Source organism: Strix aluco, chromosome 7, assembly GCF_031877795.1.
Source record: "Strix aluco isolate bStrAlu1 chromosome 7, bStrAlu1.hap1, whole genome shotgun sequence".
NCBI classification, from domain to species: Eukaryota; Metazoa; Chordata; class Aves; order Strigiformes; family Strigidae; genus Strix; species Strix aluco.
Genome location: NC_133937.1, coordinates 22,713,454 through 22,840,598, shown reverse-complemented (window position 1 = coordinate 22,840,598; position 127,145 = coordinate 22,713,454). Strand labels below are relative to the sequence as shown.

The window sequence follows — 127,145 nt, the reverse complement described above, 5'->3', positions numbered from 1 at the left end:
CTCTAATTTTGTGTCTGGAGGAGAGTTCCCCTCCCAGCTTCAGGATCAAAGGAGTGTGAATAGTGTTACAGACCACTTGAAACAACCCTTCGGAACTGTTTTTCAGATGGAGGTAAGCCACGTGATAGTTTTTCTCAGCACTGGCATTACACAAGTAGCTCCTGCAGTTTGGAACTGTGGTAAAGATCTCTATAAGCTGCATAAAAGCAAAGGCATAATAGGTAATGCAGTGTTAATCTAACACATTGAAAAATGCTTTCCCTTTTTGAAGGAACGGGCAGACCTGGAGTTTATTAGGTTTCATTAAGAAATTGCTTTTACCAGGTTAAATATAAGAGCTGGTTTTCCAGAAAGTTCATTCCTCACTGTTCTTACTTCCCAGTTGCTCTCAGTGATTTGCATGAATAAGTCACCTGCTGCACTTAAACAAAGCCCCCCAAACACTCACTCATCTTTTTCATGAAATAACATAATGACAGTAATTGCAACAACTTCAGTACAAGCAGCTATACACCCAGTGGCAGTCCCCAACTGGAAGTTATTGGCACAGCTGTTTTGTGGAGCTTGAAACATGGAAGGATCTATCTACCCCCTTATGCCTGCAGAGAGAGATGAAGCAAATGAAAATAGAAATGTAGGAAGGCAAGTATACAAACGAATTCATAATGCTTTTCTTTCAATTCCATTGAGCTATAAAGGCCCGATTTCTGATAGCTTCAAAAACACTGAAATAGCCTTCTACCAGGATTATTTCACAAAAAGCTAATGCAACATCAAAGACATGAATTTTTACTATCCATACTGTCCTGTGCTATTTGAAGCTGAAGCGTTCCGTTGAACTAAACTAATTGAGGTGAATACTTTGACCCATGACAATTACGAAAATAGGCACCAAAGTACTGTTAAAAATTTTTCTTGCAGTTTTTGTAAGAGAGTAAAAGGACCACATACTGAAAAAGCAAACACATTTTCCTACTTCTGACAAAAGTAGCATACAACTAGTGCCTAGGGTTTGTAACTAAAAATATTTCAATATAATTCATAGATCCACAAGGCAGTCATAGATATAACCACAGCTGGGAAAGGCATGTCTAAACTGGCTCTCAATTTGCTAGCACGGATGGATGCTAGCTGTGTGCAACACTGCTGCATGTAATGAGGCAGTGCATGTAAAACCTGCAGTCATTCGTTGCCAAAGTGTTAAACTAGGATAGCAGGCAATGGAGCAGTCAGAAAACAGGATAAAGAGAGTCTGTCTTCTAACAGACAAGATTTGTGGGATATACAACGTATAAAATTTTGCAAAACTAAACAGAGGTATGCAATGGCCATTTTACAAGACATCACGGATTTATTAGCCAGATTGACCGGGAGCCTTGACAAAGGGCCATGCACACTTAATGCCTTTATTTTGAAAGTGTTTGCAGGCTTTTTGTTTGCATCACCTTTCATAGTATTTCCAGTTCTTTCTTTGAGGCTGATAATGTTTTTGCTTACCTCAGTGGTTGCTTTTCCACCCTCAACTGTTATTATGTTTCCTCCTTTATCCCTCCAAGGACCATTTCCTTGATTTTTTTAATCGCTTCTGAGCTGCTTAAAAATCTTAAATCACATAGTGCCATCTACTTCACAGTATTTTTTGGCAAGTGGGGGAAAGGTAAAGTTCAATCAAAACCTGTTGCTCACGCCAAGTACATGCTGCCTGGGCCTACACATCCACTCTGATTCCTGGATGAGTTTGCAGTCTGTGCTGGACCCCGTGCTGGCATGCCACGCTGCTGGCTCAGATAAGTATACGTACACCTCAGCAACACCCGGAGTGACTACAGGAGGGACATAGGCAGTACGTGACCCTGAACATATTTTCTTGTACTTATAAGAAGAGAACAATCCTGACTTAGCAGGGTGTTGATCCTTTCAACCAGAAGAAGACGTTCTTGACAACTTATTTTAAAATTGTTCACAAATATATTTCTTCTATCCAAAGAGTTTGAGCTGTCAGGAAGGGGAAAAAGTCAACGGCGCATCTCTGTGCAATGACGTGGCCAGGCACAGACTGCCACTAGAAGTGACAGATGGAAACAAACCAAATGCTAACATTTGTTCACAAATGATTAGTAAATGCTTACAAGTAATAGATACACTCGCAGAGACTGGCATTTAGGAGTGATGCACAGATAAAAAGAAAAAAAACAAAAAAAAAGGGCTAAATTCCCTGGCTAGTATTTTCATGACAAATAACTGAGTGTACCTCACATGTTCCTCTGCAGTCAGAAGTCAAAATGCAACCATAGCCAAAATCAACCCTGGTTTAATTCAGTAACATTAGGGGTGGTTTTGGCCCATTATGGGTTTTTTCCTGGCCCTCAGATGCTTTACTAGCGTTTGCAATCAAAGAGTATCAAAGATCCCTGGTGCAAACTGGGATTTCAGGAAGTGAAGTGACCTGTGTCGTTTAGAAAAGGTAGGCTGAATTTCCTGTTCAGTTGGTGATACGCTCTCATCACGCAGCTATACTGTGTCTCTCTCTTTCATCAAGTAGTAGTTTCTTTCTCTTCATACTGTTTGAAGATCTCATACACTTCCAAGTATGAAATATTTGGACCATTTAACAGATGTGTGCTTTGTGAGATGGACCCTGAGTGGGCACAAGGGGAAGCACAGGATGGCTGAAACATTGAAAGGGGAAGCAAAGGCTGGAGACAACCCATTTCCTTTCTATGGGAGTAGGAGAGAGATAAATGGTTGGGAGTTTTCCAACACAACAGGTTTTCAGCAAAACATTTCGCTTTCAACAGAAAGACCTGATTCATTGAAATGGAAATGTTTTACAAAGAAGCATCTTTTTCAGTGACCTTTTAGTAGAACTCAGGCAAGATGCCACCGAAATCCACCTGTTACTCTGCCGAGTCAGTTGGAGAGCTTGCCACGCTTGCCATGTGAATCATCAAAATCAGAGACTGCATGATTTCTGGACTCCCCAGCTAGCTAACTTCTGAGCTGCTCTACCCTCCTGTGCCACCTGCCCACAAGTTCATGTCTGCCCACAAGTCATGACTATTCTGAGACTGCACAGCCTCAGAGGTTGTAAGGGATGACCCTGGCCTTGTCCAACCTCCCCTACTGGAAGCCATCCGTTTCCCTTGAAGTTGGACTAAGGTATAGATTTGGGGAGTTTTGTCCTAAAGAATCCAAATGATTGTGAATCCATCTGCCATTGCTGACAAGCTAGTCCAATTATGTTTATTCTTGCTGGGAATAGGGAATTATGTCAAACTTGAGCTTGTCTTACTCTATCTGTCAGTCCCTGGATCATATGCCTTCATCTGTGAGAAAGAAAAGGTCCCTCTTTTCCAGGAGCACACGTGCAAGGTGCACTCAAACTCTCCTGAGCGAAGTCCACATTATTTCCCCTGTGACTAACATTAGATGAACTAATCTATAGCTCTCACTTACCCTTTGGCTGTCCTCCAGTACTTGGAAAGCCCCATTTTTAAAAGAGTTTATAAACATTTGGAAAAGTGGTACAAAGAACTCCTCAGCTAATTCATCTGAGGCACTTACATGCAGGTTACCCAGCTGTTGTTTTGTCTTGGCGGATACTCAATTATATCTTTCTCTTTGGCAAATGGTAAACTTTTGATCAAAGATACATCATCAGATGTGATGCATCCTGCTTGGGCATTCCTAGTATAGAGAAGGAAGAGGTAATCAGCAGATCTGTCTTATCTGCATTATTACATTTGCATTTTGGGTTCCTTGTCATCACTGACTGGTGCAATAAAACATCTGTACCAGCTAACTGTAAAAGGCTCATGGGCACTGGTGCGTAGGCAACAGCTGATTTTTTAGGTTAGTGATTAACTCTTTTTTGTCTGCCTAAATAAGCTGAATCTTGTATTACCCCTTGCCATGGAAGAGGACCTTTGTGTTGAAAGAAATCATTAGTCTGTATTTTAGAAACACTATAGCTATTTTAGTGAGGTCCAGAGTGAGGTTATCTGTGATAATGCAGTGTATGGAAACACTAGAAGAAAGACACAACAAGAGAAGAATTCACCAAGTGAAGAGAATGAACTTAGTGACCACACAGCTTTTACTAAGGTTTCCATTTCTTCTCTCCAGAAAGTTGGTGATGGTTATGCAATCTTTAAACTTCAGTTAACTTCACTTCAACTCTTACAAGATATAACAGTAGCATGATCTTCCCCAAGGTATAGCAAGGGACAAAAGTTCAGGCTAGAAGATAACCCTCTATCTTTGTCATGTCTGATCTGGAAATTATTTTTAAATGAGATACAGATACTAGACACAGAATTTTATGCAATTTCTATTCAAACAGGAAATAAGAAACAAGTATGCCATGCTAAAGGAGGTTCAAATGAGGAGGCAGTATACAATGTTTAATTCAGAAAGTTGCTTCTGCACCTTTGTCATCATATGACCTATAAACTTGTAAAATACTGTTAGAATTAAGATTTCTGTTCAACATGGCTTTGCAAATCTTTGCTTACACGTTATCAAACTAGCCTGATTTCTTTAAAAAGAGCACATTCTTGAACTGAAGCCACAGCGAGATAAAATTTCAATATGTTCATCCTCTTGACTGAAGAGGACTCCGCCGAAGGCAGCGGTGCCGGTGGAGGCGGCGGTAACCGGGGCTGCAGCTCCCTCCAGCGCCGGCACGGCGGCGTTTCCAGCCGCGGCGCCGCGCCACGCCGGGAAGGGAAGGGAAGGGAGCCGGCCTCGGCTCAAACAGCATGGCACACCGCTGCCCTCCGGGATCCTAGCGGCTGGAAATCTCTTATTAGCTCACAGACATGTTTGACATCCTAGAAATGCCTAGATTTTGAGCTTTAAAGATAGTAAACGTGGGATCAGGTCATGTATACTCATAATTTGCATGAGTATCCTGGAAACTGATAGGGCAAATGGCATAGACAAAATTAATCTCCTATGTTAGTTTGGGCAGGATTAAGAGCTAGATGCTTGAAGACTATTGAGAGTTTCACATGTTTAATGCAGTATGTGGTATTCCCTTTGTAATGTCTAAATGAGATGGGTACAGTGCCTGCTCCTTCCAGTACCTTGGTTAGCTAAATAAATAGGAGAGATGTCTGAAGAATGTACAGAGGTCTTGAATCTTGAAAGGAGGAAAGACCTCTGGCAGATGTACAACGGTAACTAAAATCAGAGGCCTGGGGCAGTTACTGCCCCCACACAATGAATGGTGCGCTTCTTGCCAATGAATCTCCTTTCCTGCCATGCTTTTCAGGCTGGTCTGTAAGATAAACCAGCTCTGCTTTTAATCTGTTGCTACAAGCCTATGGGAACCCAGAGTGGAGGAGGAGCCTCCCCCACAGTACTAGTGGGGGTGTTCCTGCAGCAGAGCAAGCCCTGAGGACAACTCTCCAGAAATTCTGTTCCTCACATGCAGCTGGAGCCAGGTGTGGATCCACCTGTGGATCTGTAGCATGGGCAGTGATGTGCCCCAGCTCAGCACCTGGCCAGGTGGTAGCTGTTGGGTGCTGCATCAAACAGGGGAGTACCTGACTTTTCCTAGGCCTTCTCTCTTCTAGGGCTGCTTTATTTTCCTTTCTTCCCTGCTCAGGGTAAATTGTTTGAGAAAGTCAGTTATTTCATAATGTGTCCCAGGTCTTTCTTCCTTACCTCCTATAAACACCATCAGTTCCAAACCCAGCTCTTCCCCTTTCACAAGATTTTCTTAACTTTCTCACACTGCTATCAGTTGTGAATTCCCCCTTGGACACTGCTACAGACCCACTGGCTGCCTTTCAACAGCTTGCCTGGAGTAGCTGTGAGAGGGAGCAGAGATGAGGAACACTGTGCTGTGCTATCCAGACACAGACCAAAACCACAGAAGAGAGAGAAAAACTCCCAACAAGACCCCAAACTGTGCTATAGTGTCAGTATAGGCCCATCACACACACATATTGAAATGTTCACCACACCTCTGAGAAGCACACCTGAGGTTTCACAGCAGCTTTGGGGGAAGACAGCAACTTCAGGATATATCCTCGGTCAGCATGGACTCTGACACCAGAAGCTCCCTGCGTGCCAGCAAGAGGCAGCAAGGGACATGACACATAATGTTCCAGGAGCACCAGAAGCGCTTATGGATCGGATGGGTGCTGAGGGCATCCCTGTACTGTGCAGCGTGGCTGCCATTCGAACACCCTGAATGGCTGGCACGTGGCTGCAGACAGGGCACTCCAGTGCAGGTCATGCTAGCATACTCCCCAAGGGCCTTGTAAAACAAATGCACAAATATAAGTAAATAAGATCTAGATGTGTTTTATGGGTACTGACTAGCTTCTTTTACATAAATACTCATACTCACTCAAAACTTGTTCCTTCCTAAACAGTATCTATTCTAGTAAAAACTCCTTGTCTCCAACATAAAGCATAAAAACCTCCCCTTGGTGTGTGTGGAACAAAAGGAGTGATGCAAACACAACTAATGCAATGGTGACCAAATTTACTTAATAAATGAACAAATAATGCTGTTTTGCTTCTGTTGTCTTCAGAGGAAAGGTTCCCAAGTGATTAATAACCACATATTCTGCCCTTGCCCCACACAGAATCCCTGTATTAAAAAAACCCCACCACAGTGTTTGACTCCAGTGGTAGAAACTTTATAAAAGCAAAGCATTGGTCTAGATAATAGGATTGAGATATCTAACTTCTTCCTGAATAATTCTCCTTTAATAAATGTTTTCCCTTTGTACTTTTCCTGCACTTATTCACCTTAAAAAATAAATATTCTGACATTTTTCACAAAGATCTTCACCTCTATGTAATCTCTAATAGGGCCACATTCACTGGAGTCCCTGAGACACATAGTAAGGCAGTAGAGAATCCTGTAGTTACAAACCACTTTTCATATACAAATAAGAGATATTAAAACAAACAGCTGTACCAGGTCCCTTTATAAATTATTACAATTCTTTAAACTGAAAACTCTGTCTACTGAAAATAAATCTGAAAGTGTTTTTCTTGAGACTGGTTTCAGCTCCTGGCTTTGTTGACCAGTGCTGGTGGCGTGAGCAGGACATCACTTTCCTTTTCATTCTGAGCGATAAAATAGGCTCATCCCAGTCTTCCACCCCACACTGCTCTACCTGACCTCTCTGCAAAAAGAAAAGAGACAGAGCAAAGCTCTTGCTGAGTTTTCTGTGAATGCCCTGTTCAGCAGAAGAGGCAATAAGGAGATGTATGTAGATTCTCCCTATGTTGCAAAGCCTGGATGGGGGCGAGCAGGATGCCCACTCTGGCAGGGTGCAGAGGGGAAGCTGGGCGAGGATGACTCTGCTCCCTCCAAGGGGCTGAGCTGGCAGCACAAGAACAAGAAAACCGGCTGTGCTTATAGCACAGTCTCCCACATTTTCAGCTGATAGTGCAAAATTTACTGTTACTGAGTATAGAGGTGTCTGATTTGCTGGAGAGCATTGCAGGAGTACAGGCTCCTTCCCAAGATAGCGGTGCCAATTTATAATGTCATTTGTATTCAGCCAAGTAGTTCTATTTATAATAACACTTCAGGTGACCCAATCATATACTTGGTAAAGCACTTCTAAAGAAGGAGATTACTTTCTGTCTTTCCAGGGTATGAAGTAGTGTACTATATAAATACTGCAGCTTAACTACTGTCTGTTTTGAGTGTCAGTTAGGATCAGGTAGTGTTTATATGCTCCTGAGTTTTAGCACTTTTTATTCAGGACTTTTCAAATTTGCATCAAGCTGAAACTTGGCATGTAACCTGTCAGCACAGATGCTAGTTTTATTCCAAAAATAGAGTATGTTAAAACAGCTTATTTATGCACTAGTTGCAGATGCTTTAGTTTTCTGGCTCTTTCAACTATACAAAAGCTTACTGTATCACCTCTCTCCCTCCTCCATTCTCCAACATTATAGTTCTGAACAGTGAGGAATAAGAAGACAAGCAATCACACTGCAGTAATAATCTAAGGACGGTGTGCCCTGGAAACAGGCATAAGTAAGAGTCATTTCTGGTGAAACAGAACGATCCTCACGGAGTCACCATAAAGAAAAAAAATTGAGAAGACACCTGAAGTGAAAACGTTACCTAAAATGATAACCTATTGCTTGACAGCACAGTGAAAAGGAAGACAAAATTCTCAGCACTGTGGAGGTTCCCTAACACTCCCATTTAGACAAGGAAGAACTTCCTCCCAGGGATTATTGTGATCGCCTTCTCCTCCTCTGCAGTATTTACTGCAGAGGACAGGTCTACATCCACCATGATATTTATTGAGTATGTGTGTTAAAGTCTAAGGCATCACAATTCAGAAAACTTATAATAGTGTTGATCACTTATGTTCAGTGATCTACAACACTGTCTGAATCATAAAAGCTGCCCCTCATAGGATAAACCAACCCAAATATATATCCAAAGGTGAACCCATTTACTCCATTTTGTACAGGTGAAGAAATGTCCTCTTTCATATCCTGAAGTGAATAAACCTGAGTTCTGGTAGAGTAGAAAATAAAACCAGGAGATTATAAAACACAGGATCTTTCTTGCAGAATGTTCTGCCAACAGCTGCAGAAAAGGGCAGATCAATGTAAACATGACATACACCCCGTTCTTTCTTTTGTAAGTGCCCTGAAAGACAGGATGGGAGAGATAACAAAGCTAGGGAGGTCCTGCCTAGTCAGAGATCTGTCTCCAGCACAAGTTTCCATTTGTAACAAATGGAGGCAAAATACACATAATTATTTGCAAGCATGTTTAAATATAAGTAGAAAGTGTCTTGTATTATCATATGTAGGTTTTTGTTAATTTTCTAAGTTTTAAGACTACTAAGAGGATGCAAAGGCTGTGATCAGGTTTCAACTGAACTTGCTCATTTAACATGACCTTCAAATTCATAGATATATTTTTTCAGTGAGCAATTTACTCTTGGTAGAAGCACTTGTGCCAATACAAGTTAATGTGCATGACTACTTCTTTATTCTACCCCTTTTGGGGAGGCATGCTCCATCTGTTAATAAAGCAAAAAGAATTTGCCACAATGGTTACAGACAAATATTTTAAGTTTAGATCCTTTGATTCCACTGAATCCAACTAGACCCAAATATGAATAAAGACCAGTCACAAGATTATAAGCTTGAAGCATTTGCTAGTACATAATACATATCCAACGCTCAAACTTTTTCTCTGAGGGATGGTAGAATTTCAACACTGGTTGGCTATACTTCTTTTTAGAGGTTTTCATTAGTAATTTTTCCTCTAAAATTTGCTCCATATAATGTTCAGCTGTATCAAAATAATAGATAATGATACCATATCAAGCTCTATTTTAGTAGCCAAGATTTAACAACATACACCTAGAGTACTCATGACATGCAAAGATTTTAGTCCTTCCTGTCAGAATGAAACAATGTGAAGAATCTGAGCTAATTTCCTTGGGTTTCAGACAGCTGTGGATGAGAGCTAATTTATGGTCAGGTTTTGAAATCATGCCAGCAGGAGCTTGCTCTTCAAACAGATGCTCCAGTATGCTATTCGGAAGGTCACATATCTCACGTCATCATTTGATGGGAACCTGGTCCGAAGTCCCTTCCCCTCCTGCTACAGCTGTCCTTGCAAAATAGCAAACATGTTTTCTGGTCATTGTGTGCTCTGTGAATTATTTCTCTGAAAGCTTACTTACAGAAAACTCAGGGATCCATTTTCTTACCTCCACAAACTTGGAGATTGAACCAAATCATGTTTGTTAAAAAACCAAACCCTCGGTGTGGTACAAATCTGAATCTTTTTTAATAATTTCAAAATGTTAAATTAATTTTACAGATGAAAAAATTAAAAAACCCAAACCCATAAGGGATTCTTCTTGAACAATCCCTTGTTTTTGAAAAGATCTATGAAAATTTAGAGGTTGCATTTTTTCCTAATGTGCAGAAAAATGAGACAGCCCAGAAAGATACAGACAGAAGAATCCGTGTTTGTGTCAGTATCTGCCTAGACCACCTCTTGGAACTGCATGAATGTGGGGATCTTCACACCATGCATCATCTGCTGCTGCTGTGTGGGCATAAACGGGTGTTTCTTGAGGACTGTGCCCTCCTTTGAAGGAGGTTTCAGGAAGCCTAGGCACAGGTTAGGGAGGAGCACAGAATGGCCATGCTGCCCAGCACTCACACTCTCAGAGGTCGGCGTGACTCTTCGGAACACTCGGTTCAGTCCAGTGCTCTGAGTGTGTCATTGGTGCTTGCTGCAAGTGCTCCAGGTGGTGTGCAGCAGCAGCAGCTCCATGCCTCTCCTGGAGCTGAGCTGTTGGAGGGAATGGGCTGGAGGAGCACACCTTGGCCAGAAGCTTTTTGTGTCTCCTCCACCTCCATGAACCCCAGGTTGCATTGTAACATTTCCCTTCAGGAAACATCATGGTTGATGACACAGCTTTCCAGCTCCCAAGAGTTTCTTCTTTATCTGTCTCCAAGTGAGACAAATAAAAGCTGGATTGTTTTCATAGGTTACTCATGCTGTTGATAGTCAGCAGTGGCTGTAGTTTCATTAATGCTTTCAGGTAGCATAAACCAGTTCTGGTGTTGAAAGAAGCTGTCCACCCTTCCCCACCCTCTAGCTACTTGCTGTCATCCTACCACTCCCCTGCCCTGGTGTTTTGCAGGAGCATTTTGTGTGGTCACGTGGAGAGCTGGTTGTACTTAAACCAGGATAAAACCAAGAAAGGTTGGTATATCAGGCAGGCCCTGGGTTCAGCAGTGGCTCAGTGCAGTGCCTGAAGGTCAGGCACCAGCTCCAAGGCTGGAACAAACTACACTGATGCAGGTGATGGACAGGAAAGGGCAACTAAATCAACCCCTGGGGGAGACTCAAACAGGGCACCCCTGGGATTCAGAGTCCAAATTCACTTCTGGTGCCTGGCTGCCTATGGCACAGAAGGGGAATGTGCATATTTTGCAAGAACTGCCCAAAAAAGGTACAGAGAATATTTTTTGCTTGTAGTGTGATTTGACACATGACATACCACAGCAACCTTCCACGGCAAAGAATGCGATCCTAGTATGTATCTGATATAATTAAGGATGTATGACTTAAGTACCAGCTCATGGCAGCGGTCTGACGTGATACCATTGGACTGAGATACAACATTGTGGTTTTGCTTCCCATCTAGGGAATTGCAATATGTGCTAAAAATACTGTTGGGCACATGGAAATGCAGAGTGTTATCGCACGCAGAGGGGGAGATGGAATGTCAGTCCCAGTAGAAGTCACCACACAAGAGGGAAAATGTAGCATTGAACATTTTAAGGTAAGCCTTTTTGTGTTGCCAGCAAGATAAGCTGTGACTGGGTTGACATTCTTTATCCCTCTCTCCCCTCTGTCCCTTGCAGGATGAGAAATGATCTGTTTAGAAGTGAGTCATATGTAAATAAAACATATATAGGTAAGCATTTGCACCATATTAAGTATCAGTTTTCTGCCACACATCGTATTTATGTAGCTACGGAAGATGTCGTTTTCCTCCCTGTGTTTTGTCATGGGAAGACGCATTTATTTTTCAGCTGTATTTAAAGTCACTTGTCTCTAGGGAAACATGGGAGGGGATGTTTGACATGCAAGGACTGTGGTGACTCATCCTCCCCTCCAAACCCACTCTGTGTCCTGGCTCTGAGGCTTCTATCCCAACTCTGGGTGGCACACAATGACAGTGATTTAAGAGAGCAGCCGGAAGAGAAGAGTTGTTCTGACAACCTTTTTAGAAAAAGTGCCCATGACCCTGTTTGAAATTGTGGTTACAGACAGTGGCATCTGCTAAATTATTTAAATTGATACATTCAGTTTCTACAATCATATAATCAGAAGAGAGGGACCAGAGAAATTTATACACAGCGTTATTTGTGAAGGACAATAAGGTAATAAACAAAATGCTCTGGATAAATAACAAATTAACCAAAGTGATTAGATTTCAGCCTTAGAGAGCTGTAGAGCCAACTTCTGCCCATTTTACCCATATGAGTAGTTTCATTAACAACAATCTACTTCTTAGTAAATTGCCAGTTATAATAAAAACAATTAAACTTGTTCTTTTGCTTCTCTATTGTTATGCATTTTAATAATTCTAGTCATAACCATTAAAACTTGTGCTTTTATACTCCCATGTTGCAAAATACTCTTCACATTACTGTTCAACCACTCAATCTCCCTTTTCTGTCTGAGTGTCAATACAGCATGCACAGAAGAGGTAGAGGAAAAGTAAATACATGCAGAACAGGTGCACAAGCGGGATGATGCAACCGTCTGCTCCCTCTGCCCACAGGAGCCATGCGGCACCTCGGGGCCACGAGCATGGATCCAGAAAGCAGGACTGAGTGAATTCCATGCCAAAACGTTGACAACATCTGATATGCGCAAGGGGGATGCTGAGCACACAGAACTGCATGTCTTGCTGAACATAATACCGCACAAACACCAGCGGGGTTAGATTTGCACACAGTAATCATTTATTTGCTATAAAACCAGATGTGCCTTATAATTGCATCTAAAAGGTGTGCTCCCAAAATTAACAATCCAAAACCTGTACGAAGATAAAGGTTTTGTAACTTTAATAATTAATTTGGAAAATTTACTCTCCATTTTCTTATGCTGTAACTAGCAATTTTAGTAAAGTATTAAGTGACATCTATGACTTTTTTTAGAATATTTTTTATTTTGTCACATTTTTATGTTTATAATCACTCTATGCTACAAGGATAAAGGGGTGGTTATGCATGTATTGGCTTAGAGCAGCAAGTTTTCTTTAAAAGAGTTGTTTGTGTATTTTCTTTTATACTCTTCATGAAGCATTTCAGGCTATTTAGGAGAACAGCTAGCTAAAAAGTCATGATCTTTAATATGCATGTGTACAGTACTTAATCTGTGAAAATGAGTTGGCAGAATTTTGTATGAAGTTGTGGGTAACGTCTCTTTCCTGAGCAATGGTACGTTTAGGAAGTGGCTGGTAGTTTTTTATACTGCCCATGAGAAGTGACACTCCAGAAGACTCCCTTTTTGCCCATTCTTCTCAGGAGCATTACTGAGAGGGAGACTGGCACAGTGGTGCAACAGCTCTGGAGGGAGAGATTTCACTTTTCTGCCCTTATGAAGGAGGAAAAGTGAGGTAAAATGATATTAATTTGAATTTGTACCCACACTTCTGAGAATCACACTTGAGAAGCTAGCAGAGTTGTGTACAGGATTATTCATCCCTGTTTCTGGAACCCCTAAATCTGTTGTGCTGAATGTTGTACAGAACTGGAATGAAAAGGCAGGCCTAAAGAAAACTGGCAATCTGTGTGTCATACAACAGATGATAAATGAGTGCTAATGGATGGAAATAAGGAAATAAGTCTTTTATAGACTACTCAGTGATCTGAAGAATTGGTATGCAGGGAAAGTAGGAGGGGGTAAAACTTCCTGTTTTCTAGCAAAAAGTCTGTTTCCAAATAGAAGGACTTTGCTCAGAATCTTTTTACAGTCTAGCTGGAAATTCTGCTTGACACTGATGGGTATTTAGTGAGTTTGAAGTATTTCAACTTATACTTTGTGCATGCCTGATGAACTGTTGTGGAACCCTCTTGGATGGCCACAAAGTTGTGATCTCTGGATTAAGGAGGGACCCCTAAACCTTAGGGGTCTCTCCCAAGGCTGAATCTGGTCCCACCAGAGTTCATCATTGTACACTGTGGTGGTGCTCTGCAGCGAGAAATACAGCACCTCTGGCTCTGGTGTAGATTTATCAAGAGAATAAGCCAGAGATCAGGCTGCTGCCAGTGTCTATGGGTCTTGGCAAATACATCTGTAGGTACACTGGAGCTTCTGTAGGTATGTTGGTAATAAAAGGAAGACTAGGGAAAATGTGGGCCCTCTCTGGAAGGAAATGGGAGACCTGGTTACCTGGGATGTGGAGAAAGCTGAGGTACTCAATGACGTTTTTCCCTCAGTCTTCACTGGCAAGTGCTCCAGCCACACCACCCAAGTCACAGAAGACAAAGGCAAGGACTGTGAGAATGAAGAACCACCCACTGTAGGAGAAGATCAGGTTTGAGACCTTCTAAGAAACCTGAAGGTGCACAAGTCCATGGGACCTGATGAGATGCATCCACAGGTCCTGAGGGAACTGGCAGATGAAGTGTCTAAGCCACTACCTATCATATTTGAGAAGTCATGGCAGTGTCATGAAGTTCCTGCTGACTGGAAAAGGGGAAATATAACCCCCAATTTTTAAAAAGGGAAAAAAGGAAGACCCAGGGAACTACAGGACAGTCAGTCTCACCTCTGTGCCTGGCAAGATCATGGAGCAGATCCTCCTGGAAACTATGTTAAGGTACATGGAAAATAAGGGGGTGATTGGTGACAGCCAACATAGCTTCACTACGGGCAAATCGTGCCTGACAAATTTGGTGGCCTTCTACGACAGGGTTACAGCATTGGTGGAATAAGGGAAGAGCAACTGATGTCACCTACTGGACTTGTGCAAAGCATCTGACACTGTCCCACATGACATCCTTGTCTATAAATTGGAGAGACATGGATTTGATGTATTGACTGCTTGGTGGGTAAGGAATTGGCTGGACAGTTGCATTCCAAGTGTTGCGGTCAACAGCTTGATGTCCACGTGGAGAGCAGTGATGAGTGGTGTTCCTCAGAGATCGGTGTTGGGGCCAGTGATGATTAATATCTTTGTTGGAGACATGAACAGTGGGATTGAGTGCACCCTCAGCAAGTTTGCCAATGACACCAAGCTGTGTGGTGCAGTTGACATGCTGGAGGGAAGGGATGTGCCATCCAGAGGGACCTGGACAGGCTTGAGAGGTGGGCTGTGCAAACCTCATGAAGTTCAACAAGGCCAAGTGCAAGGTCCTGCACATGGGTCGGGGCAATCCCAAACACAAATACAGGCTGGGCAATGTGTGAATTGAGACCAGCCCTGCAGAGAAGTGCTTGGGGGTATTACTGACTATGAGCCAGCAATGTGCACTCGCAGCCCAGAAAGCCAACCATCTCCTGGGCTGCATCAAGAGAAGTGTGGCCAGCAGGTCAAGGGAGGGGATTCTTGCCCTCTACTCTGCTCTTGTGAGACCCCAGCTGGAGTACTGCGTCCAGCTCTGGGGCCCCCAACATAAGAAGGACATGGACCTGTTGGAGCAAGTCCAGAGGAGACCACAAAGATGATCAGGGGCTGGAGCACCTCCCCTATGAGGACAGGTTGAGAGAATTGGGGTTGTTCAGCCTGCAGAAGAGAAGGCTCCAGGGAGACCTTATTGCAGCCTTCCAGTACTTAAAGGGGGCCTTATGGGAAAGATGGGGAGGTGCTCTTTATCAGGGAGTGCAGGGATAGGATGAGGGGTAGCAGTTTTAAACTGAAAGAGGGTAGATTTAGATTAGACATAAAGCAGAAATTCTTTACTGTGAGGGTGGTGACACTGGAACAGTTTTCCCAGAGAAGTTGTGGATACCTCTTCCCTGGAAGTGTTCAAGGCCAGGTTGGACGGGGCTTTGAGCAACCTGGTCTAGTGGAAGGTGCCTCTGCCTATGGCAGGGGGGTTGGAACTAGATGATCTTTAAGGTCCCTTCCAACTCAAACCATTCTATGGATGTTATAATTCCAAACAGAAAAAAAGTCTCTTGGGTCTTTGTATTGCACCAAGGATAACACAGTCCCAATCCAAACTGGAGCTCCATAATACAAATAAGAATTATTAATGGCAACAGACTGCTGTACAACTGAAAACACGGGTCAAGGACACAAGAAGTCCTTGCCTCAGTAGTTTTCCATTTGCTTACAACGCAAATGTCTCCAATGACTATCTGACTGTTTTCTTGGCTTATTCTAGTCTTGTGGGCAAAGCATTAACTGTGATGAACTCGGGGTTCATGTAAGTCAGGCTCCAGACTCCCAGTCTGTGGGAGTAACACCACTCATGGTGTTTCCTTAAGTAGAGTTGTAGCACTGTGTCTTTTATTCTCTGCTGTATAAACTTGGGACCATTTAAACTAAGGAATTCTGCTTAAAATTGGTTGGCATAATGGAGTCTCTGCTGAAAGATGATTGAAAAAGGAGGGAAGAAGTGAGCGATAGGAAGTGAAGCCAAACCATAAGTGGTGTGAACCTTGTTTTCCTTTTCAAAGTAAAACTAAATGTATGTGATCTAATTTAAAATTACAGGATGCTTTTGAAATATATATGAAATATTTCATTTTAGTAAGAAGAAATGCTGAAAATTTTTTTTGCTACCAAGCAGACATGTGGATGACATTGGCTGGCAGCCTGTTACAACATAGTAGTACAAAGGGAATTTTTTCAAACATTGCCATAGTACATGTTTTTTTTTTTTCAGTTGAGATCTTACTACTGTAAAGTCAGTCAACTGAGAAAAATTTCTCATGTTTTGGGTGGTAATAAATCTTCCAGAACCAACACCTCGGGCAGTTTTGCTGGTTCATATTACTCTATATCCCACAGTACAAATTGTTGAAATGGGAGAAGGGGCTTAGGTACACATTTCAAACATTTCCTTCCTAGTTTTGGCCAGCATCATATGACTACATGAGAGAAATAACAAGGGATTCATCAATAATATAAGTGGTAAGCTACACGTCAGGTTTTAAGTTAAAAAAGAAACCAAAACCAAAACAACACTTCCCTGCTCCCCTTCCTTATTCCCATCTTAACTGTTCAACAGGCTTTGTGAGAAGTGTTGGAATAATTTCCCTTTTCAACACTTCTAATTTAAATGACTTACTAGAAATGAATATTTCATGGCATATCAGGACTCTGTTCTTCAAAGCTTCATCTCTTTAGTGCTAATTATTTCAACAAGACCTATACTAAAGGCAAATCCTGTCACTTCTCTATATTGTCTGCATTAACACTATAAAACTAGCTTCATATGACAGTTAAAGTTCTCATTTCTGGTATTTCCTCATTTTCACTTTTTAGTGTCTCCCATGTAAAGAAGTGACGCAGTTTGAAGAGGTGCAGGGTTTGGAAAACGTGCAGTTAACCAGCTATGGCCTCATTAGTAAAAAAAAAGCAAGACTGCTGAAATTTAATCCTTACTTCCCTTTCTCTTCAAGCCAAAGCCACCTTCAATTTCTATACCGGAACAGCAGTATTCACAAACAAAGTAATGTTTAACCCTCCAGGTCAGTTTGAAATGGTACATATTGCCTGAGCAAGGAAGCAAGGTCTGCTTAGACACCTACATTTTTGGAGTTAAGAAACTTAGTTTCCACTAGATCTCACTTCTCTTGTCAAGGTAAAAAAAAAAACCAACCCAAAACAATCAACCCTTCACCTGTATTCCTTTCACAATCTGATGGGCCCCCCAAACCCAACACTTATGTCATTTGATCAAGTGGAAAGAAATGCAATACCAAGCTGGAAATCTTTTCCATATACCTTGTCCAAGGTCAAGACAAACCTGTGCACAACCTGTCGCCTGGGGTGTCAGTGTTTCAGACACACTTTAAGAGGCTCTTGCCACAGTTCCTTCACGCACTATGCACACCGAGGAAAACACATTGTAAGGCAAAGTCCAGGCTCTTCATCTCCTTTGAAGTTCCCTCTTCTCCCTTTACTCATACTCAACCTTCAGCAGCCCATCTCTCATTAGCTGCAATTAGGAAAGAAAGTCTTGCTTTGTCGTGGCTTCTACCTGACTCTCAAAGTCTCTGAGCATCCAGGTCAACTCTCACACAGAGAACTCGAATAACAAAAGATGCTGAGAATGGCCTACAAGGGAACAGCACAGCATCTCACAGTGGTGTTCTCCCTGCCACTTGCTGGTATAATCCTCCAGGTGAGAGCATTTAGGGCAGATGGCTGCTCTGTGTTGCCAGAGCAGCATAAAGTAAGACCAGTGCAGCCAAAGAGCAGTGAACAGTATGAGCAACAGTGGCAATAATTTCTCTCTTTGTGTCACTGAGCAGCCTGAAGCTGGGGAAACATATCAAGAGAAGAAAGAGCCAGAGTTTCAGACTTCCACTGTTCATCCTCCAACCTCTGAGTTGAATGGCCTAGATCAATTTTGACTTTCTAAAATTGATATTCACAGGAACCACACTTCACTGCTTCAAACACACTAGGCAGCTTCTCCCTCAATACCTACATATGGCCTTTACTCATCCACAATAATTTTTCTGATGGAGAACTAGGCGGCTTTGCATGCCCTTACCCATTCCCACAGCCAGTCTCCCAGGTGCCTAGCATCCTTCTTCACAGTACTCAGACTTATGAAACTAACAGTTCAATTCCAGTTTTATGAAGTGCAGATTTCTGTAATGATGGAGTTATCATCACAAACCAACCTGCTGCTTATTATCAGATCCTATAGGCTCTGACAAGTTTATTAGTTTTAGATGTGGATCTTAGCTAACTCCCATTCCTTGACTATTACAAGAGTGACTTTGACCTCTTAAACACTTAATAAATATGATGAAACAATGAACTAGCTGAAATGAAATGTGGGATTAGCTCTGCTTTTAACCTGAACTCTTATTGAGTTATTTAGCAAAAACAATAATAAATGCTTGTAAGGTGGTTCTTTTGAAATAGCAAAACAAGTAGGATGATTTAGGGAGACATGGTGTGAGTAGGATTAAATCTTATAAAGAAAAATCCCTCATGACATTGTAGCTAAAAAACCCAAGGCATAATATTTTCCATTTATCCATACAAGCTATTGCAACAATCGCTGCAACAGAGCTGAAATGGTATCTGCAGATAGACATTGGGGTGCAAACTTGACGTTTGTACGTATGAAGAATCCCGGCATGCACAGATGATCTTCAAATGCAAAAGACTGCTTCTCTATTTTGCATCACAAAACATTTGCAGTAGTCCTACAGCATTCAGCAGCACTGTTTATGATCGATGGCCAGATTGTAATATCTGTTCACAGCTATTTAGCTTTTATCCTAGCCCTTCCAAAATTTTCCTCTGTTTTATCCTGCTTCTGTTGGGCTTGTGACCATATAAACCATCTGAACAATTGTACTTCTGTCAGGCTAGTCACCCTGTTGGAGCTGCCAGAATCTCACTGGACTGATACAACGCAGTTCAATAGCTGCTGCCAGACCTAACAGGGACATCCACTGATGTCAGTAAGGCTATTTGTGAAGCAAGGTGCCACTCAAAGGGAATAAGGGTATCCCACAGTTGATCTGCTTGCTAGGAATGTGGAATTTAGGGGAGCAACAACAGGCAGAAATATTAGAAAATCTTTTTGTATGGTTAAATACTTATTTTGGGATTGCAAAATACAGGAAAATAAGGAACATAAATATATTAATTCAATAAATAAAGACTAGATTAATGAAAATGATTCTTCACATGAAAGCTGAGGCACAACAATGAAAAGGTATATGTTCCAGCAGAAAATCCATTACTATTTACCTCCTTCTGTTAATACAATCATAGTTTAGGCTAAGCCCATCGTAAAACTTAAATGAACTGAAAAAGAGAACATTCTGTTTTGCAACTGTTAAAAACAATTGAATATGATGTTAAGTTTGCTGTTGGTTTTGGCAGCAAGTCCTTGCTCCTTTAAACTCCTATGTACACACTTTCTACTCTTTTGTAATATAGACTTCAAAAAGTCATTAATTTGGCTTAGTTTGCATGGGAATGATGCAATCTGGACAATGTGGAGAGCAGCATTTGAAAGACATTGTTTACAAGGTTGTGCTGGGTGACAGCAGCACTTCAATCTGTCAAATGTCTGAAACATGATCTCACTCTGGGAAAGACTGGAATAAATGAAGAAAATAAGGTGATATTGGTCACTCAGCTGCAGCTACAGTTTTATATGGCAAGTGGCCAAGTTTTTGGTCAGGCAAAGAGTATACCAGTGTGGTACTTCAACAGAAACCCCAGGACAGATCTATTACTGGACAGAAATAATGCTCACCTCATCTGCAGTGCTTAGCAAACAAATTAGTTTCACTATTTTTTCTTTAATCAGATTCTGAACTAAGATAATTCTTGCTTCAGTGAAACTGAAATAAGGAATATTCTAAAAGCATGAACAGCTGATAAGATATGAATAAAATGAATTCCATGTGTGTGTGATTATTATAAATGTAACTTCTCTTTTAAACAAAGAGTACTGTAAACAAAGACACAATCCAGTTTATTAACTGAAATTGGCTGGATTACAGTTTGAAAATAAGATACACATGTTGGCAATTACTACACTTCACTACAGTTAGGCCTTTAAAGAGCATACTTCATGTGCTATTTCCAGTATAAATTGTAGCCTTTTTAGCTTGCCTTACTAGAAAATTTTGAGAAGTATCTTTTCAAAATGTATATACAAGCCTGACTTCTGAATCCATATTCAGACATGAGAGGGCAGATCCAGACTCCATCAGTTACATGGGAGGGGGTAGCAGATAGAAAGATCTTCCAGCCAGATGGGGTATATCACAGAGGGTGACTAGGTGTAAAAGTTTCAGTGGTTAGCATGCTTGCCTATAGCCTGTGTTGCTCAGGATGTGAGACCAACAGGTGCATGACCTGGTTCAGCTAGGAGAAGAGCTGTGTCAGTGTTGTTTTATTTGGGCTATTTTATCCTGCAGCATGGTTGTTCTCATCTCCTGGTCTGTAAAATGGTGGTGAGACAGACTTCCCTACTTCCCACAGATGTTATTAGGAGAACTTAAACTGCCAGGCTCTTAGGCACTAGTCACCAAAGTAAGGTAGATTTTTTTTATTTTTTTTTTTAGAGTAGCTTTGAGAGAAAAAGCTTCTCTGCTTGGTATAAATGAAGAGAGAAACCTTCGGAACAATAGCAGCCTGGCATTCAAGGCACCTGTGGGATGACCAAGCTAAGTTCTTGTTCCCTGTCAGGCAGAGCCCTTGCTTCACCCTGGGTGTGCTGCCTTGCTGGTGCATAAGCCTTAAACACTAGGCTGCTGGCCATTCTGGAGCAAGTCTCTCTCAGAGTGAGAGCCTTCTCTTTCTGACACACAACAAAAACGTGACTTAAGCACTTCATAGAGAGCGCTCTGTGCTGGGTTGTGCTGGTTAGAGTGGAGGGAGCAAGTTAGATCCCATGGAAAGGAGCGGTGATACAGATCTGAACCAGAGCACCATATTCAGTCTAAACAAATGATGGTTGTTGCATGGTTTGGGCAGATGGCTGGCAAAACCAGCCAGAGGCAATTCAAAGATAATAGTCATGTGATGTCCCACTTACCCATATTAAAGGAATGCATGTTAATCCTGGCACTAATCCAATACAGGGCTATGGCTTTAGAAGGACATAGGCAGCATGTAGCAACATGTCTGCAGATATCATTAGGGATGATTATTCACTCTCACAATAAGAGGACTTTGTATAGCAGATGTAGAAAAAAGAGGAAACGCAGGCCCTGAATCTCTGCTTCAAGTCCATGATAATTTCCAACATATCCAAGCAATGATGACAAAGTGTTTTGCAGACCTTATTGGAGCAATAATTTTGAGTGCTGTTAGTTCCATCTTGGCATAGTTAACATGCAGGCAGGAGAAAGACAGACCTTACCTCTCCCTTCCTGTCGTGCAGACTAGAAGACCACTGAAGTATCACAACAGATATGAACAAGAGCACAAATTAACCTCCTTACCTAGTTGACTCCCGTACTGGTGGCTCACAGTTAAATAAGTTAGAAAGACGTGAAGTTAAAATGTCAAGTTTAAAAGCTAAAGGAACTAACTCTGGCCTCAGCTAAGACTCTCACGCAGCAGCTCCACAGGTAGAGGAGTGCCACAGTTCAAGTATTATTTACTTCAACCAAAATTTACCACAGTTACAGTATGAAGTATTCTCCCAGTGAAGGAGCTATGTCAGTCCTGTCTCTCCTTCCAGCACAGCAGAGACAAAGATAGCCACGTGATGGCTTAGCTTAGTGTACTGCACTTCAGGCTTCACCAGGGGTGTAGCAAGACATCACTTTCCAAGCAAAGCCTGGGATAAAATTACATCAGATGCCATACCAGTCTTCAGCTGCCCTGAGCAGGCTAGTAACATAGGAAAACTGTTCCCTGACTTATGTTACAGCTTTCCCCCAGAAAACCTCAGATTATTTTTGGATTTGGTGCTGATTCTAATGTCACTTTTTAGCAACATGAAATAATTTTTCATTGCAAAACGAATAAAGTTAAAATTAAGAACGTCATAAATCTTACTAGAAAAAAATCTGTTCAAATTATGTGAGATGAAAGTATGCTCTGAAAACTTTCTAAAGGGTCTTAAAAATGCCACAGGGGAAGAGAGATGCCATCCCCTTAGTCCTCTAGTCCTACTCACTATCATGACTACACTAAATAGTGAAATAATCAGTTTAGGAGGGGTCAGAAATCATGGAGGGGAAAATTGAGCACAGGACCCAGCAAATCCAGCATTCCCACCTGTCTCTGTGTTTCATTTCATTCTACAAAGCCAAAGATTGCTTTCTTGTCTTTATAAAATGAAAGCAAGCCCTGCCCTGTTTTGTTAGAAAGTGCTCATCTTTTTATACCAGCTATCTGCTCAGACAAGCAGAAAATTTCAGATAAATCCTCATAACATGCTCTTCTTTACTGTAAGGCCAAATAAATGGTTGAGGTATTTATTTCTTGGAATAATAATAGATGAGTTTCTGCTCTGCCTCTGCATTTGTAGCTGTTAATGGGTGACAGCAATTAAAAATTATTGCCTTGTAAATTGTTTCCATTACCAGCCTAGTTCAAGTGTTGGAGGGAGGCAAAGGTGAGCAGGCCATGGCATTCAGTGGATTTCTCAGGTTGGCAGCCAACGCTAGCACTATTGCTGTCATGTCTTTCTTCCTGTGATGGATGTGCACTGGAGCAGAGCTCCATCAGCCTTTGCAGCATAAGCAGTGTCATGCATCTCATATCACAGCAGCTCCAAAAGACTGACATGATTACTCTACTTTCATGTGTTCTCATTTTTGCTGCATGTTAGGCTAAGACACAAGCCAGCTAATGGATTTATCAACAACCTGCAGAGGATTAGATGGACATCACTTCACTAAGGTTTCAGAGCAAGCCCAGGCAGCTCATGGTGGCAGTGGGTCTGGCATGTGGGGAGCTGAACTGCAGGGTCCCATGGCCCTGGCAAAGATCAGACTGTGTGCACCCAGGCTTTACAGAACAGTCATCGGTCACTGTGCAGACACAGGGGACTTAGATGGGTTCTGGCAGGTGGATCCAGTCCCCATATGCATTACAGTCTGGATGGGACCAGACTGTAACCAAACTGATACAAGTCAGTGATGGAGACCTGGGGAACTGCTTCTGAGAAAGAGATGCTCCATCACAGCAAACCCCATGCCAAGAACTGCAACGATGCAAGGAGAGAAACATTCATCTTACTACCTCGAAGGCTTTAGTTCTGTGGTTCATACAGTAGGAAGTGTATTATTAATAGCAAATTTGGACCTTGCTCTCAGACATAAAATTTGCAAAGCTATGAAGTCAGGTGCCTGATACTCTCGAAATTGCATCAGAGATGAACACCACCAAAACTGGTTTTAGCTGGCCATTCTGGAGGTGTTTCCAAATTTAAAAGCCGTTGTTTAGGGAAATTGCTAAGTGGCCAGGTGACAATAAGGTTACCTAAAATAGAATTTACAGAATTTGGATGTTTAGTACAAAATCACAAATCTATCTTATGACTTTATTATTCAGGGAATCCTAGATTTTCGTTTTTATATTTTCTAATGCTTCACTTCCATTATGGTAGGAATTATACTACTGTCATTTGGTCAACTCTAGCAGCCATTACTTTCATTATAACCAATGGAAGCAAGATTAGACGCAAACCTATTTACAGCAAAGCCAACCAACCAAAAAAACCAAACAAATCCCAAACCCTGTAATTTATAAAATACTTCCTCTGATACCGCTCATGCACAGCTCCATGAGAACCATGGGGGAGTATATTAAATCCTTTGCAAGGCTGAAGAAGGCAAGTACCAGATGGAAGACACTTTATAGTGGATCTACTCTGACTTTTTCCAAGTCATTCAAACTTCAGCAACTGTTTGAGATGTCTTCAGATTCTTTGACTATAATCTATTCTTTTCAGACCAAACATGAACGTTCTCAAACTGAAACAGTTTTCCAACAAACATTGCAGAGGATTAAAAAAGAAAAATGTCCTTTCTCCCTTACACAGTTAAGTGAAAACCCACAATGAGGAACTGAAAAGCAATACTCTGCTTTTATACAGAAATTCCAAGAAAAGAGGATCAGGGGAACAAATATAATGAACGGCCAAGGAATGGTCTTTAAGAAGGATGAGTTAGACAGTTTTCAAGCTTATCTTAAGCAGATATCATTGTAAAAACAGCTATAAGGAATTTTTGTTAGTGTTACAAATTTAACTGGAAGCAGAATTCTGTCACAGTAATGAAGCTGCTACTGCAAGTATTTGACAATGGAGAAATAAGTTTTTAGTAGCTAATAAAAACATACATAATTAAAGAAACGGTGCATTACCCAGATCAGCATTATGTTTCACCTCTGATTTTCTTTTTTTCACACCCTCTGCACATTTCTTTCTTGTTGAAGGCTATAATCCTTGAGAGAGAAGTAGTGAGGCTCTGCACAACTGTAATAGTCTAAACCTTTTTTCTGCAGATCAAGAATTAAGAATTTAATGATTTACAACACTGAAGACAACACCTCTGCTTGAGGCCTTCTTTCAGTTTTTATTAATTAAAAGTACATGTCTTTGATACAAAGTGGAATCTCTGTGAGGTGATAGGCATTGCATTCTCAAGTATATTTAACAGAGAGCAACATAATAGATGTAATTTAGGGCTCTTCTATACTGCTCATCTCTTTGGTGGCATAAATTTAGAAAGCATTAAAAAGTCTAATGCCTAGAGAATTTAAACATGTTACAGCAAGACAAAAAAAAGAAGGGGGGGGGGGGGGGAGAGATTATGCATTCTCTCAGGAATCTGTTTAAGGAAGTTACGGGTGTAACTGCAGCACTCTTTGGCTTTGGTGAAAGTCCAGAGCAGTAAGTATTTGGGATGTCCCTGGGGAAACTTACAGAAACAAAAGCTATAAAGTAAGGGGAAAATCTAGGTAAGAGAACTGATATAAATCCTTAGGAGAAATGAATCTCCTATAGGACTGAGAGTCTAGAAGAGGAATATCTTCCTTCTAGAATTAACTGTTTATTGCAGAAAAAGAAATTAAATGCTACAGCAATGATGGGTTCCCCCAGGGTGGTTACTGGGACCTCTCACTCGGAGAAGAAGCAAGAGAAATTTTCTATTTTTTATTCTGCTATTTTGTTAGTTATAATTGGAAGAGCAATTTAAGCAACAAAGAATTTCTAAACCAATTGGGGAAGTTGTCAGCATTTTGTGATTGACTGTTATTTTGTGATTTATACAAAATGAGTGTGACTCCGAATCTTGCCCTCCTCACCACTGAGCCCAGACCTGCTCCTAAGGTGGTGCTGTGAAAGCCTACACTTACTACTGGGAAGAGCCATTACTGACAAACATGGTTTCAGAAAATGTTCATAGTAGTCTTGTGGCCTCATGTCTGACTTCTTTTTCGAAAAGCAGAAGCCACCTGGTTAAGTCTATTCTGGAACAATATTGTCAGTTGTTTTATGAGTATGCAGAAAGCTGTGCTTTGTTTGCAAATTTAGACCAGAGAACAAACAAAAGTAATTTGTCGGCTTCAGCAAATCTATGTATTTGAAGGTGGAGGCAAATATGAGGATACCTTCTTGTCTGAACTCTTTGGACCAGACTACATCAAATGGTGGAAATAAGAGTAAAGTTCAACAATGTTATTTTTCCAGTTTCTAGTAACTGATCATCTGACACTGAGCTGAGCTGCCCCGTGGTCAGACTTCACTGCTTGCACACAGGCAAGGTTTCTGGTCCACAGACCTGCAGAAGGGTGTGAGTGAACAGCTGCCCTACAGATACGTATTTTAAGTGTAACTTCAGCATCTGCAAGTGGAGACCAATCACTTGCAGGAAGCACTAGGCTCTGCTCAATTTTGCAAAAAGTGATGTTTATCATGTTGAGCTACTTTTTATGAGCTGACTAGGGAGGAGGGAGACTAGAATTAGTCTCCTTGAAGCTGTTTCTTCTGCTGCTGCAGCTTTTTAAAGTATAGAATTTATTGGTGTAAAAAAGCAGACATGTGCCTAATTCCAAAATTCCAGTGCCCAATGTTTTATACCTGTGTTTACTTCTCAGCGTCATTCAAGTCCCAGAGCTGACTTGTCCAAGTAGCCTTAATAATAATTTCTTAATAATATTACAGCAGCTCCTCAGGAAGTTCCAACATGAAAAATCTACTGCTGGCAGATTGAGGAGGGAAGAGGTTCAAGGCAAAAATTCTCCCTCTTGCATACACATCTTTAGGATTTTCTGTGGACCTAAACTTATGAAGAATATAGCTTTCACCCACAGATGGCGATGAACACAATCTATGCCTTCCCAAAGACAGAAAATTACATATTTAGACTCAAAGAAATGCCAACATATAGCTTAAGGAAAGGGGCTCTAGTTTATGTCGAAACATTACAATCAATTCGGCATGAAAAAAAGCGAGAGTCAGTTTGGTATCCACCATCAGGCTCCTGAGCAACCCAGGAAAGCGCAGACTCTGAGAAGAAAACTGCCTCATCCTAATAAGGCAGAGCTGTCTGCTAGCAACATAGTCTGGATGCCTTCTATATGAACTAATGCAAACCGTCGGGAGAGCTGCTTCTGTGTGGCTGAGGAGCCGTATCATCTTTCCATCAATAACAAAGTATGATCATCTTTGCAGGATTATTCATGCTGAGTTGCACACAAATGCTTTGCCTGTATGTGTGCTGCATGAAAATCTCATGTTACAAGAAAAGCCACTTACCGATGTCCTGGGTTACCCTCTGCATCTCCTTCAACATGAAAGTGCAGTGAAAAAAAAAAAAATCAGTCATCATGACTGAATAATAAGCATTTTTTCTGCACAGGGAATATAAAATTATAGCAAATATTTATTTTTTACTCTGTAATAAAACAATATTGGCTCTTAGTTTGACTTGTCAGGACCTTCCTTTGTTTAGATTTAACTTGATATGACTGAATCCTTTAGAAATAATAGATGTGCTTTGGAACAGAAGACAACAGCTCAGAAGAAGGGCATCTATCCAAACAGCCATGCTTCTGCCTGTTGCTGAATGGAGGTGGCAGGGTGTCTGCTGAGGTAGGAGCTGCTGCTCACTTATTTTGAAGAAATGTCTTTATTTCTTGGTATATTTATAACATTCAAATCCACTACTTTAATGTGTTTCAGGGAGAGCCAGATCTCCCTACTGACGTCAAGAGAAGCAGCTGAAAACAGGCCAATAACAAATTTTGGGTTTTAAAGCAGGCTCTGTGGCTGTGCAGAAAGGAGGAGATTGTTACAAGCACAAATAAGAAAAAAGTCATTTACAAAGAAGAAAGTAAGTAAATCATGTCAAAGTTATTCATGTTTTGCTGTAGCTCTTGTATTTTGTTGCCAAAAAATGATCCTTCCTGCAGCAAGATTTCCATCTGAATTATTAGGAGATTTGCTTGATTAAGGACTGCAAGATGTGGCTTTTGCACCAAAACTTCATTTTGGTCTATCAGCATTGTGGGCTTTTCTCGTTCAATCAGAAATACCCAACATATTAAAATGAAAATGAACACTCAGCTACCTCTACTACATCTTACTGTTTTCTCTCAGTAATTATAAACATCTATCCAAATCACAGCGACATTTCATACTTCTGCAAAGGAGCTAAGTTAAAGCAAACGGTGACCTTTTCCTACTGCCTGCAGTAATCAAGTATGGCTCTACTGGCCTCCTAATCCCCCTCATGCCCTCCTTTCAGATTTCTTCCTGGAATGGGGTATTAGTGGTTTGAAAGAGAACAAGGAATTGTGGTGAGGGTAGGATAACATGCTATGGTGCTTGTGGGTTAATAAACTGCAATTGAAAAGACTTTGTTTAAATGGAGATGTTTATCTCTGAGCAGAAGAAATCATGGGCTTATTCAGATTTTTATGAGGTGGTTTGTTTTTGTTTATCATCATTGGGACTCCCTAAAATTTGGTTATGATTAATTTTCAGTTTGGAAGAGATGCTCTCATTTGCTCATCAATTATTCACGAAATGATGGTAGCCCCGACACTCACATGTAGAAAGGAGCCTCCACCACAAACCTGCCAGTTACTGTGTGCAGCTCCTTTAATAGCAAACTTCTACAAAAACACAAGATACACAAGAGGTGCATCAGACCAAGCATAAATACACCTCTATAGCTAATAAAGCAGAAAAGAAGTTGAAGTTTTGAAATGTATTTTTAAAGTGAATGTATATACAGAGAGCCAAGGAAAATTATGATGGATCTCTTTGATGTGCCATGTCCTACAGATATGCCTTTTCTCTACCAACGAAGTACACATATCAAACTCTACCTGCGACAGGAGAGAAGCTAGGTCTGACTATGGATCTATAATTCACTTACAAGGCCTCCTATTTCACTTGTAATTATTTAATAGTTTCAAGTTGCTAGACATACGATTTCAACAGTGGGCAACTTCCCTGTATGACTTATGGTTTCCAGTTCAAATTTCCACATTTGAGCAGACAGACAGATCCACTTATTTGAACTTACAGATCTTGGAACAGTCCATCTCCTTTGGAGCAACAGAGAGGAGGATTGCTGTACACTCAGCAAAGAGACCAAATGGTGAAAAAGCGTAGGCCACTGGTGTGGCAGAGTGCCACTGAAACATCATCAAGGTGCCCTGCCAAGTCCTTGTAGGTGTAGTCAGTATAGAAACCCATCTGAAATTTTCCAGAAAACCGTTTCCACATGACTGACATTTTCCACAGTGTCACATCAAAAAAAAAAGTTCATTATTTCACTTCTCTGTCCCAAGCAGACAGGACAAGAACGAATGCTGACACATCAGCATTTCACACAGGACAGAAATTGTCATTTACAGCCACCTCTGCATTTTTCTCCTTTGGATAAAGGATTTCATTCCTCTGAATCAGAATCTGTCAGCACACACCAAACAATAATGACGTATCTAAGTGTAGTTACTCAGCACTTCGTACCTGAGTACCTACAGCTGAGCAAGCTATTCATTTAGTAAGCCAAATTTGGAGCCTTGTTCTGCTTACCCTGAAAAAATGCTCCATCATCATTCTACTGCTTAGGCTCTTGTTCTGCCATCCACAGAAAGCCTGGTGACTCAGAATTGCCCACTCTTGGGCAAAAGAAAATGGAAGACACTGTAAAACAGAAGTAAAAGAAAAGAAACCTCCCTAAAACCAGGAAAAGTCTTTTTTTAAAAAAATTTAGTTTCAAGTGGGCTGGCCATAAGCATGCTCTGAGTCCAGATTGTGCTTGTGAGGAAGCTCACTCAACTTTAACATCAGCTGTAATGCAGGTTTACTAGACTGAACTTCGTTCTGGTTGAGAAATAGTTCTCTCATTTCACTGCTTTCTTTACTCCCCTAAGTTTCTCTCTGCTCTCTCCATGTCACTATGATGAGAGAATGATGAGTCCAGTCCCAAGCAATCATTCTGAGTATGTATTTCATCATTGTTGTGGTTAATTAACTTGTCAGATAGCAATCCAGGAGCAGTTGGATATATAGGTCCCTCAAGGCATGTAGCATATTTTATCTTTGCTGTATCACTAATTATAACCATAGTTGTGATTAGAATGCTGAGATTCACGTTTTTACACCTCACTCTTTCCTTGCCAATCCTAACTTTCATTTCAGCTTCCTCTCTCTGGCTCCAGCAGCAAAGAAAACAGACACCAGTGACTGCCTGCCAATGCAGCAGGAATGAGCCAGTGTTGATCCCTCTTCCAGTAACATGTCCTGGCTGAGCATGTCCAGACTTAAAAGACATTACAGCCAAACTTACACATCCTCAAAAGCAGCTAGTATCACTAAGTACTAAAATGAACAGCACTGTCATCAGAAGCCCTTTGAACAGACCACCTTTAAATTAATGGAGAAATCTGAAGGAGGTTTAAAACTAGCTTTTCCTTATACTGGAGGGCATTTCTGATGCTTAATTGCACTAATAATACCTAATCCCTTGAAATGCTCACCTTTTCAGAGACCTGTTAGGGTCCTTGCAGTGAGGGAATTCAGACCAACAGACTTGAAATAAAAAACAAAAAAAAAGAAAAAAAAAGAGAGAGAATAAAAAGAATTACAAGGCAACATCAAAAAGGACTTATGCAGGACTCAGGTGCCTGATCCCAGACTCTCTTTGCCTGGTTGCCTCCTAGCACTGGAGGAAAGTCAATTTGACAGATACCCACTTTTTCTACTTCATAATGCCCAGGTGCCCTGAGCTGCACCATTTTATACATCCAGAACTGTCTCAGCTTAGAGCAGAGGAGCTCAGCATCCAGCTCTGCTTCAACCTGCTCTACACCCAGAAGCAGGGCTTTAGCTCAGCCAGGTGGCAGGAATCACTAAGTCATGGTGCAGTCAGTTTCCAGGTCTCAGAGATGCAGACAGATACCACGGTGGCTCCTGTCTTCTTGTAGAACAGAGGATGAGGTGGGGTCCTCTTAATTCATTATCAGTCTGATGCTTAGCAGCTTCTGCCTGTGGGCAAGAAAGCTGTGATTCTGAGCAGGATGTCTTTGTCACTAGGTGATAGCTTCATCCTCCATGAGGCAACACTCCCCATCCCACCAGCTGAAGCTGCCTACACTGTTCCAAGAAGCACTCACCATGCTCAGGGCACTCCAGTGCAAACAGGGAGTTCTGGCTACCCTGTCTGCTGCCAGAAATGCTTGCATATATTACTGTTCAAGTGCCAAACACAACTCATCTTGGGGGCATGAACCACAGCTCACAACTCCCCTCTTCCTCATGAGTGCCCTAAGCATTAGCCTACAGTCCTGCAGCTTTTTGTTCCTTTGTATTTATGTTTTCTCTCCTTTTAATTAATTTTTGGTTTGTGGCACACATTCAAAAGGAGAGAGGAAGGGTGTTCTTCTAGGATAAGTGGTTGCCATGAAAATAGGACACATGGATTTGAATTCTCTCAGGTTGAGAAGGGAACCAAACGTAAATCCCCTGCTTTCTCTGCAAGGGCTGTAACCACCCATTGCTATGGAACAGGTGCACATCTGACACACCCAGCAAGCCAAACCCCGCTCCTTGAAGGAACAGACCTTGCAAGCATCCCCAGGGCAGAGCCAGGACCAGGCTCCTGCAGAAAGCCTTCTCCCTGAAGTTTGAAGCCTGTAGTAGGACATTTCACTCAGGTAATTATCCAGGCAACTTATTGCTGAGCGTATAGACTTTGCATGATCCTTTCCTCAGACTTTCTGACTGCTAATCTAAAATGTTAGGGCAGGAAAAAAAAAAAAAAAAAATCAGTGATTTTGTCTAAAAATTGGTGTGGTAATAATGACACTTTCTGGATTAAGCCAATACGTACAAGCACTACACTAACCTTACAGTTTGGGTGAAATGGTTTTATATCCAATTTAGTTACTTTTTTGGCTGAAAAGTGCTTTTCCCCCATAACTTCTTTTCAAGCAATGTTAGTATTAGGTCTGCGTTACTAAGAGCTAGTCAAACTGAAAGAATGTTGTCTCAGGGCATGATCTTTCTGAAAAAATGCCAACAAATATTCACAAGCTGGGCTTAGATCACATGCCGAGTTTTGTAGGCTACTGTGAAGGTGTCAGATGATAACTACTTTGGGCATCCATAGCAAAGGCCTAGAAGCTGCAGAGGCTGTGACTCTGCTAGTCCTTTAAGCCCTACTGTCTTGTATTGAAAAGATCAAAAGCAAATGAAATAACAGTTATCATGTTACATCACACTGATTCAATACACAAATATACATATTTTCACTTTAGCTTTTCCTGTGCTTTGAGAAAAGTGCAATTTAAAAAAAAAATATCCGTGAGATTGAATTGTGTATGTCCAAACGCCAAGCCTGTTAAGTTTTTCTACTTTTCAGTTAATTTACACTAACAGGATTTTTAGAAGTTCAACATACCACCGCTGTCCTGTAATAATACTTCACAGTACGGTAAGATATGCTGCCTTATTTTTCTTCTTGGCCCAGAGTAAATAATTCAGCATTGCATGTTTCATAGTCCGAGTCATAAATATTGAAATTGATTACACAGAGGGATTGGAGTAGTGTCTCATTTTGCTTGTTTAAAGATCCACTGAAATTCATTGAGACATTTATAATTCCCATGAAACTCAGGCTTTTAACTTGAAGCTTTTTATTTTTCCCACTCATTGTCAGGACAGCAACTACAAAGATGCAATAGATGTTCAGAAATCACAAGAATGCTGAAAACCCCAGATATTGTCTGAGAAGGGAGTATGTGATGATCATTTCTTAAGCTGGTTTTCTTCTAGCAGTGAACAGGTATTACCAGTACATAGGCATATGCTAATTCTCAAGTACTGTGTAACCTCAGTGGGAGTCCCTATTCCTCTGCCTACAAAGAATTTTAGTATTTAATGAAGTTTCTGTTTACTGAAATTACCTCCTTTAACACCCCTTTTGGTAGCAGAAGAACGCAGTTAGATCCTCCCAACCCTTTCTGTTCCAGGATAAACAAACCCACCCCCCCTTTAGTTCTCTTCTCCTCCATCATATGCTCAGCCTCCTCCTCAAGCCCCCATTTTAATGGCTTACCACTGAATTAATCTCTTTTTTAATAATTGCTCTTGTTTAAAAAAAAATAAATTAAAATTGCTGGTCTTCCTACTGGAAGTAAGCCCAAATACACCAGAGACCAGGCTGAAAGACATTAAAGTGTTTTGGGTTTGTTTTTTTTTTTTAAAGGTCGGATTTTGCTTCTTGCCTGTAGAACCAGTTGTGGTCAACTCGACAAGTCATTTGTGCCCCTATTGAAGTCCATACAGAGCTAGAGTAAATCTACTACAGGAAATGCAGTGAGTCCAGCATTTGACATTGTTCTTCATACAGGTGTAACTGGCTTGATCCTCTACACCAAATCCAATACCAAAGCAGATTAATGTTTGCTAATTTGAAACAGAGATTGGAACTGATAGTTGTCTGACTTTCCTAAGACAACCCCAGTGCAGGAGCTAGCTAATATATAGAAGGGTGCAGCTCAAGGTAACGTGGCTAGCATAAAAAAAAAGGCATTAGCAACACCTACTTCAAATTCTGAATATGCTGCCTGGGGAAAAAAGTCAGTGGAAGACTTTAGGAATTTCTAAACATGCTGGACATTTAAATTATTGTGTTACATTACATAAAATAGTGCAGATCTTCACCCATCTGTAAGTACTGTGCAAACTTTTTATGCAATGCTTAGTCATTTTCTCTTCTGCAAGCTGATGGGTACTGAAATGGGGGCTCCAGGGCAGATCAAGGGCACTGATGGAACAACCTCAGCAGCCTGCTCGTTAGACCTCCTACACGACCAGGACTGGGCAGGATTTTCTGCACAGCATGTTCCTCTTCCCCAACCTCACAAGGCAAATTAGAATACATCCAATTAAGACATAGAGAAAGCTTCAGCTAGAAGGAAATAACCTAATTCATATTTCACTGGGACATGAGGGTGATACATCCATCTTTATTAAAGCAAACAGAACAGGATAACAATGCTCTGCAGTCGAGGGTCAGAACACAACCCTTACTGTAAATAAAGGGTTTGAACGTTATTCTTAGAAGGATCCTCTTTTAAAGAGTTGCCAAAACCCTCACTAGCCAGAGCTAATGCCCTCTGACATATAAGGAGTAGTATTTTTTAAAATGTTTTGTCTTTATGACAACCCCATCCCCTAATGAAGGGCCATCCCACACACACTCCATTATAGTTTGCTGTGTCGCAGCTTGCTTTGTCTATGTATCACACATTGCAGTCCTCCCTTTGTTGCTTGTATTTGCAGCACTGTATTTCAATACCACTCTGATCAACTGGTTTATATAACCTTTGGAACTTACATCTTTGAAAAATTATACAGCAAAACCACTCCAGAGATGGGCGTTTTCAGGTGGGCTGGAAAACACTCCTTGTCACAGATGAGACTCAGGAGTTTTTAATTTGCTTTAATGCAGTATGTGTTTTCTCTGACATCAGTGGGGAAAGAAAATAATGTTGATATCAGACAAATCAAAGTATTTTTAAGAGACTGTTCCACTGTCTCCTGATTGCACAACAGTTTCATGGAGAGGAGCACAGACATAAGGCAAAGCAGTGCCCACCAAGAGGGAAGTGGAGGACGTGTGTTGATGCCAGGGCACAGCCAGATCACCTGGTCCCTCCTAGTGCTGTGTATTTGCTCTGTAAAGCCCCAGATATGCAGAGGGCTTGCTTGGCTTGCTGCATGCTTTTTAAAAAGAGGAGTATTACTAATGTTAGAGATGTCTATACTGCACAGTAAGGTGGGGAGGAATTTGCAGTGAAAATGAGTAATACTGTTGTAAGCCTTCTATACCTTCCAGCCCAAGGCCTCAAAGCAATTCCCAACTGCTAGTGTAGCCTCAGGGGCTGTCCAGGATGCAGCAGTCCTGAGCACAGTGGTCCCCACAGCACTCCTAGAGTGGCTGCTTGACCCCACTACATCTTAGTGCAAACCCCTCTCTGGTGCTGTGCTGTTTTGGTTTTATCTCTGGCAGGGAATGTTTCTGTTGCATCAGTGCAGAGCTATTCTGTTCCACAGGCAGCCTCCCAGACTAATGCATGAGTTTTAAAAGCTTACTTAGTAAATATCAGATTTCATATTGTTTCGTCTACCATTTCCCACCCCAGTCCCAAGGCTAAGGACAAAAGCAATGATGTAACTTTGCATTTCTGATCAGATTACTGCTGGTTTCCTGTCCATTTTCATCTGTCCCCTCTCCCAATTTTTCCAAATAATAAGAATTACCACTTCCCTAGCAGTCACTCCAAGCCCACATCAACATAAAGCCAAGCGAGGTCATGGCATCTCTTCAGGAACACATGGCAAAATAAGACCCAAGACACCCACGAACTAGTAGAAGTTAGAAACTATTTCAGTCTGCTCCTGGGTTTAAAGAGCCAGCTGCCAGGACAAAAGACTATGGAAAAATGTCCTCTACAAAGACTCACAGTAAATGAGGAAGGTCAGCAGTGACAAAGCTGCTAAAGAGACAGTAACTGTAGATAATTAGATGGGCTGTTGCTTAGCTGTCTGAAATGCAAGGGGTTTTTTTTTGTCTGTGAGATATTTTAATTTTTTGGGGCCTCCACCAGTCTTACATATTATGCCAATGTAGGTCATACAACACAAAGATATTTCTTTTCCCTTTCTTTTATTATTCATACCTTAAATGCATCATTGTGTTCTCCTTTAGGTCTTTTTTCTAGACAAAGTAGATGAAGGTAGGTATAGAGCTGCAGAATCTTACATATCCAGCATTAATGGACATTTGTGAACTTAAACATATTTTGCAGGTGGAAAATTATGTCAGTGCAAATTTTTTCATTAGGAAAAAGTTTTAGCATTTGAAATGGCCAGTTACAACATTTTCCTAATTGATTTTTCAGTTCAAAATGAAACAAAATTCCTGTTAGGGTCATTTTAGCTTAGCATCTCTCCCCTTTCTTAGCGCATCTCTGTTCTTTCCCTGCTGGAGATAAGCTGGGGGATTTGCATGCTATTTTCTCACTGACTCATTTTCCAAATATGGCCACTTAACAAATATTATTTCTGCAGGCAGCCATCCCCTTCAGATCCTTCATAAAGGAAATTACTCAATCAATAAAAGTTAATTTTCACTCCCCCCTGAAGCAGCCACCCACCCCAGCAGATGTTCAGAAACAGTCTAAAACAAAGCCGGAAACCTACTCAGATCCAAACATCTCTTGCCAAAGTCCTCCTGCAGCTAAGGTTGAAATTAATACTTTATCTATACTAGGAAGCAATGCAGAGAGCAAGACCATGTTCTGCTGCTTTAATTAGCTAACTGAAAGAATAATAAACAGCAGTTATGAGCTCTGGTCCATTCTCACTATGTTTACAGTCAACCCACTTCTACTATAAATATTGTTTTCGTGTTGAAACAAATTCAAAGGTGACATTACCCCTAACTAGGCCTCCCCTGTGTACAGCACAAATGACTGCATTTCTGAAATTGGCCCAGTGGGACAGATGAACTAGTCTCACTGCCTTGTTTCATCCCAGGAGGGGGTCCACACTGAAAAGGGAGCAAAGACTTACCTGGAGGTCCTGAGGAAATCCTGCAGCTGCATTACTTCAGTTTGTGTATGGATGCCACTGAGCAGACCCTCAAACTTCTTCAGGGCTTGGTTTTGCACACCTGCAACCTGTGGCAATTCATGCACAATAGTGTTAATCACAGGAGAAAAATATGCAACACTCTTTTTACATCTCTTTTGTTTGTAATAAGAAAAATTAGATTCAATATTGCATATATAATAAAAAAAGGATCTTGGGATCTAATCTAATCTGCTTTACATAAACACATGTTCATGGAGCAAGTCAGATTTAAGCTGAGAAAGGTTAGAATTCAGTTTTCCTCTAGAAGGGTCCTACCCTGTTCAAATTCTTGCCACATGCAGTCTCCCTGATCCTAATGTGTTGGCAAAGGCAGCACAGAAGTCAGCCCTAGTTTGAATTTCCGTGGGAGTCACACTTGGGTAGAAGGAGCACTGGCACCTTTAAGTAGTACTGAGTGAGTGTGTTAGCTGGTCTTAGATAAAGTTTGGAAAAAGACAGAAAAACAAAAGCTTAAATATAATGCTTAAGAAAAAAAAGAAAAAAATACAGTTGTTCTCAGGCAAAATATCAAGAAAGGTTGTTAATAACTGAAGCAGGTCTCCACAGAGGCAAGAGGCGCAGGGAAAAGAAAAAAAAAAAGAAAAAGTAATCAGTTATGGGGAAGGGGATTTCACAGGCAAAACAAACATCATGAAATGACTCAGAAATGCAGTACCAATGTAGAGCATCCATCCTTGCAGTATGTAGAGCATAACGTAAGAGCAGTGTGAAGGAACTGAGACCATCAATTGTAAGCCTATGATATGAAGCTAAAACCAAGGGAAAAACACTGTGAATAATGATAGCAAGAAAGAGAATGAAAGGAAGAACCAATCTATCTACCTACTATCAATTTACTAGAAGAAAAAGAAAATATGTGCTCTTAACTGAGTGCGGCCAGCCAGGAGACTTGTAGAAGAGATCTACTCACATGCCTAAAATAACTCTCCTATCTCTACAACATCAGGGGTCTCACTACCCCAGAGCACTATTTATGCTACAGGTGTCACCATTTAAGAAACAAAATTAGCCCATCTCCCAAGGCTTTATCTCCCGGGAGCCTTCCAAGTTGAAAGGTGGTGGTGGGACATATCAACTAACTTGCCCCCTGAATCAGGGCACAGGCCAGGTAGGGGATGCTCTGGCTGCCCTGGGAACTCCCTGCAGGTTTGTGCCACCTCATATGGATGGGATGGGAATCTTCCAGAGGAGGGGCCATCTGAGGAGGATGCCCCATACTCTGGTGTTGCGCTAATAAGGAATGAGTGTCTGAGGATTAAAACAGCTCTGCATTCAGACCTTAGCAACTGCACATACCTGTGACTGCTGGTTTAGCAGCAATTTCCATCCCGCTGACACAACCGGCACTAGGAGAGCCAGCTGCAAAGAAATTAACTGCTGTAATTTCAAGCAGAGCTGTTGCTATTAAAAGGACAAAGAGTTTTTAATGACAAACAGAGGAAAATCTTCTGTAAGATTTCATTAGTCAGCACCTGATTTGATAGGAGATCCAACCTGAAAGAATGGAAACTGGTAGCACAATGCAGCTGGCTTCTCAGATGGGACTTCTGATGCTGAGAGCAAACAGAACAGTCATGTTGCTGTTAAAATCAATGGCAAGAGCTCATGGCTTCACAAGCCCAATGGCTGCTTGAACTGAATTGATAACAAAAGATGGTGAGAAAAATCCTTCCATGATTTAAACAAGTATCTGTGATAGGTATCATAAATAATGAGCTTAAAACTTGAAGGTCCAGCACATTCCTACCAACAGCTCCTGAATACAAGTAACTTTGTTCTGCTTATTGTGGGGCAACAGAGTATCAGGTTAATTTACCCTAGTTTTTCTACATAACTACCTAGCATGGATGCTATTAGAAGAGTCCAGCTCCAGCTGCATTACCTGTTGAAAATAACAGATCCTGGAGATTAAAGATGGTTTTAGAAATCTTTACCACATAAGAGAGCTAGAGCTGCAAAGTGGTATTTGGTGTGTCATCCTACCTGGGTATGGAGTCACTCTTATTTAACTAACCCCAGGCTCCTAAAGGTCGGGGCTGATGACAGCCTGCACACAGATGGAATTTCCCAACCTTAAGATAACTCTCTACACCCCCCTCCCCAGCTATCACAGCTGATCTACAGCAGCTGTCTCCTGCATTTAAACTCAGTTTTTGACTAACCACTGTAAAGGTATTATTTACAGTTCAAAATCCTGACTTGGTCACATCTGAACTCAGGGAGCAGCTGCTCTAGACTGATCATTAACAGGAGTAAATTCTGTGCTAACAACACAACTTAGGGCTTGACTATCGTCTTTATGCAGGAAAAAGGCCAGATATTAATGAACATGGAAAGCATCTATAAAACTGACTTTTTTTAATTCTGCTTTCCATCTACTTTGATGTACAATTCAATGAGTTATTTTTAAAATCTTCTGTAGTTTTTTTCTATTTAATAAGACATTTTCCAATCACAGAACCCTCCTTCTTTTGCTGCTGTCATGTTTGCAGTCTCTCCATGCTGCTGAAGGTGTCTCAGTGCTAGGGGAGGAACTCTGCTGTCTAGCCTTCCAGTATTGGGTTTTACCATTAAATTTAGGAAAAAAAAAAATGCTTGGGACTTTTGAGAAATTGTCAAAAAGTAACTTTTCTTTGAATGCAAAGCACAAACTCTCTATATGCGTTCCACTCGTTTCAAAAGCACTGGGTGCAGGTGAAAGCTAAATAAGCCTTGATCCATCTGATTCTGGAGAGCCATGGAGGAACTTCTCCTCCCATTCCTTTGGATGCACCCCTCTACTCTGTGTCCCATTCTTGAACCTGGGCCTTGCATACATCCACAATGATCTGCTAATAGCAATCAGCTGTGTGCTGTGTTGCTGCACCCCATTTCTACTCAGAATCACTTCAGCACCTGGGCATTGCTGGCTTGCTCACTTATTTATGGAAGTCAGGGAAAATCTTGCCACCTCCCTTTGTGAATTTTGTAGAAGCAGAACTGGAGCACCTAAAGTGCTGCTTGGAAGGAATCTATGACACTGTGAGCATTCTTAATGCAACCTTCATGGGTCATCACTCACCAAAGCTGGATTTTTTTTCTCCTTTTCTAAATATTACTGATGCATGAAGAGATACAGATTCAGTTCAGCTTCAGCTCCTCAAATTAGAAATGTATATGTGCTTTGTGGTCTGTTGCATTAGAGGTGCTTGTACCTGTAGGCTTTTAGAGATGTGTATAATTGATCCTGTACTGAAGTGGAAAAAAACACATTTGACTTACAGAGTAAATGGAAACAATCGTCAGCCTCTGTGGGGACTACATTTAGATAAGTTCTCTTAGCAGCAGGCTACAACCCACTACGTTTTTTCTCTTGGGACACGGTATCTTTTCTTAGAAGCTATTAATAGTATGAAGCACTATCTAGTGCTTACTTTCTCAAAGAAATGTTTTATTTATATTCACAACTGTGCACTCCTTACCACATTATTTTCTACCACTACCGCTCTCAAATATTCTTATTCCAGTGATTGCTTGTGGACAAATAAAAGCAGACCAGACAACATAGCTGCTTCACAACAGGTGTCTTTCCTTCCCCATGACCTGTGCTCCCAAAGCATTTAGCAACAAGAAACCTGTGAATCCACAGACTGCATCTTGCACTGTGTTTCACAGTCTCAGGCTTATAGCCACATGAGAAGCCTCCTATCTTCTGCCATAGCTGAGACACCTTTGGTTTCTGTCTGTAATTCTATGGTAAGGCTCTAGGATGCCCTTCTACCCTTTTCCAAGGTCAAGTTTTTTAGTAACTCTTAATGTTTGTCTGCAAACAGTAGCTGGAACTAAGTTTAAGCTTCCCAGTAGTAAAATGTGAGGATATTTAGGAAATATAGTCATATCTGCTGGTCACTTATTTTAACTTGAGGCATGGCTTAGCAGCAGTTAAGAAGATGGGTGATACTAAAAATGTGTTTATTACTGAAAGGTAATATACTTTGAAATACAAGGGGTTTTTATGTATACCCTGTGGACAAACATCTTGTATACCAGGAAGCATGGTATAAAGGTACCCTGGCTAGCAATGACCTAAGCTTGTACTTGGGCTCAAAACCCACAGCCACTGCCTATCTGCTGCAGTTTCCACACTCATTGCACAGAGCTGCTAACAGCTTAAACAATGCTGCACCAATGCAGCTATGGTACTTGTACTCAACTGATTGCCTCATTGCTGCTCTGTGGGGTGGCTGCCTGGTGTTCCCTTGTGTTGGCATGCTGAGCAATTTCCTTCACATGGTGCTATCTGCAATGCTACATCTTTGGAAATTCTTGGCCCCACCTGCTGTTGTGCAACTGAGAGAGTGGAGAACTACAAAAGCTGAAGACTGAATTTCTTATAGGCCGTTCAATTTTGGTTTTAGACAGTCTGCTCCTGTGACTAGCAGTAGATGACATTAGAATAAAGAAAATTGGTACACAGACCTCTCCCTTGGGAAGACAAGTAGTGTCTCCTACCACATCCATCCCCTTCACAAATCCAGCAGACATTATGAGGACCTTAAAAGAATTTAGCTTCTTTTCAGCTTCTTTAAGCAGTGATAATTTTAGTTTCCCCATGTTGGGAAATAAGCCTAAATTAAGGCTCATACTGATAAAGCATTTTACTCTGTGTTTCCCGATGAAAGAATTTTTTTACTCCTGAAAATTTGTTTGCTGTAGAATAGGTGTTGGCCAGGAGCTGCAGGCAGAAATAAGAGTGTTTTGAGGCTGAATGCAGATGCTAAGCAGCTCTCCATGTGCAGTCACTGAAAGGGTTTTTCTGGGCACTTTTCTCCAAAGTCAGGGCACAGACCTGAACACATTTAGGTGTGAATTCTGATTTCACATTACTGTTACCTTGAAAACTTACCTTGCAGTTGTGGCTGAATTACTTTCTTGTGCTAAGTTGCTCTATTCTCCTTTCACCTATGGCCACGTTGCCATGGCAAAGTCACTCCTGCATGTGTATGTTTTAAATACATAACCTACAAAACACTTTGGATTCCTTTGACATGGTAGGCATCTATTTTCCAGTTGATTTTCTTGGTTTAGATATAATCTGTAAAACAAATGGAGAACATGCTGTCAGTAGGCCAATTCATATTTCCACAACAGCATCACTAAAAGCCTATGTACATGCGTTGCATGTTACACATGTGAGTATTCTTTAAGCACATGCCTTTTTATAGAATCAAGCATTTACATAACATGTCTTTGGTTTCATGCTGTTATCATGCTGCAACATAATTCCTTGTGGTTTTCATAGCAAGTATCGAAAATTAAATTATAGCAGCCTTTGGTTGAAAACAAGAACAGTGCAGATTTTATCCTTCATAGTATAACTTCTCTAAGCAAGCTATAGCATTATTTATTGATTGATTGATTCTTGTATTAACACAAATTTTCACTAGCCTATCACAATGACCAAACATTTTTGATTTTATGTTGTCCGTGAATAAATAAAAAATATGTCAAATTAGATGGGGAACGCTCTGAAGATGCACAATCATCCTCTCAAAGTATTAGCCGGAGAGCTCTTCAAAATAGCAATTATTCAAAAACTGAAAAACAAGTTACATATTGCTTACCTCAAGCAGATCAGCAATGTTCTTTCATTTATTTATAAGGTACTCTGGAAGCACATTTTCACTGTAAGAAGAAAGATTCTGGCAATCAGCAGAACACAAAAAGAGGGGTAGGTTAACTGCTACAAGTTACAGAACTATTTACCAGTACAGATCCATGCCTTTTTCTTCTCGTTTCAGGGATTTTCATTACCAGAGAGCAACCATCTGAGCTGAACATTTGCAGAAAGGGTCTAGAAGAAGTCTATGAAATTGCTGTTTAACATTATAATGCAATCAACACTGAAGATGAAGAAAGAATACATATAGAAGTACAGGTACTATTCTGGAGGCTGTTTGCTTCCAGGGGTACCCATTGGGAGTATATCCCTTTCCCTTTCCTTTTTAATGGATTCACATACATTCCAGAACTTAGAGAAAGTGACTGCTGTCCAGATAGCCAATCCTGGATGCTGTACCATAGAAAATCTATGGAAATATTTAATATATGCAGTATAAAACCAAAGACATAGTCTATACACAATGCTATATAGTAGGTTTTACAATAAATAGTAGGAAATCCATTCTTTTCAGCTACACTCGCACTTAGATGTACACTAGAACAAGTGCCATTTTTTGTAATGATAAAATTCTTCTACATCAAGGCTGGTAACAGTCAAATTGTTCATGTGAACCAGATTCAAGTTACTGTGTTGAATTTTGTGAGTCCTGTGAAATTAGGCAAGTAGCCCCTTATATCACAACTAAGTAATTTATTTCTTAACATGAGTCATGCATTATTTGTCTCAGAAGAGACCATTAGATCTGCTGTTCAAAACCATTTTTCTGCTGGGAGTTCTTCATGAGTAATAAGCTGGTTTACAAATTCAACATCATAAACTAGCAAAGCACAGGAGCAGCAGCAAACTTCCTGTGCTCACTTTTTAAAATCTTCAGAAATCTCGATGTTGAGTGCAGTATAAGGACAAGATGAGCATAGAGAGTAGTCTCTTTATGTCTGCATCACTTTTAGTAGTTTAGAGGGAGGAGCATGGGAATAAAACACCTTTTAGAAAGTAGTCAAGACAAAATCATACCACTCTGAGAAAGACACAGACAGAAAAATTAAAGGAAGAACACTGGCTAGTAAGAAGCTCTGCCAGTTCTACAGATGTACTAGAACATTAAAATCTGTAGAGGCTACTGGCAGCAGGACTGAAAGTCTGCAGGGGCACTGACACATACATGTTGTGCATCTTCAGTCACCAAAGGATGAAATGAAATCCAAGAAGTTTAAAGTGTCTCCAAAACTGGTATTAAGTACAGCTTTTCTTAAGAATATGTTCGTTATTGTAATTATTTTCTATATCTATAAATGCACTTACTGTAGTTACTTGCGTGCTGCAGGAAAGGACAGAACTTTACCTATAAATAGTTTAGAAAAGATGGACAGACTGTTTTTGAATATAAGAATGTTTTCTCTTCCTGTGTTAGTTTAATGGGATAGATGCCAATGCTTTTATGAATTATGAATGCAGCAGTCTTCTTTCCAAATGAAGATGTTGGAAGTCTGCCACTGGAATGAGGCTCTCATATTACATAGTGCCAGCAAATTTCTGTTTCTTTAATGAAAACTAGATTACTAAATCACTTTCCTTTTGAAAAACATTATTCTTGCCTATAATGATGTTGCATAGCATGTTCTCATCTAAAATAAGAGAAAAAAATAATCAGGCTAGCAAGCAATTTGAATGGCACTTCTAACAGGGAAATTCATATGCTGCACCCCGATGTAAGCAGCTGTTTGTATACCACCTACTTTTCTCCTTCAATAAAACATAATCCAGGTTTATGACTGATCAGACATATGTTACTAGTTCTATGTACGTTTTTTTCCCGATAGTGATTCTCTTTTTAGCTACCTGAAACAAAGTAATTCTTTAAAATAATTTAATCACCAACATTTTTAATGGAAATCTAGCTTGAGGAAACATTGCTCCCTACTTAAGAGTAGACTTTGCACTTAAATATGATTCAATTTCTGTTTCATAAAGAGTGTAGTAGCATTACGTAGAAGCATTATGTAAAGTTTGGGTTTTTTTCCACTGAGTGACCCTAAGTCTCAAGAACACTTTTAGAAGAAGGGGAAGTATTAGTCTATGACCTTTGACAAATCTGGAGGTCAAATATTCAACATGAAAAAGAAAGCCAGTGAGGCTGCACTGCTTCTGCTGTACAGGTTACATAGCAGCCAGTGGTGCCACGACTGCTCTTTGCCTGTGTATCAGTAAACTGAAACATTACTAACAAATCCCATCAAAACGTGTTTCATTTAATCATATGTACATATTACAATATACTACATATACCTTCACATTTTGTGTTCATAAGCAATTGTTATCATCTTCTGCTAACATCTAGAAGGATTTTACAAGAGGACGCACAATGCTGTTTGTCTTGGGTCATAGTTTAATCAGCAATCCTTTCTATCATTTCCAAATCTGAACCATATCTCTGATCTCATGCAGTGGTATTGCAGGTTTCACAGTGGCATCTCAAATAAAAGGTGTAAGTTTTCTTGAATAATAGCTCTCCCTCCATTGTTTTTCTTTGCAATAATTCAGTATATAGTATGAAGACTGTTAGTTCACACCAAGGTCTCATTTATAACGGTATCTTCTAGCTTTCAATTTGCATGCACATTTATTTTACGTTATCTTAAGAGTTAAGAAACCTCAACAACATAATAAAGGGTTATCAGAAGGTAAGTGCAGAGAACAATAAATACTACTGAAACCATATTAACACAGAAAAATATCAAAAAGGGAGAGAACAAAAAGGAAAAAATAAAGCTGATGTGATAACCAGCAGTGACATTAAGTTTAAAAAAAAACTGTGGCAGAAGCTCTATGGGATTGTTAAGCACTGAAATGTACTTTTTAAAAAAAGCCTAAAACACAGTAACATTGTGTAACCCACCTGGTTATATTTTAAAAATGGGGTGCCAAATCCAGTCAACTTTAGTGTTAGGCAGGCTTTGCACCCATGAAAATTAATGGTAACACTTTCTACGACATTAATGAGAACAAAATTAAGCCATGTAAGTACTTCTGAATTTTCTATATGGCAAAATATCACTGTATTCCATTTTCTCCTCTGCACTTCTGTGAGTTGATAGTATGCTTGCATGATTAAGATATAAAGTTAATAAATGGTTTAATTCAAACATTATTACAAACTAGAGAAGTCAGATAAAACCAGAGATTTTTTATTGCACAAAATAAATTATATAGAAACAATGCAACAAAACAACTCGTATTGTAGGCCGCACAACAGATGTTACAACATGAATATATTTATTGCTTTGAGAAAGGAGCAATTCAGTGCTAGTAAGCAGATTAGTTATACTTCTTGCTCATCTAGATTTTTCATAAAATTAATCCAACTGGGCTAGAGGCATCTTGCAGCATACAGGTCAGACCAAATTGTCATTTGTTATCAGCTGGTACAAAGGTGCTGTGAACATTCTTGACATTAGCATGAAGCACGCTATTTAACATCACTGGTACTGAGCCACACAGGTAGTTACATAATCAGAAGTATAATTACGTATCAGATAATTTATACACAAGATTCTAAAAGATCCATTTACAGTGTTTGCATGAGCTGTTGTTCTAAAATTAACCTCGCTTACAAATGTAGATGCGGCTTTGAACAGGCCCACTTCACTCTACACCAAGTGGCAGGACCATAGGGTTTTGCCAAAAAAACCCCCTAGTGCCAACAGTTCTCTTACCTAATTGCTCACTGGTGCTAACTCGGTTAGAGGTGTCTCATTTTTTCCAGGGCCACACTCGACTTCTAAGGATTTTAGCACAGATTAAAAAAAACATTCCTTTGGTAGAACTGGGTGAAATTTACAGTGCTTTTTAAAATACTTCAAAACACAATGTATTTGGTTCTTTAAAAGATAAAAGACTGCAATACTGGTATTGCACTCATAGCTCAAATGGAGTTAAGTTTTTAAAATGCTACTTTGTGGACCCTGAGATGTTAACCCCCAATGAATTCATACAGAAATTAGCTCTTGACAAAAACTATAAAAATGGACAATATTCAAATAATAAAACACATCAAAACCTGATCACTTGCAGATCTTCGTGAAGCATGTGTATTAATGAGATAGTGCCATTACAAGTGTTCATCGTCTGAGTGAAATTCTCCCCCAGTTTGACAATTATGCAAGTATTTACTCAGCTGAGTTTATAACACTGAATTCTACTGCTAGTGTACACACTCATTGTTGCAAAACTTATTTACTTAAGGGAAGGTTAATATAGTAAGATTAAATTTAAACAATATTAGCCAGCCATGAAAGGAAATTCAGTGAGGAAGTGTGAACTCTGGGTCATTTCAAGCTGTAGCTACAAGGATAATTAAAGAAAGTAGCTCTACTGAAGTCAAGCTGAAGAGCTTAACTCAGCATCAGGCCCATAGAGTAGACCCCTGTACAATCCCACAGAAATAACTAAATAGATTTTGGAATGTACACTAATAACTACAAATAAATGTGGTCACCACTCTTTACTGTACATTAATAAAATTCTTTGCTTTACTGTTCTTTTTTCCTGAAACTGTGTTAATCCACTATGCTGAATCAAAATACAGTTAAGAGTGAGGTTTAAAATAGCCACATATTATAAGAAATGAGTTATTCTGAATTTGAAAAATACTATTTGTACAAATGCTTAGAAACTTTAGTGATGCAATCATGTTCCTTGCATGTACCCAGCAGTAGTTTCCTTTGGAGGAAAGTAAGTACTAAACTTGACTCATCTGGCATACTTTTTCATCTGGGAAACTGGTTTTTAAATACTGTATGTAAAATTTTGTCACCATTTTGTAAAAACATTTATAGGTATAAAAAGATACAACTGAACCAAATATACCATAAAACATCCATTAAAACACAAACATCACAAAAAATTATTAGTATTTTTAATAATTATTATGAAGTAGAAATGTTATAAGGCAGGATGAAGCTAATATCAAAGATGGAAAACAGCACAACAGCACCACCAGTCTATGTTTTTCAATCAGCTTTCTGATTAGATAGAAAATGTATTTTCATAGTCAGATACAATTAATAAATGCATTTAGCCCAGCTGTACTAACTATACAGCTTCACACAGAATAAACATTCCATAAATCAACAGAAAATGCATTTGAGCAAAAAAAAAAAAAAAAAAAAAAAAAGTGATTCTCTAAGCAGCATTTTGTTTTCTTTTTTTCCAAAACATTAACATAGATAGATATTGGACTGATTAAATATCTACAAGTGCTTTTCCTTTACAAAAATACATATATTCTTAATAGTAGGATAGACTGTCATTAACAATGACCTGTGTTTTTTTCACTTCAATTTGAATGATTTATAAGCTAAATTTTACAACCACAAAAAGGTTTATTTGTAATATGATGTTATCACTTTTGACAAAAAGCTTAAAACATTTTTATATTTTAAAACAAATTAGCAACATAACATCACAATATGTTCTATGAGCTCCTAAGTACTGTGAGGGCTGTTATATTAAAAACTGGTAACTACTGATCAAATGCAAGGAAGCATTAGAACATTATCACTGCTCACCATAGGCTCCTTTCTTACCGTAACTTGGATCACAGCTTATATAAGGACACTTAGGCCCCCACCCCCAAAAAAATCCATTGAGAGTAACTCTATATCATCTATTCAGTAGCCTGGAACACCCAACAATTCAGGCTTAGCATTAATTTTAAAAAATGCAAAATATTTTTCTTTCAACAGTTAAGTCTGCAATAAGGGAAAAAATGATGCATTGCTTCATGTTTATTCTAAGAAGCTTGTACTTGAGAAAAAAAATAAGATCAGTAAGTTTTTAGAATGAAATATTTCAGTCAGCTAAATAATTAAATTGTCCTATTACTTTCCAGTTTAGTTAATCACCATCCTGGAAAAGGAAATCAAGGTATTTGGATTTCTTTATCCTTTCTATTTTATACTGCACAAGTAAAATAATCAACTTCTTGCTAATCAATGGTCTCATGTCAAGGACAGCAATGCCATTTGCTAAAAAAATATCTATAAAAATCTGTAAAACATACCTAATATCTTCTCATTATCCTCCAAGTCTGTCCTTTCCACCCTCCAAAATATCACTGAACTACAACTAGAAAACCCAAAAGTAGCTTGGTGAATATTTTGTGCTTTGGAAGGTTTACAGGATTGACAGCACACTGAAGTTTTTATTAGTTCACAGGCCAGGTATAGCGGACACATCAGTAATGCAAGCCTTTGTGCTTTTCTTCAGGAACATGAGCTATGACTCAAAGAGCTACTCTAGGTCTGTTAACTCAACCTTTATGCTACTCCTGTTCTTTTCCTTTTCTATTTTGTTTTGGAAACTGCTAGGTGTGCCTAACCCTTTAGCTTGATGACATAGACAGCTACCACCAGTTAAGTTTTGCTTGACTGATTCCAGGTGTAACTCTTGACCACTGCACTCCAGAAAAGTGTCAATGCCTTATTCCAAGTCAGTTTCTGGGTGGCTTTACCTTTGGTATTAAATAGGTCCCTTAAAACTATTAGGCAATCAGATTATCCATAAAAATAGTTTATTTTAAAAGAACTTTTTTATGAACAAACTAAATATCTAACAACAAAGAGTAATTTTAAATCAATTAGTATGTGATATTTTTCAGTAAAAACGGAGCATGTTTCATTTTACTGCATCAAAATTCATGAGACAACAGCAACAATGTCTACTATACTCAATATAATACAAAACAGAATTTTAGGAGTAGAATAGCATCATAAAATGTGCCTCACACTTCAATAATAAACATCTTTATTACAACTTCATTTGAATACAAACCTCAGTATGTTAACTAGCAGCACAAACGTTTTACTGTTGCAGCAATTTTGTGTATTGTATAGCAATCTACTCTCAACTTGTACTTTGTTTTCCACTCACTATCACGAGGAAAAAGGAAAATGCACACCTCATTCTGTTCACCTCATCCTGCCAACTGCCATGTTATTAACCTCGTTAGAAGCATTTGCTGAAAATACACATGAAAGTTACTTCAAAGAAATGTATGCCTAATGATTCAGATAAGCATGCAAAGTCAAACTAATGCCTCTCTTTGGTTAAAATTAATGTAATGGCAGAAACTTCCACTTGTAGACATCTTTCTTTCCAGAACGTCTCCTCCATCTTGAGCCTACAGAACTGGGTCTCTTTCTGCAAGTAAAAAAAGGTAGCCTGCATGTTCCCACCCATCTATGGAGCTCCTCTGTTTCACTGCCACATCCCAGAACTGTATGGATCTAAATTGCTTACTAGAGAATGAAACAACGTCCTTACTCAACTGTAGTAGCAAGCTACCTGAATTCAGAAGAAGATTTACAGCACATACCTCGGATGGAAGAATCCATCAGGAACTAATTAATTAATCAATTCCCTATTCTGGAATCTGATCTTTAAATCTGATCTACAGTGTATACAGTAGTTTAAAAAAAAATAATTCAACAGGTAGATCTGCTTATGAAGAAAAATATATTACCATTATAAGATCATTTTTTGGAGGACATTCCTACAGAAGGATGTTTCAGCTGAGGTCTGAAGGCCAGAATACCCATATGTGATAAAACTAGTGGTAAATGAGCAGTTGGAAGCTTTTCACATTTCATTTAGGATGAATCAATTCCTCTGTGTCTTGGAATTCATCCTGGAACATGCTCCAGTAGACTGCAATCCTTCCTCAAACAAGTATCTTTAGCTGAACACCCTGTCAAAGCATTACCTTGTTCAAACTGGCTATAAAGGATTCAAAATGCGGAACTATGAAAACTTTGCTGAAATCCATGAGAGCTGCCTGACAAATGAAACCTATGAGCTGATTCCTCATGTGCAATTTCTCCTTTATAACTCTTCAATGTTTCTACTTGTTGGGCATGAAATGGAGTGGGGTATGGGAATGGGCAAGAGATGTGTAAGAACCTAGAATTAATTACAGGACAGAGAGTGCCTGAATAGACATTTTCACTGAGATAAATAATAAAATAACATAACATGAATTAAAATGAGAGGGGAATATCCTACATCATGTATGCATTTTCGATGCAAGCAAACACATGCCTTCAGTCTGTCTAGGTTAAGTGAAGAAACTGGACCAAGCTCTTGATTTAAGCACCTCTGTTTATATATTTGCTGTGGATATGATGTCTTAACTGCCTTTGGTCTTTTCCAGGATAAAAATGAGTTTGATCAGTCCATGTAATTGACCTGTATTTTATGTAGCCCCTCAATAAACAGGGCTCCATCTGTTTCTTTTGAGACTTAAGACTGGCTTTGAACAACTATCTGTTCTCTAGTATTTCTATCAGACATAGCATCTGGCTGAGCTTGATGCTATTCCTTTTGTTGCAAGTACTCCCAAGAATATTTTTTCTGGGGAGCGAATGCCTCTTGGTCTCTTCAGGGATATGAAAATGCGAAAAAAACACAAATGGAACAATGCAACTCAGTGATTGGCTCAACTAAACCCTAGTCTATTTTGTTATTTTAGAAAACAGCAGAGAAGGAAAAATTCTTTACTTCTCTCGCAAAGTCATGTCTAACAATTACACGTGGGAGAGATGAGATGGAACTCTGGACCATTACTTTGTCTGCAGTGGAGAACAAGAGCCTAGCTTATATCTAAAGGGAATGCGATCAATCTCTTCTCCTGCAGATCTACTGGCACTGTTTTTGATAACTGCAGAAGAGAAAAGTCAAGTCAAATTGTTGGAACCTATGCAGAAAAAAAGACCAAAATCCAGAATTCAAGGGTTCCTCATGCAGAAAATGAAATAATTTCCATATGAAAGTAATTATTTTCATATAGTTACCACTGAGATAGGTTTTTTCAATTTTAAATTATCTAACAAAATTTATTTTTCTGCTTGTTTCCCATGAAAGAAAGCTCTTCAATACAGCATGTTTATGAAATATTTTTGTTGAAAATATTAAAACCACAGATAAAATACACAAGCAAATATTACCCTGCCAAATGCCAATAATGGGCTTAAAAGGTATTCTGCATTAATAAACAGGCACTTTGCTTTACATAACATTTTCAGTGAAGTCAAAATAATACTTTTTATAATTATTTTTTTTTTTTTCATAATAACTGCAAGCTAGCTGAGTATGCACAATATACTTAGAGTGTTGCATACTCCTAGGACCCAAATCCCAGCTTTTGTGTGAACAGTACCTACTATAGTGATGAGTCACTTAGATTGTTGTAGTAATCTTATTTGGTATTTCATCCAAATAAAAGTATGTTTATAGGACTAGGCCTTAGCTACAAGCAGTGTAGTAATGCATGATGGAAGATACATTTCTTGATTAATCATCTAATTCCATATTGTTTGAGCTATTACAGGGTCTTGTTTGTAAATTCTAGCTTAGTTTCTTCCTAGACAAATGCAGCATATAGCTATGCTCAACAAAAAGTCGCTTATGACTTTCATTAATGAGTTACCCCAGAGTTAAAAGCAGATACAAGTTTTTCATTTTTAGGGTAAAAAAAAAAGCAAAGCAAAAGCACCAATATGCTAAATAAGAGACAGTATGGTTAGGTAGTAGTACAGAATTTTTTAGGTCTTATTCCTCTGCAGCTAGGTACTGCCAATATGGGAAAGCCATAGAAACACAGTGGCAGCAACACTTACTTTATATTCCTATTCTTTACAAACATGCAGTGGTGACACTTTGTCATGGAAATGCTCAGAAAGTGTGACTGTATACAGTCATCTGCTCTAGGATGGCATATGGTGCAGTTTTAATGGAATGCTTAGGTACTCATTTCACTTTACCCCATCTTTGGCACACAGGAATCTGTACACACATTCTCATATTCCTATGCTGTTCAGATATTCTTAATTGGCACAAATGAATTAAATATGCATATCTGTAGACACATGGCACATATGTACTATACAACAGAGAAATTTCCTGTAAAGAAGGCAATGCCTGTGTTATACAAGCTGCCCAGTTAAGATATGTATTTCACTGGCACTTCACTGTTACAAAAACTATTAAACGATAACAGCACTCAGGCACTGTGCCATCAAATCAGAAATGCATAAAGTGTAGGTGGCTAAATCATATGCATTTAATGTCATGACTCTCAGCTGGGAACATTAAATCATATCTGTCAGTATTTTCCATGCTTAAAATGAAGATTTGCCTTCTGTAATCTATCTTTATGTTGCATCAAGAAAATACCGTGAAGTAAACCAATGTCCAATTCTGGTCAAGAGAATTCATGGCTCTCTGAATTGTGAATACAGAAAGTCATTAACAGTCAAATCTTCTATTAGTTGCCATTCAGAAACCAATACAAAGTAGTCCTTTTCAGGGGTCCTGTTAGGTGGACGCAAACTGCTGTATAAGATAACTTAAAATGGATTAAAAATAATGTGTTCTTCTCTTTTTAAAACAAGTCTGTTCAAATTTGTCAAAACAGTAAGTGCAACTGTTGAGAAAAAAACTGTCCCCTGAACCAAGCAGAAATTAAGCTTAAGCGTACTACCATTAGTTTTGTGATAAATTGAAAGGTGTTTTGTCAATCTACAGTGAAAATTCTGGTATAAAACCACATGAAATATATAAAAACTGTAAGGTGTCATTTGTATGTGCATGTAAATATTTACAAATAATATCCTATTTCTACCGTACAAAACAACTGTATATACTAAAGAGAAGACTGATTTGCAATTAGAATGCATGCTCTGCTCTTCCAAGCTGCTCCATGAGGAGGACCTCTATATACACAAAGAATCTGTTTTCCCCTAGAGACTCTGCAGAGGAGAAGGGCCCTCCCTACCTGGAGTATCTTCTTGTTTCTGTCAAGTAGCACATAGACTGGGTGGGCAAAAAGATGACTGCTTCCTGCAGCCAGCATGTGCACCCTTCCCATCTACAGCGTGGGCAAATCAGTGCTTGTATCAGCACACTATGCCTGCAGAAAGGAGCAGCAGCTTCCTTAACATTTTGCTTCCCCAGGTTTACTGTCATCTGCACAATATGTGCAACCTTGACCTGCAATGGCAGGTTTCCTAAACAGACTGCTACTGACAGCATCTTTATTTCTGCATGTCATATGGGCTTTGGAGTGCAATGGTAGAATTCAACCCGACTCTATATGGATTCCTCAAGTCATCAAAGTTAAAACTCCTACTAACATTAAAGGGGCCAGATTTAATCCACAACATGCTTATTTCTCCTACAGAAACATACTAATCTACATGAACATAAATTTACAAAGGAGTTACACCCTTGCATCTATCTTTTATATTTGATCCCAAGATAGAATTTTCACTTTGTCTTATCTAAGAATGATAACTTCACTCTATAGTAGCTTCGGAAAAATTGATTTAGTTCCTTTTTGCTGTACGCAAAAGGCATAAGAAAGGAAATAGTTACCTACGATACTAGCAGGTGTGTATTAAGTAGAAATTACGTAAAGGTACTGAACTATAAGTATCTCCATAGAATTTGAAGTGAAAAACTCAACTGACTTTTAAGCAGAGCAAAGACAACAGAAGACTACAGAAAACATATGCATTACTATGCTCCCTGCAACATTACCAGAAACCCCAATAAACATTCTATACTAGAACCATTACGCTTGCAATACCTAAGGCAACAATCACTTTTTATCCAGCACTACCAGGTCTTAAAAAAAAATGACCTGAACAATTATTTTGGTCAGACTGCTTATCTTCAGTATTGCATTACCTCTAATTTTATGGAAATAGTTTTATGATGTGACTTTAACTAATGAAAATTTCTATAATGAATTATAAACTCCAGATAGTCACAAGAGATATATAATGTAATTAAAGCTATATGTTATTTTTGTCTTAGCATATTATATACCTGCAACCAATCTCAGAAGGAAATGTTTACTATGAAAGGCAATAATTATGTAAAATTTTGCCTTGGTTGTAATCTTATAGTGAAATTTATTTGTTCCATAGACATTTACATTATTTTTAACTTCATTTTTATGGAGGCTTTATTAGAAGAAATGTAATCTGACCAGAAGCCATTTTCCAAAAATAGCTAGTATCCCAAATTCCAATCTTTAGGGAAACCATAGAAAAGTGCAATCACAAAGGCTGCAACGCTTTTAAGCAATATTAGCAGAATCTATTTAGAAGTTTTAAAATTACTGTTTTGAATTACCATGTTCTACATCTCTTGTTAAGGGTAATTAATCTTCATTCACTGCAAAAGGACTGTTGCACACTCATGAGTGAGCTATACCTGGACCCATGAGAAGCTTATCAAGAAAAAGGTAGTGGTCCAATCACCACTTTTCTAAATATATTTTCTATACAAAATATTTTCAAGGTATAATTCTTAGTTATTTGTACAGTACTCTATGATTTAAACAACAATATTCAGTAAAATAGTAAGTGTGTGAAACTGCAACACCACATGGAATGAGCACTCTGCCATTTTGCTAGTGTAATCAATATTAGGACCAGAAAAATTTTCTAACACGCAAGCAAAAATATTCCATAGTTTCTGAATCTTGACTGTACACTTCATGATTTTGGCTATGATTTGCAGCACACTTGTAAGATACACAAATATCTTATGCACATTTCAGTAGCAGAATGGCACTTGGCTTGCTCTAATAGAAACAACGGAGATGCAACTGACAGTTTTAAGAAAGACAATGTCCTTATTTGCATGCTGAAAATCTGGTTGTGTCCCCCTAATCCAGGCACATCCATTCATTGTGCAATCTGTCGATGGGTAAACAAATAGTGCAGGATTCATCTCAGTGGGATCTGGCCCTTTGGTCTAACCGAAGTCAATTCTAGGTCGATACTGAAGTACCATAGGGTAAGACTAAAAACAAAAGCAAGAGAAAAAACAACAACAAAAACAGACGAGAAAACATGAAGAAATAATTCATAAAAAATACAAAGAAAATGCAATTAGAGATTGTCTTAAGAATAGCCAGAGCTTATTCCTAAGACACATTTATATGACAATCAGTTTTATTTATATAATTCTATACATTTCAACAGTTAAATCCATGCCTGTACTTCAAATCTGTATTTAATCTCTCAGTTAGTTGTAGTTATTTGTCATTAATATAAAATTCCTGTATCTGCTTTTGTATGTTTCATGATTCTATGTTTTACAACATATATACTTGGAGTGCTCAAACAACACCACTTATTTCTGTGTTGCTGTGTTTGAGAAAAAGCAATCTTGAAATTTTATATTTTCTAAACCAAAGTCTGTTTACAGATGATGTACTTTGTTTGGTTTTTAAATAAATGGAGGTTCCATAGCTATACCAGTAGTCACCACTAGATTAATGGGAGCCAGGTTACTCTGGTATTAAAAAGAAAAAAAAAAAAAAAGAAAAAAAGAAAAAAAATCAGGTCAAATTGCTGTCAGCTGATTTTCTGAGATGACAGCTAACTTCTCCCCCAAATCCAAACTCCTCAACTGCAGATCTAGTGATACATTTTTATTGGTTCCTACTGGAAAAAAAAAAAAGACAAATCAACTGTTTGGATCCCTGAATTGGACAAAACCTGTGGAATGGGAGGGAAGAGTGGGTGGGCTTCCAGAAAGTACTGTGGAATACCTGGGCACTTGTTGCTGGAAGTGCTGTTTTACTAAATGTCTTATTTTTTCAGTCTGTCAGCATTTCATTTAAGTCTGATGTTTTCCTGTTAACTTCATTAGGATACTGGACAGTTTCTACAACATAAAAACCAGGAAAATCTTATTGTCTCAGGAGTTGTATGGGTTTAACTACCTCCCTGCCACAGGGCACAGGAACATAGCTAATTAAGTATTTTTTATTGCAAATTTGGAAATATAAAGAATTATTACAGAAGCTATCATTAAAACTAGAAATATTTTACTGCATCCTTCAGATGCAATAGAGATGAACTTCAGTGACCAAAAAAGAAAGGTAACACTGCAGAGACCTATACAGGTTAATAAACTTTTCATGCCATGGTAGTGAAATGATCACCAGAACTAAATGTGATCATACTTGCTGGGGATTTACAAACTGGAGTGCAGAGAAATCACAACATAAACATTCAACAGTATTCAACAGTAGCAGGAGCATTTAGGAGAGAAGACAGGGAGCACCACCTGTAGTCTGCATGTGCAATTAACAAACACGTATTTGTAGAATCTTAAATTACTTGGTCTCTGATTTTCTTCATAGGATACAACTACCATATTATTTAAATGCTATCTCACATGTTTTTCATCTGTCTTGAGTACTTTTAAAGTCTAACTGGAAGTGCACACAAGCAGAGACAGAGCAGTCACCGAGCAGTCACCTCACTGAAATTGCCATGTAAACCAGCAAGGCTCAGTGTTTTTGCAAACAAAATTACAAAGAAACCGTACAAATAAAATGTACTATGCTGGAACAATTCTAATTATCGAAGTAGGTGTAACTGCAGTAGGTCACTCCCATCCATAGTGTGAAGTCATTAACTTTTAATTTTTTGCTTAAGCAAAAATATTACTTCAAACTTCCAAAGTAACTTTTAGAAATTAGTTCAAATCAAAATTCTTTATGAGGAAACTGAAATATTGTTTCATATAGGTATGAACCAGATTGATCATCGAAATTTAGAAATCAACTTCAGTTTGCAGGTTCTGGAAGTTTTGGTTTGTTATATTCTAGAGACAAGGCATTATTCCATTTCTGATTTTAAAAGATGTGAAAGGAATACAGTATTAGAAAAATCTAACATTTCTTTATTCCATTAAAAAGAAGATACAAATTGCCATCAAGAGAAGAAACCAACATAGTCTCTTTGATTCACACACTTCAGTTTTGGATTTCTTGTCAGTGACTGCCCAATGCTACTGGTTAGAAGGATGAGACAGGCAGAAGTAGATAATCCTTCCAGACCGAAGCAGGTATCAGCCTACAGAGTGATATCTCTCTAACAAAAAGATAAATGGCCTAATGTAAAGTAAAAGAAACCCCTAAGCCTTTTGAATGGATTCTATTTATTCATTCAATAAAGCTTTCTCTGAAAGAACAAAAATGCTCAGGCCTTTGCTCATAGAGCTTTAGCACTTCGCAGTGAGGAATTATAAAAACTCCACAACTTGGCTTACAATTGAAGTGCTGACAGGACCTTAATTACTGTAGTATGTACAGTTGTGAGTGCCTCTTACCTGATAAAAAGTGCCATCCTGTGAGCAGACTTGCGAAGATGAGCAGTTCTGACACCGAAACTGCGAAGGAGATGATTTTCTGATCAGATAAGAGGCATCCGCAGCTGGACATATACATTTACCATTTAATGTTTTCTTAAATGTAAAGCTTAAATTTAATTTACTTATTTAAAACAGGAAAGACTTCTCTAATGAATAAATTGATATCTTCCCTTTACTACTCCACCTCTTGTAAGGTCCACAGGTGTGCCAGTAAAAGCTCATGGTGAATAGTACCAAAGACGGAGATAATGGATTTATTTGATCTTCATCCAAAAAAAGAGATTGTTAATTAATTACCATCACAACTTCTGTTTTGTAACAAGACTCAACACAGTTAAGGAAAACAAAATCATAGAAGCCTAGATGTTACTGAATTTATTACCAGCACAACGCAATTTTTACAGGTTTTAGTTTGTCATCTCTGACTTCAGGGGAGTAATTTAAAACTACATAAAGGAAAAGATTAATACATACCTGACTATACTATGTGTATATAAAAACAACTTACATATTTAATCAAGAGTTGTCAACTCTTATATTCACTTAATGTTAAAAACTATAGTTCTGAGATTTTTGAAAAAATTTCATCAGTACAAATAATGTCCTCTTTGTCAAGATATTAGTTATTGTTGCTTCCAAACCAATGCAACTGCCAAAAGTCCATTTGTAGGCAGGGGCTGCGGGATTAAATGTCATGAAAGAATTCCATTATCATTAAAGCTGTTGCCTCAATACTTCCTAATAGTACAGCCAATGCTAACAAAAATATAAGATGGCAAGCCAAACAAACACCCACTGATTTCAAGGCTGTATTGAAAAAAATACTACTTAAAGCTCCCTAATTCGTGCAATATTGGGATTTCAGCAATCATCAAATTTCAGTGCAATATTACTTTCAAATTTAATGAATACTTGCCTATATACATTAACTCCTCTAATTCCTATCAAAATCTATCCTTCCCTCTCCCCATTCAGATTAAGGTAAAACTTTAAGAAACTTATGAATCGTTAACTCCACAGTGTGCTTAATCCTGTCTTCTCTGTTCATGCCCCAATGCTTTTTATTCTGAGTACTAGGAAGCTAAAAAAAAAAAAAAAGGGAAAAAAAAAAAGAGCACAGAATTTTCTACAGATCAGTACATTAACTTATGTTAAATGCTTAACCTTAGCTGCACTTCAATATAGCCTCCACCGTAGTGATAGACAACAAATCTGCATATACTACAAAGCAACAGAGTGAAGAACAATCAACAGCCACACACAAATGAATGTATAAAAGAAAGAGAAGAAATATGATATGATTTCTAACAAAAAAAAATATACAAAGCAATACAAGGGCTACTGAATCAAACTGAGTATCAGACCTGAAAGAAATGTCTTTTAATAAGTTAAATATTGAAATTCTAAAATGTACACATGCGGCAAGGAAAACCCATTTAGCTGTGTTATCTGGATGTTAGTGTTATACAGCATATCTTAAAAAATGGCTGTAGTATTAACAGAAACAGTGATAAAACAATTAGATTTTGTCAATAAGTTTTCAGTGTCACTTTCAGTTTACTGACTGAATAAAACAGATTCTTAATAAAGAACTGCTGGATACAGATGCCCCAACTATTCTAACTCAAAAGGTCACTAAAAGCAAATTTGCAGAAAAAGAATAAGTGCTTGGGTTTTCAGATATTTGACTTAAAACTCAGAGCAGAACTTGCATGTAAACTTTGGATACCTGCTATTTTTAAGTTTCAGAATCTACACAATATATGTGCTGCAGGGTTTCACTCATAGGGTTAAACATAAGAAATCCAGAAAACATGCAAAATGCATTTTTAAATAAGAGTTTTTTCAAAGGGTCACAGAATATATTTTGGACCAAGCTGTGAAAGCTTGTATACTCTCTATAACAAATATACCAAAACATCATTTATTAATAATGTAACAGCATTTACGTTTTCGCCTCTTAGTCTCCATCTTGTCATATAGATGAATTCCATAGTATGATCCTTCCCCATGATTTCTCCATTGCATAGTACATCCAGCTTAAAATACAACAGAACAAACCGTAAGACAAAGAGATGCAAAATTTTAATGTCTAAATGAACTCCTATGTGAATCTCTGAGAGTTAATCCCTCAACTCCTATCATTATACAATAATTCCATCAGACGTATATCAAACCTGGACAAATACAACATGCTGACAATATGATGTATTCTACAATAGTATTCCACTTTATTTTTTCCCTTTTGTGTTTTCAATTAAGAAGTAGACAGAAGAAAGTCTGCTAAACTAGGTAGGAAATCACTAGTAGACAAATACTCCCTACATTTACCAATACTACACAGTATCTGTTTGACAAGAAAGTCTTGCGCTGTATTTTGAAGGCCTTCTTGCTAATGTCAATGTTCTTTCAAACCCAAAGATACAAAACAGAAGTACTGTAATTTTATTTTTTTTAAAAATAAATGATAATTTTTAAAAGAATACTTTAAAAATAGCTATAAGTTACAATGAAAATGCACTTCGGAGTATTCAAACATGATTCTTCATTAATTGAAGGCAAAATAAAAGTAATGACCTTACCGCGAAAAATGACTGGTTTAAACTGTATTATAGCATCTTACTTCTACCCTCCACTGAAAATGTTTGACAATCCTTTCATTACTATAGCCAAAAAAAGGTCAAAATTTTGAAATAAGCAGATACTATGTAACAGAAGCCATTAATGTGCCAGAGACAGATTAAATTAACATAATTAACAAAACCAGATGACATCAAAATGGCTGGTCAGCATGTCATGATACTGTGACAAACTCCTGCATATAGCTCTGCAGTAACCTGTGCACCTACTCTAACTCAGCCCTACTTCTGACCAAAGTCGGGATGCTGCCATTTGTGCTAAAGGCAGCCTGCAGTTCATGGAGTCCTGTAAGAGAACTGGCTGAAGAAATAGTCTGTGCTGAGGTCAAAATTCCCGTATTCCTGGGAAGAGGGGAAGCAGAGGAAGGAGTCTCACACTTCCCAGCTCCACCCTGCATCACAACTACCATGTTAGGAAATCCCCACATGGAACAGCCTTGGCCAAGATCAAATCACTCATGCAGCAAAGACCCTCTCTCCATCAAACTCCACCTAATTCCAGAGAAGGTGCAAAAAAAGTATCTGCATTTTGAAAGATTCAAATAGTATTGCTCCTCATTTTTTCATAATTACTGTATAGTTTCTTGTATCTAAAGAAAATGAAACTGCAGAGTAATTTGGTGTATGCCTAGTCAAGCTCTCCTTTTCTCCAGTAGGTACTAGCCCCAAACTGTATTAAATGACTTTTTTTATTAGCCACATGGAAAGAGAAAGCATTTATATTTTACATAAAAATATCAAAACCTAATGTGTCTGTTCCTTCACAGGTGAGCAACAAACTGAAGTTACTGGAATTGTATGAGTTCCTTGTCACTGCAATAAAATGATTAGTTCTCATTTAAGGGCAGAAAATATAACTTGGAATATTGAAGGCTACTTAGTGATTGGGCTAAAAAAATATTCCTCAAGTTCAAATATGATTAAATTTCTTAAAAACTGAATACTTTGCAGGGAAATAAAAATACAAGCATCATGCTTTCAAATGTACCTCATAAGAACTTGGAAGTTTTAATTTTAAGCTGAGAAACTTTTTGATAGTTCCCACAGTCACTCGAGTAGAACAGCGGATAAATTTCTTCATTAAACCCTAAAGCAAAAGCAACAAAACAGAAAAAACACATTAGAAGTTTTGGAGCATGTAAGCAATCTTTAGTTCAAGAACAGCTGCAATTGATATTTTTTTCAACCAATAACCAATATTACTGAACTCTCTTGTAGTTCATAATGGCACCATAGGTTCATTCTTGTTCACTTTTTTTTTCATTTACAAGATGACAAACAAGTTCATTTGACCCATCGCTGGTTCTAAAGAAATTTTCAAAAGATATGGAAGGGAGGAAATAAAAAAAACCCCAAACCTCCAAAAGCCCCAGAACAACTTAAATAATCTAAGTGTCTGACACTGGGGGTCAAACAGATGTTACATTTCTTAGAATGTCTTCAGTCCTTGAGAGAAAAAGGACGTAAAAATATCCTCAGATAATCTAGGTAAAATACAGAGAAGCTACAAACCTGAGATGTGATCTATTATCACAGATTCTGTGATCCAGAATCTAAGTTTTGATTGAACTGGAAAGCTGGAAACCTGAGACTGCTACATGGTGATGGAGATAGATATTTCTTATTCTGTATGGCATAAACAGTGGTAACACATACATATGTTTTCTTGCTGAGTCAAAACTTTCTTACTGTGTAAGAACTTCCAAAATTATACATGTAACATAGCACACAGAAAATATAAGTAGTGATTTACTAGACAAATTTTAATTTTTTTTTTTTAATTTTTGTCTTTGTAATTTAATAAAACATTATTAAAATCTAACAGGATTTCTAAACACTTTCTTCTAGACTTGATACCATTAGGTAATCTTCCCTTCTGGAATAGAAACCAAATATCCCTAATTCTTAAAACAGCAGTTAGCAGGTATTACTCAACACATTTTACAGACGGAAGTGACCTGCCCAAGGCCACAGATGAGAGAAACATCAGTGTCAGTATCAGGTTTACAGCTCAGATGATCTGGATCCCAGTCATTCAGTGCACAACATATCTGAAAAGCAGCTTCATGATGGTGTGGTAAGATATCAGTCCTGAAAGTGTGAGGCAGCTCACTTACAGCTAGCTTTTTAAGGACCTCTGTGGTATGCTGTAATCTGTTGTGTAATGCAGTTATATACCATCAAGGCTGTAGACTACAAAACAATAATCCACTAAAAAAAATAAAAATCCACTGTCACGGATGGATTTCTGTATGGAGTTGTATTTTTTACAAAATTTCAAGATGCACTGAAATGCCTCAAGCAAAAGGACTAAATAAGCATGGAAGTGGAGACAGGTCGCTACATTAAAGTTTATCGTTAATGGTTATAAAATGATTTGGATACTGTAAGATGCTATTCTGCCAACAATAACAGCAGCACAGATTATCTTTTCTACTCACTTTGACTACATTATCTCCTGACTGCCCATTGTTGCGTAAACAGTCAAGGCAGATAGCAATTTGTGGGTCACTCCTGTGATAATCTTTATCTTCCTCATTTTCATCACACTCCTCATCTACTTTGGGTTTATCAGCTTTTGGGATTTCATCTGTAAAATATGAAGATCATATTATTTACGTATAAAATAATTAAAAGTCACAGTAGCAACAAACACATACTTAAAGTAATACTTCATTTTCAAGAACATATTTTTTCCTAAATTAACTTTATACAATGTCAATTCAGTGCATTCTTAAATTGATCAATTTACAAATCTCTGAAAACAAAGTTTTACTATTGAAATTTTAATGTAATATGCAAAGAACAGTTTTCTATGTGACAGAAAATAATTAGGCTGATGGACCACTAATGGTTATGGCTGTCTACTTCTGTTTGTGTCCAGTGATTAAAACCCTACAACTGTGCATGCATCAAGATCACTCAGCCACCTAAACTTACTCTATGGTGTGGCAGTTCACTGCCAAAAAATATTGCTTTTAAATAAACAGTAGAATAACTAATCCCAACACTTGTATAACAAAGTTAACATGGGTAATCAATTCATATTCACTGTCTGCTGCAAGAACCCAGTGAAGACAAGTTCCTGAAATATTATCATGAAGTAAACTAAGGGAAGATAAAACTTAACTTTCATCCTGTTTTGATCTGGTCTAAGAAATGTAATTGTAAAAACTCCAGGCGTCTCTCTCCAGAAGAGTTTTATAACCAAACAGCCATATACTTACTTATTCCCCTTTAAAAACAAAAAAATATCAGAAAAGAGGAATGGTCTCCATAACTTTTTGGCAGAGCACATATATCTTATATATAGCATGTTATCTCTCTTCACTGATGCTGTTGCATGTTATATTGATTCCTGGTTTAAAAATCTGACTCTTCGGAAAAGGTACCATCTCCTAGTTTTCAAAGGTTTGGCATAGTTGAACACGCAAATGCTAAGACTAGCAAGTACATCTAGATAAGGCTTCAATGTATGTAAATAATAACCATAAAATGAACCATAAAATTGAGTCATTTTTACAGATTTGGAATACAGTATACAACAACCCTATTATATACATTTGGTTTTTTCTGTAGCTCTCATTTATTTTTATTTAAAATAAAGGCTGCTCTCGGTTGGAATAAAACATTATCACAAGTAACTTGAATAAGCTACTTTTGCATTTCCTGAAAAAGTTTCAGTACAAATTCTGTTGTTTTCCTACATTTACCACAAACTTTTAAAGTCATTTAGAAGAGTTAAGATGAGAAGACAGAATGAAAACTTTAACAAATACCAAGCTATGCCTAAGTTTCTAGATACTGTAATTAATTTTGTTCAGTTTACATATTCAGCATGAGTTTTAATCTACATTTGTTACTTTTCTTTCTTAGAATACTGAAGTATTTTATAATTATAAAAGATTTGTCCGCAAGTCCCTACTAGCTACTGACACATCCAGTTGAATGTGTACCATTCACACACTTTGTTCCTATCATCTTGCTATGAAGAGAATTTACAGTATCAAACTACAGATTATTTTTTTTTCTTTTTGTGAAAGCCCAGGAAGCAAACTCTTTCAATCAAGCATTCACCTGCTTGATGTCTACCTGCTTCTTTGGCAATGCAAAAACATCCGCAACTTTCAACAGTTATCACTGCTGAGTAATGGATGAAGATTTAGTTATACAGTTTGAAAAGTCTTGAAAGGCAAATCAACTACAGAACTAGGGAATTCAGCAAATTTCCAATCATTCCAGAAACAGGTACACACAAAAAAGTTCTCATCTTTCAAGGTATTCTGATAGAAATACAAATGTAAATGGCACCAGACTATTTAATGAAAAATCCTTGTAGATACTAGAATTAATGGTGTTTGTACAGGCAGCCTCCAGAAATCAATGTGATGGTCCATTAGAGGCATGTTATTAATATGACAGAAGTTAAAAAAAGAAAAATTGAAATTTTAATCTCATCATCTCATCAAAATGGACTCAGTGTTCTCCAAGTCAAAAGCATCAAGCCAAGAACAGAAGACAGAAAACAAACCAAAACCCCATCCACCTCCACCCCTCTTTCCTTAAAGGATAAATTGGTATCTCTTTTTTTTTTCTCATCTTTCTTGCAAACCTTGGAAATTGTCTACTTCTTGTGCTTTTCTCAGATATTGAACATAAAACTGATCACCAGAGAGTGAACCAGTGTAAAGCTGTTTGCCCTCTTCCTTCTCCAGTTCAGACTGGAGAGGACCAATAAAGATACCATACCACAGTATGTTTCCTATCATCATCCATCAATTGTCTCTAGTAACCACTCTCCTAGTGGAGTCAGCAGTGCCTGAGATATGCTTTGCTGTTTGGGCTTTTCTTCTTCTGATATGTAAAATTTGTAAACCCTGAGGTTTTTTTACAGATCTTAGATGCTAAGGTTGGGAACTGTGTTGTGACCTGTGGTACAGGACATACCTGATGTACTCTTTTACACTAGACTGACTATGTGATTGCAGGGCATGGTATTGACAACGGAAACAGTCCCTTCATACTGAAATCATTCTCACCAAATAATTCATTCTTAGGCAAGATTCTAATTGTTTGTTTATGGCTGAAAATAGTTTAAATGCTCATAACTCTTCTCAATGAGTTGTCACAACTTTCAAATGGTTTGTAGAGCCAAATTTCCATAGCCCAAGGATACAGTCACCAACAGAGCTGGATACATCTGTAGCTACTTAGAAGTGTATTTTGAGAGTTAGAGCTTCCCTCTGATTCACAAAACAATCTAATCACTCATTACACTTAGTAACTGATCTCCACTAGGTTTACCATTAAATTATGGGAAGAAGGTAAGAACCAGAAGAAGAAATTGGTTAAAAGTAAGTGACATTCTACAAATTTGCAAATTATGTTATTTTTTACTATGTATATAGCAGAAAATAATTTTCTGAAGTCAACACATGTCTATATTTCATAAAAATATTATCTAAGTATTTTTAAAACTGAATAGGTATACACTGCACAGTATGTTGTAGTAAACCAATATAATTTCATCTAAACTGTCCTGCAGTTTTTCATTTAATTATGTAACAGAGAAAAGAATCTTGTCCCTTATAATGGATGTCAAATGCAAATCAACAAGACTAGTGAGAAAGAAAATTAAATGTTATGAAATTCAAAATAAGATATTCTAAACAATTGAGTGCAGAAGAGTAGTGCAAGACATTTACTTGACAGTGATCCTTTACTAAAAATAGCTATTTCTTCAGCTTAGCAGAGCCTTTCAAAAATTCTTAAAAATGCCCAAATCGAATAGGCTATGGTATCAAAACCTTGATGTCAAATTAAAGGGGCATAAAAACAGTTGGATGTAGTCCTCACTTAGCATCTCAATACTGAGCTCTCAAAGTTCATAGGTCAACTACAAAAAAAAACAAAAGAGAAAAAAAGAAAAACCATTTCTGAATCTATATAAATCAATTGTTTAGCATGTGTAGAAAACTGTTTTACTACTTGTCATAACTAATTCTTGACAACCTCCTACTTAACAGCTGGTCAAATTCTGTAACAGAAAATAATCTGTAAAAATACAGCAAGATGCAGAACTACTTGAGTTTAAGAAAATTAAGAATTCAAGTGGAAAATTGCATGAGTGTTGAAAGTGAGAGCTTAGGGAATGGAAACAAAAATAATGGTAAAACAGCTAGTGTTTATAAAACAACTGGTTAATAGATAAGCAGCAGTACATGAAGTCCCAGACTACATTTATATAGATTTGTTATGAGTTTCTGTAGTATCTTTTAATTCAGTAAAAACAATGTACATGCATAAGTGTTTGAAGAAATAGGGCTTAATGAGCAATGTTACTTAACATACAGATGAGAGAAGAAAAAAAAAAAAAATCATCACCTTGTCCATTTTCTTGAGGTTTGTTTTTCTTCCAAAATTCGATCTCTCGCTGTAGTTCCTCTAGTTAACATCAAAGAACAGTAATGTGAATTTTTAAATCAATACTATAGGTATATCATTAGAAACAGCCATATTTCCTCCATCAACCCAAACAGGTACCCAAAACCAAATGAGAAACTTACGTTCTCGAAGTCCAGGCACCAGCTTAAATATAATTTCCTCTAAGGTGTTATCCAGCCTTTCAAAGGGAAAAAGTACATTTCACGTTAAGTAGAAACTAGCATTTTAAGTATTTTTAGCCTTTAAATGACAAAACTTTTTGAATAATAAATTGAATTGAGTATGTCTGGTAAATAATACACCTTGCAAAAACCAACTGATTTTAGCTTGAGAGACAACATGCATTAAAACATCTCAACCACCTCTTGAATGGATTTCTTTTAGAAATAACCAAGGAATTTATTTTTGAATGTATAAAGACAAAAATGAAGCAAAAGAGAAAAAAATGTTATACTCTATAATTTTCATTGTTTTAATTTCTGTTGCATTCAAACAATTGTGTTACTAAAAGGAATAAACTGTAAAAGTAGTATCCAATTTTAAGGTCCAGTAGTAATCATGAAAATTATAAACTCCATTATCATATTAAGTGTTCAAGTGCTTTGGTAATAAGGCTGTTATGAAAAACTGAACAGACTATTCCCTGCTCATTACAACACAGACAAACCAGTCTTGGCAGGATACAAAAGACCACAGAGCATCCATGCTGCTCTGGATAGACAGTTCTCAGTACCCAACACAGTTCATTTAAACTATTTAAATCTGCCATGAGTTCGTCTACCAGATGACAGTACATGGCACAGGCATGTCCTCTGATACTCTGATATTAGTGCCAGGAATAGCTATTACTGTCCCTTCCAGAGGATACAATGATTTACCTTTGTTGCTGAAGCTAAAATATTTTTCTTCCCTTTTCTCTGAATTTTACCTACCCTCCTATCCATTTAATTTAGCATCCACTTTCTAGTTCCGTTTCCTCTCCCTGTCTCACTTATCCTGCAGTTTCCTCTGTCTCTCATTCTGTTTCCTTTTCCTTTCTCTCCTCTGCTCTCTAAATCTTCTGTTGTGAAGAGTAACTGTCACTGTCCACAGCCTAATAAAAACCCATGACAAAATAAAGTACTAAGTAATAGAGCCAGAGAAATTAAGTACCTTGAGATGCAGTATAATAATTGCCTTTGGTATATTTTTAATTGCCTTATTTTTTCATCTCGATATATATCTCTATACTTACATATATATACACATGTATGTGTATATGTTATTAAAAATACACTATAGGCTGTTATAAAACATATGACTGTTCTCTTTTGTTCACTAGCAGCAGCAAAGTAGGAAGACGACAATGATTTTATTGACGAATGCCTAAAAGCCATTTTAATAGATAACAATTACCTTCTTATAATAAATTCATGAGCATTCCAGGTTCTTTTCTTTACAGAATTTGTATTTGTAATTGAAAGTTTACAGTTAGACCTATTACCCAATCATCTTGTTCTGAGACTAGTTCCCTGTGTTATCTGTCAGTTCATGGAGATGGTCATACCATAAGAAGACTCATGTTTAAGCTACAACCACGATCCAATGATCCATTTTTTTAATTGCTTCTTCTTATAAGGACAAAAAAAAAAAATCTTCAGCAAGTGAAACAGACCTCCCCTAAAACACTGAAGCGTAGAGAGTACCTTCTCACAGATAAGAAGGAAACCAAAATCATGGGATGTCTGAGCACTTAGCTTCTGATAGAGGACAATCTAGGTCTACCTTTCCAAATAGTATGTTATCTCTTCTAGCCTCTCCTATCAATATCTAACGTAATCAGATGGTACTGCTTTTTATGAAGTTCCCACAGCAGAGCACTGCGAACCTAGGAACCTGTCTTGGAAATGGAATTCACTTCACATTGTAAGAAAGCTCCAATCTTCATAACTTATTAAGAGAAAAGAAATAAGGACTTCAAAAGAGAGTATCACTACCTTAATTCAAAATCCCACTAACCATTACTCAGGATGGTATAATACATGCTGGGTTTTCTATATTTATTTTTGAAAATTCCCATTTAGCACTTTCTAATTCATCTTCAACAGCCCAAAACAAAAGTCACTGGTAATGCTAACATAGCAAGAAAACCAGTATACTTAGCAAATCTACAATGTTAGCAGCAAGAACTGGCTTCATACTTTAGTAAATGAATTTATTTTCTTAAAAAAACTAAACAAAAAGAGCTATTTCATCCTTATGAAATGTAAATACTAATCAGTACTTTAAAAAATGCAGAAAAAAGTAACACTTATCTGATCTTTAAGAACAGGGAAACTAAACCTAAACTATAGGGGAAAAAAAAGGAAATTATAAAAATATTCTCTATTTCGGATGCATCTCATAGTGTTCCTATTATCCATGCCTATGAGCCCTCTAACAAAGATCTGTGTTTCTGTGATTCGCATCAAACCCATTCCAAAATGAAACTACTTGAAGTAACTCCAAAGTTGGTCTCAGTCATTTAATATGATACTTCCTGTTAATGCTGAAACAAGAACGTTAGTATTTTAGACATGCCTCTTTCTACCCCATCTTCCAACCTCCAAACCAGAATGTACAAAGAAAGAAGAACCAAGCATTTATGTCAGCTTTGTATAGCCTCTTTTTTTGCCTCTTCTATAATATTGAGTTACAAGATCAAAGCCACTCTCTGATAATTGCTAATTATCTGAAGTGAAGCAAATGAAGACTATCACTTAGGAAAACTTGCATCCAAAGCAGCATGCTACTAAGAAAAAAAGAAGGCTGCCTTCATGGTATAACTAATGCAGACCCTACCCAATACTGATAATGCAGAATTCTGCTAAATCAGGGAAGGGAATTCTAGAATTTAACACTCTTCCTAGATTTTCATTCTAGAGCTCAATTTTGAATTTCAGACTTAGGCTTATAGTTTCAACAGACCCTAAATGCTGCCTACTAAAAGACAGCTCTAAAAAACACACATAGTTATGAAGTTGTTCAGAATTGAGTTTATAAAGTAGTTTATAAAGTTTATCTCAAAGATCTCAGTTAAAATTACTATCTAGAGCGTTCAATGCCATTTCTCAGAAAATGACTGCATTCTTGAGCAATGATGGGACTGGTCTCTACAGTCCGAGTATAAGACATGTATTAAGTTATGCAGGCAACATCCAAAAAAGATAATTCCATTACACTGCTCGTGTGCTCTTCTGATTATTAGTTTAGCAAATGTTTAAAACTGTTTCATAAAACTCAACCAGCAAACTACTAGCTATATGCAGCATATTGGCAAATAAACCCTATGACTCTAAAAGGAGTTTCAGGGAATAATTGCAGAGAAAATAGCTCTTCCCACATTTCTGGCTTGTGGTCTCAACTTTTCTCACCCTTCTATAATTTCCTGCTTAATAAAAGAAACATTTCTAAAATGCTTTTGTTTTCAGCTTATTAGTAGCCTTATGCACTCTGTATAGCATCTTCTGTTATGGCTGACAGCACCTCAGACACTGACAGGAGATGAGAAAAATACTTATGGTAAACATCCACATAAACCCTTTCAGACCTACCCTTCCAAAAAACATTCAGATGATAAAGACTTAAGCTAATAACACCCTAATACCATCTCTCGGTATATAAGTGAAGCATGGGAATTGCTATGCACACACATATCAGTCAAAAATCAAAGCAAAATATGACAAGTTGTAGCAAACAGAATGATATTAGGAAATAATATCAACTCCAGTAAAATCGAGATGTAAATATTTATTTTAACGTTGATGTAACAATATTTCTTCCTAAATTCACAACAGTATTACAAACTAACAATATTGGGGGGAATTGGGGGTGGAGGGAGTGTTGGGAGTGAGAACAAGGAGTGGCTTCATCATTTTAGGAAAACATGAAGTTCCTCCACTTATGATGACATTTCTTGATTTCTCTGTACTACACTTATAGGATGGCTACCACCTTTGTTTCAACATGACATCACTAAAAGAGAATCCAGAATTTCAAGAAAATTAATTGTTTAAAAAAGATGTTATTGTGATATAAAAAATGCAAACTCTCAAGAAAGGGTATTTTTAGTGTCAAAACTTTCTTTCATGACTGTCTTTGAATTGAAATCTGCTGTCAGATTAATGAAGATTGGTAGATCTACACCCTGGAAAACATTCAGTTATTTGCATGATTCATTTTCTACATTGCTCTAAGAAGAAAAAAAGTTGCATGCAGTTTGGAACACCCTAAATCATTTGAAAAGAGAAAGTCTAGAATTTAATTTCATGTAAAGAATAAAAGGTATCTGATCCATTTATTTGTTTAATAGAGGTATTAAAATATTCAATTTGTACAATATACCCAGTCTTTCTGTGTCTTTCCCTTATCTATCCTCCTTTTAATATATCTGAAAAAACTCAATTTGCAATTTACTGGGAGATGAGAAATTGACAGAATCTGTCCCCAAAACCAGTTGATATATGTATTATACAAATAAGCAAAAAAATTAATTCCCTTTCAGGATAAAGATATTAAGATTAATTTTGTTTTAATTTTTTGTTCTTTCACTTCAGCAAATGTTGTACAATGTCATCTTACCTTAACATTTCTAGAGGATTGGTCTCATGCACTTGGTTGCCACACCTGGGACAGTCATTGCTGTCTTCAAAGTGTTGAACAATACAAGTCTTACAAACTGAGGGACAAAAAAAAAAAAAAAGAAAAAAGGAAAAAAACAACTTAGACTAAGATCTAAATAATACTGCTTGAACATGACCTAATGATACCAGCTAACTACTTCATGCATCAAAGATAAAACAGTATTATTTTAAAGCAAATAATTACAATGTATCTTATCCACTTCTTGTTCCTCAAAGCCATAGCTAGAATGGTAGCTTGGCAGAAGCTCTGCCAAGACACTGAGTTCAGCAGCCCAGGTTAGAAAAGTGCTGCTTTGAAGCATGCAATATTTTTACTACTTAGAATTCTCCCAGCATCATAAAAAGCAAAACCCATACCATGTAGCACATGTAAAGAGCAGGTTCTGAGAAAGCGCATGCTGGGGAGCTCTAGCCCAGCGGAGCCAATCATCACTTCAGACAATCTGAAAATGACTTATACACATTATTTTCTGTCCAACAGTGTTGCTGGCAACTGAAAATACTGTTGTAAATACTTATTGTAAGAGAAAAGTTCGCATAAATTGTACACAAGTTCAAAGTGGCTATGTTTCCCTTTTGACATAGCGCCTTCAAAAGCAGTGACAGAACTTACAGCAAACATTTAATGCTTGAATCTTATAATGAAAAATCAGGACCATGGCAAGTATAAACAAACTCAAACAACCAACAATGTAAATTTAAAATCCAATAAACTGAAAGTAAACCAAACAAGGTGCTACATTACTGTTGCTTCCAAATGATTAATGGCAGACTGTAGATTTTACTGCCATTAATAAGAAAATGGAAGCCAAGCTGATGAGAACAAATATGCCTGCTATTATTACTGTATTACAACATTCTGGATGGAGATAAACTCTACCCTCTGTTTATTATTACTTCACCTATACTGAAATGAGAACTGCAAATTCATCAGTAAATGGACCAAAAAAATAAAGGGACTGCTGCAATTGCAATATGCTTTCTGCTGAAACACCTAAAGAACTAAGAGTACCTCTAAACAAGCTGGTAAATCCTAATTATGTGACAATCTTTAAGGAATCTTGAAATTCCTTTAACAAATGTCACCTAACAAGCAAAACCTGCATTTATATTTGCCTTAGTATGCTCAGAAGAGTTACTACAAATCAGCTGACGCTGATAATGCACATGCATTAAACCTCCTTGTAGCTATTTTTACAACTGCTCTAGAACACTAACTTAAGGACACTAACTTCATAGCTACGGCTGAAATCACAGTAAACCTTCCCCTTTGAGTCTGATGGACAGACTTCAGAGCTCTCCAGCTGGCTCTTGATGCTCTCCCCAAGCTAAATGGCTCTAGCAGTGCTGGGCGCAGGGCAGATTTCCAATGACCTGGTAAAATGAGCTCAGGAAGCCATCAAGTCCTGCCAAACAAGCCCAGTCAGTGGGGTGCAGTGCTGTCCTCTGTGCACAGGGACTCCAAAACAGCTGAGAACACTGATGCTATGAGAACACTGTTCGGCCTTCAGGACACAAGTTAATTTTTTCTTAACCTCAAGTTGTGACCTCTTAACCCCAAGTGTATTTAGCACTGGCATACAGATGCAAGAACCTGTAATCACAGAACTATTCTTATATCACAGATCTTTTATAATTTGTTAAATTACTAGAATTAACTGATTTTTGCACATGCATTCCCTAGCACTTCCACAGGGTAAGAAGTCTAGTACAGAGCAGCAAATGTGATATTCTGTACCTAAAATATTTCTTCATTTTTCTATATACTTTTTATAACTAATAATAACTAAACCCAGACATTTTGCTACTATATATACAGAATACAAAGAATTTCATCACCCACATAGAAGCCCTCATGCCAGTCCAACAGAGCATTTAAGAACATGCTTAAATTACAAGTCCAAATAACTTTTAACATTAAAATTTCTATGATCTCTCCTCATTAATATGACTGAGGATCTCCTCTAGAACTGAAAATAACAGAAGTTATCCTTGAAATCGAAAACATGTGAAGATTCTCAGCTCAAAGTTTTTCTTAAGATGTAGTGTCTCACATTCAACCCAGGGGCAAACATCACAAGGTGGAATTCTTTAGCTGATCAGTAACTCCTCGGCCATCCCAGCTCCCGTAACTATCTGAACTATCTTTCCGTCACCCACCTGAAATGCAAAGAAGCTAAAGGAGGAACTGAAGGCATAGTTCAGTTCCTTCACTAATCAAAACACAGCCACATATACACAACGATATAAGATGGAAAAGGCAAAGACAGTAAAATATATTTTAAAATCACCTCTCCAAGACTATCAATCACCATTCTCTTTTCGTAAATTAATGCACTAGCTGGATAAGGGTTAGAGCTTTTGGATTTCAATTTGCTATGCCAAGATTAAATAGATGTGGGATTTTTAAATTTCTTCACCTACATTTATTATTCTAGACATTTTTAACTGTGCTGTTTGCTTTGGATAACACAATTAGTATTTTTTTTTCATTTTACCTTAAAATGGTGTAATTTTTGTAAGATTTTAAACAGATAAGAACATGACATTGCTCACCAAAAGGTGTCATGAATCTGCTCTGCAGTGCTCCCTTTAAACAAATATCCTGATTCTAAGCACACCTTCCAGCACCTTCAAAGGTAACAGCATACCCTCATTTCAGGCACACAGCCCTGGTGAGGAAGGGGTGTTGTAGAATAACATGTAATAAACAAAAAGCCCTCTCACCTGTAGCTAGATAACAGGGTGCATGCTTCATCCCCTGAGGTCAGGAAGTGTCACAGATGAAGAAACAGCATCACTTTCCCAAAGTTATACTTTTTAATCAGGCATTGCCATAAGACATAATGCTCTGTAAAAACATGTACTAAGGAACAAATACAAACCCTACAGGTGACCAGACCTGAATTACTTGCACGCAGCCACCAACACCATTCAAGTGCACAGACAGAATTTGATTAGCTGGCCAAACAACATAATGTAATATTCTCCAGAAATGTTCTTGCTTATCTTACTATACTTTTCCTTTTTGGATACTACCATTAGTCCTGAATATTGCCCAAAACAATGGCTTCAGCTAAATCATGAGCATGCCATGTCATTTGAATTGAAAGAAAACAACAGACAGTAACAGTAATTAACAGAAATTTTGATAGTGTTCATGAGAAAGCTACGATGAAATGAGCTTTTCTTTCTGAAACAGACCATCCTGGTATCATGCCATTCATTTATCTTGCTCTTCTTGAGAAATGAAAAATGAGCCAATCATAAAAAGGTCCTACTCTAAACACATGACAGGAAAACCAAAACAGAAGACAATGTGGCATAAGAACATGATGGTAAAGGCTCTTTAATTGATAGTAATACATATTATAATCACTTGTGTTGGGTTTGTGTGTGTGGCAGGGGTTTTAGTAGCGGAGGAAGCAGCTACAGTGGTGGCCCCCTGTGAGAAGCTTCTCGAAGCTTCCCCGGATCCAAGTCAGACCCACCTCTGCACCAAGACCAGGCCAATTAGCGACGATGGCTGCACCTATGTGATAATGTATTTAAGGGCAACCTGGGAGGAGGAGTTGCAAGGACACCTACACAATTACTGAGGTCAGTGGAAGAAAGGAGGAGGAGGTGGGGAGGGTGCACTAGAGCAGAGACTCCCCTGCAGCCTGTGGTAAGAGGGCAGGCTGTCCCCCTGCAGCCCATGGAGGTCACCAGTGGAGCAGATCCCCACCTGCAGCCCATGGAGGATCCCACACCAGAGCAGGTGGTTGCACCCAAAGACAGCTGGGATCTGTGGGAAGAAGCCCCCACTGTTGTAGTTCAGCGCTGGGAGAACTGTAGCCTGCAGCAGAGACCCACACTGGTGCAGCTCAAGAAGGGCTGTGGCCCATGGGAAGGACTCATGTTGGAGAAAATTCATGGAGGACTGTCTCCTGTGAGAAGGACCCTACACTGGAGCAGGGGAAGAGTGCGAGGAGTCCTCTCCCTGAGGACTGCATACCCCCTCATTCCCTGACCCCTGCACTGCTGTGGGGGAAGAGGTAGAGAAATTGGGAGCAAAGCTGAGCCCAGGAAGAAGGGAGGGGTGGGGGGAAGGTGTTTTTAAGATGTGGTAATGCTTCTCACTGTCCTACTCTGTTAAGTGTTGTTGCTGTTAGTGTTTGAATTAAGTTCATGTTCTTTTTCTTCCCCTAATGAGTCTGTCTTTAGCCCATGACTGTAATGGGTGAATCATCCCTCTCTGTCCTTATCTCGATGCCTGATACTTTTGCTTTATTTTCTCATCCCCTTCCTGAGGGGAAAGGGGTGAGTGAGAGGCTGGGTGGCGCTCAGTTTCCCTCTGGGCTTAAACTATGACATCACTGTAAAAAATTAAAAATACTTCAAACAGAAGATCGTATGCAGACATAGCAGCTAAACAGCATTTAAATTTATTTAAGCAACACAGAGATTTTCAGAAAGAAGATAGTCTAGAAAAGGAGATATTGCCATGAATGGAAGTAGTTAAGATTGTTGAAAATTGTATCTTCCCTGTTCATCCGGACATTTTTGGGGCATGATTCTTCTATATTACTGAAGTAGAGAGCATCAAAGCAAATAAATGTAGAGATACTAAGTCTGTGTGATGGAAACCAAAAGACTAAATAGGATTAACCTATTAAATCTGATATCAGATATAGTAAAAGTATGAAACAAGAGTCCTAAAATAACCACTTCTTTGACTTCAATGTGAATGAAAATAACCATATTCTGCTGAAGGTTCTTAACGAATATGTGAAATATGCTACTGTCAATTGAGCTCTTCAGCTGCAGCACCTGGTATCTCATAATACTGGTGTCTACATTGTACTGAAGGTGGAGATGATACACTACTTCTGACAGGAGAAAGTCTACAGATTAGTGGCGAGTAATTACAATACTTATGAGAACCACAATGTTAAGAATCATCTACTATCTCAGAAATTCCATTAGCTGGAGAACCTCAATTTAAAGAGCATGGGGAAAAAAAGGCTGAGAAGCTAGTACAGTGATGAAAGTGTGAAGTCTAACACTGAAAGTTGCTGAAGTAAGTAACATAAGGGTTTGGTTTACTCTAGACCTTTTCTGACTTAACTTTACAGAAACTGAGCTTAGAGATAACTCTTTTTCAATGTAGAACTGCAAGTGGCATGGAGTTTCTCTTCTGCTAACTCCTATAATAAAGGAAGGGATTGGTCTTTAATTGTTTTTTTGTAAGCCTCCTGTCCAGAAACAGCAGCATCTCTTTGGAGTCAGTCTTTCTAACCTAACACCAATTTTAAATGATTGATAAAGAATTAAAAAATTGAGAAAAAAAATATAAATGTAATTGGTATTGGTCAATATTAATTTTGTAACTGATAAGTCTAACCCCTATCCCTCTCTTATTTGGGAAATTTTTAGCAATGGAGACTTTAAAAGGATTAACACAAAAATTCTTAAAAAGGATTACCAGTGACTTCGTATCAATATCAGAGTAGTTACTTTTTTCAGTAAGCAATTGGTACTAGCCTCCTTCAAAAAGTATTTCCCTGTGTTTTAAGAAAGCTCTGTCTGAAATTCTTTGAAGAGAATTTAATTCCCTTCACTTGCTCTTGGGATTTCTGCTCCATTCATGTCAGAGAAGTTCTCGAAGTCTGTGATGAGATGACACTGAAAGGATTCATTCATTTGTCTTGTAAAGGATATTTTAAACTTGGCTTTGCTAGGCTTTTTGTTTGTTTTCCAAACTAAAGACAAATAGGATGTAAACGAAAGCCATAGGTCAGATACATCTAGAAGAAATTTGAAATTATTACTGTTCTTAAGAACTCTATGCCACAGGATAGATATTTAAAGTCAGATGATTGACCCCCCAAAACCTCCCAAATACTAACCACTGCTAAACATAAAGCCTGCTAAAATCCACAATAATGTAACTTGAAGAAATATTTATAATAAAAACCCATCCATGGAAAGGAACTGAATTCCTTGGTCTGAATATATTTATGTGCTCTCCCTATACCTTTTTTTGAGAAAAGATGGCACCCTTGGAAGCCATGTGTGGTCCAAGAAAAGGGCTAATGATTAATGAAGAGGTTAATCTCCAGTGTAAGAGAGGTCTTCAAGTAGAATATATACAGATAAAACATCATAAGTAACCAAGAACCTTGCCAGTCCTAAATGGATGTATTCCCTACCCCAACAAACATACAGGTCTGGATCAAGTCTTTGTGCAGCCAGCTCAAATCATGAGGTCATCTTATACCATGAAAAACCCCTTGAAATTGTAAATCAATACTGTAGTAATCTAAAACAATTTTTGCTTTTTCTCATTTAAAGCTATGTTGCTATGAGGATTTGCCTGTCAAAACTAAACATGATTTACCGATAGCAATGTAAAAGTAAAAAATACACACAGATTCTAGCACTCAAGAATAATGAACTGATACGTGATTCTCCTAGTAGGAGTAGGATCATCAACCAGTATTTTCAGATATGATAGGTATAATCATCCTGTTACTCTCAGTATAAAATGCTGAACATTTTTCAAAGCTTATCACTTTGACGTTTCAGGGAACAGGATGAAGTCTAAGTATTGGGTGAAAAGGTTAGAGAAAAAGGGAATCGTTACATACAATTAAATTACAGATGTATTTAATTCACCACCTTAGGGGGAAAACAAACCAACCAACCAAAAACCTTTAACGCTTCTGCTACAGCTTAACAAAATGACATGGTTTCTCTTGCTTTACTGTAGGTCATGGTGTGGCAGCAAACAGGCAAAAGGAAACAGCTTAACCAAAACGTACAGTTTGCAGAGTTTAGATATATGTGCTACACAGGCCAGTGAAATGAGGACCTGAATTTCATGGTTGTATTATGACACTTCAGATGAGCCACAATAAAAGTTAAACTCACATAAGATGATTTACTACAGATGATAAAAGTACTCATGTGACATATGCTAATTAGCTGGCAACCATAACATACTACACAACGCTATGTTTTCCAATACAGAGATATCTGGTTCATGCATTCTTTCAGATCTTTGTAATCAGCTGAAAAATACAGATACAAGTGTCAGGACTGTGCTGTATGTCACATGCAAACAAAAAAAGTACATATATCTTATGCATATCTACACACATATTGTTCAATGAAGACTCTTCCTACGTTGTTTTTTAAATGCTGATTAACAAGGTGCCTAAATAAAACTTCATACTGAATTTTTTTAAACAAAATATTGTACAAGAGAAAGTTTAATTAGTTAATTGTGGGACGAATTCCTTGTCAGAACTCATCCTTTGAATTCTTCCAAGGATCTCCTCTCTCAAACACTCTGATTCAGTGAGCAAAGGAGGGGCACAGGATAAGCATAGCTAGTGGAACAGCCGACCCATCTCAGTGATGGAACAGAGATGTAACAAGTTGTTTGGTATATTTAATAAACTATCTAATTAGCTACCTTAAATCTGCTTTAAAAGCACTTCTTTTAGGGAAAGTGTCTGCATAAAAACAGGACAGAAAACTTTAATATATTTAACCACCTTTCTCAGAAACTATACACGTGAGACTATTCCACTGTTCATTACAATTACCAGACACAGTCGGACTGGATTCCCTTCTGTTAAAAAGCAGAGATAATTTCAGTATGTGGTGATCAAGAAAGACTTTTTGGGTTGAAATCTTCTGTTTCAAAATAAGACAGATCTGCTAACCTTTAAGACACACTACATGCCATTGTATGAAGCTTCTGTAGGAGAAGTATGAAAGCAGCTCAGCTTGCTTGTCTGAGAGTGCGAAATTTTGCTGCAGTAAAGTTCTTTTGGGATCTCCTGGTGACAGTGTAAGTTTTTAGCAAAATCTGAAACACACTCTGGTCGCAAGATTATTGGTTTGATATTGAAAATTACATCTCAGGTCATTTTGCTGCATGGAAGGACATTTCTCAAAGTTCCTAGACTGCATTGGTTGACAATTTCTTAAAGCAAATACTAGAGAGACCAACAAGGAGTAATGCACCACTTGGTCTGCTGTTCATAAACAGGGAAAAACTGGTGATTAACACAGTCACAGATGGCAGCTTGCCTTGCAGTGACCACAGGATGGACTGAGTTCAGGATCTTGAGGAAAGATACAAAGTTAAACAGTGGAGTTAGGATCCTGAACCTCAGGAGATGGGACTTCAGCTTGTTTAAGCAACTGCCAGTCAGATTTCCCAAGGAGGCTAACATTAGGAAGAAAGGTACTTAGGAGAACTGACTGGGTTTTTTTAAGAAAATGTATAGAACATATTGGAAGAGGAAACAAGAATGGGAAACAAAAGGATACCAAATCATTGCTCTGGCACTTAGGGACAAAATTAGGAAGACCAAAGCCCAGCCATAGTTAAAACTGATGAGGGACATGAGGGGATTCTGCAAGTAGGTCAGTAGCTGAAGCAAGTTTAGACAAACTGTGGGTCTGTTAATGCATGAGGGAAACAACTTAGGACTAGATTATATAGAAAGGTTTGAAGTCCTCAATATCTTTTTTGCCTTGGTCTTCACAGACAGACCCTGATCCCAGACCTCCATGCATACTAGCATGATTTGGGAAGGAGAGGGATGACCAGCAGCCAGGGAGCAGCAGGTTAGGGCCTACTGAGAAAAGCTGGATGTATTCAAATCTATAGGTGAGGTAGGATTCACTAAGCTGAAAGCTTATTACCATAATCATGGTGATTATGGGACATGCCTGATGACTGGAAAAGGGTAGTGTGTTATGCCCACCTTTAAGAAGGATAGGAAGGATGACCCAGGTAACTATAGATAAACAGTCTCCCCTAGCTCCCTGGAAAGATGGCCGATCATGTCATGTCCCTTGGAATCAATTTCCAACTACCTGAGGGACAAAAACGTAATCAGGAATAGGCAATATTGATTTACCAAAAGCAAATCATGGTTGAGGCTAGTAGGTGATCTAGTAACAGCCTACATCATTTGAATAGCAGTTACAGGATTGACAGAGCCCATCTCTTCTCAGTAGTGGCAAATAGTATCACAAGGAGCAACGGTCACAAGCTGTTGTTTGGTAGGACATTCAGAAAAACTTTCTTCACTAGGTAAATGGCATAGCACTGGCCATGGTTATTGAGAAAGGCTGTGGAGACTCCATGTTTGGAAATTCACAATTCAACTACACAGAACCATGGCTTGACGTGGTATAGCGCTGGCGACTAACCTGCCTCATGCATGAAGTTGGCCTAGACAACCTCCAGGTGTCCCTTCCAAGCAACATTTCTATGATTGTGTAAACAGTCTGATATTTTTTTAGGACACTAAAGGATGCTTCTGAGGAAAGTTTATTTTCCCAGTTTTGTAAGTGCACACTCTACTAAACAATGGAGTGTCTCAGGAAACAGATGATGGGACATACCCTTTAGCTCACATCTAGCCTGCTTCAACCAGTAGTTCTTAAACATCCTTGACAACTGTGTAACAGACTAGAAAAAAAAAGATCTCAGTGCATAAGACAAAACCATTCTGTTGCAAGTAGTAAAAAAAGACACAAAGTACTGAATTTGCAGAATAATTAAATATTTTGCAGTAACATAAGCATTTCCTTCCCAACAGACAGCAAAGTTTGTACTGCTGATGCTCAAGTCGCGTTTATTCTTCCCAGTTTATCCAACATCTCTAAAAACTCCATCAAAAACATCTCTTATTAAAAAGGCACACATTTCTAAGAGCAGAACTTTACTACTTAACATTTTTCAGCAACACAGAAGATGTGAATTAACCGCTAACTGATTTGGTTACAACTGATCACATTAGTTCCTCTATGACCACTGGAGAACATCTATGTCAATACATGCTTTTCATCCTGTCCAGAGTAATACATTGTACCCCCAGTATCTAATGAATTTCTGCTGCTTCTTAAACCACTAATATCTGCGCATTTTGATCATTTGTGCAACACTGTTTTGAATTACAGCAATTAGTAGTACAAGACAAATACCAAAGGACAGTTAAAATCTTTATTTTGTGGTAACTATTTAACCACCTTTATGACGAAGAACCATACCTGTACTTCAAAAAAAAAATTTAAACATTTTCTAAAAGCCAAAGTGTAAAATAACTTATCGGAGTATCTTCCTGAATTTTGCCACATACAGATCACCTTTTCCTCTACAGCCATAAGACTTCTATAACACTACTTGAAGTTTTTTATTTTCCTTTCCATCACTGTAAGCTTCACATTTTGCAAATTAAACTTTGCTTTAAAGAAACACCACTGTCTTTCCTGCAGTTCTACTTAATGACCCAAACACGTGGCAGCTTTTCTGTGAGGAGACCTGTGCAACTATATGGCAGCTCAGTAAAATTCACATACACTAGAGTCCGGGGACTAGGCAGTAACAGAGCTGTCTCAGTGAAGAGCTCACAATCTACAAGTGAACAAAAGAAACAGATGCTGCTGAGAAAAAACATGCTCCTTCTGCCATTATTGTTTTGTAATGGGAGCAAAAGTAAATAAACAAATAAATTGTCTAAACAGAAAAATACCATAATAAACACTTTTTCTTTTCCTAACTCTGAGCTGATTTCTGATGCAACTTTTTCCCCCCCTCACCCCAACCTTTTAAAAGCTACTACTGTTCATTAAACTTCAACCATAAAAAAATTAACTGAGGTTGGAATTTTTCCATTTTCTTCAAAGGGAAAGATAATTTAATAGTAGCTAATATGCCTCTCTCCCTCCTGTTTTATTTCAAGTTCTTATAAGGACACTGCTTAACTTCTCTTCTCCTGAACTTAAATTCCTTTACCAAGTAACCCAAACCAGCAGAATAATACCACAAAGCACATTGTAATCCTTAGCTGATATTAGACTTGGAAAAAGTCAGTTCAACATTATTTTTTTCTCAAAAACTAAACTAAAAATAATACTATTATAATGGTAAACAATATTATCTTTGTACTATGAATAACATGTAGGAATTACATGTTTTAATTCTCTATGTGCTTGATATACTACAGACATAACACCATAATGTAAAAATTAACAGTGAAGACAATAACAACTGCAAGAACAACACTGCACAGAAATGACAGGAAATGCTAAGACAAGGCTTTTAACTGGTATTTATTAAAGGTTTCAAAATGGGAAATCTACAAGAAAACATACAGTTCCCCTTACTCTTCTTTTAGAGAATTTAAATTTTATTTGGAAAGATACCAAATTCTCAAGAAGGTCCACGCAAACTATCTTATATTCAGGAATAAATGTAAGAAAGCCAAGCATGTAAGTAATTTAGCTTGTGAAAGTAAGATGACAGAGCTGGATAAGACCATTCATATGTTTAATCTAATTCACACCTATGTTTTATAAGTATTAGGAGCATAAGACAACCTGAATAATTTTTCCTGAGTCAGTTTCATTCAAAGAGATATACTCCCTAAAAAATATTTTGCCATCTTTCAAGTATTTCTATGCATTGTGCCATGGAACACATTACAGAGAGATGTGAGCCAGTACTGACCAAACTAGTGCGTCCATCATACACATTGCCAGGAGATACTTCGGCTTAAGTTTCAAAAGCATAGTTATATTATCAAAATACCACACCTGACCTAATGATCTTACTTCTGATCAACCAGGACACAGTGATACATGTTTGGTGCTAGAGCCAGCACAATCACCACTAGCTTGGGGGAAAGAAGAGGAGTATCTTAACTATGTAAGGTGTTAAGCAGAGCTGACATGCCCTCAAGATGCCCCAGGCTGCAGAGCAGTGTCTAGGAAACCCCACCTGAAACTGCGTAGCATTTCATGTAACACTTCAGAAGTAAACAGAGATGTTATTAAAACACGTAAAAACTTCAAGGAAGTATCACTTATGAAGGAGGGAATATTTTGCAAAGTACTACTTACAGGTATGGAGGCACTCAGTTACTGTAGTTGGCTTGATGAGATAGCCTTTACAGATGTAGCAGGTGATATGAGGATTGAAATCTTTCACCAAGTGCTTCCTCTGAGTAGCCATTCGTGGGGTAGGAAACGCTGGCAGAGTGCTCGGGGCCAGAGGAGCAAGTCTGAGAGGCGTCGATGCCGGCGGTTCACGACAGCTGCGGCGCTGCTCTGTGCAGCTGGACTTCTCCAGGCATTTGCTCTTAACTCCGAAGGTCTCACAGGGACGTGGCTCGTAACTCCCGCTCCTGTGCCAGGCGAGTCATTTTCCTACCTGTAACACACGTGGAAAGAGAGAGGTGTGTAAACCTGGCAGCACGGTGACGGTGCCCCAGAGGACAAGTGTCGCATGAACTTGGCAGGGGCACCCGGGTTATTATTTACATAACCGCAGCTCAGCGCCCGGCAGCCGCGGTCCGAGGCAGCGCCCCTGCCCCTGCCCCCGCCAGGCTCCGGCCGCCAGCGGCGCAGGTCGCCCCGCTGCCCGCCCCCACCGGGGCCCGCAGGCCTCGGAGGGCCCCCGCGGGGAAGAGCCCTCCCCACCGCCCCAGCCCCGCGGGGGCCCGCCGGCAGGAGAGACTGGCAGGAGAGGCGAGCAGGCTCTCCCCGCTGCTCGCCCGACTCCGGTCCCGTCCCTCCCCCCCTCCCCCCCACCTGCGGCGCCTCCCGCCCCGGCCCCCGCCGTACCTGGCGCAGCCCAGCGGCCTCGGGCGGGCGGGCGGCCGCCCAGCGAAAGAGAAAGGGAAACGGCGTGCGCCTCCCACCCCCGCCGAGCCCGCCCTCCCTCCCCGCCAGGCTGCCGCGGCCGGTCCCCGGGCGGGCGGGACGGGCGCGCAGGCGCTGCTCCCCGGCCGAGCCCTGCTGCGCCACGGCCCGCAGCGCCGCTCCGGGGCGGGAGCCGGCGGGAGCCGCCCGGGCTGGGCGGAGGGGCTTGGGGGCGGGCGGCCGGGGGGGTGAGGTGGCGGCCAGGCGGGAGCGGAGCAGAGCGGAGCCGGGGCGCTGCCCGCCACAGGTACGCGCAGGAGCGGCCGCAGCGCAGCCCACGGCCCCAGCCCGCTCCCAGCCGCACCCCCCTCGCCCCGCTTCGGCCCTTCCGCCGTTTCTTAAAAAGAGCTTCGGCTTCTGCCCGTGGAAGGGTGAAACTTAAACCCACTCTTCCACCCCTCAGGAGGAAATACTAAACCACGGGACTAAGTTAGGCCCAAATCCTGTAAGCAGTTATAGATGTTATCCATGTGCTTCCCTCTAACCGGGACCAACTAGTCACGATCAAGCACGCGTGAAAACTGTCCGTGGGTCAATGCATCTGCTTTATGCTCCCCTGTTCACGGAAATCTTACCAGGAAATTATCCATAAAACTAAAGCTGCCTTAATGGTATTTTTCAATGGCACTATTTCTAGAAAATTTCTTCTACACTCCTTTTAACAATAGTAACAAAAATATAAGGAGGCGTTTCCTATATTAGCTGCAATACCATCACATTACCTGTGACTGTGCCAGGTCTTTACTTTTACATTCTGCATGTGAAATAAATACTCATTTTGCACTGGCCCTCCAGTGCAGTCTCCCTTTCATCCTTGGGTATGTGCTGCAACAGCAGAAGGCTTTAATAACTTAGGCCTGCTCCTGCCATCCATTCCCACTCCTGGAATATTTACCCTCCAGTAGATCTCCATTTACATCATTTCAGTTGCCAGGCTGAGTCAGGTGCATTAAAAACTCTTACAATTAAAGTTACAGCACAGTGGTGAAGGCATGATAACCCTGACACAGTCAACAGAATGTGCATGATTTTTCCTGATAAAATGTTCATCTTGTATGATTATTTCTCCACAGTATGAATAAAAGTTTATAAAGCTAAAAACCTTTCAAAGCAGCATGTGGTAGAGTTTAACAAAAAGTTGTGTTTTGATGGTTTTGGCCTTCTATTGTTAACCATTGTTTGTATTATTATACCATAAAGCACACATTGCCAAGTCAAAGGTTACAGAACACTAAACTCTTAACAGAGAAAGTAGACAACCATAGACTATATATATCTCATGGGAATATTTTAATTAGTAGTCAGGTTCTGTTAGTTTAGCAGAAGTTGGTATTTTTCAGAATGAGCGTGAGAATGGCCCTGCTTGAATGTAGACTTAAGCATGATACGTTATTAAACTTATATATTATGCATTTAAAACAAGCCATTGCTGATACTCTCCTGGCTGTTTCAAAATGACTGCATCTGGTAAGATTAATTTTAAAAATAAACTGGATTCTAAGTCAGATTTCAAAGCACAGTTTATCCAGTGCCCTATCGGAAAAAAAATTTTTTTCTAAACAATTTTATCAGCTAGTCTTATGTTTACACAATAATGGATTCTATTCAAGCACATTAAAAACAGAGTTATTTTTCTTAATAGATATTGTGGAGCAATCTGAATGATATTTAGAAGGAAGCCACAGCATTCACCTTCACTGAACAGAGTCTCTAGACATTTGATGGAAATGGCATTTTATGGCTTTCAAAATCTTGAAAGCTTCATAGAATTGCTTAGGTCGGAAGAGACTTCCTGAGATCATCTAGTCCAACCCCTGTGCTCAAGCAGGGTCAGCTAGAGTAGGCTGTCTAGGACTGTGTGCAGTTGGGTTTTGAGTATCTCCACAGATGGGGACTGCACCATCTCTCTGGGCAATCTGTTCCAGTTTTGACTACCCTCATAGTAAAAAAATGTTTTCTTGTGATCAGATGGGATTTCATGTGTTTCAATTTGTGCCCATTGCCTCTTGTCCTGTCAGTGGGCACTACTGAGAACAGTGTGATGTCCTCATCTTCATTCCCTCACATCAAGTATTTATACATGCTGATAAGATCTCCCTGAGCCGCCTTTTCTCCCAGCTGAGCAGTCCCCGCACTCTCAGCCTCTCCTATGAATGATGCTCCAGTCCCTTAATCATCTTTGTGGCCCTGTGCTGGACTTCATATCCTTCTTGTACTGAGAAGCCAGAACTGGACACAGCACTCCAGATGTCACCTCATCAGTGCTGAATAGAGAGGAAGATCACCCTCCCTCAAACTGCTGACAACTTACTTGAAATTACTGCATATTTACTCAGGTATGAAAAACAGACCAAATATAACTACTTTTGGATCTTTTATTTCCAGTGTTAAATTCCCTATCCACTAAAACAGTATCTAGACTAGAACCATACACTAATTAAGTTGGAGAGACCTTTGGACACCATCTGGTCCAATGCCCCTGTTCAAAGCAGGTCTAACGTTAAAGTTAAATCAGATTGCTCAGGGCTTTATCCAAATAAAGTTTGAATATATTCAAGGATGGCAATTCCACAGCCTCTCTGGGCAACCTGCCTCAACCCTTGGCAATCCTCATTGTGGATTTTTTTCCTTAGGTCCAGTTGGAATTTTCCTTGCTGCATCTTGTGTACTTTCCCATATATATGAACAATTTACTAGCAGCAAGCAAACTTAACTCTTACTGTCATCATCACTGTCTTTGCCATTATCTTGGGATTGTATGTCATATTTCTTTGCATTTTAGGCAAAGAGTAGTAACATTGTTTATTGTATAAGCAATAGTGCTATGCTCGGTGTGAAGACTGTCTTTGATTTGACAGAAAATGATAAGAATTAGGCTATTCTTATCCCCATCTCTTATTCGTGAAAATGATCGGCAATGAGGTTTTGAGTTTCTACTCTGAGGGCTTTTCTTCACCCCTACTGAGCTCTGTAGAAGATGCTGTATATTGGCATGTAATAGCACTTCTGGGATATATATAGCATTTCTTTCTTTATGCTTACTCTTCTTTTATAGTCTAAAGTAAAGTAGCAAAGCAGGTTGCAAAATGGTAGCATCTGTATTATTACACCATTGACAAGTAAACAAGACAAGTGCACTCAAGATACATTTCAAGAGTAAGGTAAAATTGTGTCACAAAGTGTTCTAACTTTGTTGAACTAATTTCAAGCAAATTTTAAAAAGAGAAATTGTAAAGTAAGTTCCTACAGGTTTTATAATATTTGGCTACTAGTAAAGGAGAGGGAATCAAATTAGTTACTCTACCAAGGGAAAGATAAGCAGATCTGTATTGTTAAACATTTCACTGGCACACTACAATACTGATCAGCCATAGTACACACTGTCTCTTCCCATCTAGAGAAACACAGAAAATAAGTAAGGAACAAGGCCATAGCAGTAGGAAAGGGAGATTGCCACTGCAAGGGAAAAAAAAAAAATCACAGCTGTGAAATAAAATTGACTAGAAATTGTCACTAGCATGAAGGAGACAATTTAGCCACTTGTATGCAGAAGTTGAAGTGAAAAAATACCTCGTTTTGAGCATATTATTAGTTGACCATTAAACATACTGAGGGAAGGTCTTGTGACCAGCTTGACATACCTCCCCTGTGAATAACAGATTTAAGAACTGTGGTTACAGTCTTCTAGGGATATTGCAAATTTAAAAATACCAATCTATCACAGCAGAATTCAAACTATTCAGCTGAAAGCAGCTATAGATCTATGTTCAACGGGCATATTTTTAAAAAGTATTTTCTTTGTGTTGCCTTGATTATTTTGTCACTATTTTGTATTTTTCTTTTGAAGTATAGTTTTAATAGGCATGATTGTATGCATCAGACACAAACATCTCCAGAGGGACAAAATTCTAAAATATTAGTGACCAAATTCTCTATTCAGTTACTCTAATGTCCAACTGTGCAAACTGTGATCAGCTGTTGCTTTCTGGTTTTATTTTTAAGAACAGTAAAGGTACAGTATAAGCTGACACGTAGCCAAGCTGATTCGTTATGTGAAAATGATCTCATTGACATTATTTTGGCTTCACAGGCAAAAATTCTTCATTATGGTATACAGCCTTGCATTGCGCCACAACAATTTTTTTTGCCTTTTCTTCATATGTAATTGATTTTTGGTGACATGGTGAAGAGGGGTTTGCCTTTGAACCATCAGAGATTGCTCACAGGGAGCAACACAACAGCAGGAATTATACAAGATGTGCAATCAAGAGGCTTATGTGCCTCCATTTGCCCGTGTGCTTGGTTTCAAAACAATGATTTGCGGTGGAGTTAGGATCTGCAGGCAGCTGAAGTACTGGTGGTATCCTCAACCTCTCCTGGTTTTGTCTTATGGCACACTGTAGTTTTCATGCACTTTGGTCTCCTGTACTACATAGCCTCTATTTTTTTTATAGGGTATTGAAAAAATTTTTTTGTGGTTCGTGGTATATTCTGTAGGCTGAAATGGAGTAGGTATTATTTCACAGTTGCCTGCAATTGTGGGGAGCCACAGAGAATGACCAAAGTAGTCTTTTACAGTCATATATTTTATATAAATTTATAGCAATTCTGTATAAGTACTTAGGGCAAGTAATGGTCACACATTTTGGTAACAGCTTAAAGAAGACACATAATTTGAAACAACCCTCCTTGGTTCTAAATCAGCTGCTCTCCATGCACCACAAAGATCTTGCATCTTCAGAATTACTTTTTTAGTCTCTGGCCAGTTATTTCACTTCCACTGCATAGTTTATTAGACTTAGTTTGAACTCATGGAAATCACACCTGTGTTGTCATTTCTATTATTGTATAATCTCAATACTTTTTAACTACTTTACCTGTATTGCTGTCTGATTATATGCTTCTCACAGTTCAGTTTCCTTTTACTCTGCTCTCTACAATAGTATCACCTGCTTATTGTGCGGCTTTTCCAGAGAAAATCTACTCAGGAATTAATGATATTTCAAGTCTCCCCACTACTGCACAATGAAAAAAAATAAATCAATCAGTGACAATCAGAGCCACATTATCAGAAAAACTCCAGTGGTGTAACATGCACAGGCCAGCCTGAAAATAGCTGTAGTCTGCACAGGCAAGACTATGTCTCCTCCACAGATTTCCAGGATCTGTTGGTCACGGGGCAAACACTTTGCCAACTCTATGTATGTATCCTTCCAGGGGAAGAGCACCTCTGTATCAGTATGTCAGGTTTGAAGCTTTCTAACCGGGTCTCAATGAAGTCTATGCTTTTCCACAAGACATCCTAATGGCTATTTGCTATAATTCAATTACTTTTTTTTTTAAATGCTTGTTTCTGTCAGCATCATATTGTTTCTTCCATTCTATACTGCATTTTAGATAAATAAAATATAAATATATAGAATATATATTTTTTCACTCTTCACAAAGCCACTTACATCAACATACACAGCTCAGCTAAAGAATAATGTGAAGTGTTCAAATAGTTTTATAAGAGTGTCATCTTTCAATCTCTGGGAAACGGAAAACAAACTGTAAGAACCCTCCAGTGACTCCCGCTAAAATTGTTAGTAACAGATTTTGTTTCTTACAGTTGAAAACTGGCAGGAATGCAAATCAAATTGTATCACACATGTCAAACAGCTTCACAATTATGCAATCAACTTGCACTGCAAATTAAAAACAAGACTTGCTACTAGATCTTAAGTCAAAACAAATTTAAAACTCCAAAAAGCTCAGCAAAAGCAATCCTCAAGAAATCTACTCATGCCCATTATGATGGCAGAACCAGCAAACAAAGAGGCTTGAAGGGAAATAGAAAAGTAGCAAACAAATTGCCTCATCTTCTACAAGACAAATTAATGACATTCACAATGTCTTAGGGAGTTAACTACCCTACTTCAATCGATTTTCAACAGGAGTTCTGTTTCCAGCTCTCTCAAGAATAAAACCTTCAACTTAATAACGCAATATTGGATGAACTCCATTTCATTTGAACTGCATGGGAAGACTCTCATTCACGGGAACCATCGCTTTGGCTGCCAACTGAAACAGTAAGCTTCATTGGAAACCTAATATAGATACTTGTGGATGAAAAGCTGGACATGAGTCGACAATGTGCACTCGCAGCCCAGAAAGCCAATCATATCCTGGACTGCATAAAAAGAAGTGTGGCCAGCAGGTCGAGGGAGGTGATTCTCCCCCTCTACTCCTCTCCCGTGAGACCCCACCTGGAGTTCTGTGTCCAGCTCTGGGGCCCCCAACATAAGAAGGACATGGACCTGTTGGAACTGGAGCACCTCTCCTATGAGGACAGGCTGAGAGAATTGGGGTTGTTCAGCCTGGAGAAGAGAAGGCTCTGGGGAGACCTTACAGCAGCCTTCCAGTACTTAAAGGGGATACAGGAGAGATGGGGAGGGACTCTTTATCAGGGAGTCTAGTGATAGGATGAGGGGTAATGGTTTTAAACTAAAAGAGGGTAGACTTAGGTTAGATATAAGGAAGAAATTCTTCACTGTGAGGGTGGTGAGACACTGGGACAGGTTGCCCAGAGAGGTTGTGGCTGCCCCTCCCTGGCAGCGTTCAAGGCCAGGTTGGACGGGGCTTTGAGCAACCTGGTCTAGTGGAAGGTGTCCCTGCCCAGGGCAGGGGGGTTGGACCTAGATGGTCTTTAAGGTCCCTTCCAACCCAAACCATTCTGTGATTCTATGAATTTCATTTTTAATTTGTAAAATAAATAATGCTTTTTCTGGATAAATTAAGAGAAAATAGAAGACAGACCAAGATACTCCAACCTTAGTTTCACATCCTGGTATGATCTTTTTTGACAGCATTTAGCATATATAGAGTCAAACTCTGCAGCAACTTGTTTCATGTGATCCAGTCCAGCCAATCATATGACCAGAGTCACAGCTGAATTTGGCCTACTGAGTTAGATAAAATATATTATTGCCGCCTTCCCCTAAGAAGTTCTTTACATATTTTGGACATTTGTAACAGTTCACATTAACAAATGGGAGTCACTCAACATTTTACTGAAAGGATTATCTTGAAATATTAATAATTTTTATCCAAAATACTAATGGAAAAAGATTAAACAAAACCAATACTTTTATTTGATTCTTCATTTGAATAATAGACCAGTTTTAGGGAGAGACAAGCTCAGGATTCTAGCCAGAAGCTATTCTCAAGTGAACAATCAGTCCTCAGCCCATAACTTGGCATCATATACCAGTTCTACAGTCATATTAGCTTAGGAAGTTGACAGTGCTGTTTCCCAACTTTAGTCCTATGACTGCAGTAAATCAGAAAAGTTTGCGTAAGTGGTGCCTGTGTCTGACATTATCATCACTGAGTTTTCTAAAGACAAGATGTATAAAACAATTCTCAAGTATGCAAAAAATATTTGAATTTTGTTTTGCAATTATAAAATCATGTCCTTCAGACTCCGCCTGCATGTAAACAGCATATTCTGGGTTGATGTGCATTTAATCAGATTGAGTATAAAATCAACCAAAAGCTGTGAGACTATGTTTACCATCCCTGTATCTTGAGCTTCCTTTTTGTAATGCTTGGAAGTCTGGGTTCAGGTGCTAATAAGATCACGTGGCTTTTAGCTGAATAGGCTATGGCAGTTTGGACTCTCTCTTTTTAGGCTCTGGACAGAGCAGGGCTGAGTCCCTCCCAGAACAAAGAATATACACAGTCCTGCTTTTAAAAAGCTGTATTGTCTGCAGAAGTTCATTCTCACATTACTAATTTTTCCAGTCTCATCAACTAGAGAAGATCATGAACTACTTTGCTAGAAAATTCTGTAGGAAGAAAATGGTGATAAGAAATGTAGGTAATACGCGGGGAGATTACATGCTTTTGAGTCTAAGAAATCAGTTCTTAAGCACACCAGTACAGGCAAAGCCCTTCTAGAGATGCAGTTGTTTGAATAAAACAAAATAATGTCTGTTTGGGTCCTTAAATATCTAATGGCACTTACTGGAAAGGTCTGACAAATGCTCAAATTGGATCATTCTATTAAGATTCTTGCTTTATATTTAGAAAAACAGATCCTTATTTCCTCTTCAAAAAGCTGTGATTTAGCAATCACATTCTTGCTAAATTCACTACATTCTCCTGCAGGGGTATCTATACTTAAATGGCAAGTGGACTATGTTTAAATTTCATATTTAGGCCATGATTCTATAAACTGATTCAAGCTTCACTATGCAAGTCTACAGTCCAGCTGATTAAAGTTGGTGACTATTCACTTGTATCGAGCTTACTAAGTCCATGCAGCAGTGTATGTATATATGTAACAGTCACCTCCTTATATTTTATAAAGGTGTATAAAATCAGCAGAGAGCAATCATCATTCTTTACTATTGTTTCATACCTTGCTGCTATTTCTAATCTGGATTGCAAGAGTTCCAAATCCTATAGTCACCACCAAACACTAAGAGATTCTAAGAGATGAGATTTATCTCAGATATAATAAGTCAGCTTGAGATTGCCAGCTGTCTTTTTTTTTTTTTACAGTAACAACACATACATATATTAAAAAAAAACAAACCAAAAAAACCCCCAAACCTTTCACTTTCAAAATTTTTCACAATTGGTAATGAATTGAGCTGTCTGTTAAATACATTTCAAGAACATTTGTCTAAAGTAAATGATAAACCATGATAAAGATATCATACAATATCTGAACTTTCTACATTACTACAACCTGTATACACTTTGCTGAGTTTTTTTAGTTGAGACTGTTTTCTTCAACACTGTGATAAGTTTAGGTTCTAGAGGCTTAAAGCTAGAAGGTTTCACCTATCAATTTACTTGGCAAATCTCACTACATTCCCTAATCTAATAGCCTTGGTAGGCTTTTAAGAATAAAAGGCGTAATACTCTTAAAATAATTTCCCTTTATCACAAATGCATAGATGGGAATATGAATTTTTGACAAGGTATTTGGCTTACGGGAACTTGTTGATACATATAACACATAGCCTGCTCCTATCATCATCATGCTGTCTATTTAATAATTCACATTTAAATACAAGACCTCAGTTGCCACAGCTCAGTAGGAATAAAATTAAGGAGATTTACATTTTCCTGCTGAGAAATCTGGAATGCTGTCTACTGTTTTATCCTTGTGTCTTTTAAACTTGTCAGAAACACTGGTGCCATCATAACCTTCCATGTCAGGAACTAAAATATGTATTTTGGGGCTATGTCTTCCACTAAGCAGCAACTTACCAAAATCATGAGAGAAACCATTTGTAACAAAATACAACAAAAAGAGATACCTTCAAACACAGACTGCAAATGTACACTTTTATCTCATATATTTTAAATCTGTTGTACAAATTTCTTCACTGTATCTGTTTTTCTCCACATTTGTACCAGTGAAGCAAATTCCCTCCCCCCCCTTTTTTTAAAAAAATACCAGTGAATAGTGTAAAAAATGCAAGAACAGTTGAAAACCCTCAAGGTGAGGTATTGAAACTGCTTCTTTGTAATCCTAATGAATTAATGAATCCTAATGAACTAATGAATTTTAGTACAGAGAGAACCAATAATATTCCTGAAAATTACAATTTTTGGTACAATTAACGTGGTGCTGGCAAAATCACATAACAAAGATTGTTATAAAGAAGAAAAATGGGAAGTATACTGTTTTCCTGTATATAGATTACATACAGTCACTTTTTTGATGAAGGAAAAAGTAGTTCCATAGTTTGTCTGGAGTCTAGAAACACCTGTGCAAATCTTTAGAAACATAATTTTTACTTAGTAACAAGGTCAATACTATTAATTTTAGAGCAAACATTCTCACTATGAACATGACCTCTCAGTGATGTCATTGTCCAAACCACTGTCACTGATGTAAACAGGAGCCAATTTAAATAGTACTTAGTGCCCAAAGAATAATAAACTTGTAACCACTTACAAGAATACTGTAATTTATTTAGCATTAAGATCCCTACTTCTTTGATAAGTGTCTCTTCTTGAAAGCTACAGAATACAGTAACATTAATCAGACAAGATGCAAATATTGACAATAAAGAGTGAAAGGCAACTGCTACTCTACCACATAATTTTCTCCCTCCGTTAATGATTTTATCATACAAAGTGCTGAAGAGCCACTAAGATGATTAAGGGATTGGAGCATCTGTCATATGAGAAAAGGCTGAGAGAACTGAGGTTGTTTAGCCTCACTCAGGGGGGTTCTTATCAATGTGTATAAATACCTGATGGGGGAAGTAAATAAGAAAGAGAAAGGGACTTCTATTGTCCAGTGATGGGACAAGAGGCAGTGGACACAAATTGAAACATGGGAAATCCCATTTAAACATAAGGGAATAAAATCCACTGTGAGGGTTGACAAAAGCTGAAATTGTGCTTGGTGAGGCTGTGGAATCTCCATCCTTGGCAATTTCTCTGGTTGACCCTGCTTTGAATAGAGGGACTGGACTAGACAAATGGACAATGAGGTGGATGGAAAACTGGCTGAACTGCCAGTCTCAAAGGTTATTATCAGCAACGTAAAGTCCAGCTGAAGGTAAGTCACTACTGGAGTACCCCAAGGGTTGATAGTGGGGCCAGTGCTGCTTAACATCATCACTAATTACCTGGTGATGGAACAGAGTACATACTCAACAATTTTTCAGATGATGCAAAACTGAGAGTAGTTCATACACCAGTGTGCCACCACTCACAGGGACCACAAAAGGCTTGAGAAATGGGCCTACTGGAGTCTCACAAAGTTCAACAAAGGGAAATGCAAAGACTTGTACTTGCAAGGAATAGCCCCCATATGAGTCCATGCTGGGGACTGATGGGCTTGAAAGCAGGTTTGCAGAAGAGGACCTGGGTGTCCTGGTGGACATGAGCCAGCAATGCAACCTTGCAGTAAAGAAGTCCAACAACCACCTGAGCTGCATTATGAAGAGTATTACCAGCAGGTCAAGAGAGGTGGTGAGACACATCCAGAATTCTGCGTCCAGGTGTGGATTCCCCAGTAAGAGAGACATGGACATACTGGAGCAAATTTAGTGAAGCGCCACAAAGATGACTGGGGGATTGACATCTATCACACGAGGACAGACTGAGGGAGATGGAAGAGTTTAGCCTGCAGGAAAGAAAGCTCAGGGGAGATCTTATCATTGTCTATAAATTCTTGATGGAGGATGGAAGGAGGAATAAAGAACACTGAGCAGGAGTCCCAGTGAAGGACAAGAGGCAATGGACACACATTAAAACACAGGAAATTCTATCTAAACATCAGAAAAAAAAGATTTTATTGTGAGGTTGGTTGAACACTGGAATTATTTGCCCAGACAGGCTGCGGAGTCTCCATCCTCAAAGATTTTCAAAACCCAGCCGGATAAGGTCCTGAGCAACCTGCTCTAGTTGACCCTGCTTTAAGCAGGGGTGCTAGAATAGATGACCTTCAGGTATTCTTTCCAACCTCAGTGATTCTGGGATCCTGTGAAATACTAACCAGAATTACTCAATAGGTTTGGAATATGCTCACTACATCCAGTTCTAGCTACCTGTGAACAGAAAGTGTTAGCAATTCCTGTTGAATCTGAACTGTATTAGAGGTGTATTTCATGGTGAATGCTGGGGTGTTGTCTCACAGCCATGACATTGATCCCTTGTGAGTGTGCAGCATGGGTACTAGGGATACACCCAAGCATGCACTGACTCTATCACCTCCTTGTCTTCATTATCCTATGGAATCCACTGTGGTGAGCACCATAATGTAAACTAAACAAAAGCTGCTTCATTTTCCTAAAAATCATTGCAGATCAGTATATTACACAGCAGCTTTGTGTCCATTCCCATTTGCTCCATGACATGTCTAAAAACTTTAAATAATGGAGAGGCTACTGTACATGCTAAATAATTTAAGGACATATTTACCATTACAGTAAGCTTTCTGGAATAGTGCATAACAGCAAAATACACAGTCCTTCTTCCCCTTCATTCAAGTTTTTCCCTTTCTCTTGTCCCTTCTGCATTCCTCCGCTTCTATGGGTTGCTGCATTTCTTAAGAGGCACCAAATTTTAACTCAAAATCTGATGAATAAATTTACCTGTTCGCTTCCAGAAAAATAATTGTTTTTTCAATATATTACAGCTTTGGGGTAGATGTGTTACTCCATGTCGCTTACATAACTGGAGTCTAAATCCTTCTTGAAGAGGAAAACTCATCAATCTCAAACTGCAGAGTATGTCCTTCCATAGCATAGAAGTCTACTCAATCAATTAAGTTTTATATTCAGTGCACTACTCATCTTTTGAACACCCGTAGCCCAATTGTCACAGAGGAGAACAGAATTTCAGAAGTGGGCAATTCATGCAGGACATGGGCTCTCTGTTAGAGGTTGTTCAGGACCAGAATGAGGGTAACTACATTTAGGGTCTGGGCTATGTATTACCACTATCCAGCCCTAAGGAAATCTGTGCAAATCTCTACTGACTCAAGCTTTAATTATGTTTATTTCTTGCTTTTCGTAAAGCACCAAGGAAATCATATTTCTTCGGAATTCTGGGGCAACTGTCAACTAGTATTGCCCAACAAAACACCTTTGTTGAGTGAAGCAGCCACAGAGGCATGCCTTCTGGTCTTCTGTGGGTAAAGAACCTGTGTATCATGGGGCAGGGAGGGCCCAAGGGAAGATGGAAAAAGCTTGCTTCTACAGGGGAATAAATCAGAAGAAAATCTAAAGGTTGACTGCAAAATTTAGTAAAGGAGTAAAACAAAAGCTGATCAAAATAAAACAAATTTTTTGAAAGGAAAAAGCATATCTACTCTTTAATCGAGCTAACTCCAGTAATTATGGAAGTGAACATACAGAATGTACATCAGCCACAAGGGTCCAGGGCAAGCTGGGTCCCATTTACTGAAACACCTAACACTATTTTCATTGCTATTTAACAAAGCTGGCTAGATTACACTTAGTGCAAATATATCCATTCAGCTAATACACCTTCAGCTGCAGTGGAAACACACCCTTTGAGAGTCCATCTGGTCTAAAGAGTCTCCAATCTAAACAGTGTGAAGAAAATGATGTACTACTGAGCCTGTTTTACACAGAGTAAAATATTTCTAGCTGATTTCCTAATAAATTTCTGATGTCAGCCACACACAGAGACATGACTGCCTAGGAATTAAACTTCCAACTCTCAAATTCCAATACAATGTGTTAATCACATTATTCTTCATCTGAATGTTCATTTGACATACATTTAAACCAAAAACCTAGTGTCTGAGGTGAGAGACTTTATTTTGAAAAAAATAGCCATATTGAACACTTAACGTACATACTGCCTTCATATTGCTATTGATACTAGCTCCTGAAAATAATCAAGATATCTGCAGTTAATTATAGAACAGGATTGGTAAGGAATTAAAAGGTAAGTTGAAATTTTTCAGCATATGGAGCCAAGCGTAAGATTTTGCAAGCTAAAATATTTGAAGATAAAAAGATGGATTCTTTAGAATTTAATACCTTATATAGTATGTGTCTGTGTATTTATAGATATATAATTTTATACACTTGCAAAATGGGAGTGAAACAGAACATTGTGTTTTAATTGCATTTTTGCATTCAGTTTTAAGCAACAGTAAATGACCACTTGAGATGACAAAGAATCAGACCCATCAACTCATCTTTCTTTTTCATATTAACAAACATCTCATGAATGTGAATATCACTGTTTACACAGTCTAATCCCACGCAATACCACCATGATTTCCTGAAACAAGTTATTTTTATGTCTCTGTGATGTAATTAAATGTACTTTTACTTCTGCTGTGATGAAGAGGTTGTTGGTTAATACACATCTAGTACTGATAGACTGTTTTACAGCTACACATTCATTATTAAAAAGGAAATAAAAATGCAGTTATGCTCATTTCTAAAGCAACAGTTAATATTAACAATCACTGAAACAGAAATACTGTCTCACTTTATATTTCTAATTAACTGAAAGTATTTTTGCTTGCAAATAGAAGAATGTTATTACAGATTCAAGCACACTCACGTATTATACTCTGCATCGAGGTTTAAAGATAACATCTCCATCACTGCACTCTTTGCAGCATGGTTAGAAGTATACTTGTAAACTACTCTTATTCCACACATGCACAAGTACCACAATCTCCCAGTAACTAGGAGGGAAGATGTCAAATAAAGGATACCACCAGTGTCCACAGTGCATTCTAACTCTTGTAAGCATTCCTATGTGAGAAAATTTCACCACTACATTATCTAACAAAAAATGTGCTGGAAGCATGTGGACACTATTAAGAACTGAAGTGGTCGTCTGGTCTACGGCTCTATTACACCTCTTAGTCTTGAAGCCACAAAGATTGCATTATAATCCCATGGATGTTTCATTATTTTTGGTTAGGTTGTGATGGCCACTGCACAGGCAGAAATTGTTCATATGAAAATGCCAAATTTCCATTATTTTTTCTAGTCCCTTCCTCACACCTTCCAAACCCAGGATGGTTAGATACTATAAGTACCTTCTACTCTGTCTAAAGTACTTCCATACTTTATAAGCATTCAAGCAAACTCTTTACTTCACAGTGGAGTCAGTGACTCATTTCACTAATGATATGTGAGCAGAGATGAGGAAAGAATAAGGTTTTCATGCAATATTTAAACATTTTTATGGAAAGAAAACTGTTCACATGAGGAATGCTAGACTGCTTACATCCCTACAGACTCCATGTCAACAAAAATAACAGCAACCTTTTTGCTCTGTTCCCAAAACAGCACTGCTAGTAAACCTGCAAAACTCTCAGTAGATTCCAGCAAAAATTTCAGTTTCACTAGAGACTAATGCCAAATATGATCTTTCAGATCTCATTTCTCTACAAAAGGAATGCATTATGTTAGACAGGAGTAGGTGGAAACATCAGACATTTAGGCAAAACATTGAAAAGACTCTTGCACAAGAAAATAAACACTCCAGTTTGAGAAAGTTGAGCATTATGCAATGCACGCAACTATATAAATAGTCTGTTTTCTGCAGTAAAAGGAATGAAACAGAATACTTACTGACCTAAGTACAAATTTGTGTCCAAAACAAACCTGAATTCTTATTTTTCAAGTCATTCAAGTCTTGAGAAACTTCAGTGGGACACACTGCTTAAATATGTACCTTGAATATCTTTGATGTGTGGATTCCCTTCTCAGTCTGAGATAGAAATATTTATTATCTCCCACACCATGAGAAGTATGAAATGTGTTCAAGAGCAGTAAGGATATCCATAAAAGACTGTCTTCTTCCTTCCTCACAAATACTTTGTTACTCAGATGCTATCTATAGCTTTTCGTAGTTTAAGTCTCAAATGCTTCCTAGGTCATTCTGCTAAGTAACTGCACTGGGCCTGGCTACCATAGAGTTAACTTTCTTCATAGCAGCTCATATGGTGCTGTGTTTTAGATCTGTGACCAAAACAATGCTGATAACACACTACTGTGCTGAATAGTATTTGCAGAGCATCAAGGCTTTCTCTCTTTCTCACTACCCACCACAACGAAGACCGGGGTGTGCACAATAGGTTGTGAGAGGACACAACCAGGCAGATGACCTGAACTAACCAAAGGAATATTCCATGCCATATAATGGGCCATATAAAGAGGGAGGTTTGGGGAGGTTAGCTGTCTTTTGCTTGGGGACTGTCTGGGCATCAGTCTGTCTGTGGGAGGTGGAAAGTGATTGCCTTTGCCACACTTGTTTTGATTTTTTTCCTTTCTCTCATCTTCCATTTGTAAACTTTTTTATCTTGACTCCCAAGTTTTCTTGTTTTCACTCCTCCTCTGTCCCACAGGAGGCTGGAGGGGTCAGTGAACAAGCAGCCTGTGGTGCTTAGCTGCCTACTGGGGTTAACCCACAAAAAAAAAATAAACGACATTATTAGTAATGTCCAGCCTTTCTGTTGTGTTGTCCAGTGATGTGTGAGTAGGTGTCGAGGGTTTATGCACACTTGTGACATGACTAAGCCTGTATTTGTGTTACAACCAGATGTATGCTGTCCCATTTCTCCATGGCCAGATACAGATGTGCATTGTATGACATGACCAACACCTCTGCGCAGTGGAAAGAATGTGGGAATGGGCTGGGTGCCAGATGAACTACTTACCCAGAGAGTATCCAGCTCAGTCTGTGGTTTGCCTATAGGTCAATCAGCTATAAGAGAATAATTTTGTGTAATACTATACATTGATTAGGTGTTGTCAACATAAACACTTTCAACATACTTGCCCCAAAATAAACAAAAAAAAAATCTACCAAAGCATGGCCATCTACTGCACATGCTTCTCTCCTTGGGGACATAATATGTTAAAAGCATGTGACAGATGTTAGGCACATTGTTTAATACACTGCTGGAAGATGTTTCATTTATATGGCAATAAACACAGTGTAAGAAGCCATACAGAATAATGACACGATCTCATAACAGATAAACATTTATATCAAGATACTGACTTTTTTTTTTAGAATGGGAATATACTAGATACAAATGATAGTATTTTTGGGTGCCATCTCACTGTTACTTGTTACTTTTACTGCATTCATAGTAAAGCACCATTTCTATTACCTAATATTCTTAATGTCCTCTCACTGAGCAAGAAAATGCTGTATTACATCAAAAATAAAAAACCTCTTGGCTGTAAATTTTCATACAGAAATTTTATGGATAAAACAGAAATCAAAATGCATGGGCTGCAAGTTAGAAGTTGTTGCAAGCTATTTTCCCTATTGACTTTAGGGGGATTTGAACCTGTGGCTTTAGGCTCTTAAAATAAACACCGCATCACTGTCACATGTATGAAAAATGCTATGAACACTGAAGTGTACTGCAGAACTAGTGTAATCTACTTGTTATAGCAAACTGAGTATCTCTTACAGGGGCTTAAAGATAACTGTACATCTGAGGCAAAGCTCTTTCTTGCACACCACTGGAATATAGTACGAAGATGACTTAAAGAATGTGGTAATTAACACAGATATTTATCAGCTATAACAAAATACTTATTTTCTAGCAGCAGTATGAAAAAATCTGCCAAAATGAAGAGAAGCAGCCTGAAACATAAGAATCCTAACTTTTTAGGATTCCTAAGTATCTATTAGTTCTGCTTACACAACATACACCCTTGTGTTACCTTAGGGAAGCTAGGGCATACGCTTCCACACAATATTTATTTTCTCCAACTTTATTATTTGTAAAATAAATATGAGACATTCACTCAAGTCTGGCTTTCTTCTTTCAGACAGAACTCTTCTGGAACGCTGATCTTGGACCATTCTGCACCTTAGCTAGTTCGCTTTTATCAGTTGTTAAAACAACACATCTTTTCTACGTTTATTTTTAAAGAACATAAAAATATAAATGGAGAAGGGTTTAATACAGAACAAATAGGGAACAGTATTTTTACAGAAAACCAAATGGCCAAGCAAGTATCTAACCTACTTTGAGACCAACATGTTATACAAATACAGTACATAGCTCCCTTGTATCCAAGGGCTATCTTTTGCAGAGCTACAGGGCTAGATGTTGCTTTACTTTCCATATACTTTTTGAATATTACCCACCACAAAGAAAGACAAAAGGTCATTTAAAATTTAAATAGCCAGGTATTTTACAAGGGACCCTGTCATGTCTTTATAAAATGCTGACAAACCACACTAGATATGCTGTTCTTAAAAACGTCTCATCTGTCTAATAGCATCCTACCGCCTTCTTGATATATATGTCCTGTTCTGCTTTTACTGAATTAGTAATCTGAATTCTGGTGGATTTCAGGTAATCGCATGCAGAACATTCTCTGCCAGGGCTGTGTATAATTAAACATCCAAATGTTACAGTAATGACTGACTGACAACCTTTACTGTAATACATATTAAGTGAAAAAAGACCACTGTGATCATCTAGTCTGAGCTGCATTAAAAAAACCACAAACCATAGGGCTTGTATTAATTCCCACCTGAAGTTCAACAGATTACTCTGACTAAATCATCCTTCTTAATTTTCAAGATTACCAGCACTGAAGAACCAACCACAATCATTAGTAAAAAAAAAAAAAAAATGTTAATAATAAAAAACCCTTAATTGCAGTGTGAATTAGTCTGGTTTTTATTACCTCATTTGCTAAACTGCAATAATTTGATTTTCTTTTAATCTGCAAGACTAAACTATCTGGTTTTGAGTATCAGTTACTTTATCTCAAATGTTTCCATTTACTTTACCAAAGATAATAGTAAGGTATGGCTTGATTATGGGCTGGAAGTGCCACCTTAGCTTTACTTTTACTAAGATGTGCCTCCAGTCTTTCATGATAAAGCATGTGTCCCAAGTCCTGTTGTCATTCCTTTATGTCTGCAATTGCCAGATCCAAGTTCAGTATTTGAGTAGTGATCACAGCATTAATAACCACAGAAGAACTGCTTGATATTCCCCTTGCCCATTCATCCAAGACTACCTTCATTCTTTTGTCTCCTCTTGACACTGGCAGCTGATTATACCATGACCCTTCAAAATTCTTTTAGAAGTCTGTGCTTTGTGAGGGAAGAATAAGGCACTCTGTATATAGAACCTACAAATAGTTTCTACATAGTGATTTCTCTTTTGCTATTTATCCTATTCTTCTATTTTATTATCTCAGATCTTCAAGAGATCTGGAATATGCTCATGGAAGTGTATGAAACTATTTGAATTCATCTAATGCCAGGGAGCTTAATTACATTTATATGGAATATACCAATTTTAGAATTACCCCCACGGGTTTTTTCCTGCTGTTCCCCTCATGAACACCTAAACACCACGTACTTATTTTTGCAGTTTCAAGCGAAGAAAGAGTTGGTACGATATGAATGCCTAGCCCCCCCTATATTCATTCTTTGGCTTCCATCTCCTTTGTGATGTTTTTTTGATTCACAGTTAAGCTACTCTAGTCTAACATTTGAATCAAATATCTACTGTAGGGAAATCACAATTATATTAAGAATACTGCCAAATTATATCTCTATTTAATTTCTGCTGATGCACTCATCCTTATTCAAGATTTTGTGTCATCTAGTTAAACTTTTGTAATGAGTTTCTCCTCTCTCTGCTCCCTGTCCTTTCTTCTGGTCGCCCTGAACATAGAACTAACAAACTTCTAGCTGCAGCATTTTATACCAGCTGAAGCCAATACTTAGCAACAGTGAGACCATAACTTGAAATTCAGTTCAGTGGGTGCTAAATGGGTGTTTTTATATAAGAGCACCTAGGATATGGGCCTAGAAAACATACATGGCGACCTTCCAGTCTTCTGTCTTGCACTTACAAAGAGAAAGCTTTTGAAATTTTATCAGTAATCCTATCTACATAAAACTAAAAATAATCAAGCCATTTCTCTAGGATTAGGTGACTGATTCTAGCCAGTCAACCTGTAATGCAAGTATACCTGGTTTTAGCCTGACGAGCTTTCACACAGCCAAATTCTAGAAATAATTACTCATCAAAAAAATGCAAATTTAATGCTACAGAAATGAAAAAAAGAGCAATTAAGGTTTTCTAAATTTAAATAAGCTTTCTTGGGTTTTAAACATAAACTGACTTCAAGGAAAAGACTTTTTTGCTGCATGCAAATTCACAGGTCTAAATTCAGAATTTCTACAAGTATAAAGGATTCAAATTGTGGCCCCTTAAATTATCAGAAATGCTTGCCAGTGCCTTTTCAGTGGAAATATGGAGTCAGAAATAGACCAAGGTATTCTCAGTGTGAATACTGATACAGCGTTATTTAAATGCGTGGAAGATTTCAACATCTTCAGTATTAAGAAAACGAATTGCCTTTTGACTTCATATTGTGGAGATGGAAGTATGCATCTCAATAGTATTTACATATGTTTTTTTCCTTCTGATATCTTAAGGAGGGAAAAAATTATACTCAAAATATTTTTAACAGTGGCAAAAAAATCTAGTACTAGAAAGTTGTCCAGACTTTTTGGCTAGTTTTCATACAAACAAGTTTTCTTGTATGTAAGACACTTCAACATTTGGATAAAGCATGAAAAGTATCTTTGTCGATACAATGTACAACAGAGTAGGAACTAGGCTAGTCTGAACCTATTTAAATATAGTTTTTCTGGTAAGAAGTGATCCTTGCCTGGCCAACACAGATTCAGTGGAACTATTTTACATGCTATACTCTATACTAAGTGAGGTTTGTCCTCCAGAACAGACAGTGACCTAAATTCCAAGGAAAATATTTCGAATTTCATACCAGGACTTGTACTCTAGATTCTTCTCCTCAATCCTTCTGTGATTTCTTTTCAGTGTATGCAAGTTTCTTCTTATTCTGAAATTTATCTTCTACCTGGAGTTTCAACCAGTTCCTTGTGCTTGTGAGATAAGCGGGAACATGCAAAGAAAGAAAAAAAAAGGAGACAATGAAAAAATAAAGCTTGCTAATTCAGAAACAGAAGTGTTGCAGAGAAAAGCACAAGCATGAGACCTAAAAACCAAAAGATTGCAAACATATGTTTTACATAGACAGCAACTCCAGCCCCCCAACTGAAAATATTTAGCACCTACTTGCTCACAGGAAAACAACCTTGAAAAAGACTCGTAGTGGTTAAGTCCGGTAGTCTCCTGTGCAGGTAATTGCAATGCAGCTCACTCCTTCAGGGACCTCCTAACTATGATGGTATTTCAACTGGTATCCCACAAAGATCTGATCCACTGCCTTTCCTCTAGAGAAAGTACAGCCTGAACATCTCCTCCTGCATCTGTGCATGGTCCAAAAAAAAAAAAAAAAGTACAAGCTGCTAAAGCAACTATTCTATCACAGTTCTCCTTCTATATTAGTAGCACTCAAAAAAGTTTTGGAGCTCCTGCTCTACGCTCTGTTTCCAGGTATACTACACTGATTCATTTTGGAACATGGTGAGACAAAAGCAGCAACTGCACAGTCAGCAGCTGGATTTCCCTGCTCTGTTTAGCTATATAGCTTATATGGAATCACTGCTTTCCTGTATTTGGTCTAGGTCCAGGGACTGCTGCAATACAGGGCTGGTGACTTCCAAGTGTTGCTCATGATAACATGGTAAAATGAGCAGTGATGGAGTATCAGGTTTTTTAGCCACTATTTAAAACCTGTGCAGCCCCCAAGATACATAGAAATGAGTGACTAAAAGGAAAAGTTACTATAGTTTAGCAGCTAAATTAACATATGGGACGTAATGTAACACTTCATGTAACACATGTAACAAGTCAGACATCTGCCTGAATAATCACAATCATTACCACCAACATTTTACCACTCACTTTTAGAGAAATACCACACTAAGTTGTCTGATCTACTCTGACCTACAAAGAGCTCCTGCAGCACAAGCTCCTGAGACATCTATCAATACAGGATGCTCAGCAACGTTTAGCTTTTCTTACTGGTAGGAAAGCACAGGAATCAACATTTAACTGTCAATTGCCACTTTCAAGGAATATGTAGGTTTATTGCTGTGAACAAGGTAAATCTCACCCACTCCAATAAGCAGGATCAATAACATCTCACTCACTGAGGTGTAAAAGAAAAGAAGGTTCTGCATTGTCCAGGTTTAAGTATTCTGGGCTTCTCTCTATTATTCTACAGTTATACTAGTTCTTTCCTAAACTCTGCCTGTCTCTTCCCACAAATACTGTATTCAGAACTCATCTATAAGATCACTGTCACAGCTTCCTAAAAACCAGTTTGTTTGTTTTAATAAAGTATTTTTAATGAATCTTGTTTGTTTTAATGACAAGAAAAGTTGCAAGCTGAGTCTACTAGAAGTGAGATATGTCTGTGTTGTAAACTGACTATAAACCATATTCTGGTGTTACCATGGCACTGAGCCACAGCTAATATACTCTGTCTTCATATTACACTAACCATAGGCAGATATCTTCTCAGTTTCTTCAAGCTCAGGCAGCAGGAGCTTACATCTGCTTAAAATCACATAGATGTGCCCCAATGCATATTTAGATTAAGTAATAAAATAGTGCCTTTGTACCTCCAAGCAGCACACCCAAGTACGTTATGGAAAAATATACCTGTATGACTAGTGCCTCTCCCCAAACCCAATTTGTCTATTACATTCCTTTGTCTAAATACACAACCTTTAGGCAAAACCAATCTCATAAATCTCCATGAAACCAAACACAACAGAACTCCATATCTAGATGGGCCTTCTGAGATCACTATAACTTCAGTAAAATTACAGACTCCAAAAGAGTTGAAGAAAAAAATCTGTGCCTTCACGTATGTGAACTGTAACACTGGTTTTAATACTATGAATGCATATTTCCTACCAAACAACCTAGTATAAAAGGCAGTTATGCTTTTTTTTTATTTTACTGCCAGGTGGTTGATACCACACACACACACACACCCACTCATTCCTCTAGTATTTCAGTGCTCCCCAAATAGTAAAAAAAGTATCTTCTCCACAACCTATTCAACAAGACAACACTGCCAGCCATAAATTACAGGTACAGAAACAGGAGACATAGAAGTCGACGTCCAAACTGTCCCAAGTACTCTTTAGTTCCATACACCTGATGTAAGTTTTAAGGTTCAATTTTTTAGGACACTCACGACTCTTAACAGTAAACAGCTCAGTTTCGCATGATTTTAGTTGTATTGGTGATGTCAGAACACTGGCAAATTTGGCTAAGTGTGTCTTGCAACTGTTACAAATTGAATGGCCATCTGTGAACCGCTGACCTATATTACCTACCCAGCATAGAATAGTCATTTAGCATCCAAGATAGGCAGAAACTTGTCCTCCAAGGCAGCATTCAACTCCCCTAAACTGAGACCATTCTTTGTCTTCCTGAATTCCTCTGCGTCCATTCTACACGCTGCTGCAGACAACTCCTACTGTTAAATACCCAAACTCTTTACAACTGTGCAGTGAATAAGGGGATGCTGGGGAGAAAGCCATTTAAGAACAGAATTGAAGAGCACTACAATGGATAAATTATGGTCACACCAACAGCCTAAAATAAGAAATGTCTTAATATTTTAGCCCTTTAGCCTTAAACCAGCTAGATTAGAATAGTCTAATTTTTACACTTAACCATGCCCAAAATACAGGAATTTTACTGCAGTCAGTATGACTCCGTGCAGTGTGAGTTGTCAGGAGCTTGACTTCTGCACCCGCCAAACAAACCTCATGTGTATGAATAAACAGAAGCAATACCCAACGAGCAACCACCGAAGGAAAGAGACGTTCTCTTCCTGTTGTTCTCTCTGCTATTTGCTGATAGCAGAGGAAATAAAAGGCTTAGGAAGTATGCTCTCTACTGCTTTTGCATGCCCTACTCCTCCCCTGAGAAGGAGACCCTTCCAGACAGATCGTTCAACATCCACCTCCACATTTCCCTGTGTCTAGACCCTCCTAATGGTTTTCTAACTTCCTTTACCCTCTGATACCTGGAAACAGAAGCCACTTGCAATTCTCACTCCTCTGCAGAGCAGTCACCTCTTCTTTGTCCTTTATGGTATCCATGCCCCTAACAGAAAAAGCAGAGCTAATCTCCTCCTTTTTAATACTTGTATTGGAGTCCACATTGGGATTCAAGAAGGAACAATGACAGGGAAAATTATAGTCAACTCCTTGGCTGCAGATGCTGTCTTTGGAAAATGTCACTACCAAAATCTCACCAGCCTCTTCTATGAACATATACAAACTTAGGGGTTTTTTTTCAAAGGCTTATACTTAGATCAAACACTGTTCTATTTTCACAAGAACAGGAAAAAATACATTCATAATACAAGGGCAATAATTCAGCCAAATCTGAATTCCTGGCTCAATGAAAAGGTTACAAAAATTTGATTAACTGGGCAAGATGACAACTTTCCCCTAATGTTGTTCTTGGAATTATTTAGTAACTGACAATTTTATAAGCAGGTCTATGGTAACTTAACTACAGTAAGTACAAGCAGTACCTGTGGTTAGGCTTTCCTCTATCTACAGGCATATTCAATATTGGCATAAAGTCAAATGGATCAACTGAAGTTTAAATTACAGCAGTTTTCATCAGCTAAGGCTAAAGTTCTAAATTATTTCTATTTTTACGGATTCTACCTTGAATTCATGAGACCCAAGACACTTCCTTTGAAAACATACAGTAAAAATGACATGGTAAGCAGCTGTCATCACTGGCAGGAAATTTCTTTTCAGTCAGCACATTACCTGTCGATGTTATCACATATTACCCCCCCAAAAAGATGGAAACAGTAAACCCAAAGGCCCAATGTTGAGCAGATCTTTGCAAATATTCTTTATGTATCAGAGGTGCTTGAGAAATCTAGGTATAGGACAGCTAGATGGGGGAAGCCAGAAGCGTTCTGCACTGCCAAGAAAAGAGTCAGATGCAGAGTTTGCACCTAGTAGTCCAGGACCAGAGAACATCAAACTTGCTCCAGCAGCTCATGTCCATGTGACCCAAACCCATTTGTAGTGCAGCAGCCTAATAAGTATCTAAGAAAGGAAGACCAGAGATTACCTTAAATAAATATTAAAGGACTGCTTTCTTAATGTACACTGTTCTATTCATGCTGTTCTTTTGTCAGTGTAATTACATGAGTATTAGCAAGACCTCTAAGTGCCAGAATGAATTCCATGAGAATGTTTTTCATCAGAAGATTCCACCTCTCACTTCTCAGTCCTGATCACCAAGTCAAACCTAGAAACAAGAATTCATAGATCTTCTAGATATCAAAAATGATAGACTTACTCAAGATACTGCCTCTACTGCATGATGACACTGCAGCTAAAGCTTTCAGTGTTCTGGTGGTAATGACCTGTGTTCTTTTTGATCATGACGGAGCACTCCTTACAATTTCTCCCTATACTAATATCCCCTTTGTTTTGCAGGTGATAACCACACTTTTCCCTCAAATTAGCTATTTGATTGACATAATTACAATAAACTCAAAACAACTATTCCCAACTTGTCCTAAATCTACAGTTAACTGAACAGCAGAGCTGATCTAATGGACTGGTTGTATCAAAAAAAGGGAAATACCATTCTCAGCTTGTTGATCTATCTGTAAGTCCATTTAACACACTAGCCCAGCAGAAAACTTGTTTTTATTAGTTTCTTGTTGGGCTAGTTAAACTTAATTTATTTGGGGATTTAACAACTGCCAGGGCTCAGACAGCATAAAGGATAGTAGCAGCACTTCCCTTGTTAAATAGCAGTGCCTACAGATGTCTTCTGAAACTACACCCTTAGTTCAAGGTTTGCTGCTACTATTTGAGACCTGAAGAAGGGCTTGTATGCCCAAGAGTTTGTGTGGTTTTCCCTATTTTATTAGTTAATGTAATAAGAGCTATTATACCTTAAGAATCCAGATGTTATAGAAAAGCTCCCCTCTTACAAGTTTGTCACTGGTTTCATCCAGCTTCACACTGAATTCACTGGAAAAGCTCCTCTGCAATTATTGGAAATTTTGAATTGTAGACTAATCCCATGTAAATTTATGTTCTAAATTTTCAGCAATGAACACGTAAAAGTTAGACATCAATAGTAGATTTTAAACACTTGCCTGTGTGAGGCACCATCACTGAGTACATTATTTCAAGTAAATCCATTTGCATTCTGTGATCACTGTCCATACAAAACACTTGCAAATTTTGGTAAATGTGTATTTGGGATGAAAGCATGAAAATTTACTGTATCTATGATATATCAAAAGAGTTAAGATGGAAAGCCGAAAAATATTGGTTTGATTAAGCAGCTCTTCAAAATCACTTTGTATGCAGGGAAATTCTACAAGCCAGATTCAACCAAGAGTACTTAGTCAAAATATCATTTATATCATATAAAGGGTCTTTTGTCTCTGCAGCTAGTACTGATGATTCTTCAAAAAAGTAAATAACAATTTTATAAAACCATGAAAGAAAGAAACATCTTTAACTTCATTCAATCCACACATTGGCTATTTAAGATCTGGTCTTCCAGCTGAAAAAAAGAACTGTGTTTTCATTACGAAATTAATCAAGAGCCTGGTTTCTTACATGTTCCATTCTTCTTCTTGAGGGAGGAAATAATATAATTGCACTTGCTTTAATTAGTGGTGATGCATCTCTAAGAATCACTCAAGACTTGTATCTCAAGATCAACTACTTTTTTGTGGCAGAGAGAATTCATCTGTCGTCAGATCTGATCAGTAGTAACTAGCACTGAAATGTATCTTCAGAATATTTAATTTTTGTATTCTATTACTTTAATATGCTTTGTTAGTACACAAGGATTTTAATAGATGTAACACAATGCAAAAGTCATCAAGAAATTTAGGTAAACAGATAATCCCGGCACATTTTACATCCCAAAGAAAAGTGATAATTTCTCTTTCAGGGACTTTGAACACGTAATGGAATAATCTCATAAACAGACTTTCCAATCCAAATTAAATTAATAAGTCAATAATGTTTTACCAGTATTGTTTAAAACAGAACTAGGAAGCAAAATGCAAAGTCTTCTGCTATGGAAAGGAACTCCAATGCTTTTTCTTTCTTCTACGTAGAGCTTCAGATTCAGGAAATTAATATCTTGTTACAGGTCATGCCATCAGTTTTACATTGTATTATTACGTCAGCAACTTCTAAGAAGACTCACTGTTAAGTCTTGGATAGCTGCTTTTATGAATCAAGCCCTGCTATTGATCAAGGCCAGTAAGTGCTATCACTGTACTGACAAAGCTAAAATAGGAATTATGACCATACAAGTAATTTCAATCTGCAGGTAATTCCCTTCTGTGTCATGAATTCACAGATTACGAAAAATGCAGCGATTAGGAGAATGCCAAGACTGGAAATTAAGATTGTTCTCTAATAGGAACTTTTTCATAGTGAAAGCTACAAAACAACTGGGGCAGAATACACAATACAGCCTATGTTCTTGTCTTATTAGGGTTTTTGTTTAAAAAGCTCTTATTTACATAAATGATCCCAGTTTTAAAATGACTGAAAACAAAAATGAAATGTCTACAGGCAGATGAAAACACAAGAATTAATCCAAGTGTGTTCTCATACATTCACACTATCTGTATGAATACCTATTAAAATACTTTGATTTCTTATACGATGGTAGAAACCCTTTTAAAAAATGTAAATGTTAATGCATATTAAAATGTTCCATTTTATAGTTCTAAGAGAAATCTTGGATATTCTACTTCTGCAAATTAGTTTGTCAGCTGCAGCAACTGGGAAATATGTTACTGTCTCATAAAAAGTCATAAAATCATCTATATGATCATACAACTTCTAGTTCACAGTTGTTGCAAATTACTGGGTATTGTCTTGCTTTGTTTGGTAAAATGGAGTCCATTAGCACTGACTGAAACTGTTACAGAACAATTATATTAGTCTTGAAAAAGTAATCCATGAACATGAATACTTTTAAAGACCACTGCAAAGAGAAATTAATATAAATGTACCAGGTAACACTACACTGAAAATCCATATATTTCCTATACTCTGATACAGTGTCAATGTGAAATCACCCTTGTAATTACAAGGTGAAGATAAATTGCCCCTCTGTCATCAAGTTATAACCACAGCATTTGGTTCTTCATGGAAGAAGTCAACTGTAGCATTTTCATCTGTCTATAATCAGTGTAAGCAGTCCCTAACTCCACATCTCTGTGAAGGGAACCAGGATACTCAGGTACAAAAACTGTGTGATTCCAAGTCCACAGCTGAGCAAACCTCTACTCAGGGTACCACAGGGTATTTTGGCTACACAAGAAATTCACAAATAATTTTTGGCTTTCATTTTTATGAAGGACCAGAAGATACTATGAAAATTACAACCGATCTATCCCTTACAGAAGTTCACCACATTTGAAAATTCCTGTGAGATTTTTCCTGCTGAACTATGTTAAAACAAAACGGAAGCCTAACTTTTCTTAGGGCTTAATCTTGCTCTTGGTGGTATTCATGGTCTCCCTCACTGGAACTTCACATGACTCACAAAAACATGAATTTAGATTTGTTATTCTCCTTCATTTGTACTGTTGTCCATTTGGAGTCATATTTTACTTATAGTGTTGGTCTTTGGACAAATGTTCTAGTAAAACTGCAGAACACTTGTTTTGTTTTTTCTTTTCACTGGAATAAAAACACAGTAAAGATTCAAGCAAAACCATCTAAAATGAAAGTTATGATTTATTACTTATTTCCATAGAGACTGGAAGCCAAATCAGTGCCGCAAATTTTACAAATATGGAATGAATGTCAAAGTGTTCCCCAACAGCTCATAATACAAAAGGTAAGCTGTAACAGGTGAACTAAACAAGTGTGCAGGGTGGAGTTTGGAAGATGGGAATAATAAACTGGATGCAAGCAATTCTACTGCAATTACAAACTACTACCCTCCCTGCTGGTATCAGATTGTATGCACTGATTCAGCTGTCTGCTATCCATAAGCACAGAGCCATAGATTTTTCTGAGGAAGCAAATAACTGCCAGAAAGTTGCCAGAAACAATGTATCTTTGTCAGAAAATAATCTTGTAATGCTGCCATCAATAATATGCATAGAATGAATCATACCCATGAATCAGGAGAAAAACACAGCTTCACCATTTCGATCCCAACACTATTTCTTGGTACATCTCCATTAGTGATTTAGTGTGTAGGAAGGGTTCTTTTTGATAAGAATTTGCTTTGAGTAGAAGTGGTATGACTACAAAGTGGTTTTTCCCCTTGTGGAAGCACCAATACTGAAGCTGTGCACAAGGGGTCACCAAAGGCACCCCATCTGCAGTGTGGATACCTGGTTCTTCAGCAGTCCTTGTTCAATGCCCATGTGGTACACTCTTCAAAACAACTGGTGCAAACTCAATTGCCAGTGAAGATTCAACATGGGAAAGCAGTTTTTGAACCGTAACAGACTGCAACAACTTGAAGCCTGGCGCCTCCCTCTTTGCGATGCATCAGTCACTAATATAACAGTATCTTAAGGAAGTGAAGATCCTCTCAATAACTTTTACTCTCATCTTTAACCTCTTTTGAGAAAGTAAGCCTTCTCATCTTTTCCTACTTAGGTCCTTTAGAAAAATAGATTATGGCAAATTAGCAGGCTATTTTTTTAATTTCAGCCAAACTTGAACACATATAAACACATATAATGCATGTGTCATAACATGTATAAAACAATGACAAACAAAGGAAGAAAATTATTCCATAACAGGAAAGAAACAACCAATGCACAGTAGCAAATGAACAGTTTGGCCAGATGTTAGGAAAACTGCTGAAACATGTATGTATTCAACAATTAATAATGGGATAAATGGTTTCAGTTTTAGGCAATCAGTCAAAATGACTGGAAAAGGGGAAACATAACCCATTTTTAAAAAGGGAAATAAAGAAGACCTGGGGAACTACAGGCCAGATGAGTCAGTCTCATCTCTGTGCCTGGCAAGATCATAGAGTGGATCCTCCTGGAAACTATGCTAGGGCACATGGAAAATAAGGAGGTGATTGGTAACAGCCAACACAGCTTCACTAAGGGCAAATCGGTGGAATATGGGAAGAGCGGCTGACGTCATCTACCCAGACTTGTGCAAAGTATCTGACACTCTCCCACACGACATCCTCGCCTATAAATTGGAGAGACATGAATTTGACAGATGGATCCCTTGGTGGATAAGGAATTGGCTGGACAGTCACACTCAAAGACTTGTGGTCAATGGCTCAATGTCCAAGTGGAGAGCAGTGATGAGTGGTGTTCCTTGGGGTCAGTATTAGGGCCAGTGCTGTTTAACATCTTTGTTGGCAACATGGACAGTGGGATCAAGTGCACCCTCAGCAAGTTTGCCAGTGACACCGAGCTGTGTGGTGCGGTCGACACGCTGGAGGGAAGGGATGCCATACAGAGGGACCTGGACAGGCTTGAGAGGTGGGCCCATGCAAACCTCATGGAGTTCAACAAGGCCAAGTGCAAGGTCCTGCACATGGGTCGAGGCAATCCCATGCACAAATACAGGCTGGGTGAAGAGATGGAAAGCAGCCCTGCAGAGAAGGACTTGGGGGTATTAGTGGATGGAAAACTGACTATGAGCCAGCAATGTGCACTCCCAGAAAGCCAACCGTATCCTGTGCTGCATCAAAAGAAGTGTGGCCAGTAGGTCAAGGGAGGTGATTCTCGCCCTCTACTCCTCTCTCATGAGACCCCACCTGGAATACTGTGTTCAGCTCCGGGGCCTCCAGCATAAGGACATGGACCTGCTCAAGCAGGTCCAGAGAAGGGCCATGAAGATGATCAGGGGGCTGGAGTACCTCCCTTACGAGGACAGGCTGAGAGAGTTGGGGGTGTTCAGCCTGGAGAAGAGAAGGCTCTGGGGAGACCTTACAGCAGCCTTTCAGTACTTAAAGGGGGCCTGCAGGAAAGATGGGGAGGAACTCTTTATCAGGGAGTCTAGTGATAGGATGAGGGGTAACAGTTTTAAACTGAAAGAGGGTAGACTTAGGTTAGATATAAGGAAGAAATTCTTCACTGTGAGGGTGGTGAGACACTGGAACAGGTTGCCCAGAGAGGCTGTGGCTGCCCCCTCCCTGGCAGTGTTCAAGGCCAGGTTGGATGGGGCTTGGAGAAACCTGGTCTAGTGGAAGGTGTCCCTGCCCAGGGCAGGGGAGTTGGACCTAGATGGTCTTTAAGGTCCCTTCCAACACAAATTTTTCTACAGTTCTATGAAAATTATTTGTTTCATATGTAAGAGCTAATACTGACAGCTGTTGGGATCACAGTGCTCAAGTAACACTATATATCTTTCACTCCAGAAGTGTCCTACACATGGTAGTGAAAAATTTTTATTTTATAAGCAATAATTAAGATAGAGACAGTAACACTGATATTTCCTACATGCATCTAGATATACACAGTCTTGTCATAGCATGGTAGAACTTGCTGCCAGTGCTACACCTGCTCTGCTCATCATGGGCTTCAGTCTCAAAGTCTGTCAAGCTGTCACTTTTCATGCCACTACATTTACTGGAAAAACACAATAATCAGGGAAATAAGCTTCATTGTAAAAAATGTCTAAGGCACTATCTGCCAACATTCAGATCAGTTACAACTCTAATATACAAAGCAATACAAAGTGATACACCTTGGTATAGTATCAACTTTTTCTAACCATTAATATTTTAAATACTGAGACTAGTAATAGAAATTAAACTTCATCCCAGACAATTTTAACAAATGTTTTTAACTGAGGATTTGGGGAGCAAATCCCCACACCAATGTGCACTTGGTGCAAAGTTTTCAACTGATGAAGAAAAGATTCTCTTTTTCAACACCAGCAGTATGCCTTTCTACAGAATAGTTCAAAACTTTGCTTGGGACTGCTGCATCTGTCTAGAAAGGGTCTGTAATGCAAAAACTGCAAAAAGGAAAGAATTTTATTTTATTTTTGCTATTGTTAGCCATTCAGTTCTAGTTGAGATACCTGGAAGGACATATAAAGGTGATGTTGGCACCAGTCTTTCAGAGCACAAAATCTGAAAAGCAGGTGATAACTTGAACTATTTTTTGAGCAAAGTAATATTCATTTCAAATAAACATTATAACTTTGTATCTTCTTTTGATAAAAGGCAGTGTAAGATTTGATATATATTCATAAATTTATCATGCTAAGAACAAAGCCTATGTATCCCAACATAGCAAAAACTAAGATACAAAGTTCAGACACTCCACTTCTATCTGCATTGCCCTCTGCTGTTCTCAAAGTTCTGCTGTGCATCCTACGGTAATCTGCTTATCAATCCTAAAAATGGAGCTGCTCAGAAGCAACCTTAAACCAATCCATTTTATCTCACTTTATTTTGCACATTCTGCAGGCTTAAAAGTGAAACCTAGAATTTTTCACTTCTACTTTGAAGCCTAGAGCACATATAGTGCAGGCGAAAACAGCTGGAGCAGTCATGAGTTCACTTTCAGTATTATTTGCTTTACTGCTTTCAGCTGAGGTCTGGGCACATAGAATGCCATACATACTGCATGTTTCTATCTTCTTAGTAAGAAAATTAAATAGAAAAGGATTAATGCTATTTGACTGTTGATCTAAATGCACACATAAAATAATATTTTCCCTGTTTGTTTTGACTGCCCAATATACCTAACTTAAGAGAATCTCTACTACAAACAGTGTTCACAGTTGCATGCAGTCTTAACTTGGTTAGCTTCTGACAGTGAGGTGTTAAAAGCTGCACAATGAACCCTGAAGTAATACAGTTTTCCCACACTCAGCTGTTCCAATCCTGTAATTAATGCTATAAAACTGTTTTTGAAGTGCAAGTGCTCTCAGTTCTAGACAAACAAAAATGGTAATACGCCCTTTCTCCCCAACAGTAACAAATACCCAAATCAATCCTTTCCATGACTGATTCCACTGCTGTTTGGAGAATGGCTAGAGGTACAAACCAGGGGCAGTGAGATAAAGTATACCTGATGCCAAAGGAGACAGAATGGTTTGCTAGTAAGACATAAAAAGATCTTTTCCTAACATTCATACTGTAAAACCAAGTGCTTGTATGTGTAAAGCACTACCACTGTTGTAAACAGTGACTTCATTTCTTGACAGTGGCAGGTATGCTGAGGAAAAAAGAGGAATTAATCTTACAAAATTCATAGTTCTGCCTCTGTACAGGGAGAGATAGACTTGTCAAGAAAACATGGAGGATGGAAATTCCACTTTGGAACCAAGTCAGAGTTCAAAGAAAAACTATATATAGGACCCAGCCTCAATTCCATTTCAAACAGCAGCAAGCAAGAGGATCAGGAACAGAAGTCTATCTAGGTACAACTTTAACATGTTTATTAAATAAACTCGCTTAATTTGCTTTCCAAATATGTATTTATATATTTTTTACTCTAACAGAGACTATTTTTGCTTAACAAAACTAAGCAAAACAAATCCCAGATTAAAAGCATCTGGGATCTGTCTCTGGCTTCAGGGTATGGACATAGTGTGATACTGGGGGGGTGGGGTGGGGGGATGTTTAAATTTTATTTTAAACGAATACACTTTAAATAACACAGTTACTTAAATCTTCCCATTAACATCCCCCTTTTGAGAATTTGGCTAGAATAAAGGGTAGCAAGTTGCTACAGAAGGAGGTTACCATTCAACCACTGAGCCAGAAAAACTGCAACTGAGTGTTGCCAAACTTTCACAGTTCACAAACTAGCCCCAGGAAACCTGGTGGGTTTCTGAGCACTGTCTATACTTGTTACATCCCATCGGGTATCAGAAACTGACACTAACCTTTCACTATCTACAGTACAACTCTGCTCCCTCACAGTTGTGTGTGTGTGTGTATGACAGATGATTCACTTGCTTTTATTCCATGGAACTGATGATTCATTCAATCGTCTCCAGATCATGCTAACATACTAAACATGCACATAAAGGGAGCAAAACCAAGTTCTCAAACTTTGTTATGCTCAAATGGGGCGGGGGGGGGGGGGGGGGGGGGGGGGGGGGGGGGGGGGGGGGGGGGGGGGGGGGGGGAGAGAAAGAAATGAAGAACTCAAGCATGCGGAGAGGAACCAGAACAGGTTATGTTTCTGCTCAAAGGCAAGGTTTGTGAAACACACCCAACCCACGTGGAAAACGAGCTGCCGTATTTCACCGGCGGGCTGCGAGGTGAGCTCCCCGCCCTGCCCGGGCCGCCCGCTCCGCTCTGGGCCGGGCCGGGGCTGCTCCCTCGGCTCCGGTGCCTGGCGCGGGGAAGGCACGGCGGACCGGTGTGCCCCCCGTCCCCCCCCCGCCGCCACGCAGAGGACTTGTGCCTCTCCTCCTCCGGTGACATCTTATATAATAAACCAAGCTAATCACGACGGAAGCGAGCCAAACTGCCACGGAGCATTAGCCAGGGATAATTGCCCGCAGGAACAGATGCTTTGGACCAGAACCTACTCCTCGCTAACTAGCCGCCCAGGCGCCTTGCTAGAAAAATCCTCGCCGGGGTGGAAACGGCTCCCGCGGCAGCCAGACGCGAAGCGCTCGTCACCCAGCCGCGCTGCGCGCCGGCCCCCTCAGGAAGCGACAAGCATCGCGAACGGCAGCAGCCTCTTCCGAGCGCATTCCGCCGTCGCCGCCGGCAGCCAGCACCGCCGCCCTGCCCTGCCCTGCCCGGCCCGGCGCGGCCCGGCGCCGGCTCCCTCCTTCGCGGCGAATTGGAGGAGAAAGTTACTCGGCTGCCCCTGCCCCTCGCGGCCCCGCTCCCCGCCGCCGCGCAGTTCAAGAGCAATGTCACGTTCAACAACTTGTTATGACACATGATTCCCCCCCCCCGCCTCCCGCACGCATCCACACCCCGCCGCCGCCCGGCGGCCCCCGCCCGCCCCTGCCGCCAGCCTGCGCGGCGGGCCCCTTACCTTCCCCCTCGAGAGGCCACGGGCACCCGCGGGCGTGTGCGGGAGTGGGGTGCGTGTGGCGGCGCGGGCGGCGCCGGCTGGGCGGGCGGGCGGGCGGGGGGAGGGGAGGGCGGTTGAGGCGGTTGGGCGGCGGGAGCGCGCGCCTCGCCGGAGTTGTTGGCGGGCGGCGGGGGAGGCTGCGGGGCGGCGCGGGGAACGGGCGGGAGCGGCGCGGAGGGGAGAGCGGGGGGCGGAGGAGTTTCCCGGGGCTTGTTTACGCATTGCCGCCCCGCTCGGTGCACGCACTTCACTCTCTGATTGGACACAAACTGGGGCACAGCCTGACTCGGGCGCTGCCGGCCCGGCGACCCCCAGCGCCTCTCGGCCGCCGCTGGAGACCCCCGCTGGGCTGCGCCGCGGCGGGACACGGGGCGCGGCGCCGCCGCCCGCCCGCTCCCGCCCCGCGGGCTCCGCCAGCACCCGCCGCCGCCAACCGCCCGCCCTCAGACGCTGCCCGGCCGCCCCTTCTGCGCATGCTCGGCGCTCTGGCGGGGGCCCGCGAGGCGCCTGCGCCCCGCGGCGGCGCATGCGCACTGAGGCGGCGAGGCCGGCGCCAAGCCGCTGCCCGTTCTCTGCCCTCACTTCCCGCCGGGGGCGGAGGGGGCGAGCGGCCGGTTAGTTTCGGGAAGGCCGGCTGGGTGGCCGGAGGGGCCGCGAGAGCGTCCTCCGCCCGACACCCCTCCCCCCCCCGGCGTGGGGGGAGACGTGACCGAGTGGGGACCGGCGGAGTTGTCCGCGGCCCCGCGCTTCCCCGCGGGGCGTTACGTAACCGGTGGTTTCTCCGCGGCCCCGCGCTGAGGGCTCGGGGGCGCCGCGTCTGTGCGCGTCCTTAGGAGGGTGAAGGCGGACGCCCTTGTCAGCGCCAGCGCTTCTGTCAGTGGTACCGCCCGGGGAGGAGGGGCGTCCCCGCGGGACTGCGCCCCTCGCTGGTGGTGTGGGTGCGTTTCCCTACGGGGGAGCTGCATTTGCTCCCTCCGGCTCTTGCCATGGAAGGGGAGCGGCCGGGGAGCGCCGCCGCCGCTTACCCGCCCCGGGCAGGTGCGTCCGCGTCCTGGGGGTTCGGTTCGTGACAAGAGCACCCACAACATCACCCCTCGGTGAGGAACAGGACCCTTTCTTCTCATGCTCTTAGCGCATGGGATCAGGAAAACTTCAAAGTTTGGGTGGTACGCGGGCACGGCCTATCGGGTGCGCAGCGTGTATCTTCAAGCAGCAAGGTTTACTGTTCTCTGAACAACTGCTGCACAGAAATACCGTGTTATTCCTGTTTGTGTAGGCAAAAGGCCATAGCAGAAACGGGTATTTTCTTCTTAGTTTATTTCAGCTGTATTGATTGTGACTCATCCTTGGTAATTTCCAGGGGAGGAAATAATTTTAACCAAGGAATTAATGAGAACACGATTGTATTACATTACTCATGAATTTATTAATTCTAATTAAGCAACTCCTCACCCTTCCTTTTACTCCCATCCCACAGTCAACATATGTGCCATGAGAGCTCTTTGCAATAGGAATCCCCATTTTGCGCTCTCAGTAGGCACCACAGGAATTGCCCTGACTCATTTTCAGATGAGCAAACTTCTTAATCAAGTTTTCCTGAGATTCAATAGTAAAGCACTCTACTTCCTCACACTGGTAACGAGATCAATATTCCCTGTAACCTGTTTCATGTTGCCTCTTGCATGAAGTTTGAAAGGGATAAACCCCCTTGCTAGAACCATTTTCCTGCAGGCCATAGCAGTTGGCCATCTGTCAGGACTACTGATGCCAACTTGGAGCTGAGCATTCACCTGCAAGTTAACACTTCTTACAAGTTCACCTTTTATTCTTAGATTGAAAGCGGTTTTGAAGGGTTCACTTTAATCTATCCGTGATGCTTTCAAAGTAGCATTGCATTAAAAAAAATATTATCTAGGGAAGAGTTCTCTTGTGCCTACTTACACCTTTTCCCCTTTTAGCTACTTCAAGCCATCCTAGGAGCACCTACTAGGATATCTGAGTTTAAGATGCTTTAGTGTCATCTGACCAGGTTGCAGCATCACGTTTATTTAAACATCAACATGCACTGTCAGTAAGTGGATATTCTGAGGCTTTGTTGGTCAGACTAGTGTTGATCTTGACTGTCAGGTCAGCTGTTGGTTATAATTGGGTTTGGATAATCAGCCAGAATTGTGATATCAGAGCACTGCATTCAACTCCTTTGAGTTTATACTCAGTGGGGGTCACACAATGCACAAAGTGTTTTTAGAGATTAAAAGAAACTTCACTGAAAATAAACTGGGATGTCTGCTTTAAGCTATTGCATCAGGCTCACTGAAAACTTGAACATATCTGAATTGTTCTGCCTGGTCCTACCCTTAAAATTTGGGCTGGGGGGGGGGGGGGGCGGGGGGAGGGGGGGTGGCGGCAGCAGCGGCATCCGGGGGGTTTGTAGGGCATTGGTAAGGAAAACTTCTGACTATGAGCTTTCGTTTGCAGAAAATAAATAGACAAATTCTGGATCATGAAAGAGCAGTTCCAGAGAGAGACAGTAGTTCTCAGTGTTCATCTGAAAAAAGGACAAAAAGAGAACAAATTTCTTCCAAGTCCTTCCTGTACATGAAGGTACTTGAGCACTCAGTGATTTTACTGGAAAACTAATCATGCATTAAAACTTCTGAGGGCTCCCCTGTTTCTGAGAGGCATGACAGTACCAAATTGTAACACCTACAGAGGGCTGTCAGTGAGGAACTGAGGCCTACGCTGGAGTCACAAAAGAAACCATACCAGAAGATAAAGACATTCAAGGTATTGTTACAAGTAGTAAATATAGCTACCAGTGATGGTCTAGACATGCTTAGAGCAGATAAGTATTCTTTACTAAGACAGAAAGAAAGGCATACAATAAAACCAGCACAACACATGATTCAGTACTAAGTTACCTCACCTCCGTCTACCTAATGATGGACGTGGGTTTCCCCTTTCAAGGTTTTCTTCACAGCTGAGAGGGCCACAGATTTAAATACAAGTAAATACATATATAACTGTGAATTTAGATGAAAGCTTATCTTCTCAAGTGTTTTCTTGGCTCCTAGGACACACCAAATATCAAGAGACTAATAATCAAAGCACAAGAATTGGTACCACCCACTCTATTTGTTGCAATGTAACACATAAAGGTCTAAATACATTAAGTAGCTGTGAAAACCTCAACTACAGGTTCCAGTTTTATTATATATCTTCGATGATACTGAATTTTCAGTGTAAACAGCTTTTACAGCTTCACAGTAGACTTTGCATACAGGAGAAAAGGGTTTGTCTAGTTCAAGACTCAGTTTTCTAATTATATTTCTTTCACTTCCTCTGCTGATTTTATTTGTAGTAGAGTGAGGAGCCTTAAACTAATTCCTGGGGCTCTCTTCTTGGTCCCAAGCTTTTTAACATGTAGGTGTTTCCTTAAGATGATAGCTTTTATAAGCTGTCAGTTAATAATGATTAGAGCAACAGCCACATCTGGATCTCCTATTCTGGTAATGCATCTTTGGAGGAACTGGCATGAATGTGGTTCTCATATGTGGTTGGGAAATATTTTTTAAAAATATGCAAAATTGAAGTGTTTAACTTGATTCTCAGCAGTTGCTACATTAACTTGTAAGTTAACTTAGAAGTCATTAGCAGATTCTGCCTGTCAAATGAGCCCACATAATTCCCACCAAAGGGCAAGCCATAACCTTTTGGTATATGTTTATCTTTCAGATTCCTGGCTCTCAATTTCTGTCTTAATATACATGAGTCTCAGCAGGTGCCCTCCCTACCTCCTCAGGAATATTTCCAGGGTACATTTTTCCATTTCCAAAGCTTACAGAGGAACTGCAATTCACAGCTTTAAAATATCTAGCATTAATTATGCAGCTTTCTTATATGTGAGGACTTTTTGCTAGAGTGAGCAATGAATCCCTCTCATCTGGAATTTGACTACTAAGCTATCTTGTTTAGCAGAGTACTAGGGCACTCCGTGACTACTTCCATATGAAAAGAGAGCATCACCACTCCTAACTCCCTATTTAGAACCATTATGCTATTTTCAATACTGTTTTACACTATGATTTTGCATTTCAGGCATTTCAGTTTCATTTGTTGTATACATTACTGTGTCAGTGTACTGTGCAATAGGCTCTCCAAGCAAGGTTATCAATTGTTTACTGGTCAGCTACAGGCACCCTTGGGTTTTAGTTTTACTGAACACAGCTCAGTAAAATAGTGATAGTCTGATTCCAGAGGATCTCATACCAACAGTGAGACTAAACTGTGAATTCTGCTTTTTTGGTGGATACTTCCAGCTTGAGCATTGTTTTATTTCTGTTGTTTAAATACTGAAACACACTGAGATATGAATTACATGGCAGAAAACAAGTGCTCTCTTGCCTTTGGACTAGACAGAGAGTTTTTACTCAGTTGCAGAGGGGAAGGAAGATGTGTAAAACACCTGCTCAGCCTGGCTTCAGCTCCAGCAGGAGGAGGAGTTGCCAAATGATCTCTCTATTTTCTGTCAGCTGGAATAGCTGCCTAATTACAAAGTTGGTACAGAGCCTACCACAAGAAAATGTAAGACTACTTTCTCCTCAGGACAAAGCTGTTGAGATCAGTGGGTAAATGGCATGTTTAATGTCATTTGTCAGTGCATTGTAAATATGTAAAGAAATGACACATCCTCTAGCTACCAGCCAGCATTTGGTACTAAAGACAAACATCTCCAGTTGGAGCATATCATAAGTACAGCTACAGCAACATCAGGGCTAGACCCTCAACAGGGCATTCTGCACTCCTGCAAAGGCAGTAGGAGTCTCCAGAGACCTGCTCTAGTGCTTTGAGGGAGCTTGTATCTCATCTCCACACTGTTCCAGGAACTTTCTCTACTTCCTTCCATTTCTCTACTTTTTTTTAAAACTCAACCATGGTCTATAGCTTTGTATTATTGTGAAGCATTTTAGCTTTAATGTCAGAGAAAAGTGTTTCCTAGCAGTAGTTTGAATTTCATAGTTTTATGCAATATGAACTAAGGTATAATTACATTATATAAGAGACTATTACAACATATCATTTTGTAGGAGGGCTAAAATACCTGTGAATGACTATGGGCAATCTCCCTCCAAAATGGAGAAGGGTATAGACAGGTTGTCTCCTATTAATGAGCTGTATTGTTTCACACTGGGGAGTTCTGCTCAGAGAATTGTGAGAGCAGATTTTAATAGACTAAACCATTAATGTTCTGTTTGAGTGGGTTGGCAGGACAAGACTGATACCTGTGCTCAATAATCACAGCAGCTGTTTCTGAGAAAGTCTTCCTCCTGTCAGTGGGGACACAATCCCTTATCGAGAGATTCAGAGCATAATTACTGAATGGAGTCAATCCTTTAGCAGCCCAGAGACCACACTAGACAGTCACTTTTTCACTGCTAAATGGAATGAAGGAAAGGAGGATGGCAGAGCAAAGCCACCAGGAACACTTTTCCTCTTCATGGAAGAGGGGACATAACTGGTCTCCTGCACTTCCCTTCTGTAGCCTGTGGTGTGCAAAACATTTCACAAGTCAATTGAGAGAAGTAGCTGCTCAGGAGAAGCTAGATACCTAAATTCAGATCATGCACATACCCTACCATATAAATATTTTTGGATTATCCTAAAGAAAAATATTTCCTGCATTGAGTCTTTACTTTCTTTTGATAATGTTGATTTGAGACAATGTTGAAGTGAAATAAAGTAGGACTTTTTTTTTTTAAGATCCCTAGAAATCAGTTTTTTAAATTTCTAGCGTTTCTACTAAAACACCTGCAGTGGGTCTTGCAGGAAATATGAACAGCAAGGTAAATTACAGCCAATCAAGTTCAGGTATTTCTAAATTAGAATTCAAAATCCTTAAGGTCACAAGTGTTTCATCTGGTATGCTTTGTCACAGTCCTCGCTGGGGCACCTGAACATGTTAGTACTAAAAGGGCAGATATATTTTTAAGTTTTATTTGTATGTCGGCTAGGATGTAGGAATAGAGAGTTTTTAAAAGGTAGAGAAAAAAGTTCTGCTTATGCAGTCTAGTCTGTGGACCTTGTTGAAAACAAACAGGTTGTAAGGGGTTTATATATTTAGGGTGGAGCAGTTGAGGTATCCATGTAGATAACTAGAGCAGTGGATACTGGAGATTTCTTTTACAGTGGGATGCAACAGTACAAGGAGAAAAGGAAAAAAGATTTGTGTGTCAAATCCATCCCACAGATCAGAGATCTTCCTTGAATTTCTTTAAAAAGAAGCAGCCGCTAAGAGCTCTTCCCACAGGATAGAGCACAGATGGATTGAAAAGTTCCTGTATGAGAAGGAGCTTTTCTAATTATTAAGGCTCAACCTGTTCCCTAGCAAATACTTAGTATGACGCAGCACACAATATTGTATTAAAAAAAATCTATTTTTTAGCACATACTGAAATGCAGAGTATAAAACTGCATTTCTTCTGCCCTTTAGCATGAACATATTTTATACATTTTTTTATCCCCTCTGCATGTCCCTGATGGCACCATCACTTGGAACACAGTAACATTCCTTATAAACTTGCTCCCAGACAGCAGGGATCCAGCAGTTTTTAATCCCAAATTATTTTTAAAACCATTATGAAAACATGTGAGCAGTCCAAACAGTTACTATTGAGAGCTCAAATTATTATTAGGCAATATATATGTTTTGAAAGTGAGTCAGTGAAAGATTTGCTTGTCAAGTGGTAGTATACTAGTATATTTTCTTGGCAAACATAGAAAAGATTTTCAACCGAGAGATAAGGAAGGAAAATTTGACAGACTGCTCTTTATACTTGTAATCAGAATGGTTACCAGGATATTTTGGTTTATCAAATGCACAAAAATTCTCGCACTACGTGAAAATTTCTGCTCATTAAAACATGAAGAATCTATAGCTGCAAATCCATGCAGCAAAACCAGTGCTTTCATAATTTGTCATATTCAAAACCAGGTACTGCATAGTTCCATAATAGTATACTGAGCATTATTTATTTGATCTCATTTTATTTAATGAGGTACATGATCTCTAAGTTCTACTACTTACAGATGAGTTTATAGCAAACTGAAAACGTTTTAGTCACATGTCTAATTTTTATTTCTCCTAACTTCACTCTGCTTAGGGCTACAGCTTCATGGAAGGCAATGAAAGTTATCACAGGTGGCTTTTATTTGTTCAAAGCAGACATGTCAACACCTTGGACTGCTATATTGAATACTTTATAGAAAGCCTTAGATGTTCTGTCCTTTCAATTAATTTTAAATTTTGCATATGAAAAGCTGGCATACGTATGGCTGCTGGGAAACATGGGGACACCCTGACATCCCTTAAAAAACTGCAGTTGCCTCTAAGGTAGTCAGAAAGAGGCCACAGAATTGCAGAAACACTCTGTCCATCAGATTAATGAAAGTAAGTTTCTCTGCAGAGGAGTGTGTCTGAGATAACCTCTGGATAATTAGTCTGTAAAGACTAGGGGAGAAAGGCCATGCAAAAGTACTTGTCTTATCACATACCCCCCCCTTCCTACTGTTTTTAAATATTAATTACTTTCTTTGTAATCCAAGAAGTTGTTTTCTGAGCAGCAGGACTGTGGCCCTGTTCCCTAAACATTTTTGTCCTATAGACTAACTCTGCCCTTTTTCCCAGTGCTCCCAGATACCTGTTTCTCTTCCCAACCACTGCACACAAAGCATCATTCACTGCCCTTCTGCATCCCTTACAGCTCTCCACCTTTGAGCTAAGCACGTGTCAGGGACTAGCTGCCATTAATTGGGGTGGCATTCATCTGCATTGTCTTCCTCTGACCAGTTTCTGGTTTTCATAGAGAGACTTTGAGAACATGAAGCTCCATCTGTCAAATGTAGCTGGAACTTGTCAGTAAATTCAAACATCATTAGGGAAGGGAAGCCAGCAGATAGACAAACTGCAGGACTGTAGGTCTTACTTCAAACACCCATCTGAACTCCAGTTAGATCTAGCCTTTGGAAGTTCTCTTAATACTAACCAAACAATTTCCTATAGTGCTGGTTAAAAGCCCAAACTATGTTTTCAGTAGCCTTATGATAAACATATTGGTGTTTTTAATTGAAATTCAGAGTTTTGAGAAAGAGCTTTAAGCAACCAAATTTACAGACATCCTTAGTGATAAATCAGTGGAAGCAGGTGGACATCTAAACTTAACACTGAATCTATTTTCACACAGCCAAAACTGTAAATAGGAAGGATCTACAAGATGAATTGGTGAAACTGAAAAACTTTACACCCCCAAATTTTATGTAATGCAACTTTCAAGATCTCATCTAAATTCCTGCCAAATTCAGGATCCATATGCACTGCTGTGGAGTTAATTTGAATTTTGAATTTAAGGTGTTACTTCTTCACTGGTATATAGCATGTTCAATAAAGACAGATTCATAGTTGGAGAGATGGAATGAGAAAGAGCAGCAGTGTGTGAGGAAACAAAGACTAGAAAAAGAAGAGCAATATAAAGAGGATACATGTCAGGTGCCTATATAATTTAAGTTCTCAGCTGCATTGGCAGCCCATCTGCCCACTGGAGAGCTAGCTGCAGGTACAGTGGCAGCAACAGGCTTTTTTATGCCGTTAGGGGATTTCATTCACAAACTCTGGAGGGGGAAGTCAAGATAATCAGTGCCACTTTTTCCATCTGGTTGCCCACAGGATCATGTGAATTAAATCTGCCAATGATGCTAAACAGCTCACCAGGCTAGATGACTGTAATTACTGCAATTTCCTCCTCCTTTCCTCTGTGTTTAACTTATATTTTCTCTGCTACATTCTGTCCAGCCCCACATATCCTTAGTTACTGATAGAAGTTACTAATTTTAAATGTACTAATTAAGTGCATTATAGAGAATCATGTAGACCAACCAGAGGGAA

General features: G+C 39.1%; 1 protein-coding gene across 6 annotated transcripts; it reads right to left on the bottom strand.

Annotated features, from left to right (window-relative positions):
• Nucleotides 1–45,183: 45,183 nt before the first annotated feature.
• On the bottom strand, nt 45,184–118,590 carry PCGF5 (polycomb group ring finger 5). 6 transcript variants are annotated; one of them, XR_012624002.1, is made up of 11 exons: nt 83,637–83,790; nt 82,914–83,223; nt 70,939–71,035; nt 66,462–66,517; nt 66,280–66,339; nt 62,337–62,485; nt 60,884–60,982; nt 59,206–59,295; nt 57,215–57,274; nt 55,644–55,759; nt 45,184–54,889 (listed from the first exon to the last, which is right to left on the bottom strand). XR_012624002.1 is itself a non-coding variant. In XM_074830911.1 (11 exons), exons 3-11 carry the CDS (start codon nt 83,023–83,025, stop codon nt 54,842–54,844), a joined length of 771 nt encoding a protein of 256 aa, XP_074687012.1. In that variant the 5' UTR covers nt 83,026–83,223; nt 104,021–104,138; nt 118,169–118,590; the 3' UTR covers nt 45,184–54,841. The 6 variants fall into 6 exon arrangements, 4 of the variants coding, with proteins under 4 accessions (XP_074687012.1, XP_074687011.1, XP_074687014.1 ...); XM_074830911.1 differs by lacking the exons at nt 55,644–55,759; nt 83,637–83,790 and adding exons at nt 104,021–104,138; nt 118,169–118,590; XR_012624003.1 differs by lacking the exon at nt 57,215–57,274.
• Between the last annotated feature and the right edge of the window lie 8,555 nt (nt 118,591–127,145).

Excerpts from the sequence above, each read along its gene's own strand:
- PCGF5 (XM_074830911.1), bottom strand. The coding sequence starts at position 83,025 with ATGGCTACTCAGAGGAAGCACTTGGTGAAAGATTTCAATCCTCATATC. Across the intron at positions 66,518-70,938 it reads AATCCTCTAGAAATGTTAAG|GCTGGATAACACCTTAGAGG; the intron begins GTAAGATGACAT and ends TCCCTTTGAAAG. Across the intron at positions 62,486-66,279 it reads ACCTCAAGAAAATGGACAAG|ATGAAATCCCAAAAGCTGAT; the intron begins GTGATGATTTTT and ends CATATTTTACAG.